This window comes from Mustela nigripes, chromosome 1, assembly GCF_022355385.1.
Source record: "Mustela nigripes isolate SB6536 chromosome 1, MUSNIG.SB6536, whole genome shotgun sequence".
Classification (NCBI taxonomy): domain Eukaryota; kingdom Metazoa; phylum Chordata; class Mammalia; order Carnivora; family Mustelidae; genus Mustela; species Mustela nigripes.
This window is the reverse complement of record NC_081557.1, coordinates 208,455,514-208,596,989: the sequence shown is the minus strand read 5'-3', so window position 1 is coordinate 208,596,989 and position 141,476 is coordinate 208,455,514. Positions and strand designations below refer to the sequence as shown.

The 141,476-nt window shown below is 47.8% G+C and overlaps 5 protein-coding genes and 1 long non-coding RNA gene across 11 annotated transcripts; 2 read left to right on the top strand and 4 right to left on the bottom strand.

Annotated features, from left to right (window-relative positions):
• Positions 1-2,231: 2,231 nt before the first annotated feature.
• DRD5 (dopamine receptor D5) lies at positions 2,232-4,247 on the bottom strand. Its single transcript, XM_059395775.1, has one exon. It carries the CDS (start codon positions 4,142-4,144, stop codon positions 2,720-2,722), a length of 1,425 nt encoding a protein of 474 aa, XP_059251758.1. The 5' UTR covers positions 4,145-4,247; the 3' UTR covers positions 2,232-2,719.
• A 13,462-nt stretch (positions 4,248-17,709) lies between these two features.
• On the bottom strand, positions 17,710-51,433 carry OTOP1 (otopetrin 1). Its single transcript, XM_059372435.1, has 6 exons — positions 51,010-51,433; positions 36,814-36,950; positions 32,878-32,936; positions 28,827-28,957; positions 24,727-25,655; positions 17,710-17,880 (listed from the first exon to the last, which is right to left on the bottom strand). Exons 1-6 carry the CDS (start codon positions 51,431-51,433, stop codon positions 17,710-17,712), a joined length of 1,851 nt encoding a protein of 616 aa, XP_059228418.1.
• A 12,116-nt stretch (positions 51,434-63,549) lies between these two features.
• TMEM128 (transmembrane protein 128) lies at positions 63,550-75,088 on the bottom strand. Its single transcript, XM_059380830.1, has 5 exons — positions 74,968-75,088; positions 73,298-73,439; positions 69,501-69,659; positions 66,813-66,921; positions 63,550-64,162 (listed from the first exon to the last, which is right to left on the bottom strand). The coding sequence occupies exons 1-4, from the start codon at positions 75,062-75,064 to the stop codon at positions 66,822-66,824; spliced, it is 498 nt and encodes a 165-aa protein (XP_059236813.1). The 5' UTR covers positions 75,065-75,088; the 3' UTR covers positions 63,550-64,162; positions 66,813-66,821.
• A 35-nt stretch (positions 75,089-75,123) lies between these two features.
• On the top strand, positions 75,124-100,545 carry LOC132004401 (uncharacterized). 3 transcript variants are annotated; one of them, XR_009400509.1, is made up of 4 exons: positions 75,124-76,134; positions 76,629-76,705; positions 97,152-97,255; positions 100,469-100,545. It is a non-coding gene; the product is annotated as an uncharacterized LOC132004401 (long non-coding RNA). The 3 variants fall into 3 exon arrangements; XR_009400508.1 differs by lacking the exon at positions 100,469-100,545 and adding an exon at positions 97,740-97,825 and having other exon boundaries at positions 97,155-97,255; XR_009400507.1 differs by lacking the exon at positions 100,469-100,545 and adding an exon at positions 97,740-97,825.
• LYAR (Ly1 antibody reactive) lies at positions 85,731-103,593 on the bottom strand. 3 transcript variants are annotated; one of them, XM_059380794.1, is made up of 10 exons: positions 103,436-103,593; positions 100,649-100,702; positions 97,813-97,986; positions 96,475-96,589; positions 93,199-93,306; positions 93,003-93,086; positions 89,463-89,889; positions 89,075-89,161; positions 86,527-86,612; positions 85,731-86,038 (listed from the first exon to the last, which is right to left on the bottom strand). In XM_059380794.1, the coding sequence occupies exons 3-10, from the start codon at positions 97,932-97,934 to the stop codon at positions 85,904-85,906; spliced, it is 1,164 nt and encodes a 387-aa protein (XP_059236777.1). In that variant the 5' UTR covers positions 97,935-97,986; positions 100,649-100,702; positions 103,436-103,593; the 3' UTR covers positions 85,731-85,903. The 3 variants fall into 3 exon arrangements, with proteins under 3 accessions (XP_059236777.1, XP_059236768.1, XP_059236788.1); XM_059380785.1 differs by lacking the exon at positions 100,649-100,702; XM_059380805.1 differs by lacking the exons at positions 100,649-100,702; positions 103,436-103,593 and adding an exon at positions 100,456-100,554.
• A 34-nt stretch (positions 103,594-103,627) lies between these two features.
• Positions 103,628-130,390, top strand: ZBTB49 (zinc finger and BTB domain containing 49). 2 transcript variants are annotated; one of them, XM_059380763.1, is made up of 8 exons: positions 103,628-103,711; positions 111,692-111,862; positions 114,181-115,283; positions 117,742-117,788; positions 123,897-123,970; positions 125,586-125,668; positions 125,762-125,923; positions 129,257-130,390. In XM_059380763.1, exons 2-8 carry the CDS (start codon positions 111,711-111,713, stop codon positions 129,928-129,930), a joined length of 2,295 nt encoding a protein of 764 aa, XP_059236746.1. In that variant the 5' UTR covers positions 103,628-103,711; positions 111,692-111,710; the 3' UTR covers positions 129,931-130,390. The 2 variants fall into 2 exon arrangements, with proteins under 2 accessions (XP_059236746.1, XP_059236755.1); XM_059380772.1 differs by lacking the exon at positions 103,628-103,711 and having other exon boundaries at positions 111,809-111,862; positions 114,440-115,283.
• Positions 130,391-141,476: the final 11,086 nt, after the last annotated feature.

Sequence of the window (141,476 nt, the reverse complement as noted above, 5' to 3'; positions counted from 1 at the left end):
CTCGCAGGGCTGTGAACATTGAATGGATTAGTGCGTGCGAGGTGCCCAGCCCTGACTGCCAGCCCGTTGCTGCTCTCCCATCCTGGCCTCCAGCCACACCTACCACCTTTCTCTTTTCCCCTTGTGCCAAGCATAGTCCCATTTCTGGGAGTTCGCCCTGCCATTCCCTCTGCCTGGAGCACTCCTCCTCCCAGACCTTAGCATGGCCCAACCCGCCTCCTTCGTCTGGGTCTCTCTGCATCGTTCCTCTTCTGAGAGGCACCACCCGAAGTCAGACAGCAGCTCCCCCACTCTGCACACTGGGCCATTCGTGTCCCATCAGTTGTCATTGCCCCGCGCACACCGCACACCACAGGGCAGTGTGGTAGTGATGCTTCGCTCGTCTCCCTCCTGCTGAAGCAGAAGCTCAAGACCCCAGAGTATCTGATCGGTGACCGCATTCCTAGAACAATGCCCCGCACAGAGTGTGTGTAAATAATTACAAGAAGTGATTGGAGCTCTTTGGCAAAAGGGATTTTTAAGGTTCTCACATAATCCATTTTTCCTTCTGTTAAACAAGAAGTTGTTTAAACTGGGGCCTAAAACAGGTTTGCCAAAAAAAAAAAAAAAGAAAAAGAAAACAAACCAAAAAAACCCCTTGCTTATGACAATGGGTCCCTTAGACTAGATTAGATACACTTAAGAGACATCCAGATTGATTCAGTTTCTCAGACCCTTTCCCTGCAGCTGTGGTCTCCAGAGAAAAGGGAGGAACGAATTGAGCCAAACAAGGATTCACAAGGTCAAAGACATCAGGAAGCAATGCAGAATTCTCTCCTGTTCGGGGATTCACGCCACACCGAAAAGCTCAAAGAAGCCCTGTAGAGAAGAGTTATTTTCCCCGGGGTTTGCTGCACTACCCTGGAGACCCCACCTGAGACCCCCACCATAGCATAAGCACAGTGAAGAACAATTTGGAAAACACTGCTTCACTGTAAGTGTTTCATCTTACAGATGCGGACAGAAAGTAGGGCCCGGAAAGGTGACTGGACTCATTCAAGGTCACGCAGCCATCTCCTGAATCCTAGAGCGCAACCACGTCTCACGGCCCCTGATGTTTCCCTAATGGTCCACAGAAGTGATCAGGTCACCTGCGGCCAATAATGGAACATAGACCTCAGATTCCAATATCAGTATGACGAGATTCTGTATGAAAACTGGGGTACTGAATGGGACTTGGCTTCAACTTCAGTGTGCCAGAGGTACTCATTCACCAAATATTTATGAAGCATTATGTGTCAAGTACGGTACATCTTGCCATGAACAAGACGTGGTTGCTTAGTAGACTGACAATAAAATTATCCCGAAAGAGACCAAAATTGATTGAACTGTCCTTGATGAGCCTGCTTCAGAGTAGGGACTTGTAAGAAATTACATATTCAGATTTCATTTGCTTCCATTAACAATGCTCACATTTAGATCCAGTGGTAATAACATGCTCTCAGTTGGAATGGCTCTGGCATAAAACACTTCTCTTCCCCATACAGGCTGCAGAGAAGAACAAAAAGATTGAAAGTCTTTGGGCTCTTTTCATGTTGAGCACCTCAACCGATAGATTTTCCCATTTCAAGTTCATTCAAATATCAACTCGGGCTCCTACCTTTTTGTTAAAGTGCATTCTCTCATTTCCTGGTGCCTACAGATGAAAATGTCTATTTAAAAATGAGATTTGTTTTTTTTAAAGCATATCAGCTCACACATTTCAGAGACTTTCAGAAATGCAGATCAAAAACCATGTAAGCCTTAAACACTACAGATTTGAGATTGAGAAAGATTCAGCTCTTAATGCTCTATGATCTTTTCAATGAACTGATATGGGAGGAATTGGGAGAATTATTTTATGTTATTTAAACAGGAGATTCTAAATGAGAAAAAATACTACAATTCCAGGGCACAGGAGTTCCTATCTGATGCTGTATCACTGAAGCCGGCTTTCAGCACAGACTTGAGATGGATGTATCTAAAAAAACAAAACAAAACAAAAAAACAGAGGAATTGGAAGCTCTTCACGGTCCTTGTTCCTGTGTGTACCCGTAAGGCCAATCTGTCTGCAAAGATAAAATAAAGATGTGCTTCCAGACCAAGCCAAATTCTTCCCTGATTTTAAGGATACTCTCGTGATTTCTCCAGAAACTGTCCTGAAAACCAATCTGGCGAAGCAAAGATAATCACCCCATCATGCATATAAATTTGTGTTTATTAGACACCAGAACAAATCAGAAAGAGTTCATCAGCTGTTGTAAAGACACAGAGACAGCAGAAAATGCAATAACACAGGGCCACAAGAAGCAAAATGCACAAAAGCCACACACATCCCAGCAGCATGACACACCCACATAGATCCTGTTGTCTAAAAATCAACCAAACAAAAATAAGTGACTAATCAATTCAATTGTTTAAAAGGGAGCCGAGAGTGTATTTTTTAAAGACCAGCTACTACTTTTTTTTTTTTTTTTAAGAATCAAACACCACCTTCTCTTCTCTAACTGGACACTGGTCCATTTCTGCTAGGCTGGGGTATATTTGACTGAGTTGATGCCAAATGGTTCTGCCAATTCTTCAGACACAGAAAATGTGATCCACTGGGCAGCTCTGGAAATGTACTGGTGAGTGTGAATTCTGCATGCTCGTTGATGTCCGTGCTGCTGTGTAGATCCACGAGGGGCACTCCTTATGCTGTTTAATGGAATCCATCCGGGGTGAAAGGCGTTATTTTGCCTAACGAAATCTCCCCCTCGCATTCCAGCTCCCAAGCAGACTCCGCGGCAGGGTCACCATCCCGGGACGTCTGAGAGATCTGGGACACACGATCAAAAGGGCTCTCCTCCTCTTTGTCCACCTCCCCGTCCCCTGGGGTCACGGCGTTGGGGATCATGTGGATGTAGGCAGCTGCGATCTCCTTGTGGAAGATGGTGTCCTGGTTGTAGGAGATGAGTTCATTGCTGATGTTCACGGTCTCCACTGCAGTGCGGGAGCAGAGGTTGCTGCACCCGAGCAGCTGTGCAAACACCTTCCGGAAGTCAGCGTTGAAGGCGTAGATGACAGGGTTGAGGGAGGAGTTGGCCCAGCCGAACCAGACGAAGACGTCGAAGGTGGTCTCACTGACACAGGGAAAGCCAGCCCGAGGACCCTCCGGGCGTCCGCTGCAAAAGGGGACCATGCAGTTAAGGACGAAGAAGGGCAGCCAGCAGCACACGAAGACCCCCATGATCACCGACAGGGTCTTGAGGACCTTGGTCTCCTTCTTGATGGATGTCCGCAGGCTGGTGTCCCGGGCGCAGGCCGCGCGGCTGCGGCAGCTCTGCGCGTGCTCCGCCGCCCTCTCCAGGGAGGAAATCCGGCGGATCTGCACCTGGGCGATACGGTAGATGCGCGTGTAGGTCACGATCATGATGGCCACAGGGATGTAGAAGCTGATGAGCGAAGAAGAGATGGCATAAGTTCGGTTCAGGCTGGAGTCACAGTTTTCCGCCCTCACCTCTGGCTCCCCCGCTTCCTCCCAAGGTGTCCCGTTAGCCAGGCTGGATGGCGGTTCCACCCCGCCCCAGGAGCCTGCCTTGTCCCTGTGCCAGTGGAGTTGAACTGGGATGAAGGAGATAAGAATGGACAAGGACCAGGCCAGGCCAACCATGATCAACGCCACGCGCTGGGTCATCTTGCGTTCATAGCGGAAGGGCCTGGAGATGGCCCAGTAGCGATCCACACTGATGACGCACAGATTCAGGATGGACGCAGTGGAGCACATGATGTCAAAGGCCACCCAGATGTCGCAGAAGGCCCCAAAGGGCCAGTAACCGGCCACCTCGGCGACTGCCTTCCAGGGCATGACCAGCAATGCCACGAAGAGGTCGGACACAGCCAGGGACACAATGAAGACGTTGGTCATCTTGGCGCGCAGGTGGCGGCTGCGCACGATGGCCGCACACACCAGCACGTTGCCCAGCAGGGTCCAGACGATGAGCAGGGTCAGGAGGCCGGCGGTGACCACCTGCGCGGGCCCCAGCGGCGCCGCCCCCTCCGCGCCCCCAGCCGCGCCCGGCTGCGCCAGCTGCTGCTGCCGGAACCGCGCCCGCTCCGCGGTGCGGTTGCGCCCCGGCGGCAGCATGTCAGGTTCGGCCGCGGAGGCGGGCTGCGTGAGGTCCCAACTTCGGCCTTGCGCCCCCCGGGTGACCCATCGGGCCCCCGCGGGCTGGCGCACCGTGACCCGCGGTTAAGGGATCCCGGAGCCCCGGGGGCCGCTCACCGTGCTCTGCGCCAGGGTCCCGAGTGCGCTGGGACTCCTCTGGCTTCCTCGAGCGCCTCCGGGTCGGTGGCTGCGTTGCGCCCTTTCAGGGTCGGCGCCAGGAGCAGGAAGCCGGCCGATGCGCACCGGGCGGAGGTGGCTGTGACTGTGTCTGGTTCGCAGCCGGAGAAGCCAAGAAACAACCGGCACCGCCGATGGGGCGGGGGTCGGGAGAGGCGGGCGGCGGCTGAGGGTTGCTGTGCTGCCTCTGTCGCCGTCTGCGCCAGGGGCCCGCGCCCCCGCGCCTCCGCGTTCCCCAATCTCCCGCGCAGCCGCCCCACCTGTACCGGGGCGCGCTCACTCTCCGCGCTCCGTCGCCGGAGTCTGGAGGCGAATCCTCAGGTCCGAGAGGCGCTCGCGTGCCAGACCCTCTCCGCGTGCCATGGAAAGCACGCCCCGGGAAGACCAAGGGGTCCTTGACCCAGCCCTGGTGCCCCGGCCCCAGACAAGTTTGGGGAACGGGGAGATAGGGTAGGGATGGGGGAATCGCTGGCTTCTACACTGGGAAAGAGCGTTTGTAAGGTAGGGGGCAGCTTTAGATTTCTACCGGACCCGAGTCCCAACTGGGACTTCATTCCTGGCTGCATGACCTTGAGCGCCCTAAACTTCACCCGGTCTTGGTTTTCTCATCCACAAAAGAGGCTAATGATTCCTGCTCTTCCCGGTGGTGTAAGGTTCAATGAAATCGACATCTAGAAAAAGCATGCAGGAAGCATGTCTCCTAGAAACCATTTTTTCTAAACTACCCCTCCCCATCCCCATCATCCATTCTAAAATTCAGGCTTAACCTGACCTCTTGGGAGAGTCTTCTTGCCCACCATCAACCCCTCTCCCCCGTCTTTAAGAGATTTTTCTTTTCGGGAATAATTTTGGATGAGCCCAGAAGACAAGGAGGAGGAAGGCAGGCTCCAGTGGCCTGGGAGCCTCCTGCCTGCTGGACAGTCTCAGTCTTTCTCTTTTATAACCTTGAGAAAGATGGATTAACATTTCAGTGCTTGACAGAAGTGGTAATTGAGGCTTGAACCGAAGATCCAAAGCCCAAAGTTTTGAAAAGAATAGCATGCTTCCTCCCTCCAGCAGACAAGTTCCCCTTCTAAAGGGCCAAGTTTCTGCCTGGGTTAAGCTCAGCTGCAGACAGCTGGGGAGAGAAAGAGCTGAGGCATATAGCCACCCTGCACTGAGGTCTAGAAACAGGGACTGGACTCTCTCATTCCCTCCTTGATCTCTCTCTCCACTCACACCTCCCTGCCTCATTCACCTCGTCCCCATCTGCCTGCTGGACCAACTCAGCCTGCCTTCCCCAGGCTCTTCTCCCTCAAATCTTCTCTCCCTTCAGTGCTTTCTGCTGCTGGAGGTGGTGAGACCATCTGTCCAGGGGGTGCACCTACACCTGGGGAGTCATCCTTACTTCCTCTCTCTCCCCATCTCCTAGGAGCTAATCCGCTCCTCTCTCCACTGACACCCCATCCCGGACTGTGTCTTCTTTATGCTGTTTTACGGCGACATGCTGCTAGCTTCCAGGTTCTGCCCTGATCCTCTGTCCACTCTCCCATCAATGGCAGGCAGAGTGATCTTTCTCAGATGTGACTGATCATGCCATTCCCCCCGATGGAAAACCCTCAGTATTTCCTCGGGATCCCTGATCCTTAACTGTCAGGTAAGCACTAGGAAGTCTTTCAATCATCTCTGCCTTGCTCCACATCTTCTCCTGCCCCTCCTCTTCCACCTACAGCCTGGATTCAAGCCGCTGCCACCATGAAACACAAGCAAGCCGGCCAACAAAAAAACATCAGTGATAATTTCCCCAATGGGTCTTATGGCAATCCCTCACCCTGGAATGACCTCCATCCCATCTTGTCTTCCTGGAGAACACCAGCTTAGGATGTCAGAAAAGGACTTGGTTTTTGGAAACAGGTTCGATTTTCAATTCCTTTTACTTTTATCTGGCAAGTATTTATTGAGCACCTGTTACCTCTTACATGCTGTTTTGTTCATGAGAATACAAGGGAGTATAAAAAAATGTACTGTCCCTTCCCTTTACGAGGTTTTTAGAGATAGACTTTAATACAAGAATTATCCAAATAAATGTACAATTAGAACCGTGTTGGGTGCTATGAAGGAAAAGTGTAGCAGTGGGGAGTGACCTCGACAAGAAACCAACCAAGGCTCAGAAAGAGCAAGTAAATGGACCAAGATCCCACGGCTAGCAAATTCCCGCTCTTCCTGCTCATTCTTTCTTTCTTTCGTCCACGTAACTGTGATTTCAACCCAACGAAGGACTCCCTTAAATATCTTGTCTTCGTGGGGAGGGCTCCTGAAGCCCTTTGTCTGCTGGGGGACAATGGTTTCGTGTGAGCAGTGGCTGCCCTCTCTCACCCCAGCTCTTTGCCACATTTCCCAAAAGTCTCTCATCGACCTGGGAAGCCAGACTCGTCAGCAAGGACTCTAAGCAAGTAGGCAGCCCATGAACTCCCTGTCTCGCCATCCCAGCCAGAGCCCTGCCCCAGAGGATGGGAACAAGAAACGCTTCCTCTCCTACATTTGGCTCCTACAAAATTGTACCAAAGAGGATTTGCCTAGAACATTTTAGCACAAAGGGGGTTTCCCTAATCTAGCTGGGAAGTATTCTTCTGTTTGAACTCCCTGATTCTCTTCCTTCTGAAGGTATTATTTTCAACCGGTTTTGCTTCGCTGAGATAAATGACAACATCAAAAGGAACAACAATCAGGATTTGGGTGCTCCTGCTGCAGCTGGTATCAAAAGACTGAACTCTGTTTTATACCCAGAAAGGCTTGGTCCTTGGTTATGGGACACGCCTGAGCTCCCCAAGTGCCAGCCCTGTCCGTGCGCTCAGCTTGCCTCAGCAGAGTCCAGGCAGAAAGGCAGCGATGAGCCATCCACATCCATCCTGCAGATGGAAAAGTGGCCTCAAGCCCATGACCTGACAGTGACCTGGAGGCCTCCTCTTCAAATCCAGTGTTCAGCCCGTAGATCTCTGTCCCCTCGTAGCTCAGACACACAGGAGTCCTGGAGATGAAGGCATGTCGAATTACCCCACCACCAATGTGAAGGGGCTCTCACCAAATCTGGGGCAACGTGAGCATCAGAATTAATAATGATACTAATGGATTATAATCTATGTGATACAATGAGAATGTATAGTGATAAACCAGAAAAGGAAGGGAGGAAGGGAGGGAGAAAGGCAAGAGGATGCCAATTGATGTCAAAGGAATAACCGAATTAGAAAATCACAGTTTTGCAACCGTAATGCTAATAGCTGATTTAGACGAGAGTCATCACCAAGTACAAGTTTGGAGAAGAACAGGATATTGACTAAAAGAAAGGATGGTAACTTTATAGTTGAGAAACTGGCAGGCTCTGCCTTCACTAGTGAACAGAGTTCACACGACCGGGCTAGGACATAAAGACATCAAGGAGCCCGTGGTGGGACATCCTGAGGCCACACAGCCTCCTTGTCCAGTATCCGTGCCCCCTGAGGAGATAGCAGACAGACCCAGACAGAGAGACCATCAACAATGGACCTGAACCCTTCAAAGTACTGACGTCCCAACAGGCAAAGAAAGGACAAGGAGCTGGCCCAGGTCAAAGGAGACACAGAGGCATGCCGACTGGATCAGGGGAGAGATCCTTTGAAGACTATTATTGGGACAGTTGGCAAAATGATTATGTGGATCATGAGGATCATGTATATTAGACAACTCTTGACAATGAAACCACTGAAAATTGACAGTTAGTGACCATTAGACAACTGTATGGTATCAATTCTAAGTTTCCTGAATTAGGTCACTAGATGCTGCTTGTTCTTGGAGAGTACATGCTGAAACGTCCGGAGTGGAAGGAGCGGGATGCCCCTAACCACATTTCAGGGCTTCAGGAAGAAACGAGGGTGTCATGTCATATCCCACCATGTCCATGCCGGAGAGAGAGAGCCAAGTGGTCAGGAACACTTGGTGAATCTGGTGGAGGCTACAAGGAAGTTCGTCCTCTGACAACGCTCCCACATGTTTGAAATTATATAAAAATAAAAGAAAATTCAAATAAATACATTGATTAGAAATGCATTCAGCTGCTTCCTCTTCCTTCCACTTAGTTAATTCAGCTGCTTTCGTAGATCTCCATCCAAGCAACAGCTTCTCAGGGAAGTCTTCACTCACCCCTACACCGGGTCTGGAGTTCCTGTTACGAGGGTTCATAGCACCAACTAGCATTCAGCCCTCCCCACGAAGACAAGATATTTAAGGGAGTCCTTCGTTGGGTTGAAATCACAGTTACGTGGACGAAAGAAAGAAAGAATGAATGGAAGGTCTGCCTACTTATGGCTTTATGCAATAAAGACATTTAATCCTCTCACATAACAAGAACTTCCGAATGAACAGGCAAGGGGCTGGTGTGGAAACTCAGTGACAGGACTAAGGAACCAGGTCCTTTTAATCCAATGTGCCACTTTTCTCAGTGTTGTGGCTTTTGTCTCCTTGGAGCCTCCTGGTCACAGGCTGGCTATTACAGACAGCTGTGGGTACCATGATCAAGTTCAGCCTCCAGGAGCAAAACGGGGTGGGGGGAGCTATCTCAGGGGGTGGTTTTTTTTTTTTTTTAAAGATTTTATTTATTTATTTTACAGAGAGAGATCACAAGTAGACAGAGAGGCAGGCAGAGAGAGAGAGGGAAGCAGGCTCCCTGCTGAGCAGAGAGCCCGATACGGGACTCGATCCCAGGACCCTGAGATCATGACCTGAGCTGAAGGCAGTGGCTTAACCCACTGAGCCACCCAGGCGCCCAGGGGGTGTTTTCTTAATGTGTATCTGACCTATCACCAGTGAAGTAGACCTTACGAGGCACTTAGCTCTTGTTAGCCAGAAGAAAACCAGCCCTAATGACAAGGCAGACTTCAAATGGCTTCAAGCATCAGGCCATGGGAAACGGAATGCCAGTGCTTGGCTTCATCCCCAAAGACTGGGCGCTTTGCTTCCCCGACCAAAATCAGGGTTTTCTTAGCAAGAAAAGGATTGTCACTGAGAGGGCAGTTAACAGTGTGTGCCACAATTAATATTTGTGAAGCTCCTGCCCGGTCGACACAAGACAGAGGGACTCGGTTCTTAACCCCCAGAGCTCATGGTGTGAGTTCCTGGGCAGTCCCGTACCCCTCCCCCACACCCCACAGCTCTCTGTGCAGGGCAGGGAAGCCCTTTCAGAGCTCAGCTACGATGGGATGCTGCGACCTCACTGAGTTGATTCGGGTTTTTCCAAAAAGAAATACATAAATAGCTATTTAACCTGCAAATACCAAATAAATATGGGGGGGGGGGTTCCCGAGTTTTCTGCCATATTGAAACTATCTCCCAGGTCCCGTTTTTGTCTCAAGAGATCATCAAGCATCCATCCATTTCTTTCTTAAAGCCACAATTATTAGGAAGCTCCTCCTTTGTTGGTAGAGGGGACACAGCTGGGGAACAAAGCAGACACTATCCCTTCTTCTTAAGGCTTATAGTAAGTAGTTTTAAAAAAATGTTTATGGGCTCCTGGGTGGCTCAGTCAGTTAAGCATCTGCCTTTGGCTCAGGTCATGATCCCAGGGAGCCTGCTTCTCGCTCTCCCTCTGCTGCTCCCCACCCCCAACTACATGCACTCTCTCGCTTGCTTGGCTTTCCCTCTCCCTCTCAAATAAATTTTTAAAAATCTTTAAAAAAATGTAAAAAAAGAAAAAGAAAAAAGAGGAAGCTTATAGTAAGTGGTCAAACAACCCCACACATAACTGTGTGATTAACAGATACAATAGTTACAATGAAAGAAAGCTAGTTGGTGCTATGAACCCTCGTAACAGGAACTCCAGACCCGGTGTAGGGGTGAGTGAAGACTTCCCTGAGAAGCTGTTGCTTGGATGGAGATCTACGAAAGCAGCTGAATTAACTAAGTGGAAGGAAGAGGAAGCAGTGAGTGCTAAGGCCCTGAGGCAGAAAGAAACAGAGCATGTCCAAAGAACGGAAGACGCTGGTCAGTGTGGGGGAGCACAGAGGGAAAGTGGAGCATTAGGAAAGGCCAGACGGTGGGGAGCTAGGACCATTCTGGACCCTGCAGGCCAAGGTAAGGATTATGGTTTTCAACTCAAGCAATGAAAAGCCATTGGGGGATGTTGTTTGGGGGAGGGATAGGAGCCCAACTGCCTTCCTCAAACTCCACTCTCACCACAATGAGGAGGGCAGACTGCTAGGGGACAGGGATGCACTGGAGAAGAGAGCAAGGAGGCTCCTTCAGGAGATCCAGAGGAGATGACCGTACGTCGGAGTGGGCAGGAGGTGGAAGCGGGGAGAAGCACATGATGCCAAGAGATTTGGGAGTAGACGTGACAGGTGTGGCTGTTGCTTGGAGATGCGGCACAAGGGGCACGTAAAGACATGCCTTGGATGTCGGGCTTGCAAGACAGACAGGCCCATGCCATCCACGGGAATGTAGACAAGGAGGGAGAACCTGAAAAACAATCTGAGGGTTTTGAAGGGGCGGGGGGTGGGAGGTCGGGGTACCAGGTGGTGGGTATTATAGAGGGCACGGATTGCATGGAGCACTGGGTGTGGTGCAAAAATAATGAATACTGTTATGCTGAAAATAAAAAATAAATTTAAAATAATTTTTTTTTTTTTAAAGGAGGGAGAACCAGCCAGAGGACTGAGAACTCTTGAGTTTGGGGTCAGACACATTCAGTTTAAGTGCCTATGGGACATCGAAGCTGCTGGAAACAACCAGCAGGGAACCGAGAGGTCGGGCTGCAAATGCACATTTTGGAGTCAGCAGCATCTAGACAGTAAAGAAGCCAGTGGCCATGAACTAGAGCACCAAGGAGAGCCGAGTGAAAAGCCAAGAGGACGCAGGGCAGCAACACCACCTGCCCAAGGAAAGGGTGAAGAGCCTGCAGGCGGAGAGTGGGGGTCAGGGTGGGCAGAGCAGTGGGAGGAGCCCCAGGGGAGCAGGTCATCAAAGCCAGGACCCTGTGCACCCGCCTCTCCTCCCCGCCCTCTGCAGACAGAGAAACCAACAGGGAGGGGCTTGATCCATGCCCAGGACGCCAGCTTTCCCTGGGCAGACTGCACTGACAATCCCCAGCTTGCATTTGCTCCATTTTCTGCTCCTGTGTGAGGCACGTTTCTGCCACATAATCTTTTTGTGTAGGTGTTGTTGTTAACCACCTTGCAAAACGTAAAAGCCATTCTTAGCTCACAGAGGGTAGTTTGCCGACTCCTGGCCTGGATGTACTCACAAGCCCTCCTCCGTACCAACCTCCAGCCGAGGGGAGGGGGGCTTATTCTGTCTGGCTTCGGCCAGTCATCCACAACTGGTGTTCCAGAAACATCTGCCAGAGGCAACACTCGCTGCTGTCAGGAAGGCAGTCCCCGTTCCTCTTCCACCCCAGCGGTTCCTCCCTCCCAAGGAGGAGGGCAGAAGGCACCTGCAGGCTTCCAGAGAGGTGGTCCCTGTGCTCTCTCCAGGGGCCAGAACAAACCAAGGGGAGCACAGCCTAACCCAGGGCTCTTCTGGGCCAGGCCTCGGGCGCCACCTTGTGCCTTAGAGGCGAAGAGGGAGCTGGAGGCCTGTGCTAGAAGCAGGGGGCAGTCTGCCAAGCCCTTAAAAAATGAATCTTTGAACACTGAAACAATAAAATAAAATTTTTTAAAAAAAGGTTTCTCTATAAAAAGAAAAAAATAATCATTCATGGAAATGTGCCAGTCGTGACCTCCGCCGTGTTCCAGGCATTTCCACACACCATGGAATACTCTGGGTTGTGAGGGCGGCAACCCATGTGGTGAGGCCTGGGGTAGAAGGAGGCTAAGCCTTTACCCTCACAAGACAGATGGTTGTGTCCAGGACAGAGAAGCACAAACACATAAGTAAATGACTAAGAATAAAGGGGCCAAGGTGAAGGGTCACAGGGGGATCTATTTAGACAGATGAACAGGGCACCCCTCACAATGGAGGGACCTCTCCGCACAGCCTGAGGGATGAAAAGAGGCTGACCCAGTTCAAGGAGACAGAGAAGCATTCTCCTGAGAGAGAGAGAGATTAGCACGTGCAAAGGTCCTGAGGAACAGAGTTTGCGGGATCCAAGGCAGTCAAGGGAGCTGAATGTGGCTGCAGCAAGTGGCTGCAGGTGGGGGTCCCTGGGGGAGGGTGACAGAGAGGGGAATTGACATAAGACGAAGATGAAGTCGCAGAGGTCAGATAGTGAAGATCCTGGCAGACCATGGTCAAGAGTTTGTACTTTCTTCTAAAAGCAATGAGAAGCCAATGAAGTGTTTAAGCAGGGGACTTGATTTAATTTATATTTCTGAGACCGTGAACTCTCATGGTGGTTTTTAATGTGGCTGAAACAGCATACCACAACTCTCATTCCTTTTGAGTATTAAAACACTGCCTTCATCCCTCCCCACCCCCTCCCCATGGTCCCCTAAGGTCTGCTCTGAGGAGGAGCTAATGTTGCTGCCCTTCCCCATCAGACCTTGTGAAAATGTCTTCCCAGCCCGCGGCCCCAGCCTCCTCCCTGACCACGTTCTGGGGGACTCTCCTCACATGGGAACACCCCATGTTCCGCAAAGCCTCTTGAAGGGAACAAGGATGTGGGAGGTGCTGGGGGCAGGGGGAAGGAACACCCTTGCTGAAACTCTTAACTAGTTCTCAGCATCCCTAGGAGAACCCAGAATCCTCCCAAGCTCTCACCTGGGAGTGAGGACAGCCCCCGACACACACTACAGCAGCCCAGAGCTTGGAGGGGGCACAGATGTGTCAGTTTTCATCCATCACCCATCCCCTCATTGGGTACTCTTGAGGCTGCTCCGGGTGGACCAGATCTCCCCTAGTGTTGCCCTGAAAGCACAGGCAAGGACTCCTAGGAAAGACACCAGTGCCCCCTGCTGGTCGTGCTCTTCCCCAGCCGAACTCACAGGGGTCGGAGAACCCTCTGTTTCTAGTAGCTTCCATCCCTCACCATTTTAAGCCACATGTAGCAATTTATAACTGAGTAAAAAGGGAAATACCCTGTCAAGCTGATGGATTGTTCTGTCCATGTATCCTCAAGCAATTGTTGGACGGATTTTTTTTTTTTTTTTTTACCAAATTGACTTTCTTTTTAAGACTATGTAATAGGAAAAGGGTTTTTTTCAAGTGTAATAGTCCATCACTACAATTTACTAGCCATGTATGTTCCCTAGCATGCCCAAAGGCTCCTTCCACTCAACTAGAGTAGTAACACTCACCCAACCTGGCAGCGGCTTCATAGAGAGGTACCAGAGATGCCCTGTGGGCTGCTGGGGTTACACGGAAGGCTCCTGACTGGTGTTTGTGAGGACAGACAAAGGAATCTGATCTGTCCTCCAGGCACAAGTGACCAGCAGGTGCTGGTAGCATTTAGTTCCAGTGTTTGCAAAATGTCTTGTGGACGGGGTGTCTTTTCTAAGGCATGCCTGGCGTCCCAGGTCTGGATGTGAGCCTGGGTGTCCAGTTCCGAAATTCTTGCCCTTCCCCCTTCCATGCAGCCCCACCAAGAGCCAGGGTACTCCTAGAGCGTGAGTCGAAATGCTGGCTTGGTGGGTGGCAGGAACGAATGAGATTGAGCTAGCAAATGCACCTGTACAAGGTTGCAAGAGGTGAGTAACGCATTTTCCTGATACCCATACTTGGGACATCACTCCCCTCGGTGAAGAACGATATGGGAAGGCAAATTGATCTTGAGTTTCCTGATGAGCCCAGAATCATCCAAGGGGTTGGGGGATCTTGACAGCTGATGGCATTGAGTTACCCCACCTGGGGGATCTACCTGCTGAGGGGACCAGACAAGGTGGCTTTGATACCCTCCTCCCAACGACAGTGGATGAATATTGGAAGCTCACCTTCTCTGATAACTCTACGTTGCTCTTCCTTACGTTGACTTTCTTTTCTCTTTCCTTCACATGTTGTTATTGTGAAATATCTCAGACATATTAAAAAGCACAGAAGAAAATATAACAAATGCTTCTATACAGGTCACTTTGCCAGAACAATCAAACACTGCAGACACAACATGCACTCAGCTGTCTGTCCCCACCCCGGTCCTGCATCCTCCCTCCTCCCCAGGCCACAGATGACCACTTTACCGAACTCGGGGTGCACTCTTACTTCACATGTGATTATAATTTTACTGCATATATATGCCAGAAATATCAGATTGTGTTGCTTGTTTTTAAGTGTTATATTAACATATCACATCAGTTACACCATCATGATACTTCATTATCGATACAGCGTTACCTTGAGGGATGACTTGTATCATTGCTTGGAGTTCCAACCCATTCATTTCTCACTGCTGTGTAATATTCCCTGGTGGGAATAGGCCATAGTTTATCCATTCTGATGGACATTTCGGCAGTTTTTCTTTCTTTCCGACAAGCACCCCTGGAGTGGACGTTTCTGAGCACGACTTCTTGCTCATACGTCTGAGGATATCCCTGGAGCTCACTCTCAGGGGTAGAATTGCTAGGTCTTAAGGAATGTGCGCCTTCAGCCCTACTCTATGTTGCCAGCTGATCTCCCATTTGGCTTTTACCAATTTACGCTCCTGCCAGCAGTGTGTGTGCCTTCACTTTCCCTCACATTTGGCCAACTCTTGCCACTTGGATGAATGGGAAATGGCATCTCGTTACTGTGTTAATTAGCATTTCTCTTGTTCTAGCCTTGAGGGCGTGACTCTCGTTGATTGCACACTCGGGTTCCTCATCTGTGAGCTGCTTTGGTATTAAGGTAACAGATTTTCCTTGCTGCCTAAGCCAGCTTAGTTAGGCTTGACTCCCTGTGGGTCAAAGCCACCTGGCTGTGATAGCCAACCCTGAGTCTGCGAGCTCTACTCATTTAGAGCCAAGAAATGATCCATCTTTAAGGTCCCTTCTCAGAGGTTCTGAGCCCAGGAAGACTGTGCTGACTTTTCCCAGCTCTGATGGCACCCCATGGCTTCGCTGAAACCCTCACACCTGGATCAGTCGTTCCCAGCCTTCCTGTGATTCCCTTTATCTCTTTGGCAGAGCCCTAATCCCACAGGCAGAGGTCCTAGGGCTGTACTAATGTGCTCAGAACAGGGGGAAATTAACACCAGACAAAATGGGGTCCTCTGGATAAACGGGCATTCACATGTAGCCATCTCGTGCAGGGTGGTTTATCAACACATGAAAAGACTTAGCCAAGAAAATGCTCACTGCAGCCTCACTTATAATTGAAAAAAAAAAAAAGTGGGGGGAAAGAAACCATCAAATGTCTCTAAATGCCCAACATTGGGGTCTGACTAAATAAGGAATGCTACATCCCCCCAAGGAATGTACTTTGAAGTTGGCCAAGGTCATATTGCAGAAGAGGACACAACGTCAAGGAATGTTGTTCAGGAGTCCGGACTTGAGGTCCAGGACTCCCAGGGAGATGCTTCTAGAAGGGAGTTGGCATCACCTGAGATACTTACTTAAGCATCCTGAGCCCCCCTCCAGCCCAACAGAACCTGAACTTCTGGCTGGAAAGGCAGGAAACCTAATAGGCTCCCCCAGATGATTCTTATACATGCTGAAGTGTGAGAATCTGTGCCATGGGGATGCCAAAAGTTAAGAAACACACTGGTGTATTAAAAGAAAGAGAAGCTAGTTATATGCAAATTCAGTACATACAAAAATAATCTCATCCATGTGTATGTGCATGCACATGTATGTATGTGCATGTGTGTGTGTCCTGAGGACCAAAAATTAACAGCAGTTACCTCTAGATCACGGTTTCTCAGCCAGGACACTATTAGCCTTTGGGGCCAGCTAATTCTCTGCTGCGGGTACCATCCCGTGCGTCGTGGGAAGTTGAACAGCATCTCAGCTAGCTGCCCACTAGATGCCCACAGCCCCCATCACCCCCCGCCCCAAGCAGTCACCATAAAAAGTATCTCCAGACTTTGCCAAATGTCCCCAGGGGGACAAGATGGTCCAGGTTGAAAACCACCACCCTTAATAGAAGGTATGATAGACAACCTTTCACTTTGTTTTTAGTCCATCTGCCCACTTTTTTTTTTTTTTTCTGGAATGAACATCAAGTATTTGAGTCATGTAAAAAATCTGGTGTTTCTTAAAATGCCCTTGCCCATGCTGCCCCCCCTAAAATACACTCAGATGAGAAGATGTTCACATTAGTACTGATGGTTAAGTAAACTACTTTTATTCTGAACTTGAAATGATTATGGCAAAGTACATACAAAGGCCTTCCCCATGTCATTATTTCTTAAGAGGCTTTAAAATATTTATAACCTTTAGAATAGGCATCCTAATTTTAAGTACATGTCTTATAGAAACCATTATATAGGAAATGCTTTACAAAGGTACTTGATTTTTTTGCAGAGTCCCTTATAAAAACCAAAAAGTATAAACACTCTAAAACCAACAATAAGAAGCTGACTATGGCCCGTCCACTTGATGGACTACAATACAGGATCAAAATGATATTTGCAAAGAGTTTGGAACAATGTGAAGGAAGAGTTTATGCTCTTTTGTTAAGTGACAAAGAGGCAGGTACAAAATGGAACCTGTCACATCATCACTGGTGAGCATAACAATGATCACAACAAAAAGAATCCTGGGCAGGAACACAGATAAGAGAAATACAGCAAGGTGTGAAAAATACAACAGTGGCATCCGAGGTGGATTTTTCCTCTCTAGTCTTCTAAAATGTCCACATTTTCTGTAATAAGCATATATGTATTAACAATGATAGAAAAAAAAGTAAAATTTTAAAAAAAACCTCAAAATGATCACAAACAAAAATGTGCCAACATTTCGGGCAAGAAATACTTCTCCATACTGATCTATACACTAATTTCCATCCAGATGATAAAAATAACTTTGTTCAAAAACTTAAACATATTCAGAAAGTACAATATGAACTAAACGTGCTTGTCTCTACATTGATCAGCCCTGGGAAGGATAAAATGTAAGGATGATTATATGACTCAGATGGGCAGAAAAAGTTGTAGAGAGTCACATGATAACAGAAAACAATTTTTATGAAAAAAGAACTGGATCATTTTTCTTTCCCCAACCTGGGATCCCATTCTTTTAAAACAAAGGAGCTCATTTAAAAGGAGATAAAATAATTTGGGTTCAATTAGAATGAGCTAACCAAGGCCAGATTTCAGCCGCCTCATTGATGCTGAGCTAACTTGATTACATTCACTGGGGTGACGAACAATTCCAGCTCACAGGAAACACAATTGGTACAAACAAAGGCAGCCCTCCTGCATTTGTCAGGCAATGTTTGCCCAACCTGGCCATTCCCAGGTGGCTTCAGTGAATTCTCTTGTTAAGTCACTCCTCAGGCTTTGATGCAGACACAGACTATATCTTACAATAGACCTCAAAGAGAGAGGCAGCTGCATGCATTCGGTAGAAAATAGAAAAAGGCATAGCCAGGTTGACCACAATTATCCAAGGTTCAAAGCCAAAGACAATCTCCTCCAATCCGTTGTCGTACTCAGGGCGGCAGCCGAAGGCGGGAGGGATCCAGAGCTGGAAAAGAAGAGGAGCCCGTGTTAGCAGCCGCCTTGGAAGCCCCATGTGACCCCCAGGCTCTGGCCTGGACTCAGGGACACGGAGCCACACCTGTCTCTGCACCACATGCACGTCTCCACAGAGCTCGTCAAATCCGCACAGCCCACCTGACCCTTCTCTGTTCCTTGGCCCCATCCTGAGTGAACGCTGTTCACACCCACCTGACTCTCTCCATCCCCACAGCCATCACCTTGGATGGGTCCTCAGGATCCCCCACCGGGGTATGGTCACACACACACATCCTCCCCTACTCTAGTGGATGCCTTCCATCCACCACAGATCTGACGGTGGGAGTGATCTTTGTAAAGCACACATCTGACCTTGACATTCCTCTGCTTGTCACTCTCCAGTGGCTCCCAACAGCCTTCAGGAGAGAGTCCAATTTCCCCCAGTGACCAGGCACCTGTCCACGTCTCTATGTCCCTCACTATGTCTTTCACTCCCACCTCTGAAGGCCAGATATGCCTTTCTCCCTCAAGTCTTCAGCTTTGCTTGTGCCTCTTCCTTTGTCACAGGCTCCCTGTCTGCCTTTTTTGACTGAATCCTACCTTATTCCAAGTCCTGAGATTACCACTCCTTCCAGGAAGTCCTCCTGGAGGACTTCCTGGAAGGAAGTTCATTCCCACCGCCCCCAGGGTTTACCTACAGCAGAGGTCACCTGTTTATCATACCCGCTTTCACACACTAACATTGGTGCTCAGATCCCAGCCACATGGGCCTGGGCTACTGAGTTCCGGTGTCTCCTCTCTGGCTTGACCTAGAGAGAGAGCCCAGGCCCTGCACACATCCCCCCCAACTAGGGGAAAGGAGCACACGCTTTGGAGCACATCTGGGTTTGTGGCTCTTATGGACTCTCATTTAACCCCTCCAAGCCCTCAGTGTCCTCACCTGTAAGATGCGAACACGGACACCCATCTCCCACAGCTCAGAAGAGAATAAAACCCCAATTACTTTTGCAAAACCAAAAGCCATAACCTGTTGTCAACTGCTGCTCATGGAAGCCACACACTGGTCCCCGCCCCCCTTGGTCTCCCTGCCCTGAGTTCTTCTCCTCCACCCCTGCACGGTGGCAGGCAGCCTCTCAGATGACCTCCCCCTCCCATCCCACCTCCTGGGAGTCACGTGCTTGTGAAGCCCCCTCCCCTTGAGTCCAGCTCAGCCTAGTGATTTGCCTCTCCCATTGGAATATGACAAAATTCATGAGGTGTCACTTCTGAGATTGGGTAACGAAAGGCTGCAGAGTCCCTCTTGCTCATGCCCTTGTGCAGGAGAGGGAGCTGTCCGCCCCCCCCCCTTTGTGTGCTGCCTTGTGACCAGGTACCGAGGGAGCTCCCAGCCCAGCAACTCTCAAGGAACTCACGCCCTAGACCCAGCAGCACCCCCAGGAGCAGGCTGGGAAAGAGCCCCCAAGAGTCCATTCTGAAGTGGCAGCTGCCCCCAGTGGGCCATGTACTCCTAGTAAGGGACCCTAGCAGAGCACCGGCTGAGCAGGGTTTGGACTCCTGCTCCACAGACGCCATGACAAGGAGGTGGTGTTTGGGTTGCTGAGTGTGGGGTGATTTCTTACAAAGCAGGAGCTAATGACATGGGCTTCTTCGTACAGGTGTCACTGTGTATCTCTGCCCCACTGTGTTCTCAGGCTCTGCTTCTCAGGCCCCTCCCACCACTCCACCTGCTCCTCGCCAGCTGGTCCCCAGCTCTTCCTTTGCTCAGTCTCTCGGGGTTGGCCAGAGGCTCACCCCTGGGTCCTTCCCTCTACACACGTGATCTCTGGATGAGCTCCCCCAGTCTTAGCTGTAAGTACCCCCTATCGGCCGATGACTCCCCAGCTGGAATCATGCACCTGCTCCTCCCTGGAGGACCCCACAGGCTTCGTGGTGTCTCACCTGAATCTCAAACTACCCCCCCCACCACCATCAGCAACATCTTCCTCCCCGTTGCTGTCAAAACTCTAGGTGTCATCCTTGTTTTCTTCACCCTCAAAACCCTCAAAACCCTCCTCCGCCACCAGCCCATCAGCGAGCCTGGAGGACCATGCCCCCAAGACACCCAGGCAGCCATGTAGCCATTTCTGCCCCCATACACCTGCCCAGGCTCCCTGCTCTCCGCTCTCACCTGGACCATTGCAGCAGCCTCCTGCCTGCTCTCCGGCTTACACTGAGCACCCAGATGGGTCCATTCACCACTCAGTTGCCAGACTCATTCCTGATTAAGGACCCACGGGTCTTCATGGCATAGTTAAAATGAAGGCTACCCCCAACATGGGATTTTAAAGCCCTTTCTCAGCTGGCTGATCCGTTGCCAACCCCAAATCCCGCTGCCCGGATGTCCCGCACCCCTGGGGCCCCAGTCGATTGGCCCTTCGTGTGGTGGGAGAAAAAGCCGCTCACCCCAGCCTGGGCATTTTGATCTGAATCAGCCACCAGCTGCGACCTCACACCCTCTCTGCTCATTCTCTGCGGGGCACGCATCCCTGTAACGGTGTCTTGCTTAATGCTTATTGCCGGCTCTGCCCACCAAGACCAGAAGGAAGGTGACCCTGGGTCACATTGCCCCCATCACTCACAGCCGTGCTGGCCCTTGGGAGACACCCAGTGGATAGATACTCAGGAGGGAAGGAAGGAGGGAAGACAGAGAGAAAAAAAAGGGAAGGACAGATGGTGGGTTCTCTTTCCTGAAATCCAGATCTTTATTTTATTTATTTTATTGCTGTTAAGTTGGCTGGAGCTCTTGCTCCTTGTACCATCAGGAGGTGGGTTTCTGTCCCCTTCCCTTGACTCTGGGAGGTGTGGTCACCCCTTGATCCATACAATACAGCAGAAGTGACACCACACAACATCCACACACAGGCCCTAATGGACTGGCACCTCTGGTCTCCCAGCAGGTCAGCTCTGGGGCCCTGAGTTGCCACATAAGAAGCCCTGAGACCCCCACTCTCCGTACTGGAGAACCCATGTGGATGCACTATAGCCAAGCCCTCCTAGCCCACCCCAGCCACCAGATCTTGGACCCTCCAGCCCAGTCCGCCCACCAACCCTGGCTGAAGCCGAGAAGAACAGGAGGATTTGCCAGCCAAGCCCCCCCAGCATCTCTAACCCACAAGGTCGTAAGACCTAAACCCATGGCTATTGTTGTTGTTGTAATCCTTGTTTTGTTTTTTCAGAGAGGGAGACAGAGCATTCCAAGGCTCAATCCCATAACCCTGAGATCATAACCTGAGTCAAAATCAAGAGTCAGATGCCTAACCGATGGAGCCACCCAGGCAGCCCAACAGCTGTCATTTTCATCCTACATTTGGGGTCCTTTGTTACGCAGCAGTAGGAAAAGAAACATCTGCCTGTTGGCTACGTTCGCCTGGGCGTCTCCGAGGCACCGTACAGAAGCAGGTGTCCGGTACTAAACTCAGGATCTTTCTTCCAGGCTGAGCCCCTCCCCGAGCCTGCCCCCCCTTCAGAGTCCCCAGTCTCCATAAATAGCTTCACCATGTCTCCAAGAGCTCAAGTCAGAACCAGGCGTCATTGTTGACGTCTCCCCTCCTTCACACGCTACCACGTGGATGACCCCGGGACGTTATACTGAGTGAGATAACCTGGCTGCTAAGAGAAAAATGCCTTGTGATCCCACTTACGTGAGCCCCGTGGGGTGGTTGAAGTCACAGAGACAGGAGGTGGGGCGCCATTGGCAGGACCCGGGGTGGTGGGCATAGGGGCTGTTTCGTGCCTGCCAAACTACAGTTTGCAGGGCGGAAAGGTTTCAGACACAGGTGGGGGGGGCACAATAGTGTGAGTGGACTTCCCACTACTGGACTATAGGCTTTAAAAGGGTTAAAATGGGGGGCATCTGGGTGGTTCAGTCAGTTAAGCATCTGCCTTCTGCTCAGGTCATGATCCCGGGGCCCTGGGATCAAGTCTGGCATCGGATTCCCTGCTCTGCTCCCTGCTCCATCTGCCTGCTGCTCCCCCTGCTCATGCTCTATCAGATAATTAAATAAAATCTTTAGAATAAATAAATAAAAATGGTTAAATGGGAAGTTTTATGTTATGTTCTGTTTACTACAATTAAAAATGAAGCTGAATTAAAAAGAAAAGAAGTAGGATTCAGATTCTGTCCTGACCTTGAAACCTTTCGGTGGTTTTCTGCTGTATTTGGGATTCCGTCCTGCCTGTGGCCATGGCTCAGGAGGCCCTGCGTGGTCTGCCACGGCACCTTTCATGGGCCCTTTCCCTTGCATGCCCTCGCTCGCTGCGTGGGTTTCCCTTCCTGCTCCTGGAGCATTTCCAGCAGGTCCTGCCTGGCACAGCATCTCCCATACCTGTCGTTCTGCCTCACCTCCCCGCCCTCACCTGCCACCATTGCCCCAGACCCCTGTGTTCCCACGGCACCCTAAATTCCATTGTCAACACCACCACCCTTCTTTGTTCACTTCACGGCCAGCTGTAGTCCCCTCCTAGACCCCAGCCACCCGGTTCTGGAACAGAGATGTCCTCCCGTGGGACCCCCCACAGGTCTGCGAGTGCTGCCCGTGGAGTCGGCTGAGGGCACCCTCGCCATCACTCTGCAACAAGTTCCGTCCTCTGGCTCACTCCCCAGTGAACAGAGGCAGGACCTGGGGACATCGGGGGCTGAGCTCAGACGTGGAGAGACAGCGTGTGTCCCCCTCCTGGGACAGAGCCCAGAGTCTGGCCTCTGGGTCCCAACAGACCATCTGTTAGCACTTGATTCCACTATCCCACTGCTCTTCTTGTCCAAGCTTGTCCAAAAATGCAAGCCACCTTCCTCACCAGCGGTCAAGCAAAAAATTCACAGGGAAAGTGGCTTTCCTGAACTTGCTGAAGACAGATCTATTCATCCCTCTGGGTGTGGAGGAAAAACAATACACATTAGGGAAATTCTGGAACCAACTCCGATTCTGTCAGATGAGCTGATACACCCCTCCTGTAAAACAGAGACAAGCCTCCTGTAAAACACAGCCCCGCTGTAGTTGCCAATATCTCTCTCGTTTTCCCATTTAACTCTTTTATCCACTGCTGTGCCCGCATAGTGCCCGACATACAGCAGGTGCTCCATAAGTGCCAATTCAATGAAAGAGGAGGGCCCACCTGGAGCCAAACTTTCCTGGGACCCCCTTCTTCCTTCAGAGGTCCTCATAACTGTCCACCAACCGGAGGAGGACCGAGGTCAGGGACATCCAAAGCAAGACTCAGATTAGATCCTCACGCCCACTACTCTGGATCAAGAGCCCATCATCTCCCATCTGGGAAGACAGAGGGCTACTTTTTTGTTCAGGTGTCCCGGCCCTCAGGCTTCCCTCTCTCCAACATTCTCACACCTGTTGCTAAGGAGATCATTCCACAACACAAACCAGAAGGGACCTCCATTGCCTCCAGCATAAAGACCAGATTGTCAGGCTTATGAAGTTCACTCGAGCCAGACCCACTAACGGGACTCACCTTCCTGTTTCCCGAGCCACCACTCTCCTTGATATGCATGGGATTCATGCTAAACTATGTGCTGCTCCCAAAATAGGCCATGGTGTCTTCTGCCTCTGTGCCTTTGAACATGGTGTGCCCTCTGCTCCAAATGCTTTCGCTTGCCCTGACCACCTGGCAAACTTCCAGCCTTTCCTGGACACCAAGGCAGCCAAAACTGAGATGCTGCACAACGTCAACAGTGCTACTTTCCACCAGAGGCTGGAAGGCAAAATTCCACATCCCTAGCCTCTCTTGCAGCAAGAGGTGGCCATGTGAAAGCCACTGCCTGGTGCTAATACTTCTCTTCTTCTTCATGTCTTAAGCCCAGATGTGATGGTTGGTGCTATTGCAGTCACCTTGTGGCCATACGGCAACAAGCACCATACTAAGCACGGCGAAGTGGAGAGATGAATGTACCTAGATCCTTGATAATAGAGTTCAGCTGCCAGGCCAACCCCAAATTGCCAACCTTCAGAATTCTTGTGTTTAAGGCTGAAGATACCGCTGGCCCAGCTTTCTGTTCTTTATAGCCAAAAGCACTCTTAACTAAGCCTGGGCCTCCCCTCAATCCTTCCTGACTCAGTGAAGCCCCTCCCTGGATCCACGTCCCCATGACACTTTGCACACACCTGTCCCAATGATTGTCCTGCTCACTGTACATTTTTCCCTTGTGTCCCTCCTCCCTAGACTGTGACTCCTCTGAAGAAGAGGTTGTTGGGAAAGGTCATCCCAAAGACACAGCTGGTAGTTGACCCCTGAGGAGGACTGAGGTACTCAGAGGCTCCTCACCCCCTCTCTTCTCCTTGGAATGTGGGCTCTGCTGGCCTTTTTTTGCTCCCAGAAGCTGCTCCAAGGACACAGCCCTGAAATAAGGATGTGGTGTTGAGAACACCTGCACAGTATATGGGACCAAGCCTGGCTGAGGCTTCTCTGGCTGTGTATCTACAAGCTTTTACAATTTGGCAGGCAGGGGCAGAGATCCGCTTGTCTTGCTACTGCCCCAGACAGGCCTTGTATAAAAGTTCCCTTGGCTTATGAAAACCGTCACCTACAAAGCTGGAGTGGCCTGCTCTCTCTGCCACCTCTCCTTGCCCTCCGCATGGGGGGTTCTGTTTCAGATCACACCCGGGAGGGTGTAACCGACAGACCTTGAGCCGTCTCAGCTGCTGTCTTTAGCCCCAATCCCAGCCGCCAGCATCCAGCTGTAGGCAAGGAAGTGGCTTTCATTCCAGCGTCATTCTTTAACCTGACCCTTGAATCATTTTGCTAATAAGCTGCCTCCATTCAGGAAAAGTTTGATTATTTTTAAGATAAAGAACTCAATGCAGATTACCGAGATATTGCAGAGGAACAAAAAGGCTGCGATATTCCTCAACACTCTTCTCTTGGCATCGCCTTGCAAGAAACGGGGCTGGCCGGCTGGGCCCGGGGTCCCTTCCTGGCTCCTCTCCTCTGCCTCTCTGCCAAGGCCATCTCTCGGGTGCGTATTTCCGTTGGCTGTGTGGGGCATCTCCCTGCCCAGGGAAGCCACGTCCGTGGCCAGGGCTTCGCTCTTGAGGCGGGACGAGGCGAGGGATATGGTATCATCGTTGCAGACTGTAACTACCCGCAGGGTCCTGATGTCCTCAGAGAGCTTCTCCGGCTCCCGGTGAATGGACTCGATGATGAAGAGGTTCTGGATATATTTCTCGGCAATCACCAGGATGGAGTAGGGCAGGTTGAACCAGGTGTACAGAGGGCGGGCTTCAGCACAGAAGATGGCCAAGATGGAGCCCCAGGAGATAAGCCAGGAGCCGGAGGCAGTGCTCACCAAGAGGTCCGCATCCAGTTTGCGGGCGGGGTTTCGGGACTCGTCTAGCGACTTCTCATCTATCCTGTAGATCCGAATTCCAAGCAGCCCCGCAGCCCCCATGAGCATCAGCAAGGCAATAGCGTACAGGTAGAACATGATGAGTGCCAACTCGCTCTTGATTTTGGAGTGCCCGATCTGAACCAGATACACCACCACGACCCCAATCGTGGCGGCCAGCACGGTCAGGCCCAGGACTGAGCCTGCCATGACCCCAGGAAACTTGAACTCCATGTTCTGATGCTGCTGACTGTCCACTTTGCGTCCAACATTCTTCCACAGAACGTAGAGCATCGTGGAAGCCAGGATCTGATACTCTATGTTGAAGGGGTAGAGGTAGTAGATCCCCTGGGATATGGCAGAGCAGAACGTCGGGGGCGAGCAGTTACATGGAGGCGTGTGGTCATCCAAGACTGGGGGTCAGAGGACATGCATTGGGGGGTGGTTAGCATGGTCAATGGGCAAGTGGAAAAATACAGAGAAATATTTCCACAGAGGATTCACACATGGGTTTTCCCATTGAATTCAAGCTTTGTTTGGTGGCTTATTGTCATGTTTAATATTATGGCTAAGTTGACAGCCATGAGTACTGCCTGCATGAATCATAGTTTATCCATACACCAGCCCCTGTGAATGGTATCGTGGAAACTTCCTTAACATATAAAGATGTTTGCAAGATGTTGCTGAGCAAAAGAAGCTTGCTAAAGAGGATAGAGTATAATTCCATTTTTATAAAATATAGGTATATAGATGATAGATAGATAGATAGATAGACAGACATAGAAAAAATCTGTAAGGATATAAGCGAAAAGGTTAACAATGGTTATCTCCGGGGGTGGGGGTAGGGAATGGTCTGATGAGCACTGGGTGTTATACGCAACTGACAAACCATCCAATGCTATATCTAAAACTATAGAATGGCTAATTGAATTTAAATTTTAAAAAAGAACTATTTCCTAACAAATAAATAAATAATAAGATATGTAAGAAAAGCCTTAAAGATGATACAGCTATCGTCTCTGATCTATAATTCTAATCTGTTTTAAGGGATAAGTCAAAAATGTTATTAAAGCATTAAGTAAAATTTTGTGTGTTCATGTGTGTTTGCATGTGTGCATGCACATGAGAGAGAGAAAGAGAGAAACACATCAGTGTCCGACAATTTAGAAACTGTTAAGTGAATTTTGGTACATCCATATAATGGAATGGTAAGTGGCCATTAAAAATTATAATTAGGGGCACCTGGGTGGCTCAGTGGGTTAAAGCCTCTGCCTTTGGCTCTGGTCATGATCTCAGGGTCCTGGGATCAAGCCGCATATCAGGCTCTCTGCTCGGTGGGGAACCTGCTTCTCTTCCTCTCTTTCTCTCTCTGCCTGCCTCTCTGCCTACTTGTGATCTCTGCCTGTCAAATAAATAAATAAAATCTTTTTAAAAATTATGATTAAGTTGTGTTGTAATGATACAGGAAAATAATCATGTTACATGATAATGGAAACAAGTAAGAATAAATTCTGTATACAGTATCTTCTAAATGCATATCACAGCTCAGTACTCAGTTGTGAAATCAATTTAGTGGGGAGCTGCTAATACATTTTTTCAACAGAATGGATTTGTCACAGAATAGAACAGAATGGGATGGAATGACAACAGTGACAATGGAAATGTGAGCATCTCTGATACGGTGAGGTTACTATTTCATGACATATCTGCGCACACACAGGTCTGTGTGCATTTGGGTTGCAATGTAAGTTCTATTTCTTATTACAGGCTTCCGCCAAAAAAAAAAAAAAAAAAAAAAGATTGAATAGCTATAGCATGATCTTAATTATAAATAAGTAAATAGGACACTACAAAAAATAAACCAATATTAGCAGCATGGAACTACATTTCTGGGCAGGTGCTATTGTAGATTTTTTTTCCTTTATACTTTGTCATTATTTTAGCTTATAATTTGCATATGCCAGGAATAAAATCAGTTGGAAAGCTCTGTGGTAGCAGAAATCACCTCACTTTTGCAGAACACCACAATTTTGAACTCTTAAGGAGTTTCCCACCACGTGAACCCAGTACACTACTCCACAAAAGTCAGGGGAAGAAATTGAGGAGAAAGGCTCAGATGAACAGAATGTTAGAGCTGATGGAGTCCTTCCTTTGTAAATGTATCCATGTCTGCATTCCCACAAGGGTTCCTGGAGCCAGATCAAATCCTGGTTCCGTGAACCTGGGCTAGTTACCTAACTTCTGTGTGGCTTGATGGCTTCATCCATATGATAAGGTCAAAACTGACTACTCCACAGTGTTTGGGGTCCAAAATTAAATGTGTCGCATAGAAGTACTAGAGCAGCATGCCAGACACTCAGCAGACACTTAATAAAAGTTTGCTTTTGTCATTGTTTTCACTGCTATTACTGTTACGGGCACTGACAAGGAAAAGAGAAGAACTTCTCCAAGAGTTGGCAGCCAGCGTGGAGCAAGGGGGTAAAGGAATAGGGTGTTCCCCTGATTTCACCATCCCCACCCAACTGGTAAGGAAACAGTTTTAAGGTTGCCCTCAAGAAACATGCATGGCTCAGTCAGTTAGGCATCCGATTCTTGGTTTCAGCTCAGGTTATGATCTCTAGGTCATGAGTTCAAGCCTAGCATCTGGCTCCAAGCTGGGTAGTGAGTCTGTTTGAGATCCTCTCTCTCCCCCTTTCTCTTCCCTTCTCTCTCTCTCTTTCTCTCTCTCTCTCAAATATATAAATAAATTTAAAAAATAAATAAAGTTGCCTTTGGTGATGGCCCTGGGGTCATACAGGGAGTGTCAATGTGTAATACATCAAACCTGAAAGGGACTCCCTGAAAGTGTCTGTTGTGGGCTCTTTCACTTCATGAATGAGAAAAGTGAGGCCCAGAGAGGTTGAATGGCTTCCAAAAGTCACACAGCCAGTATGCAATGAGAACAAAACCCAAATCTGGGGTACGTGGTTCCTGTATATTTCTTCTCCCCACATTCTTGTCAGCCCAATCCCACTGCTCTAAAAGAGAAGCAACAGGTCATAAATGCTAAAGAACTTGGGAAGGAGTTTGATTGGCACCACAGACTCTCAAAGAGAAGCAAGAGGGAATAAAGATGGGTCAAAAGTACAAGCCTGGTAGAGTTCAATAACAACTTCAAACAAACTGAAACCAATTAACAGCAACCCTTAGACTTCTCTGGGTATTTTTAAAAAGCTATACTTTTAGTCAAATGAACTGGTAATAGAGGCTTAATTAAAAACACAATGACTGCCAATTTTCCGTAGTTGTAAACAAAGACATTCACTTCCATTCCAAACTGTACCGTGAGAAAAGGTACCCTAAATGATCACCCTTGGGTCTGACAAGTCCCTGAGTCACCAAGAAACCATTAATTACACTCAGCATGTCCTACTTATGGAACCAGGATGAGGGACTCCGGAGGTTTTGAAAGATTTTCAACAACAGATGATTGTCTGGCCAGCATTGAGTTGGGTGGACCCGATTCCCCTCCATCTCTGAGCATTCTGTCTCTGTGGGGTTCCAAGAGGTCCCAGAGTGGGGGAAGGGCAACTTTTAGCACTCACCTATGGTGATGTTCCCAAAGCCCAGAGTGATGAGCCGTTCCTTGTGCTCATTAAGTTGGTGCTTTGATTCATTCAGGACACCATTGGTCCACAGAAGCAGATTGGTGAACACTGAGTGGATCACCCCAAACCTGAAGAATACAAGGACTCAGTTACTGAACAGCCCTGGGAGGCTCCAAGCCCCATAGGGTGAGATGGAGACATGGCACGGGTGCACACTCATACACACACACACGCCCACATGCATGCACATGCATGTTTCCTTCTTAGCCATGATTCTGGTTTCATCAGGCAACTCAGACTCTGGGTGGGTCCCTGTCTGGGGAGAGGCAGTTCCGTGGGAGCTTCCAAAGCCACAGTCCTGGCATTCTGTCATAGTCTTGAACCTGCCACTTCTCAACTCACTGTCAATGGGACAAAAAGAAACTGGGTCTTGGAAGTAGAGGTCGAGGGATGGAAAATTACTGAAAGCATGCACCATCCCCACCATACCCCAAACCCTTTCTTCCAGAAGGGAAGAAGAGAGAACCATGAGGGAAAGAGAAAGGGCTACACTGGAAATCTAGAGAGTTGGGCATGCCCTTACTGTTGGCTGGCCAACCCAGTGATCATCATCCACTCCCTCTGTCTTGCCACTTACCTTTAGAGAAACTGAAGCAAGTCAGAGACTTGCTCTCTGGTCTCCCTTGAAGCTAGGCATGGCCACCCTAGCCAGTGGCGTGTGAGGTCATGACTACTGGGCACTACCGAAAGTTTCTGCCTTCATGATGAAAGAGATGAAAATAAGAAAAGCCTACTCACTGTCCCTCTCCTTTTTATTTTCAGCCTTGAATATAGACACGAAGGCTGGTTTCTGGCAGCTATCTTGTGACCATGAAGCAAGCAGCATAGGATGAAATGCTAACCCACTGAGAATGACAGAGCAAAAGCATAGAGTCTGTTCTGTGGTAAAATGCTGAGCCACTGGAATCTCAGATAGGCTCGGGAATTAGGTTGAGGTCACAAATAAAGACAGTAGCTGCCTTGGGGTTTGAAGAAGTAGTAAGCAGCAGAGCTGTCCTAGTCTGATCCCAGGGCCTGCCCTTGCCTCAATGACCCGTGGCTCCTGGGAAGAAGAAGATGAAGAGAAAGGAGGACATTAGATTCTGGCACAGAAGAGAGGTCTGTGAGGAATAGTGTTCCAAAGGGATCACAGCCTGTCTCAAAACTTCCAGTCCCCCATGCCTGCGGTTTAAGATGTATGCACATTGGTAGTTTCCAGGCACTTAACAATGGGCCTTGTGGGTAGCAGAAGCAATGAATCCTGGCGATTTGGGAGAGGCATCCTTGAAGCATGCAGAGCTGATGGTTCCTTGGGTGGAGAGCACAACATCAGAGGAAGCATGCCCCAACCCATCTAACGAAGAGCACGCTTGTCCATGATCTGCCCACAGGAAAACTGCTACAACTGGGTCCTCAATCCTGACCTTTCCTCTCCTCTGAGTTTTAACCCCAGCCGACCCCCCTGGGGCTCCCACAAGTGACTGCAAGCCAAACTTCCCTCGTCTGAACCTTGGCTTCCTTGGGCAGCTGCAGAATGCCCAGGCACATGTGGAGAAGGAAACAGGTGTTTGCTCATCTGCTCACCCCTCTGCTTGCCCAGCTCTATAGACTGTGGCCAGCCTGCCCCAGGGCATCTGGGAGGCACAAGGTAGATCCTTGGACAAACGTAGACAATGCTGTTTGCCTCAGGCTGGTTGCCTTTTCTTTTACTTATAATGCACACATCTCCCTTTTCTTCTCTTCTTTCCTGAGCCAAATGGCACTGTCCAATCCCAGGCCCACGGAAGCCGATGAGATAATGTCCACGCCACCTGCAACCAGAGCCTGGCGTGCCAGGTGAGCTCCCTGCGGGCTGGCAGCCTCCTGCTGGTCTGACCTGGAAATTGTCCTATAACCTAAAGGACTTCCTCGTGCCAGGCCACCTTTCTCAAACTTGGGGCTGATAGCCCCAGACCACAACAAAGACAAGTCTTCCATGAGCCACTTCTTCTTCTTTCTTTTTTTTTTTTTAATTCCATGAGCCACTTCTAATCTCAGTTTATGTTCTCAGCTCTGCTTGCAGAACTCCTGTTCCTTCAAACCTCACCCTGGGGAAGAGAAAAGGACTCAAGCAAGTTAAGGAGAATTCTTAGATCAGGAGAAATGTCCCAGGATATACTAAAAGCATAGGACATGGAATATTAGATCAAAAGACCAGAAAAACAAAAACAAGTCCAGGAGTGGTAAGTTCTGAAGCCTTCAGGGTCTGACAGGAAATATGAAAGAAGAAAGCAGGTCTGGGGCACATTAGGGAGTGGTGGAGTTTGAAGCAAACTGAGAGAACAGCCCCCACTCAGCTCTAGCCCTTTGTTGTATGCACTTTTGGGATTGCCAAATCTTCCAATTTTTCTAGAGAAGTGTGAATCTAAAGCCTGAAGGTGGTGAGTAACCCAAAAATATTTTAACACTTCACCCTACAAATGGAACAGATTAAATCAAGCCCTATGCCTATCTTGTTCAAGCCTCTCTCTGTCAAGATTAGCAAAGGGGCCCCAAGACAGGGAGAGGCTTGTGTCCAGTCACTCAGGAAGCAGGGCCCACACAGTGTTGTGTCCCAACCCCAGAGTTCCCTCAGATGACAGATCCAGGTGGCAAATGTCTGGGTGTGTGGCCCAAACATAACCAAAACAGTGTGGTTATCCAAACACTGACGGTGCAAGACACAGATGGGAGCCACACATGTGATTTTAGATTTTCTTATCCCCACATTTCTGAAACGTGGTAAGACGAGGAACAGGTGAACGTGGGTTGGAATAATTTTCTCTGAAACCCAATCTCTCAAATACACTATGATGTCAACATATAATCAATACGAACAATATGTTCTGTTTGTCATCCTAGTCTCCGAAATCTGGTATTTGTGTACTTCCTGCACATCTCCATTGGAAGTAACCCCAGCTCAAGGGCTCTGTGGCCACCTGTGTCTGGTGGCAGCTGTACTGGGCAGCAAGGATGTGGAAAGCAAACCCATTTTCTGCCTGCGGGGAAACAGACCCAATGTCCTAAGGCTGTTATTACACAAGTGACAAAAGCAAAGAGAGAGACCTCACCAGCAAAGCCAGGGGGCCACTGCGGTCACAGCAACACATGGAAATCACTCCCAGTGGTGATTGGGAGCTGTCTGGGGCTAGCACAGGCTGCCAGGGCACAGCTCCCGGGACCTACCCCTTTGTTCCTGGGATAATGCTGGCGCATCACCCCTGCCTGGCAGCCAGCTCTGCGCACACTAGCCACGTGGTTCATGCTTAACTGCTTGCTGAGGCTGATCCTTCCCACATAAGGAGATTGGTGCAAGTTATTTCTGTATCAATAGTTTATCAAAATAGTTCTATCTAGTGGTCATCCATAAATCAGTCTTTTAAATATCTCTTGTCATTTCCAGTGCTACTGGGGGATTGTCTGTTCTTCACTGATAGGAGAGATCTTTCTAGGAAGCAAATGCTGATCCTTTGATTCACTGGTATGTGTGCACCCAGGGCTTTCTTGCATGAGAACAATACTTCCCATCTTGTTAATTCGCCCTGTTATCCTATCGGTTCGTTCCCTCGACCTTCACAATGGCTGAGAGAAAGGGGACAAATACAGTCACTGATCCCATGCTCACTGAGCACTTGTTATGCATTAGGCACACACTTTAGACCCATTACGTCATTCAGTCCTCAGAGTTTGGCTCTACTATTATCTCCATTTTACAGATGAGGAAAACCGAGGATCATAAGGGAAAGTGTCTCAGATGGCAGCATGGGAATTGAAACCCACATTGTCTTATTTCATCCTACTTCCCGGCTGTCCCCAGAAAAAAGTGGATGGTGCAGGGTCTCCTCCCTCTGCTACAAGGGAGGGCTTTGCTTGTTGGGATGGAGGGGAGAGTTGGCCTCATATTTACAATCCAAGATGCATAGCTGCCATGACTTTGTTTGTTCTACATGTACACCAAATTCAATAGTAAAGCAAGTCCCATGATGTTTACCTTTCCAGGGTTTTGAAAGACTGGATGACATCCTTTGCGTGCCCCCAAAGAAAATACACCTAGGAAATAAAGGAAAAAAAGAAAGATGCTTCGGTGAAAACCATCATTGTATTTGCATGATGAGAAGCTATGAAACTTGCAGAACAGAATGGGAAGGTGTTGAGGACCTCAGTGACCTCCTATCCCAGATTCATCTCAGGTGTCAGTGCCATTCCTTGGTGGGGACCACGCTCCTCCTGGAGCCCAGGGTGAGAACCGAGTGAGGCTTCCAGGTTTGGGAGGAAGAGCTTCCAGGTCAGGTTGAAGCTATTGGCGGGGATGGGGCTTGGGGAGTGGTAGCCCGGGTCTATCACCTGTGTTAGGCTTCCTCCAAGAACTATCCACCAAACAGTTCCTATGCCAGTGGCCTGACACCATATTTTAAGTGCTTAAATGAAGAGAAGATTGATTCAGGCTGGTCCTTCATTTCCCTGTGTGCCATGCACCACCCAGCACAGGGCAGGGACCCATGGGGGAAGCTAGTGTGGAACCTGTGTACAGATCCCTGGGCTAAGTCAGTGTACCTTTCTCCAGGTCTTTTCCCTTCCATGAAACAGGGATGGTAACATTGCTTACCTTGGAGGGTATTATTATCCATCATGAGATTACCCAAGCTAAGTATTTAGAACAGCCCTTGGAGTACTCGCGTTTTCAGTGAACGCTCTCCACCGGCAACTTACTCCCTGTTAGCTGAAATCCTCCTGCCTATCTGCTTTGTTTGCGCTCCTAAAATATTTGGGGCTTTATTTCACACACACAAGCACACACTGAGCACCCACCACATACCATACACTTTGGGGCACTTTATTAATTTGTCTCACTTAATCTTCATTGTGCAATTAAGTGCTACCAAAGGAAAATCAGAGAGCACAAAAGAAAAAAATTCATGAACACATCATTGCTCTTCCACATTGTTTTACCTAAGACTTACTGGCCTGCTCTGAAAACACTTTCAGGGCACAGTTCCTGAAACATCCAGCAACTTAAAAGTCTGACAGCAGTGGCTCCTGGTGGAGACGACTTTCAACCCAACAATAGGGAAGCAGTTTGGTAAAGGATTTATCAATAATTTCCAAATTAGAAATTATCCATAATTTCCAAATTAGACAGCCACTTCACTGATGCATTCATAAGGACTTCATAGCACCCCAAAAAAAAGTTTACAATTTTTTAGGTGAAACTTCAGAAGCGAAAATTCTGCCCCTTCTCCTTAAAACTTCCACAAGAACATACACTGGAGTATAAAGAAGGAACAGAACACAAAAACAACAACAAATGTTTCAGTTAATGGGCTTATAGATACATTGTTGCTCTCTTTCCCAATTTTTTCTGTTAAATTTTATTTTTAAAACAAATATCTTTTAATTACCATGGACTCCAACCATCCCATTTCTGGGCATATATGCAAAGGAATTGAAAGCAGGGTCTCAAAAAGGTATTTGTACACCCTTGTTTATGGTAGCATGAATCACAATAGCCAACAGGTAAAAGCAACCCAGGTGTCCATCGGTGGAGGAGTAAACAGAATGTGGTCCATCCATACAATGGAATATTGCTCAGCCTTAAACAGGAAGGAAATCCTGACACCTGCTACAATATGGATAAACCTTGAAGACAATTAGGTCGGTGAAACAAAGCCGGTCACAAAAGTACAAACACTGTATGATTCTCCTTATCTGGGGTACCTAGAGTAGTCGAATTTGTACTCATAGACATAGGAAATAGAATAGTGAGTGCCAGGGGCTGGGGGAGGAGGGAATCAGCAGTTAGTGTTTAACGGGGATGGAGTTTTAATTTTGCAAGATGAAAGAGTTCTGTTATCCACAGGAGTGTGGATATACTTAATACTACTGAACTGCAGCTAAGACAGCACATTTTATGATATATATTATATATACACACATATAATATAATATATATATTAGCACAATTTTAAAATAAATACCATATTGTTTTAAAAGAATGTCTTTCATTCCTCAGTCATCTAGTGTAGCAAAGGCATGTAGTAAGTGACAACTAGGTACAGGATGCTTGATTAGTTGGCTGATAAAATGCCTTAAATTAGGAAGATAGAGATCTACCACCCACAGAGTAGCAGAGTGATATTTTGAAAAGTCACATCTGTCCAGGTCATGCCTCTCCTTAAAGCCTTCAATGTCTCCCCCTTGCCCTCAAGATAAAGTTCAAAATCCTGAGTGGCTGTCAGCCTTGGTAAAGTGCTTTATACACGGTAGCACCTTAATCCTCACAACAATCCCGAGAAGTAAGCCCTTTACAGATGAGACCCGTGATGCCCAGAGAGGTTAAGTAATTTGCCAGAGCTCACATTGCTGGTGCGAACCAGGGCCGGGTCTTCTGACCAGAGTCCATGCTCATAAGCCCTACACCAAACCATGGCTCTGTCGGTGCCCAGAGCCCCAGCCCACCTCCCCCCTCAGACCCAGACATCTTCTCCCTGTCATGTGGGAAGACCATGCATCCCCCAATGTCCTCTTTTAACATCTCTAACACACCACACCCCTCTTTCCTTGACAACTCTGGGGCTCTTCCTGGCAAAAACCATCCCTCATGCCAAAGCTGGCGAGAGTCTTCCCTGGTACTCCTTCATCACTGGGTGACTTTGGTCAAAGCATCGAGCCTCCGTGTTGTCACGGTCTGTGTTTATGAACTCCTCCCCATCTGACTGACACTGCCCTTCACCCTTGCACTCCTAGTCCTGGGAACAGTATTTGCTGGGTTCAGAGTGAAGGCGGCAAGGCAAGAAGGAAAGATGGGAGGGAGGAAGGGAAACTGGTTCTTTCTGGTCTCACTAAGGTTCTCCACATTGTCACTGGAATCACTATATGTCTCTGTCACCATGGATTTGACTTCCCTGAAATAAATAACCAACAAACGAATTGTCGGTGATTCCAAGACAATATGCCATAGATCGGGTGGCTTAAAACAACAAAAATGTGTTTGCTCACAGTCTGAGAGGCCAGAAGTCCAAGATCAAGGTGTGGGCAAGGTTGGTCTCTCCTGGGACCTGCCCCCCACCCTGACTTGTGGATGGCCATCTCCCTCCAGCCTCCTCACCTGTTCTTCCTTCTCTGTGAGTCTGTGTCCTAATCTCCCCGTTCTTATAAAGACACCAACTCTATTAAAATAGGGCCACCCCTATGACCTCATTTAACCTGAATTATCTCCAAAAAGACCCTATCTCCAAATACAATCTTTCAGGGACCCAAAGGAGAGACCATAATTGCACGGGGTCTCTTTCAGACAAGAATGTTCTAAGATGGATTGTGGTGACAGTTGCACAACCCCATGAATATACCAAACCACTGATTTGCACAACTTTTTTTTTTTTTTTTAAAGATTTTATTTATTTATTTGACAGAGAGAGATCACAAGTAGGCAGAGAGGCAGGCAGAGAGAGAGAGAGGAGGAAGCAGGCTCCCTGCTGAGCAGAGAGCCCGATGCGGGACTCGATCCCAGGACCCTGAGATCATGACCTGAGCCGAAGGCAGCGGCTTAACCCACTGAGCCACCCAGGCGCCCTGATTTGCACAACTTAAAGGGCTAAACCATATGATGTGTGAGTTACAGCTCCATAAAGCTTAATGAACTATGTTCAAATTCCACCCGTTCCCCTACACTTTTGCTGGTAGACTCAAGCTTAACAAGATTTCCTAACTCTCCGTTACAATTTCTACCTCATAGGATTCCCACAAAGATGGCCAAGGAAACACAGAGACCCATTTTTCAGGGGAGGCAGCTGAAGGACTGAGCCTCAGGGAAGGAGTCAAACTTACCTTACTCTGCCTCCCCCCCGCCACCCAGTGCATCCCTTTCGTACACACCCCGGGATGCAGGTAATGGGAGCCAAGGCAACATAAATAAACATTGTCAGGTTACCTGCAACAGAGTATGTGCTGCATGTGTGACGGGGAAGACTCCTTCAGTGGCCGATAGACATTCAGAAAATCCAATGAAGTACCCAACTTTAAGGCATCCCAGGATGATGGTAATGGCCGCAAACAGTGTGATACTACCTAAATTGAGTGGGAGGGGAGAGCATAGAAACACACAACTATAAGTGCTGATATTCACGGAAGTTACTTCCAAACAAACCACATTAAACCCTCACTGATACAGTCAGATGACTTTGACGAGGCTGCCAAGACCATTCAGGGAGGAAAGGGCAGTCAATTCTACAAATGGCGCTGGGAGCACAGATATCCAGTCGCAGAAGAATGAAGTTTACCTCACCTTCCACTACATACAAAAATTAACTCCAAAAAAATCAACGCTTTGAATGTAAAACCTAACATTATAAAACTCTTAGAAGAAAACATAGAGGAAAATGTTTACAGTGTTGGACTGGGCAGTGATTTATTGGATAGGACACCAAAAGAACAAGCAGCCAAAATTAAGATGGATACATTGCACTACATCAGAATGAAAAAGCCTTTGGCTATTGGAGGACACTAGCAGCCCTCAGAAGGGAAGAAAATATTTGCGAACCGTGTATCTGATAAGGGGTTAGTATCCAGAATCCATAAACATCTATAATTCAACAACAACCAATAAAAATGCCAATTAAAAATGAGCAAAAGACTTGAATAGATTATTTCTCCAAGAAAGACTTATAAATGGCTAATTAATGCATGAAAAGATGCCCAATATAATTCATCATCAAGGAAACGCAAATCGAAAACACAATGAGATAGCACCTCACAGCTATTAGGATGGCTGCTAGCAAACCCCCCCCCAAAAAAACCAAGCAAATAAAAAACAAAAATAGGATAGAGAAAGAAAGGAAAGAAGAAAAAAATAACAAATGTTAGCAAGGATGTGAAGAAATGGGAACCTATGTACCCTGCTGATGGGAAGGTAAAATGGTGCAGTCACTGGAAAACAGAACGTCTGTTTCTCAAAGAATTAAAAGAGTATTTCCACCTGGTCCAGAAATACCACTTTTGAATATATCCCCAAGAAGATCAAAACCAGGGACACAAAAGGCTATTTGTACATCCATGTTTGTGGCAGCGTTATTTACAACAGCCAAGAGGTGGAAGCCAACCAAGTGTCCATTGACAGATGAAGGGATCAACAAAATGAGGTCCATCCAGACAATGGAAAATGATCCAGCCTCAGGAAGGGACACCATTCTGACACAGGCTCCAACACAGGGGAAGCTGGAGGACATGATACCAGGTGACATAAGCCAGTCACAAAAAGAAATACCCTATGATTCCACTTACCTGAGGTTCCTCAGAATAGTTAAATTCATAGAGACAGAAAGGAGAGTGCTGGATGCCAGGGGCTGGGACAGAGGAGAATAGTCAGTTGTGGGTACAGAGTTTAAGTTCTGCAGGATGGAAGACTTCCAGATGTAAACTGTCATAATATCATTGTACTTAATGCTACTGAACAGTACACTTTCAATTAAGTCAGTAAACAAATCAGTAAACTTTATGTTACGTATATATGTATATATATGCACAATTAATTAGATATACACAATTAATTAATATACATAATTAATTAATAACACGGTTTTGTGTCCTGTTCATCATTGTTCCCACCCAGTGTATATCCCGGGGTCTGATAAATGATATATATACAATAAAGATTGCCCAAATAAACAGAAGTCCTCTAGAAGCTTCTCCTAAAAAATGATTAATCTAAAAGTGTCACTGCTGTGCTCAAAAATCTCAGTTCTCGGGGCACCTGGGTGGCTCAGTGGGTTAAAGCCTCTGCCTTCAGCTCAGGTCATTATCCTAGGGTCCTGGGCTCAAGCCCTGCATTGGGCTCTCTGTTCAGCAGGGAGCCTGCTTCCCCCTCTCTCTCTGCCTGTCTCTCTGCCTATTTGTGATCTCTGTCAAATAAATAAATAAAATCTTAAAAAAAAAAAAAAAACTCAGTTCTCCAATCTGAAAATCCTGCTCTCAAGAGAATAAAGGGGAGGGGCATACAGGTATCTAGGACCTCTCTGTACTATCCTTGCAACTTGCAACTCTTCAGTAAATCTAAAAATTTCTGAAATAGAAAGAATCTTTTAAAAACTGATAGGAAGTAGGAATCCCTGACAGTGGTGTGGAAAGGACCCACACTAGGTAGGGTGAACAAAGGAAGCATCCTTTGACAGTACATCCGGCATGGTTTCAGACAAACAATAAAAACAAACAAAAAAGATTCCTATGAGAAAAAAAGACTGGAAAGGAATATATAAAATATGTTAAAAAGAAACGTGTAACAAACAAAAACATCAGCAAGAAAAGCACAGTGATCCTGGAGCCTTGATCAATGTCAAATTTCCTAATCCTTCTTCTGGGCCAACACTGATCGCCATTCATACGTCCTCTCCCACGATTGGGAGGAAACTGGATCGTGTGTGACATGCACTGCGGTGAGAGAGAGAGGACAGACTGATAACACTGAGCTATAACATTACAGCTCCAGCCTGAGAAGCCCCGGTGAAAAGTAATGCAATCGCCTGGCTCCTTTCCATTGCTCAAAGCCTTATAGAAACAACTCTAAGTCACATTTTTTTTTTTCATCTTGAAAAGCCCCCAGTGAAATCAAAGACTTAGTAAGAGTGGAGATTCAGTCCCAGGGCTTTGAAATGGTTGACAAATGCACAGTTCGTTTTGGTTACAAAGGAGATAGCAAGATGAGGTAAGGCAGCGTGGCTGTAGCTCTGGGGACCTGGGCAAAGGTCCAGGCTGTACCACCGAAGGCATGTGTGAGTTCAGGCAAGTCACTTCCCTGCTCCTAGCCTCAGTTTCCCCATCTAGAAGATGAGACTGGTTCTCAAACTTGAACATGCATCCGAATCACCTGGAGGGCTTGTTGAAACACAGATGGTGGGGCTCCACACCCAGAGTTTCTGATTCCATAGGTTTGGGTGGAGCCCCAAAATTTGTATCTCTAACAAGTTCCCAGGTGGGGCTGACACTGTTGATCTGGGACCCCGCCTTGAGAACCACTGGTCTAGAACGTCCAAGTCACTGACATTTCAAGAGGTATGATAAATACATCGTATAACTTCTCATAGTCTTGAAGTCCTTCCTTCCTTTATCCATCCATTTATGTATACAATAAATATTCTTGGGACTCCTACAATGCATGTGGCATTTTGCCAGGGTCTCAGAGGTAAACAAATAAGATTGCTGGAGAAACAAAAATACACATGGGTAATATTGCATAAAACTGGGGTGTGCACAAAAATGTAGAGGTGCAAGCTGGCACCAGACTTCTTAACAGCAACATGGGAAACCAGAAGCCAGTGGAAGAGCAGCTAAAGTTCACTTCAAGGAAAGGACTGCAGGGGTTCCTGGATGGCTCGGTCAGTTAAGTGGCTGCCTTCAGCTCAGGTCATGATCCCAGGGTCCTGGAATCAAGCCCCACATCGGGCTCCCAGCTCAGCAGAGAGCTTACTTCTCCCTCTCGCTCTGCCTGCTGCTCTGCCTACTTGTACTCTCTCTCTCTATCTCTCTGTCAAATAAATAAATAAAATCTTAAAAAAAAAAAGGGGGTGGGGGGACAACTGCGTTCCAGCCAACATGTCACCTGCTTGTCAGGGCAGAAGACAGAAAGCAATTTGAAGATAGGCTAGATATAATTCATTCAACAACTATTTGTTGAGCACCAACTATGGTCCAGCCACTGTCCCAGGCACTGGACACATAAAAAGGGCAATAAAATAAAGTGTCTGCTCTTGGTGAGTTTCACATTCTACTGGGAAGACAGAGAGTAGAGGAGGGGGGAATGTCATCTACATGACTCATCTGACAAAGGACTTAACCAAACAGTCAGTGAACTGAGGGAAAGTCCTCACCATTGGGAATATGAAAAGGAGAGGGAACAATGGTGAGAAATAAACTTAGCAAAAGATTGGAGAGGATGGATGTATAATGGAAGGAGGGAGGCACAGAGGGTATAAAATGGTAGGATGGTTGGGTGGATGGGTCAGAGGGTGAATAGTCCAGTAGATACATAAATAAATTAATAGGAAAGAAAAACAGGATAAGAGAAATTAAATTCAAATTGATGAAGATAAACCCACTGGAGGAGCACCAGGGTGGCTCTGTTGGTCAAGTGTCTGACTTTAGGGCATGATCTCACGGTCCTGGAATCGAGCCCCTCATTGGGCTCTGTGCTTAGTGGGATGTCTTCTTCTCCCTCACTCTCTCCCTCCACGCCTCCACTTGTCCTCTCTTTCTCTCTCAAATAAATAAATAAAATATTTTTAAAAGACTACTGGAAATGCATAATTTACATATTCTATTAAAAACTTTGTGATACAGAATAAAGTTGACACTGACTGGTGAGAAGCAGGCATAGAAAATATTTCAAAGGTCTCATGATAAAGAGATAAGCAGTAGATAAAGAGGGGCAAAAGAGAGAAGCAGGGGCACCTGGGTGGCTCAGTCAATTAAGCATCTGCCTTCGGCTCAGGTCATGATCTCAAGGGTCTGGGATGGAGCCCCATGTTGGGCTCCCTGCTCACCTGGGAGTCTACTTTTCCCTCACCCTCCACCTGCCCCCACTGCTGGTATGCACGCTCTCTCTCTCTCTCAAATACATAATACATAAAAATCTTTAATAAAAAATTACAAAGAGAGAGAGAAGCAAATGTATTTCACAGATCTCATCTCAGTGGAGCAGAGAGTAAGTGGGGGGATCTTGGAGCCAGCAGCAATGTGCCTTGTTCGGGGAAAAGTTTGGTGTTTCTTTTGGGGGGTGGATAAGAATGGAGTTGTATGCACCTGACTGTGAGAAGGAAGAAAGGAAAGACAGTCGTTAATTTAATAGAAAGACACAGTAAAATGTTCAAGTGCTCCAAAAAGCAAAAGTGGAGACCAACAATGAGTATTAAGGAGGGCACAGATTGCATGACGCATTGGTTGTTACACGCAAACATTAAATCATGGAGCACAACATCAAAAACTAATGATACCCAGGAATAAATCTAAAGGCAAAGAATCTTTACTCAGAAAACTATAAAGTACTCATGAAAGAAATTGAGGAGGACACTAAGAAATGGAAAAACATTCCACGTGCATGGATTGGAAGAACGAATATTGTGAAAATGTCTATGCTACCTAAAGCAATCTAGACATTTAATGCAATCCCTATCAAAATACCATCAATGTATTTCAAAGAAATAGAACAAATAATCCTAAAATGTATATGGAACCTGAAAAGACCCCAAATAGTCACAGGAATGTTGATAAAGAAAGCCAGAGTTCGTGGCATCACAATTCAAGCTCTATTACAAAGCTGTAATCATCAAGGCATTATGATACAGGCACAAAAACAGACACATAGCTCAATGGAACAGAATAGAGACTCCAGAAATGGACCCTCAACTCTATGGTCAACTGGTCTTCGACAAAGCAGGAAAGAATGTCCAATGGGAAAAAGACAATCTCTTCAACAAATGGTGATAGGAAAATTGGACAGCCACATGCAGAAGAATGAAACTGGACCATTTCCTGACACCACGCACCAAAATAGACTCAAAATGGGTGAAAGACCTTAATGTGAGATAGGAATTCATCAAAATCATTGAGGAGAACACAGGCAGCAACCTCTTCAACATCAGCCGCAGCAACTTCTTTCTAGAAGTATCGCCACAGACAAGGGAAGAAGGACTTATTGGGACTTCATCACGATCAAAAGCTTTTGCACAGCAAAGGAAACCATCAACAAAACCAAAAGACAACTGACATAATGGGAAAAGATATTCACAAATGACATATCAGATAAAGGGCTAGTATCCAAAATCTATAAAGAACATATTAAACTCAACACCCAAAGAACAAAGAATCCAATCAAGAAATGGGCAGAAAACATGAATAGACATTTCTGCAAAGAAGACATCCAGGTGGCAAACAGACACATGAAAAAGTGCTCAACATCACTCATCATAAGGGAAGTACAAATCAAAACCACAGTGAGATACCACCGGACACCAGTCAGAATGGCTAAAATTAACAAGTTTGGAAATAACAGATGTTGACAGGGATGTGGAAGAAAGGGGAACCCTCCTACACTGTTGGTGGTAATGCAAGCTGGTGCAGCTACTCTGGAAAACAGTATGGATGTTCTTCAAAAAGTTGAAAATAGAACTACCCTACAACCCAGCAATCGCAGTACTGGGTATTTATCCTAAAGATTAAAATGTAGTGATCCAAAGGGGCATGTGCACCCGAATATTTATAGCAGCAATGTCCATAATAGCCAAACTATGGAAAGAACCTAGAGGTCCATCAACAGATGACTGGATAAAGAAGACATGGTATATATATACAATGGAATACTATGCAGCCATCAAAAACCTGATATCTTGCCATTTGCAAAGACATGAATGGAACTAGAGGGTATTATGCTAAGCAAAATAAGTCAATCAAAGAAAGACAATTATCATATGATCTCTGATATGAGGAATTTGAGAGGCGAGGCAGGGGTCATGGGGGTTAGTGAGGGAAAAAAATGAAACAAGATGGAGGGAGGGAGGGACACAAACCCTAAGAGACTCTTAATCTCACGAAACAAACTGAGTATTTCTAGAGGGTGGGGGAGATAGGGAGAAGGTGGTTGGGTTATAGACACTGGGGAGGGTATGCGCTATGGCGAGTGCTGTGAAATGTGTAAGCCTGATGATTCACAGACCTGTACCCCTGGGGCAAATAATACATTATATGTTAATAAGAAAATAATTATGTACTGTAAGGTGACTAACAGAACACAATAAAACTAAATTAAATTAAATTAAATTCTGCTACAGTGGAAAAAAGGGAAAATGAAGGAAACAATATGTAAAAGAAATAATTATAATCATCATAAAGAAAAATGGGAAAAAAGGTCAAGTATGCAAATCCTTAACAGTAAGTGAGAATGATCTAAATCTCCCATTAATTAGACAACAAAGATGAGAACATTGAACATAAAAACAAAACCTAACTGTATCTCTTTTTATGAATCACTTTTCACTTAGTAGCAATAGAAGAAAATCAAAGTGTGCACAGAGAGATATTGCAACTGAAGGGAAAGCAGAAACAGGTCTGATGTCAGACTGTATGCAATTTAAGTTAAAAGGAATAAATAGGATAAAGAATCCCTTCACCGGTATCATCACACATGAAAAAGAAAACATAATGTATGAGGAAGATATAATAGTCCTTTGTCTGCCAAATAAAACAGTTTTTGCCTTGTATATCTACCTGCTACTTTAATTTTTTAATTTAATTTTGATTTAATTTAATTAATTAAATTTAATTAGATTTATTTAATTACAATAAAATTATAATTAAATTATATATCAATTATATAAATAAATATATCTATATAAATATAAATTAATTGTTTAATTAAATATAATTTAATTATATAAATTAAAATAAGTTTAATTTATAAACATATAACATACATAATATATAATGCTATATATAAAATAATTATATATAATTAATTAATTTAACTTAATTTCACTAATTTAAAAATAAAATTTAAATTTTTTAAGATTTATTTATTTATTTGAGAGAGAGTGCACGTGCGTGTGAGTGTGATTGGGGGGAGGGGGTGGGAGAGAGGGAAGGAAAGATGTCAAGTAGACTCCCTGGCTGAACATGAAGCCTGATGTGGGGCTCGATTCCACAACTCTGAGATCATGACCTGAGCAGAAATCAGGAGTCCAATGCTCAGCTGACTGAGCCATCCAGGCGCCCTCCGACAACCTGCTACTTTAAAGAGATAAAATGAAAGATCTGGTAGGATGGAACATAAGGCACAGAAGAATTAAATCACATTATAACCCATAAACTTGGTTTTATAATATCCCTTTGCACACCTCAAAAAAAGAATATATGATTTTGGATATCAGTGGAGTATCAACAACAATCAAGTAAGCTGCTTGTCACCCTCGTAGGGCTGTCGAGGAGGTTAAATGAGTCACTTTATGAAAAGCACCAGAAGAGTGCCTCACATATAGGAAATCCTATAAAGAGATGCTATCATCATTGTCATCACATGCAACCATAAAGAAAAATTTAACGAATTAGAACCCAGTAGAAAGTTTCCCAACCACATCACTTGCGACTAATCCTACTGGGTCTAGTGTTGGCAGAGGGAGACCCCTCCTCTCTTAAGCACCCAAATCCCCACTAGGAGTCTGAAATCTTGAACTGCAGGCTCTTAGGGGAAGAAGGTCCCACAGAGTCAATCTATAATCCCCCACGTCACACAAGAATGCTTCCCAGTGCATCATGATTAGCAACCAATGGGTCTCCATCTGGACATGCCCAGGGCTGGGAGGCTCACTATCTCTCAAAGCACACCCTTCCATCACCAGCTGGAGCTTATATTAGAATGTTCTTCCTTACACTGAACTGCAATCAGCCTCCTAGAACTGCCATTCTCTTCTGGAGAGTCTGTCATTATTCACTCATCCATCTGTCCGTCCATCCATCCATCCTTCCATCCATCCATTTCCTTGATGATTCAGTAAATACCAGGTGCCACTCGTTATGTGTCAGGCACTGTGCCAGGGACTCAGGATATATTGGGGGGGGGGGCACATTCAGACAAGAGCTCTGCCTATGAGAGCCCCAGTCTGGTTACTGACAAAGTGAACAACAAAATATCCTGCTTGATTAGGGTTAAGAAAAAAACGTAGGACGCTCGGAGACCATACAGTCTGGGAGCCACACCTGGTCTGAAGGGATCAGGAAAGGCTTCCCTAAAGAAGTGACTCTGTTTTCTGGAAACCAGAGGATAGCCTTGAACTAACTGGAGTGAAGCTGCACCATTTTCTACCCTGCTCTATCCTCTGTCCTCTAGTGTCCTCAATACCCTTGCATTCCTCCTAGGGCCTTCCCTTCTGCAGGTGCCTGTGCGATGCTCCAAGGGGGGACCTGTACTCCCCATATGCAGTGTGATTTTCTTTCTGTGAATGTCAAACCAGCATCATCTTTTTGGGCAGCACCATCATCTTACTGATGCTGGAATTCTGGCGTTGTGTTTTGTATTTTCTATCAGACAAAAAAAAATCTCATCCAAAAAAAAAAATATATATATATATGTAAGAAAAAGGATGCTTTTAGGCAAGAGTCCCTCATGGTAATCCCAGGCTACGTCTTAGGAGTGTGTAGTTCCTGTATTTTGTGTATTCTTTTTGCGTTTTTAAACTATTTTTAAGGTTTGGTTTTTTTTTTTTTTTCCAGACTCCAGCAAAAACAGAAGACCTTCCTCTGGGGATCCCTGCCTGAATCCTCAAGCCTGCACCCTCGGGCTACTCTTCTGCCCTCCACCCATCTCCTACACTTGCCTATCATCATGCTGAATCATTTATTTCATAATAAGGCACATCTATTACTATGTGCTAAAGGCTTCTAAGCATTTTATTGTGTACTAACTCACTGAGTCTCATCACAACCCCATGTGAGTGGTGGTATCATCATCCCCATTTTACAGACAAGAAAACAGAGGCAGAAGTAGAGCTCCATGCTGGGGGTGGAGGCAAGCCCTCAGCCAGGATACTCTGCTGCCCCTCACCGTCCCCATGGTGCTTGCCCTCTCCTGCATCCCTCCGTGCAGGGCCATGCCTGACCGTGCTAACATCCCCAGAGCCCAGAGAGTCCTGGGAGCTCAGGCCAGTCTGTCAAACCAAACCCAACCAACAGTCTTGCCCAATCACCCCAAGAGTTTCCGCCCTGTGCGCCTTCTCTGTTGCTCTCTGCTAGTTCCCAAGATCCTCCTGCTCGACGAGGAAGACAGAAAGCAAGAAGGAAGGAGACTTTTGCCTTCGCTGACAACTGTTGATATCATGCCATCTGCCCCTAAGTGAGGAGCTCAGCCGCCTCTCTTTCTTTCTCTGTTCAAACATTTCCAGTGATTGGGGAGCTCAGCACTCCTCCCGAAACTCAGCTTCCCAGTCTGGCAAATGGGGGTGATGATACCATCTCAAGAGTCACTGTGACCTTGAAAACATGTGACATTGAAACCTGCTGAGTGAAAGAAGCTGGTTGCGCCCGTGATGGATCATACGATTCCATCCAGAGGAAAGGTCCTGATGCGCAGATCCAGAGACAGGAAGTCGACAAGTGATTGCCAAGTGATTGCCAAGGCTGGGGTGGAGGGGGGCGGGGAGTTAGAGGTATAGAGGATGACAGCTAAAGCGGACAGAGTTTCTTTTCAAGATGGTAAAAGTGTTCTCCCACTGACTTGGGCGTGGTTGCACGTATCCGTGAATATACTACAAACCATTGACTCCTGCACTTCACTTGGGAGAATTGTAGAGCTTCTGGACTTTATCTCAACAAAGTCTGGGACACACTGATGTGGGACTTGCTATCCCTGTGGCGAAATCAGAAGCCACGAGAAACAAGGAGTGTATGGGAGACACTATGTCTGCAGAAGAATGAGGCTGTGAAATTAAGGTAAACATGCATTCTGAGGAGAGAGAGCAAAGTGAAGCCTAGACCAATGTTCATGAGCTTTCACCTGCCACAAAGTCAGCAGGGTGGGCTGGGATCCCCCCGGGACCCACCCGACAGCTCAGCCCCATGATAGCTCATCCAGGGTTCTGCGATCCTGGCATTATCCCTGGTGGTTTCTCAGGAGTTCCAACCACACTTCCAGACTGTGGGTCCCCTGAGTGTCCAAACTGTTGCATCCTTGTGTCCTGTAGCCTTTGTCCCTCCCATCGTCCCCCTCTGCTGCTCCCTGCCCTCTTCTCACACACACACACACACACACACACACACACACGTGGACCCATCTCTTTAATTGACCTTCACTTACTCACAGGTGGGGACAGCTTCTTTCCCAAATCCGTCATCACATTCCCGACCTTGACGTCTACAGCCTGTATAACCACCACCACTAGGTTGGTCTTACATAAGCAGCTCACCTCTGCCCCTTTGCTTCCAGTCCCTTAAGGGACAATGAATATGGTGCTGTGAGCAGCCCATTTCCACCAGTAGGATGCTAGACAGAGATGCGATGTATCATATACATGGTACATGGGTGTGTCTCAGTCTAAGAAAAAAAATATACAAAAATCTGATCTTATAAAAGGAGTGAATCTGGGGGTATTATTCACAAGCATTAAAAAAAAAAGGGATCGCTATGACAATAATTGAGACAACACTTTGAGTGTACCCACATTCTGGTCACTCAATAAACACTCAAAAAACACTCAATAAAAAATAAATAAATAAAACAAGCTACTATTCTTACTGGCATTGTTCCCATAAGTTTGCATTAATAACACTTCCCTGGGCTTGAGACAGGGCAGTAACAACAACAACAAAATCCTACCACTGGTAGGTAAGCCACTGTAGTCTTAAGGGTCTAGAAACAGACAAGAAATAGGACCCTGGTAATTCACTAGATGAACAAGCTTTTCAATGGGTGTGCATGTCACCGCGCCCACTGGGCTGACTCGAGACATGGAGGTGGCTGTTTCTTTCAGAAAAAAATGAATCTCTTTACTTGGCAATCAGAGGAGTTGGATTAATAATCCATCATTTCTTCTAAAATTTTTAATAGGTCAATAGTTTGTGTCCCAAAGGAAATTTTCACTTTTTCACACCCAGTAGGTAGAACAGAATGTCTTCTACTCAAAGAAATGCCTCACAGCCCATACCAAGACCACAAAACTTTCTCTGGGAAATGTTAGTGCCCGGAATTCCACAGGCTGGCCCTTTCTCAGCACCCCAGACTTCGAAGGCTGTCACAGAAGCCGAGGCAGAGCTAAGTCAAACCTGTCTTTCCAGCTATGCTTCTAAAGAAAATCTCAGCCCTGGCTGAGGCATTTCTTCTTGGCACCCCAACGGTCTTTCCTCTTGGGACAATTAGCCTCTGGATTCTTTGATGAGCTGAAGCTCATTTGCAAGGATCAGAGTGCTTTGCAAACTGCATTCACTTGACATGGCTCTCCCAGATCTTCCCTGAAAGGCAACTGGAGTTCTCATTTTACTGACAAGGAAGCAGGGATTCAGAAGGTGAAAGTCCTTGACCTGGAACATGGAGCCAAACCTTCCAGGGCCAGCACCATTTCCATTATCTACATACCTCATTTGAATGGTTATGTTATCACGATTGTTTAAAAAGCCACCATTTATTGAACACCTACTATGTGCTCTCTGGATATTGCCACATTTATTCTATCACCACTTGGCATCCAATAGACATCTCAAATGTAACAAGCCCAGAAGAGAAAACTTGATTCTGCATACCCACACCTGGTCCTCCCTCTGTCTTCCTAACGTAGGGAACTGGCACTACCATTCACCCACTGACTCAGATCCCAATGCCTGGAATCTTTCTGGAAAGAGGGAGAGAGAGAGGAAGATCAGGGGAAGGAGGGGTGGAGAAGGGAAGGGGGCAAGGATAGAAAGAGAAGGGAATGGAGAGGAGTGAGGAAGAAAGGAATAAAAGGAGGAGGAGGAGGGAGGGAAGAAGGATGGAGGAGAAAAGAAGTGTGGGAGGGACAAAGAACAGATCCTTCCACTATAGGAAAGCATAGGTCAAAATCCGTGTGTAATATTTTTTAGCCTGTGTAAATCAATATGCTCAAAATATTTTCATGCCCATTTGTTTGTGTGGGTGTTTGATATGGTGCTGGACTCCCTGCCATTCATGACCCTCCCTGAAACAACCATTTTCAGAACAGGAATTTGGGCAGCCTGGAGTTGTGTCCAGTTTTTCCAAAGGCAAGATGAACTAGACATAGTCCCTGAGCCTAAGAAGCCTAAAATCTTATCCAGATACCGGGCTCCTGATACAAGGTGGAAATTGACAAGGAGTGAAACACTCTGCACAGAGAGAGACACAGAATCCAGTGGGAGCGAGGAGTAGTTCATGGCAGGTAGGGTGGGGAAGATGGCCCTGTGCCAGACCTTTGAAGAGATGTGGGCGGGGTGGGGAAGGGATATGTGATGGGCACCCAGTCTGCACCCAGCCACCAGTCACTCTCCCTCACCTGAAACTCAGAGGGTGGGCAGATTAAGTCACATGCCCAAGGTCAGGCAAGGATAAGGAAAGTCACACTCCAAGGGAAATTTAAATTCAGAACTCAAGAGAATTCAGGTAGAGATGTGTGATGTATTTGGTCTACACAGATGGAGGTGTACCGGCTCTCTTTCAGACAGCAGCTTTCTCCAGGGCACACTCCCAACTCCCTCCTCCCCTTGACTCCACCAGGTCTATCTCCCTTTCAAGAGCAGAAGCTCCTGGCGGGAGGGGAACCTTCCATCATGACGTTTCAGTCTGGCCAGTAGGAATGAGCATGAACAAGGGCACCCTCCACTGCCCCCGTGTTGATCCACTTACCCATGACTCCATTCCTCCCAACTGCACGCTTTTGCATGCTTTTAGCATCTACTCTACACCAGACCCCGAGGAGGCTCTAGCAATAAGAAAGAAGCATCCCAGAGCTACCCTGGGTGGTGGGGGAAGGGGGAAAATCATCAACAAGAATGCTGTCCACGCAGGGCACAATGAGGGGTGGAGGAGTGTGGTCAGCACCTCAGAGAGCAGGGGGAATCAGAAAAGCATCACTGGGGCGGGGTGGGGGTGGGGGGAACCCTGTGCACCGCGGGGAACCCTGTGCACCGGCGGGGAGCCCTGTCTTGGAAGGCAGGGCAAAGGGAAGGCTCTGCAGGAGGAGGGAACAGAACATGCAAAGTCATGGAGACAGGGAGGAAACCTGGTGATGGAAACTAAGAGCCTTTCAGCCTGGAGCCCAGAACGAGAGCAAAGGAGGGGATAAAATGAGAGGCCCTCTGGGGACTGATCTTAGAACGCCAGGAACGGATAGGATAGGAAGCCTGGCCTCCCTCCTGGAGTCTGTGGACCTGAGGCGGGCATTTCAGCCAAGAAGAGATGTGAACAGGTTTGTGTGGCTGTAGGTCTTAAGACGGAATGTGTGACAAGAGCCTTAGGGCAGAGCGAGGAGGCTCCTGGACAAACCCGGATTACCAAAGGGAAAAAGAAAGAGAGAGAGAGAGAGAGAGAGAGAGAAGGGAAGCAGGAGGGGAGAGCCAGAAACGCTGTCGGAGGAGAGGATGTCACTTTGGCGGTCGCCCGGAGACTCACCACGGAGCCAGCGCGCGCCGGCGTGCGTGTCCTTGGGGCTGATAAGGCGGCGGTGCGCGGAGCTGCGACCCACGTACCACAGCATCCAGACCAGCTGCAGCAGCATGAGCGCGGTGAGGAAGCAGAGCAGGTCGCTCTTGCCCACCCCCGAGGCGTGCACGGCCCAGGCCAGTAGGAGCAGCAGCCCCGCCACGAACACTATCAGCCCGTACTGGCTGCTCAGCGCTTCGGCCAGCTTCTGCGGGACGCTGGAGCGGACGGCGCCCCGCGGAGGGGCCGGGGATGCCGGCGACCCCGCGTACCCCGGGGACCCCGGGACCGGGAGGCGGGGCGAGGGGCAGGCCGAGGGCCCCGACGACACCCTGCCCAGGGCGCCCCGAGCCGCTGCGGGGGGAGAGACGAGCACCCGCTGGCCCTCGGGCATCCTGGTGAGACCCGCACGTAGTCTGATTCCCTGAGTGGCTGCAGCCCAGAGCCCACCTGCTGCCCCGACCCCTGCCCTTGCCCTGACGCTCTCTGCCAAGCAGCACCCCTCTCCCGATCCCCTCCGACGCCTGCCCTTCCAGCTGCTGTCCCTCTGCCTTCGGCCAAGGTGCATGCGTGTCCGCTTACCACTGTCCCCCACCCGCTGACCCACGCTCACCCCAGCTTCTCCCTTGCGCTCCTGAGTGCGCACTGCCCACTGTCCCTGACTTCGTCAAGCCCAGGGCAACCCTCCAGCCCACTCCGCGACCCACTCGGACCGCTCCCCCACCCCACCCCCAAGCCTGGGACCGGGGCCAGCCCTTCTGCGATGTCCACGAGTCCTGCTGCTCCGCTGCCAGCTGCGCGGACGCCCACCCACCCAGTCCTGCCCAGGCTTCGAAAAAGCTGGTTAGCGACAGGTGCCTCTTGCCACCTCCCTGGGTGGCAGTGAAGGATGAGGGGTCACCCTGAGCCCGCCGCTGCCAGTAGGCCGCGGGGGGTGGGGGAGGTGGGGGTGGGGGCGTGGCTGTGGTCCAGCTAGGCGCCTGGCGGTCCGCAGGTGGGAGCCCTGCTCAGGCTGAGTCGCTGAGTCGCTGACCGTAGAGGTCTAGGTAAGCCTAAAAGTAAGTGTCCCTGTGCCTGAGTCTGTCGGGCCTCCACCCTGTGTCTTTCTGCAGTATGTTTTCTCTGTGTCTGGCTTTCTGTCTTTGGGGTGTGTCTGCTAGGGGCGGGGAGGAAAGGTGTCACAGCGCTCATCCCTAGATCAATGAATAGGGGGACGGGGTGTCTTTTTGTTTGTGTCTATGTTTGTCTGTCTGGTGTACCTGTGTGTCTTCCAGGAGATGCCCAGATGGGGACAAGACAGAGGTTACTTTCCAAGAAAAGAGATCACCGCTGTCTCTCTTCTGAGGGAGCGGGAAACTGCTTTTGCACAGAGCAGCACTCGGAGTGGGAGCTGACTGAGCCCCTGGAACTGTGGTGTCTCCCTCAGCAGCCACCCCCTCCCTCAAGCCGGTGGGAGATCCAAAGCGGAAGCAAACCCATCAGCCAGGGTGTCCCGCTCAGATGTTGCTGAAGAGGAGATTCCCACCGCCCCCCAGCTTTCTGCAAAAGGGCAGATGTGGCTGACTGCTGAGAGCAAATTCACTCATTAGTTTACAGGGTCCACACTTATTTATCCAATGCTAATGCTTTGGCAGGAGAGCCAAAGGTCCTCAAGGACCCAACATTCTAGCGGAGATGTGCTGAATATTTAAGTATTTATCACAAATGCCCTGGGAAGCTGGGGAGCATCGAATGTGAGATTCAGCTCTGCCTTCTAGGAAACATGGCCCCACAGGGGTGACAGCAAGCAGCCCCTGGGAGCAGGGGTGTCTGGTGGGGAGGGTGGATGAGCCTGGATTCTGCCAGGAAAGGTGGAAGTTTCCAGAGGTGGCAGCACAAGCCCAGTCTTTCTACCTAGGAGTAGCAACTCAGCAACTCGCCAGGCCACACAGGCCAGGGCAGGGAGGTGGTCCAGAAAGAGGGTGGAGCTTGTGCACAGAAATGGGTGTGAACAGCCCAGAAGTTTAAAACTCTGCCTTCCAGCTGGGTTTCCCCAGACCAAAGCCAGGCAGATTCTCAGTAACTAAAGCAAGGAGTTAATGAACGTGCAAATGAATGGATGGTACGTGGTGGGTACGCCAGGTGGGGGTCTCACCCAACCAGTAGGTTATGGGCCTCAGCCCTGCACCTGCCCCACTGGGCTCTATCCCCTTGCCTTGTTTCATTTTCCTCCTTAGCTCATGACGTTACCTAGAATGTGTGTACATCTGTGACCTGTCTCTCTCCCGATAACGAAAGCTCCATGAGAAGGACATTGCCCATCTTGTCCGCAGCTTTATTTCCAGCATGTACAACTGTGGGGACCAGCACATCATAGATGCTCAATAAATATGTGTTGAATGTGTCCCCCAAAAGATGTTGAAGTCCTAGCCCCCAATACCTGTGAATGTGACCTTATATGGAAATGATTGAGTTGAGGCCATTAGGGTGAGCCCTAATCCAATATGAGGGTGGCCTTACAAAAAGGGGAAATTGAAGACAGACACCTATAGAGGGGAGGTGATGTGAAGACACAGAAAGAATGCCATCTACAAGCCAAAGAACACCAGAGACTGCCAGTAACTAGGAGAGAGGTCTGGAATGGACATCCCAAGCTCGAACTTCTAGTCTGGGGAATTTTGAGATAACATCTATGTTGTTTAAACCATCTGGTTGGTGGGCTTTTTTTATGGCAGCCCCAGGAAACTAAAACACCAGACTTACTCCTTCTCCCTCTACCCCTGTGGGCTTGTCCAGCATTCCATCCCTCTACTCCCCATGCTGTAGACTATCGTTAACTGTCTTTCCAATGCTGAGCTTCCCAAAGGCAAGAATTAGAACTGATCCACTCTGCTCTCTAGCACCCAGCTTGCATTTTTATCATGCATTGGAAAATGTGTGTTGAGGACCTCCCAAGCGCCGGGTACGAGGCTGGGGATAGCCTAGGGACAACAAGGCGAAGCCCACAGTTTGTGGCAAATGCCATGGGACCCTGGGAGGGAAAGAAAGAGAGGGATAAGTGAGGGAGGGCGGGCTTAGTCCCTGGCAGATGGCAGGAACTCATGAGTGCCCCAGGCTCCCATAAAATCCACCTTTGCTTGCCTTTCAATTTTGTAAGGCACATCAATTCATTCTTCTTTTTTTATACATCAGTTCAAGTCAGCATGGATTTGTAGGGAAAGCAGTCTCAAGCAGTGGGTAGGTGGGTGAGTTCTAATAGCGGAATGAAAGGTTTGATCCCCGGATCCATCATTTCCTGCTTGTGACCTTCGGCTGGTTACTAACCCTCACTGTGCCTCAATTTCCTCATCTGTAAAATGAAGCTCTTCACAGTAACCATTGTCCAGCTTCTAGGAGGACAAAACAGACTGATGCATATAAAGTATTTTGGAACGTGCCTGCCAAACAGTGTACCTCAGAGACTTTGGTATTTACTAAACACCTACTATGTGCAGGACACTGAGCTGAGGCTGTGTAGGACAGGTGGCCAGCTGACCATCATACCCATGCTCCCCTGCCACAGTGTGGGATTGTCACGGGGAAGTGGCTGTCAAGCCAGGGCCTCTAATTCCCAGGGCCCCTTGTACCTAGGTGGACCCAGGGAACTAAGTTCTGGTCGGTGGGAAGCAGGCAGAAGTGATGACACCCCCACATCAGAGCCCCCTTGGGAACCCAGGGCTCAAAATGGCGGTGTCCATCAGGCTGGACCCCCCAGGGAGGGACAAAGTGGATTCTTGCTGCTGAATTGGGGCCTCTGTGAGAAGTCAACTTCTGTTGTGCCAAGCCACTATGATTACTCTGTTCACTGTTAGAGCAGCTAGCCCTACATTTACTCCTATAGAACATGGAGAAAGATAACATGCACTCCCCATCTGATGAGCAACTGGGGCTCCCTTTTCTGGGTTAACTCAACCCCTTTTATTAAGCAATGAAATGGGGCACTTGTATGGCTCAGTCAGTTAAGAGTCTGCCTTCAAGTCAGGTCATGATCCCGGGGTCCTGGATAGAGTCCCACGTTGGACTTCCTGCTTGCTGGGGAGTCTGCTTCTCCCTCTCCCTCTGCCTATAGCTCTGCCTACCTGTGCGCTCACACACACTCTCTCTCTCGCTCTCTCTGTCACTTAAATAAAATAAAAATCTTTAAAATTTTTTTTTAAAAAGTTGGAACAAAATATAAGTTTCTGGACCCAGAAGAGAGACACTGAAGTCTGTGCCCTTAACTCTGTACTCAAGACAATACTCAATATCCAGAGACTTACCCATCTTCCTGCCTTCCACTTCAAAGGTCTGAGCCCTACAGGACCCTCCATTGTTCACGGCTGCCCACAGCTCGGTGGTGAGAAACCATGAGCCCCAGTGGCATCCAGGCCCCTGGCTTTGGCCTCCTAACTACGTGTTACCCCCACCCCACCCATGTTCCACTGATCGCATGCTCCTCTCCGTAAAGGACCAGGCAGCTGCTTTCCAGGGGCAGTTCAGTGCCACACGGACAGCGGTGAGACACGCTGCCCCTGAGACAGGGGCTCCCTGGTCTCAGCGAGGATGCTGGGCTTCCACAGGGACAGAGCCAGCTGGCAGAGTGCTAATTAACTGCCACAGACAACACAAGCCACAAGACCCAGCACCCAGTAGAAGGCATCGCCCCCAGTCACCTTGTATGGTGGCTACAGAATCCCAGTTTCTAAGAATAAAAGAGGGGAGTGATGTTAATCAATTTTCTTTTTTTTTTTTTTTAAAGATTTTATTTATTTATTTGACAGAGAGAGATCATAAGTAGGCAGAGAGGCAGGCAGAGAGAGAGAGGAGGAAGCAGGCTCCCTGCTGAGCAGAGAGCCTGATGCGGGACTCGATCCCAGGACCCTGAGATCATGACCTGAGCAGAAGGCAGTGGCTTAACCCACTGAGCCACCCAGGCGCCCGTTAATCAATTTTCTAGGGTGACTATTACAAGGTGCTTAAAACAACAAATTCATTATCTCACAGTTCTGGGGCCCCAAGGTTGGTAATCCAGGTGTCAGTGGAGACCCAATCCCCCTAAGGGGCCGAGGGCTCCTTCCTTGTCTCTTCTAGCTTCTGGTGCCTGTTCCTAATCCTTAGTGACCCTTAGCCTCCAGCTGCACAACCCTGTCCCTGTCATTGTTACATGGCCATCTTCCCTCTGCATCTGTCTCTCTCCTCTTTGTGTAAGGATGCCAGTCATACTGAATTAAGGGTACACCCTACTTTAGCATGATCTTGGCTTAACTTACTTTGTTGTCACATCTGCAAAGAGGGTCACATTCACAGGTACCAAGGGTTAGGACCGCAGCATAACTTTGGGGGGTGGGAGGCATAATTCAAGCCATGCATTATTTGATCTGTATCACTGGAAAATCTCCAGGTAAGGGAAACAGAGATCTATGTTGACTCATTACAAGAGAGAGTCAAAACCTCTCACTCAGTGTCCCAAACCTGAGCCTGTTCACAGACCTGGGGTCCTCAAATGAAAAGGGGGTTGGGTCCCCTTGAGAAAAGCCCTTGGCACATCACCACAGATACCCTGTGACTCTTCCTCTGAGCCTTCCCCAAAAGAACATGCAGCATGATGGTGTGGTGGCCATTCACTCGGGAGAGGTCGCTACTGGGTCTATTTTCTTGACTTTTCCTCTTGAAATAATGTTAGATTTACAGAAGAGTTGCAAAGATAGTATGGGTGTTTTGGTGTTCCCTTCGCCCAGCTCCCCACACCTCCTGCTAATACCATACACCCTGGGACCTTTGTCTAAACTGAGAAATTAACGTTGATACCAAAGTACTAGCTAAGCTACAGTCTTTATTAGGATTTAACTTCTTTTTCCGCTACTGTCATTCTTTTCTATGCAGATCCTTTGGGAAGCACTAGAATGGGCTCTCGCTGGATGGGAAGTCCTGGGCACTGGCTTAAGTCCATGGTCGGGCGTCAGCAGCAGTGTGGTGTGGAAGACTGATCGTGGACAAGCCAGCAGAAGCAGCACGGGGAGGAAAGGCAGACTCACCTTCGGCGTCCGCATCTCTTCTAGGGAGGACAAACCTCTGTTCCCTCCACGATGAAAGGGATCTGATGTGATCAAACATCCACCAGGAAGGTCTTCCCAGGGAAAGGCAGCTCAGTGATGGCGTCTGCTATCAGCAGCAAGTTCTACCACAACCCAATCACCCACCCAACTTAGGGGTGACCATTTTGTTGTGCCCATGGATCTGGGGTCAGAATTTGCAGGGCACATGGGGGGAACGGGCTGCTTTTTCCTTTGCTCTACGGTGTTCAAGCCCTTAGTGGGGAAGATGAGAGCAACTGCAGACGGCCTGACGGCCAGGGCTGGAACCCCTGAAGGTTTCATTCACATTCTGGTGCCTGAATGAACCGGAAGGTTGGGCTCAGCTGGGTTCCCCCACGCACTCTCTGCATGTGGCTTGAACCTGCCATGGCTTTACAGCTGGGCTTTGAGAGGGAGCATCCCAGGAGGGAACACCTGGATGGCAAGCGCTCCAAGAGACCCAGCAGAAGCCGAGTGGCGTTTACGACCCAGCCTTAGAAGCCACACAGCGTCCTTTCTGGCGTACTGTCAGTGAAGGTAGTCCCAAGGCCATCTGGATTCAAGGGAAGGAAGAAATGACCAAAATTCAGGATGCTCTTTCCAGATCATCACAGCAGGGTCTGCACTGAGTGCTGGTATCCCCCAGGTCAGCCTTGGGGAGGGGCTTCTGTGTTGCTGAGCACCGGCCCAACTCCTGCCCCTCCTGCCACCACCATCCTCACACACAGGCCGTTGAGCAAACGTGGCTTAGGCAGAGGCTGGCCGACCCCCTCCTCTGTAGGGGATGCCGTGGGTGCACATCTGTGTGACTCCGGCTTCACTCTGAATCCATGTTGACAGGCTTCTCCATGTATTCCTCCCCCAAATTCTTGATCACTCAGGTTCCAGTTCTTTCCACATTACAGACCATGTAGCCAAACCGGTAGCCTGTTGACCAACCATCCCTGAATTCATGGAGATTTGCACTCTGGACATCTCCCAGTCCAGGCAAGGCGGCCAACCAAATGTAGCACTTAGCGTTCAGCCCGCTGGGAGGGTTTTCCTTCACCACCTTCCCTCCAAGGGCCCCTCTGGGTGGGCCCGTGGCGTTGCAGCTGTCTACGCGGTCGGACATCCTATCAGAACCACCTGTAAACTCAGCCCGAGCTGCTTCTCATCCATCATGAGAAACTCCCCAGGGAACTACAGGTGTAGTTTAAAGTAAAGGAAACAACACAGCAGGAATGGATTTCAAAGGCTCCTGAGCCACTGTACAGGCAACGTACTCACGGTCTCCGGCCCCACTCAAGTTCAAGTTTTACATACTATTTCTACTCGGCAGTCTATTACCGCTGTGCTTGCCCAACCTTATGTTGGGTGGCTCAGAGGACACCCAGTTCATGCCATAGGTAGGTGTCCATTTCCCAAGACCAGGTCCTTCCCCTTCAGGCCCTGACTCTGGTGGATGAGATTTCCCAGACTGAGAAGTCAGCCGCCTGGGATACTCTCCCACAATAAAGTCCTGAGCCTGATCCTTAGCGATATCTACCCTCTAGCTCCAGGAGGTAAAGATTTCTTTAAATGCCATGAGAAGACCTCTTAGCTCATTGTTTGCAAATTATTCTAGTGAAAAGAGCTCCAGCTGAGACAGAAGAGGACAGACAGCACAAAATTAAAAGCCCTCAGGATCTCAAAAGTTTCTGGACAGGAAGCAGGTTGAAAATGTTGAATTCCAAACTGTTCTTTTACAGAAAAGGATGACACAGGGGGTGAGATAGGGCCCAGAGGGTAGAGCTTAAAGCTTTGACAGGGTCCTTGGAAGTGGCCCCTGTCCCTAATCAAGGTTGGAGGGGGGGACATGCTCCCAGCTGGATTTCAGAAGTTCTATGGACGGGTGACTGCATGCCTTGCTCACCCCTTTCTGAATGGGCAGGTTACCTCTGGCAGCCCATGCCTGCCTGGCCACTGTAGGTTCTGTGTGTAACTGACCGGTAGCTTGCCTGTGAAGGTGTCGGGTCAAGGTCCCTGCACTTGAGCAACATGCCAGCACCTGTTTTGATTTAGATGATGAGATCCTGGAGTGCCTGCCTCTGTCTGATGCTGATTACAGGACGAGGCTCCCCAGGGTTTCTGGCTTTTGCATGGGGGCGGGATACAGACTATGTGTGGCCAGAGACCGGGGCAATTTTAAAACATGGCCCACACACTCCTTAACCTTTAGGATGGGGGAAGCTATGCCCCCTTGAATCTGGGGTCTGTGGCTACTTGAACAGTTCCTGAGCCCAGGCTTTAAGTGGGAGCTCCCATCTCCTATCTCTGGGATACGGGGGTGGGCAGAACAATGTCCCCAAACAGGTCCCCGCCCTGGTCCCTGGAAGCTATTGATGCTGTTGCTTTACATGCCCAAAGAACACTGAAGATGAATTAAGGGCTTTAAAATAGGGAGTAGATCTGGGGTTGCCCAGGTGAGCCTGGTGTAATCACACGGGCCCGTGAGCAGGAGGGGAAGGCGGAAGAGGGGGTCAGGGCGATAGGATGAGGAAGGGGAGGCAGGAGAGATGTGAAGGTTGGAGATGGAGGGACAGTGACATGAGGCTAGAAACACAGGTGCCTCTAGGAGCTGAGAACGGCCTCACTGACAGCCAGCTCAGAATGGGGAGTTCAGTCCTAGGACTGCAAGGAACTGAACTCTGCTAACCACCTGGAAGTACAGGTAATGGGTTCCCCCCTGGAGCCTCCAGAGAGGACCACAGCTCTGCCCGCACCTGAGACCTATACCAGACTGCAAAGGACAGAGCTGTGAAATAATCAATTTCTGTTGTTTTTAGCTGCTGTGTGGCCATTTGTTACAGCAGCAACTGAAAGCTTCACCTCTGGATCGGAGCTCCACTGCAGGGAGGAAACCCTGGCTGCTCCATGCGGGAGGGTCCTGGGGAGAGAAATGGACAGGGAGCATGACCTCGCCAACACCAAGCGACCTTCCTTGGAAAGTCCAGCCAGCCGATCGAGTCCCCCCAAGTCAAGTGCAAACAAGCTGTTCCTGCAAATTCCTGTTCGGACTTCAGATTCGTGAACAAAACCACAGTAGTGGTGGTTTTAAGCCCAAGCGTGTCATGTGGCTTGTCACGCAGCAACAGACAACCGGAACACAGACGTATATGTGCGCTGGGAGTCCCGGGCCTTTTGTGCTGGTCACCGTGACAGGAATAAAGGGATCATGAGAAGAGTCTGGATGGTCCTGAGAGAAACGTGGTGCTCATGTGAGTGGTGCAGGACCGTGGGGGAGCAGTGGCTGAACTGGGGGTGGGGGTCACTTCTGCCACTGGAGGCCTGTGGGCCAGGTGGCACCCAATTCCTGAGGTCCCTTTGGACTCTTTTATATTGTAAACATAAAGAAACACTCTTTTGCAAATGTATGTTGTAGCACATTTTTTAAAATAAGGAGCATGGCTGGAGATCATGAGCCTGTCAGGGTGCCCTTTGGTGGTGGTGTGCCATAAGGGGGATGAGAGAAAATGGTCAGTAACTGCAGGAGCATGAGGGAACCCAACTCAGGGTGTGTGTTCAGAGAAGGGAAATAGGACAACAGATCTGTGTGCATGTCAGAATGATGCATCTCAAGGCACAAAAAATATGCCCCAAGTGAGCTATTACCAGGTTTGCAAAAGCTAGCTGCTCACGCTGCTTTACAAATAGAGCAGCTGTCCCTCCCTTCTGCCCAGATGGGCAAATCATGTCCTCAACTTGGAGACTTGAGTCTGAGACTCAGGCGAGGAGGGCTTGGCAGCCGGTCAACTCTCCTCTTCAACTCCCCACCATACTCAGTCCAAAACCTGCAACGCTGCCCCTTTGGGATCAATCCTCGGCATGTGCAAAGCAGTCCTATTGTTGTGGCATTGAGTTATTTTTATGAATTCCATGTTCCTAGAACCCACCACACTCTGTCCCACCTCCAGGAATACTGAGCTGAATCAGTCTTTCAAAACAAACAAATATATATATATATATATATATATATATATATATATATATATATATCCAGGGCATTTGGGACACTTGGGTGACTCCATCTGTTAAGTGTCTGCCTTCTGCTCAGGTCCTGATCTCAAGGTCCTGGGATCAAGCCCCACATTGGGCTTCTCCCTCTCCCTCTGCTCCTACCCACCCTTGTGCTCTCTCAGATAGATAATATATTAAAAAACAAAACCACACACCTCTTTAAGTGAGGGCATTTATCTGGAGTGGGACAGCTGTGGACAGCACCAGGGAGTAACTGGAGTCTTAGCCCCAGCCCGTCCCCCAAGGGAACCCACCTTCGGAGACACGCTCCTCAGCTTCCCCCAGGCCCCTTCAGGGCCTCTCTGCCTTAAGAGATCTTTTCATGGTGCATAAAACTCAAGCGTCCGAGCCAGAGCCAGGGTCTTAAATCCTGTTAGTCTCCTAGAAAGGCTACTGTCTCCCAAGCTGGGTGCCAGACAGACTGTGGGTTTGAGAAGGGGCGGAGGAGTCTCAGTCTGGTTTTGACGCTAATGAGCGAAATTAGATTCCCTTATTTCTATGTTCCCTGCCAATTTGAAGTTTCTAGATTCTGTTGAGAGGTCTCTCCCCAGACAGACTGGACTAGGGAGAGTTCTTGACTTGGCCTGACATTAGAATTGCCTGGAGAAGCCTTCACACCAAACGGCCCTGCTCACCAACTGAACCACAACCTAAGCAGTAGGCCTCGGCAACATGTGTGCAAGCCGGGTAGAAAACTTGGACTTACACTTGGATAGTCAGAGTCAGGGATTTTTCTTCCTTTCATTTTTAAAAAAATCTTGTGTATTGGGGGGGGGGGGGGGGGAAGACAGATTCCACGCAGAGCACACAGCCCGATGTGGGGCTCCATCTCATGACCTAACATATCCCTGGCCTTCATGGTAGAGATTGGCATACTCTTTATTCTGAAGAGCAGTGCTCCTCCCACAGGCTTGTTTAGAAGCACTAACAGGATGGCCCGATACCATTTTCATTTATTTAGTAGTTATAGTAACAGGGAAAGACCCATAAATAACATGCATGGCAGCTATGTAACAGAAACAGAGCCCAGGCATGATCCAAATATAAAAAATTTATTAAAATGTCTCTTTGCAACTAACAGGGTCATCTTACCCTCTTCGTTGGCCACAACATCAGCATTTTGCTAACTGGGTTTTAATGAGCTACCTACAGAAAATCCCAACCTTAGATTTCTATCCAAATAGAACTAAACTCTGTGATAAGAGATGGGGGCGGGGAGCACAAGGGAGAAGGATAGGTGTTTTCTTGCAGTCTCTCTCCAGACACAGAACTTGTGGGTGCCGTCGCTAAGGCGCTGTCCTTTGTCCCCTGCCCCAGGCCCCTCCAGAGGATCAGAACCAATGCTCTTGTTACAGGGTTCTTGTCTCATGGGGCTGAAGAATGAGTCTTGAGGACACAAAAGGGTGAAGTGGAGTGGAAGTTTATTAAGCGAAGGTGGGAACAGAAAGGAAAGAAAAAGCTCTCGGATGAGAGGGGTCCCGAATGGGTTGCCACTGAGGGCTTTTATGGTCAGTCTTTTATAGAAAATTGATCAGGGAACGTCAGTCTTCTTGACATCACCACTGAGAGCACCAAAGGAACAGATCACTGTTCCTTTGAGTATCTCACCTCTGAGGTTTAAGACAAATGATGTTCCCTTATCTCTCGTTTCCTTACACCTCAGCATTTGGGGGACTTCTGCTGAGCCTCGTCAGGTAGCCCCCTACCTCTCTCTCTCTCTACCTTGCCCCACCTGTCCCTTACTCACTCTCATCCTAACACCCAGGGTTTGCACCCTCCACCCTGCGCTGAAACCCCCACATCCCTGACCACATCCCTGACGTGGCTACCTGACTCTGACCTCTGTCTGACCTTGCTCCTGACTTGTAATGAAATTCTCACGTGTGTGTACCCACACTGGGCTCGAGTCTGCTCATTGATCATGCCCACCTTTTCCCACTCCTGATCCTCATCTACTTGGTCTTTCGTTCTCTTTCCATTACCATTAATGGAGTGAGTGCCTACTGTGGACCAGGCACTGTAACAGGTGTTTTGTTAACATTATTCCTATTATCCACAGCCCTACAAAACAGTTATTGTTCCCACTTCCCAGCTGGAGAAAGATTACTACCCCAGGCCCAGTAATGGTAGGTGTGGGGGGGGGGGGCCCAAGCCAGACACAGCTGGTGGGTGGCTGAATCCCACCATTGGCAGAAGTCCTGTAAGGGGGTGGGGTGAGGATCAACACCACAACTTGTATGACATTTGAGTTTAACGTAAACATATTTGCATCTGACAGTGTGAACTATGTCTTCCTGATGTCTTTGAAGAGCACGTCTTAAGAAGCCCTATTCCTTTAGTTAACTCCAAGTGCTAATAGCTGAAAACACTTTCCAAAATTTGTAGTAAGAAAACCCATAAAAAAGTTATAAAAATATTTATTTAAACATTAAGGAAAAAATTACACATACTTAAATCTACGTTAAATAAATGCTAGGAACCTGGTAATGTACACATGATAACATCTAAAGTGATAGGAACACATAAAATGCTTCCAGTTGGTCCTCTCACCTAACAAGACTATTATAAAAATGAGAAATACAGTAATTGCTAAAGCTGGGTTAAAGGCACAGGACACAATCATTCCTTTATATATACCCAGTGATCATATACAACCAAGGAGTCAACAATTTATCTGCCATTTTGGGAGGACACCATGTACCTATAATGAAACGCTACTTAAATATTTACACCAATACTTGCTCCAATGATTCAGATTAACACTGCAAATTAATTACTTCTATTTTGAACAGAAGATTTCTGTTTTGAATTTGAAAAATTCAATAACTGTTGAATTTAAGAATAGGCAAATGAGCTTGAATTTATCCTGATTTCAATCAGACTGCAAAGTTATAATTTTTCCCAGGAAACCACTCACTTCCTAGAAGCAAAAACACATTGTAGCCTTTGCATTCCGTCTGCGGTGTCTTCTTCTGGCTGGCCATGGAAGCATTCACACTGACACGCTCTAAAACCTGCAAGGCAATGAGCATGGATATCCTCCGTGAGGCATTCTATCTGCAGCTGCGGGATCTGTTGTTAGCACAGTGCAGTCCACATGCCATACAAATCTCTGGCTTTCCCTCACTAAATATAAATTCACATCAGCAGGAAGTCAAAAGTTCCTGAATACATGTAAAAAGTCAAAACTGAACAGCCAATCAGACACATGAAAAAATGTTCATCATCACTAGTCATCAGGGAGATTCAAATCAAAACCACATTGAGATACCATCTTACACCAGTTAGAATGGCCAAAATTAACAAGATAGTAAACAGCGAGTGTTGGAGAGGATGTGGAGAAAGAGGAACCCTCTTACACTGTTGGTGGGAATGCAAGCTGGTGCAGCCTCTTTGGAAAACAGTGTGGAGATTCCTCAAGAAATTAAAAATAGAGCTCCCCTATGACCCTGCCATTGCACTACTGAGTATTTACCCCAAAGATACAGATGTAGTGAAAAGAAGGGCCATCTGTACCTCAATGTTCATAGCAGCAATGGCCACAGTCGCCAAACTGTGGAAAAAGCCAAGATGCCGGGGCGCCTGGGTGGCTCAGTGGGTTAAGCCGCTGCCTTCGGCTCAGGTCATGATCTCAGGGTCCTGGGATCGAGTCCCACATCGGGCTCTCTGCTCAGCAGGGAGCCTGCTTCCTCCTCTCTCTCTCTGCCTACTTGTGATCTCTCTCTCTGTCAAATAAATAAATAAAAATCTTTAAAAAAAAAAAAAAAGCCAAGATGCCCTTCAACAGAGGAATGGATAAGGAAGATATGGTCCATATATACAATGGAATATTATGCCTCCATCAGAAAGGGTGAATACCCAACTTTTGTATCAACATGGATGGGACTGGAAGAGATTATGCTGAGTGAAATAAGTCAAGCAGAGAGAGTCAATTATCATATGGTTTCACTTATTTGTGGAGCATAACAAATAACACAGAGGACATGGGGAGATGGAGAGGAGAAGGGAGTTGAGGGAAATTGGAAGGGGAGGTGAACCATGAGAGACTCTGGACTCTGAAAAACAGTCTGAGGATTTTGAAGGGGCGGGAGTGGGAGGTTGGGTGAGCCTGGTGGTGGGTATTAAGGAGGGCATGGATTGCAGGAAACACTGGGTGTGGTGCATAAACAATGAATTTTGGTACCCTGAAAAGAAATTTAAAAAATTAAAAAAAAATTAAAAAAATAAACAAAAACAAAACAAAAAAACTGAACAGCCAAACAAGTAACGACATCAGGGGGAAGGGGAGAGGTGGGACATGTGGTCAGGTGAAGTGACATCTTTAGCGACACATGTCAACCAGGACAAAGGGCCACCAAGAGGGGCCAGGAGGCCCCAGACACAGCACAGTGAGTGGAAAGGAGTCTCTGCCCCAGCGCAGTCAGGGCCATGCCAGTGACAACCTGCAGCCTGACAGCGATGGCATTATGTCTGTTTCTCCTTTATATGGGTATAGTGACTCTCCTTTAAATCGCCAAAGTTAGGGAGCCTGGGTGGCTCAGTGGGTTAAAGCCTTTGCCTTCTGCTCAGGTCGTGATCCCAGCATCCTGGGATCAAGCCCCGCATCAGGCTCTCTGCTCAGCAGGGAGCCTGCTTCCCTTCCTCTCTCTCTGCCTGCCTCTCTGCCTGTGATCTCTGTCAAATAAATAAATAAAATCTTTAAAAAATAAAAATAAAACGCCAAAGTCGCGAGCACCTGGGTGGCTCAGCCCGTAAAACACCTGCCTTTGGATCAGGTCATGATCCTGGGGTCTTGGGACTGGGCCCCAAGTCAGGCTCTGTGCTCAGCAGGGAGCCTGCTTCTCCTTCCTCTGCCCTTCCCCCTGCTTGTGTGTACTCCCTCTCTCTGTGTCTCTCGTTCTCAAATAAATCCATAAAATCTTGCAAAAGAAAAAATAAACTCCAAAGGGAGCACATGTTTTCTGTAGCACCCCAATCATTTGCTTAGTATATATTAACTTTTACTTCTCTGGGCCTGTTTTCATGCCTATAAACAGATGCACCAAGTAGATTTCCTCCAAGCCCTTAAGTGACATGAAGGAAGTGGGTGCCTTGGTTGCTTTCACCATGTCCCTCGGGAGGTAGAGGGAGTGCTCTTGATATGTATTTGTATGATAAATGGCTCATCTGAAATTCAACAGACAGAACCCACTGTGTAAGACAGCAAGGTCCAGGGGGGCCATTGTTTGGAGGGAGGAAGAAATTCTATAAGGAACATGGAAGGAAGAGGTTGACGTGTCATCTGTTAGGAAGCAGCCAGAACAGTCAGAGCGAGTTAGAATACCCGTTCTTCCTACGTCCCCCCTCCGCCAGAGCAATCTGGCCAGTCATCACATGTGTAACAACTGGCGGAAGCTGACTTCAGGAGAACATGATCGACAGTGTCAACTTCTCTATACTGGAGGGTGCAGGACAGTCTTGGTGACATCTCTGAAGGGAGGGTGCCTTATTAAAGAAGTATTAAATTATGCCAAAGGAAAGGGGTCTCAGTCCCTTTGACCTCAGAGTTCAGTGACTGAATGGGTGATAAGCAGTCTGCTATTTCTGGGCCGCCACCTGAAAACTGTCATTGAAGACACGGTTCTAACGAGTTCAACAGCAGAAATACTGTTCCCGAATGCCTACCTTTAGAAATCAGCCAAGCAGTGAGATGAGCATCACAACCCCCATAAACTGAGTGAACAACACCAGTGGAGTGAGGAAGGACCACACGTGCCACAGAGCAACGTTGAAGCTGAAAAGGACAAAGGACACACAGTTAGTAACTCCGGCCACAATCCACACACACGTCCCACAATGGAATTCAGATTTAGAAAACTTGCTGTTTCCTCAGTTTGGGAAAGTTCACTTAGCCAGCAACTTTATATGCGTTTCCTGTCCTCTGAGATGTGATTTAGCCCATACTAGAAATAGCACAGACTCTCCCAAAGCACTTGGAAATGAAACTGCTAAAGGTTCTCCCGCAGAGTTGCCCAAGGGGAACCTGAGGGTCTAAGAGTCAACATCTGGGATGCAACAGGAATGACAATGGCTACAGCCTTTTACGATATACACACCATCCAACAGTTACAGTCAAAACAGTTCCAAATGTTTTTTTTTTATCAGAAACAAAATGAAAAAAGTAACCACCTAAAAGCTGCTATTAAATGTCCTATTAAGAGGGGCGCCTGGGAGGCTCAGTGGGTTGAGCCGCTGCCTTCGGCTCAGGTCATGATCTCAGGGTCCTGGGATCGAGCCCTGTATCGTGCTCTCTGCTCAGCGGGAAACCTGCTTCCTCCTCTCTCTCTGCCTGCTTGTCATCTCTCTCTGTCAAATAAATAAATAAAATGTTAAAAAAAAAAAGTCCTATTAAGAAAAACACTTCTTGTTACCAAGGTGAGAATAAGACAGCTTCTAAGTGCAAATTATTTTTTTGGACTAAATTTGGAAGAGCAGAAGTCAAGGAGCAAAAGCTATAGTCAATTAAATCAAGACTTGAACATGTAACAGTCTGATAAACAGAACTTTAAACAGCTATAATCCCACTGCTCTAAAAACTGAATTTCTGGGGTAATCTTACTCTTCTAATATACAAAAGCACATCTATCTACCCACATCACTGAAGGGCTAGTAATGGCCACATCACAGGATAACACACGTCAATACCCTTAAACTTCAACTATAGAAAATTCTTCATAAAAAACAGGCATTAAAACGGAACATGTACAAAAGTATATAGGTTTTTCCAAAATCAAAATTCAACTAACACAGAAAAAGGAAAAAAGCTACAGGCATATACACAACACATAAGAGTAGTTTTTCTTTCTGCCTTGCAGGACCATGGTGATTTATTTCCTTTGTGTTTTTCTAGAATACATTTCTCTTTGGTGAGAAGTATACTTTTATACACATGGAAAAAATCAGTTTTTTCACTGAATAACTATTAAGAAAAAAACACTGTTGTGTTTTTATAGCAGTAAAACAGTAAGAACAGCTCTAAATCCAACAAGAGAATAGATTAAGTAAATACTGGTTACAACTATGTACTGGTAACTACGGAATAATTCAAAACAATAAGGCACATCTATAGGTACAAATATGGAAAAATTATTAACGATAAGGCTCCATTTTAAAAAAATGGTCACTTCGGAAAAAAGGGCCACTATTTACTGAAATTGGAGGTATCGACAACTGGTAAGCCAGCAATTTCACTTCTAGAGCTAAGTACATACACGTATGTGAGCATATTCACATCCAACAGACATGTGTGCACATGAGAGTCCTAGTCCACAATGTTAACAGCATCCTTAGTAACACCACCAAACTGGAAATAATCCACATGTAGTGACACTAGAGCCAATAAACTGGGCTTCAGCTATAGGCCGGAAAGCCACCCAGCAACGAGCGCCTGTGATACACAAGGCAGATCTAACAGGAGCTGGGGTGGGATAGCATGAGACTGAGACACGAGGCAGGAACAAAAGTCAGGCTTTGCACACACCGCCCAGACCACAACTCCGCTCATGCAGATGCATTTTCTCTCACGATACAGGAAAGACAGCAGTTTTCCATTTGTCTCTGAAGTTTTGAGCGTGAGAGTAATAAACAGCATACATAATATTGCATGTAAACAGCCAAATGTGAAATAATACACAATATATGAATGCATTTCTATCAAGTTCAAAGAGAGATAAAACCAGGTATTGAAGAGATGCAAAAGAAAACAAGTCCCACACAGGTTGGGGCAGTGTCTGTCCCTGCGCAGGAAGGATGGTGCCCAGGGAAGGGGTGGGGAGACAGAAAAGGATTCTGGAGCTGGCATGGTTCTCCTCCTTGACCTGGGTGGCTTTTGCCAATGCATCTCTTAATTGGTTCAACTAGGCAATTTCTGTTTTTCCACTTTAAGCGTACATTGTATTTCACAATGAAAAATGACTGAAAAAGCAAAATGCAGACTATAAATAGCATGTCACCATTTGTGTATTAAATAGCTAAATACATAAAGATCCTACTGGAAAAGGACTCGGAGACCAGCAATGACAGGAGGCCATTTTCCCATTACTCCTTTCCTCCAAGTTTTGCACCATGTACCTCAGCACTGATCAAAAACCGTTTTATTGGGGCGCCTGGGTGGCTCAGTGGGTTAAGCCTCTGCCTTCCGCTCAGGTCATAATCCCAGGGTCCTGGGATCCAGCCCCACATCAGGCTCTCTGCTCAGTGGGGAGCCTGCTTCCTCCTCTCTGCCTGCTTGTGATCTCTCTCTGTCAAATACATTAAAAAAAAAAAAAACAAAAAACTGTTTTATTCCCAGTTGTCATTTCAAAGTTAACTTACCAAATTCCAGCCGCAAGAAAAGCAGCAGTGGTGACGGGGATCAAGGTGGGATACCGGACGTCGTAATCTTCAATTCCCCGACACCACTCCAGGTAGAGAATACAGTAACATGCGATTGACAGGCTGAGGAGCAGCAGGGCACCACCAATGACAAACCAGCTGCAGAGACAAGAGCGACAGGAGGGTTGACAGCACTTAGCAGCACGCGCCGCAGGAAGACAGGGGGGTTATAAACACATACGCGCAGCACACGCCCAGAAACCACTGTGCAAAACAGGAGAAAGCTCCCAGCCACGTGTCCCTTTCATGATCCAGGGCAGATGGCAGCTTTCTGTGTCTTTCTGAAGACTGGAGTGTGAGAGTCAGAAACAGGGCCCGTGAATGTCTCCAAGTAAAGGAGTTTCTGGGAATACTGATGATCAATCTGGACGATGGTTTCTTCAAACTGCCTCTTGCAACAGGTTTCTCAGGGAGACGCACCCATTTTGAGAAGAGCGCCAACCCTCTCAGGGGCAGGCCTTTTCTCACTTCTCATTCTACCCAAGAGCTAGCTCTGCATATGAAGGCAGCCTCCTCGCCCCTGCTGGTCAGGAAAGGCCAGATCTGGGGACCGAAGCCCTGCTCCTGTCTCCCCATGTCCCCATTATTCTCTGCTTCTCCGAAGGGAGAAGACCGGTGTTCCGCGTGGACCAGAGAGGGTTCATGGGGGGGCCTGGAATAATCAAGTCACACAGGCTGGGAGTGAGTGTACTTCCCACGGTGGCAAGGTTCCAGACAGGCATTTTATGACACTGGGTTCTGGGATTAATGATGAGAGGCGGGGGAGCACAGCCTGTCCTATTTGTGGGTCTGGGTCTGGATCTCAGCTCCAGCAGGACTAGCTTTGTGGCTCTGGGCATACTACTTAGCCTCACTGGCTTTGGAAATGTTGCCAGGACTCATAGAATAGCTGTGAGAATCACACAGTTGCTCAGAAAAGTGCTTCCCACACAGTTAACGCCCAGCAGCAATCATCCCTATTCCACCAAGCTGATCCCTGGGAAAAGATAGTTTCATGTTCCTCTTCAAAGTGGTCTTCACAGACCTCTCTTCCACTCGAGTGTGCATCCTCAACAGGGGGACTCCCAAAGTGAAGAAATAATCTTACTCTTCCTGTATGTACAAAGCACAGATACTCAAGTAGGACGTAAGGGGCAATTAGGAATGTCTTGCCAAGGCTCCTTAAGGGTACTGAGAAAGGTTGAGGAACACTGTTACGGTGACCTCCTTGTTTGGTCAGGATCCTTCTGCTCGTCTGTTCTTAACTTCATAGAGATCCTAGCCCGGCCACAGAGTCCCGATACGGTGGAGGAGAGAAACAGTTGAAGAACCTTCCTGAACCAAGATGACACTACAAGTCGGTGGCCCTCCACCCCGGATGTCTATTAGAGTCACTGCAACACTCCCAAAGGAAGATAACTTGCCCCAGCCTCCCAAATTCTGGCTGGGTGGGTTGAAGAGGAGCCTGGGCATCCGGGCTGGTAATTTCCATTGTAGTGTTAATCAGTGTCTCGGTGCACATGCATACAACAACCAGTTTCCTAAAAATTGAAACTTTCAAAGCGTCATGGTGTTCACTGTAACGCTGACCTGTCTCTCCTGTCTTTGAACAGTCTTACAACATTGTATAGTTTTTTTTTTTTTTTAAGAGAGAGAGCATATGCGAGCTGGGGCAGTGTTGTGTGGGGAAGGGGGAGCAGAGTGAATCTTAAGTAGGCACCACGTTCATCACAGACCCCAATGCAGGAATCGATATTAACGACCCTGAAACCATGACCTGAGCTGAAAGAGTTAGACATTCAACCCACTGAGCCATCCAGGTGCCCCTCACCTTGCACAGATTTAAAGAACCCTAAGGCCTCGAGCTTCTGAACTTGGGCTAACAACAGTGCAAGAAATAAGCAATGACCTCAAGTATGGGAAGGATGAACCCTATGCAGGAAAGCGGATCGCAGCCCATACTCCCTCTCAGGTACCACTCTCTTCCCATGGCTACTCCAACCCCTGGCCCGCCCCCCGCTTCCCTCCCCACCGCTTATGGAGGCCCTCAGCAAGAATCCAATGCTACTCAAAGTCCTCAACCTTTGAGTATCCATTCCTGTCTCTTTTCTCTAAGGGGACACTTTTCTGAGGCCAGGGCTGGGACTTCTATTTCCTTCTCCTGTTCCAAAGCCTGGCTCCAGATTCTGTTATGGGCTCCGAGGCATTCCACTTACTCCTGCTTGCCCCCAGCACCTTTTGTGTAACTAATTATCCCTAACCACACCAATTCCTTAAACTGGGGAGAATACTTCCTATAACGAGACAAAGAGGTAAATCCTGTGCATAAACTTAAACAGCACCCACTGCGTGATGGGAGTTATCTGTCCTGGCCCAGAAGGGACTGGTGGGGTCTAGAAATATGCCTTATTCATCACCATCACCCCAGCCGAACACACCTCAGGTCCTAATGACACCTTTGAATAACAAAGAGACAGCTGCCATGAGCAGTGTGCAAAGTAACCATTTTCTCTTTTCTCAGCCCGCGTTCTAAACCAACTGAGAGACACGAAGGAGTTAGGCTAATGAGGTCAACTGTCAGGTTTTTTGGGTTTTTTTTTTTTAGCTGATGGAGCTATGGGAAGATGGCTTTGGTGACCAGATGTAGAACCTGCCAGGTTCTAAGTTGATGTGAAAACCTAGAGACCCTTGCATGTTGGGGCTGCCCCCATAAATGATGGCAGAGAGCAGCAGACCAGAATCTGTGCTTCCCATGGGCAGCTGGCTCCCAAGAGAAAGAAGGTGCTGAATGACATTTGTCTGGTTCTTCACCCCAAACTCAGTCAAGGAGGGAACAAGGCTGGCAATGGGCAAGAAGATGGGAGTGTTTAAGGAAAACTCCAGCTCATGGGAATGAGGACAGAACAAGGTTTTTCCCTCCACAGTTTAAAGTCCTACATGTTTTTTTTTTCCTGACTGCATGCATCTCCTGGTTCTCCCTCCAGTGGTCACCAACCTTCCTTTGAAGAGAACATAACATGGGATCAAACAGTCATATCCACTCCTTTGTAACACTGCTGCTCCTTGTCAATAATTGTGCTTGCATCCTATGTAAACCAGCCCCCGCCAATGCCAGCTCCAATGCTCATCAACATCTCCCCCTCTTTGTTCTGCTATGGGGGAGGGGAGCCTCCAGAACACTCTCTAACGCTCAGTGAGGACTAAGGTCTGATTCACCACCCTGTCCCCCATGTTAGCACCTGAGATTATATGAAAGAAATCCCAATCTTCCTGAATGATTGACAATCCCAACTCCTCCCTCGAGTGATGTCAACTCTAATTCATCCCTCCCTATAGCTACCTTATTAGCTGTAACTACTCTCTGAAAACAAGCTCTGAAACCCAATTCTTACCCACCATGGTCCTTACCCCCTCCTCCCAGTGCTCCTGCACTTTATCTTCAGCAAGACCGTCAGGCAGAATCTTTCTTCTTCCACCTTTTACAAATGGATTAGCTCCTTCTTAAATTCACTACCTTTACATCCCACAACACACTTGTGCTGAAAGGCGTAATGAAATACGTTTCAGGCTCATATGTTCTGCTGTACATATCCAAACCACACACGCTCGTATTCACCTTTGTTATCACCAGTACCTCTAATAGGGCACCCGGCAGAAAGTAAGAGCTTTCCAAACATTTGCCAAAATTCAACTGACAAAACAGAACTTGAAAAATAAGATGACGGTGTTTAACTTAAGAAGCAATGAAGTTTTCTCACCTACTAGTGTGAAAGTTTTCTTTAACAGTTTTAAAGAAATCAACATAGTAGGTCACAACAATGGATGCCAAAATCCAGAATCCAGAATGGATATTAAGTCTTGGAAGAGGTTTCTCCTTTTTTTCAACAGCTGTAGAGGTTTCTGCAAATAAGGAAGATTTTAACTTATCAGGTTAACATAAGTTTATAAAGACAAAGAATAGCTATTTTAAGCCAGATAAAATAATTTCCTGGAGCTTTCCAAAACCCAGATTCTCTCCAATCAGAGTACCGGTTTCTTCTGTACAACCATGCAAATAGGTTTATATATGCAGAAGTAATTAATAGGAATCTGTTATAAAACATGTTCAATATAAGCAGATTTTTCCTTTTAAACAAATTTAAAAATCAAATTTACAGTTATTATCATCTTTTGGAAAGAATGACACCTTCCGGTAGTGTAGAATTTTATGTTTTGTATATTGCATAGGAAAGTAGTTAGTCTTGTTAATTAAGAAAAATGCAGACAGCAGACATTATAGCACAAAACAGACTTGTAATTTCCCCCAAAATACTACTTTTAACTACATATTTTAATTACTGCAAACAAACACAACCCTTTGAGGCAGCTCAAAAGTGGCAAGGGCACACTGGAGGTCTAGTCTTGGCACAGTAGTGTCCAGACAGGTGATGGACAAATCAAATTTCTTCCATTTGAGACCCAACCTGAAAGAAAAGGTGGCTGGGGTTGGGTCTGATGAGTTATTTCTAAAAAGTTCCCCAGATAAGTGACATGCCCTCTCAGTTCTTATGAGAACCACTGGCATACATCTGAGGTCCCCAACCTTTAGCAAAACGTCAGAATCCCCAAGAGGCATGGTCATAATACAAATTCTGGGAGATACCCTCAAAATTTATAAATAAGCACGCCTGGGCATGATGTTTCCTGTTTACTTTTAAAATGGTAATAAGTGCACCTGACTTACAACATGCAGGTTATATCCAATGAAGATATATCTAAAATGAAACCTCTTTCTCCTACCCTTAACCCTAGTTTTACAACCCGAAAGCAATTGCCAGTATCAACTATGAATTCTTCCATATTCTATGTATTTACAGGTGAACACACATCACACGTCACCAGGTTCATACCCAAATGGTGGCATACCATACTTTGTTCTGCGCTTGCATTGGAAAATCATCCACCCTGGTTAAAAAAGGGAAAAGTCTGCCTGCTGTGTCAAGTATGAATACATCCAAATGTTTAACCAGAGCTCTGCTGATGGGCAATTAGATGTTGCCAGCCGTTCACTATTACAAGCAATGCTGAGGTTAAACCCTTCGTACATACGTCTTCGGGTTGTGGTACGAGTATGATTCTTTGGTATTTCTTAGAAATACAATCGGACGGTATTTTTTATTTTAATGGCTATTACCAAACAGGTGTTAACCAGGTCTCCCGGGAATCCTGAAGCGAAGCTGGGATGAAGATGCGCGGGGCTACGCGATCACCAGTAATCTTTTATGAAGCTAGATACCCGACTTGCACTACTCGGCAAGCCTTGAAAAGCGAAACCTGGTTCCTCCTGACAGGGCAGGGCTGCAGGAGACCGGCGGAGCCGGCCGTTTCCGGGCGCCTCGGCCCCGGCCACCTCAGTGCGGCGTGGGGCACGCCCCGGGGAGCCCCTCACCCGGCCCGGCGTAGCCCTCGCTGTCCAGCGGGGCCTCGGTGTCCGGCGGGAACAGGTATCGCCGTCGGAGCTGCTCCCGAGCCCGCGGAGCGTCCATCTTGGCGCCGCCCAGAAGCGCGACGGAAGTGACGCAACAACAGGAACTTCCGCCATTGGATCTCCGACGGAAGTGTGTGTGGCTGTGAGGAGTGGGGAATATGTAGTTTTCGCGGTTTTAGTTGGTGAGACTCTAGGGTGGGGTTGGGTTTGCAACCTCCGGGCTCGAGTACACAGAATCTGAATTTCAAAAAATACTGACCCTGCCCCCGCGGAAGAGATCCCAGTTGGATTCCGACCTACGGAAGGCCAGAAGGACCAGGCTTATCAGTGCCGCCAAATGCGTGCCAGGCGAGGATGCGCGGCTAAGTTGCGCCGCCTGTTTCCCTCGGCGCTTTACTGACCGAGCCTCCTCTGACTCCCCTGTGCCCAGAGCATCTTAGCACCCCGGCTTCTTCCCTGCTTTTCCTCTTCAGGAGTCGTCCAGCTAGACTTGAAAGGGCCAAAGGCAGCCCTGGGAGGTGGAAAGGCCAGCCGCCCGGTCCCAGTGCCCGCTGCCCAGCCTCGATCCTCGCCCCTGCCTCTGATGGGCTTGGGCAAGAGATAAACCTCTCTGGGTCTGTATCCTCTTAGATCTGTTGTGGGGTTTAAGTAGGGAGCGCCCGTGTGTGGTTCATGTTAGCCTCCTCCCGGCTCGTGAGAAATTGCCTCCGCCAGGAACGTGGGAGCCGAATTTGTACTTGCCCGGAGAACTGCCGCTTCCCGTTACGTACATCAACCAAGAAAGACTGTCACGAATTCACAAGCTTTTTCCAGTAGTGGTCCCGTTTATTACTCTCCTACCCGGCCCTATGCATCATGTGTTGAAAAATTCTGTGCTTAACTATTGCAATATGATTACTGAGCACCTGCTATTTGCTGGGAACTGTTAGACACTATGCTTGGCAATAGATAAAGATGAGTAAGAGATCACGTTGCCCTTGAGGCACTCCTGGACCGAAGATGACCACAGAGAACTACTACAGTGTAGTGCAGTGTTTATAAATGTACAGAAGAAGAAATGTACGAATTTTTGTTAATTCAGTCAGCCTTTTCTGAGCAACCATATCCACTAAAGTGCTGGGGACAGAGGTGAGTTAGAATCTAGTGGAGGAGTCGATTTCAATACAGGGCTGTAACAGAAATACCATATGTGGAGTTATGGGGGCACCAATAAAGGGCTGTGTGCTCTGCTGGGCGTGTGGGCAGCAGGGGGAGTGGCTTGAGGTGGATTGAATACATGGGCGGATAGCCTAGGAAGCAGCCCAGGAGGTAAAGTTTGCATTAATAAGCACTTTGGTATCTTCTATATGTCATGAGTATTTGCAGAAGAGATTTAATAAGTATTCAAGAGAAGAATGCCAAGTTTCTGCTGGTTGGCTTCTGTCATTCCTTCAGCCTTTCTAGCAAACTCGTAGGAGCAAAGGATGTAACAGCTGGATAGATCATATGGCCTTTCTACACAATGCCTCCTTTTTTGTTTGGTTTTGTTTTTTCTTCTTCTTTTCAGACTCCTCAAGAACCAGGATTCATCAGTTCAAAGCCAACTGAGGTCTTCGCCCTCCCCTCTTTTCTCTCTTGTACAGGGTTAGAAGCCTTGTTAACAGGAAGTGAATTCCTCCTATCAAATACAGTCTTCTGTTGATTGTCTCCTTGCAAGAAGGTCAGTGCTGGGTCTCCCTTGTAACTGAATATTCCCCAGAGCATCACAGTGACTCCAGGGTTTCCATATGTAGTATGTTCAGGTCAGATCCAGTTTCCTCTTTGATGGTTTCAGGGTCTTTGTATTTGGATCTGAAGCCCTTTTAGCCTTTTTCCCCTGATATTTTTAATGGAATTACTCGCACACCATATTGATGATACTTAAAAGCAGGTTGGAAAAAGTCCAGTATTTAATGACCACATCTTCTTTGCTGGGGCCAGTTAAATAAGTTCTTAACTGTGTGTTCTGTGTACCTTAATAGATAACCTGATATCAGATTGCTACCAACCAAGGGATTTCATTTTCAATGTCAATTACTTATGGGGAAAAATGAAATTGACTATGACCTTTGCTGGCTGTCCTTAGCAACTTGGTTACATCCAATGTGTTTATAAAATTTTGACTCCTGTCTCCATCATGATGGGTCTTTGGACAAGGTATTTCATTGTTCTAAATATCAGTTTCCTCATCTTGACACAATAGGTACCAGAGTGATGATAAATGTGTACCAATCACTTAGCTTATTTCCTGGAAAATGATATGTGTTCAAGAAGAGAGTTACTATTCTGTACTACTTACTTAGCCTTGCAGATCCTGCTCACCTCCTAATCAGTTATTCCCTTCTCCTTGGGCTCCAGAAAGGCTTCTTGTGATTTTCCTTCCACTTGTGCTCTCCCACCTGACTGTGGGCAACAACCATATCTTAGTAGTTCCCCAGTACCTTGCAAACACCTGACACGTAGCAGGAATTTCATTACCCAGTTTTCACCTCAACCGTTGGTCACAGTTAACTGGTCTTCAGTGTGAACACATATCCCATCCTCTGAGAAGCTACTTTCCTTCCTCTCTGTAGTAGTCCTGCAGAGTTCCCATGAGACCCAGCCTGTCCTAGGGGAGAACACCGGACCCAGACCAGACCTGACAGTCCCTGGGACTTGAGCTGGGGCTGCTGAGAAGACCTCCTTTGATGGTATGATAAGCTGTGAGGCCAGTATGGTCTTGGGTTTGCCACCACGGAGACCCATGGAGAAAGCCAACCTAGGAAGGAAGCTCTGAGATGCAAGCCAAGCATTGTTGGTAGCATCATTTCAATCTTGACTCCCGCCAAGCCCTGGTTAACCTAGGTAAGAACATGAGCTCTGGAGCCAGCTTCCTGGCTGACTGGCATCACTGATTCTGCCACAACTTGCTGTTCCAGTGTTGGGCAAGCCAGGTATCTGCTCTTCTGCCTTAGTTTCCTCATTTGCAAAATGGATTAAGGATCACATCTACCTCACAGGATTGGGTAAAGATCAAAAGTATTAATACATGCAAAGTGCTTAGAACAGCGTCTGACCCAGAGAAAACTCTCAGTAAGTCTTACCTGTTGTCATTAATCTATTGCTGAGAGGTCACTGATTTTTGGGGCCAAAAAAAAAAAAAAAAAAAATCACTTTTTAAGAAAACTAATGCCACTTAAGAGGTTTTGTATTATGTGCCACCCAGAGTCCAGACCAGTGTGGCTCTGTCCTCCCACTGGGCCATGTAGCTGTTGCATTGGGCCCAGCTGGATGGTGAGCATCTCCAGGAATGAGGTCAGACATGCAGAGCTCTGAAGGAAGGGCTTGGCCTGTGGGAAGTGCTTAGTAAATGTTCGTTTGTGTCACTTGGGATACCGCCCTTCATTCCGAAAGGAAAGCCAGTTTTAAAAAAAAAGTCTTTTAATTATATAAACAATGTAATGAAGTACAGGTTTCTCTTTCTGCACAACTCCATTTCCCTGATGAAAACTATGGCATTGGGATTGCTACCTAAAAAGACAACATTTTGGAGGCTTTTGATCAGTACTTTGAAAACAGCTCCCAAATGGGCAGTCACTTCACACTTCCACCAGCAGCAGGCAGGAGAAACCTTCTTCAACTTTGCACCCATAGCTGACTTGATCATTCTGGTAAATTTTTCTTAAGTGATAATGCTAGAGGGGTGATTCTACCATTTTATTTATTTTTTATTCTTTAAAGATTTATTTATTTGAGAGAGAGAGCGAGCGCAAATGGGGAGGAGGGGCAGGAGAGGGAGAAAAAAATCTCATTCAGACTCCGTGCTGAACTCAGGTTGTGAGTTCAGCCTGAGCCAAGTCAAGAGTCGGGTGCTTAATCAACTGAGCCACCCAAACACCCTGTTTCTGCCGTTTTAATTTTATTATTAACAGGGTTTTTTTTCACTTGCTGTCTATTTGCACGTCATTTTCCTTTGGGGATTTTCATTCTTTGGTGGTTTTTACAGGTCAGAGATGCCTTTGAATATCAGATCTGTGTTCATTAGGCTTTTATCACTTTACTGTTTATCTTTTACGTTTGATCACTTTCATAGCTATGTTTAGTTTTGGGTTTCTTCACTTGTAGCTTGTGGTGAAGGCAGAGTTGGGACCAGGTGGGGTACAGTTGGAAAATCCTAGCAGTTGGGAAATGCTCAGTCACTTAGGGGATGAATCACATGATGACTCCACCTGAACCCTCTTCAGATGGACTTAGTTGTGGCCTGCCTGTTGTTAGGCGCCTGGTTATCCCCAGAGAGACTTTTTTTTAGTTAACCACAACTAAAACCAACCCTAACCAGCCCAAGAAAAACAGTAATGATAACCACAGCAATAAGCATCATAAAATATACACGCAATTTTTTTTTTTTTTTTAAGAAGCCTATTGGAATTCCACTGAAGAATTTTACAGGATTGAAGGACTAGGATTTCAGTCAAGTCTGAGTGAGGCTAGCTCTGGGAGCGGCCACATGACTCAGCTTTGAGGAAACTGTGTGTCTGTGGCAGAGGGTGAGAGCTGGCTTGCACCCTCTGCCCATTGCCACCCCTCGCATGCCAGCTTCTGACCCTCAGCATCTATGTCACTTTGGGGTTTTCTGTGGTCACACTGTCCTGCAGCAGTGAGAGATGGAATTGTCAGACAAGGGACATCAGTGTGATTCTGGAGCCCTGCTGCCCAGCACCAGAGCAGCCCCCGGTCAACCTCTGAAGACACGCAGTGTTCTGTGTTCTGGGATAGGGTGTTAGGGAGAAGAATGGAGAAGCTTCCTGCTGGGGCTAGTGGGTCAGGCGGCAGGGAGGTGCTCAGCTCAGCCACAAGAACAGGACAGGAAAAGGACCGTTCCTAAAGCTAGATGGAGAAGGAGGGGGTAAGGGCGGGGACTGGCGGTCTTGTCCTTGACAAGATCTAAATCATTCATTGCCTAGAATTTGGCCTGTTGATGGCGTGCATGTCATCAAATAAAACAAGCTCATTTCTAAGAAAAGGCAGGTGGAAACAAGAAGGGGGTCCTGACCCAAGGAATTTTTGGTCAGGAGGAGAAAAAACTACAATATCAAGGAGACAGCAGAGTTCATATCCTGATCCTGATGTGACCTGAGGCAAGTCACTTAAGTTCTCACATCTCCTCATCCACAGAATGGGCGTCTTACAGCCCCCTCCTGGACTAGGTGAAAGATTTGTGAGATGGACAGATGCAGACATAAAGGGCTTAGCACTCCACATGAGGAACCCAGTGTCATCAGGGAAGTGAAGTCTAGGTATTGGGGAGAGCAGACCAGGAGTGGCACATGGTCAATACCAGTGAAGCAATGGCAGGTCCCAGCAGTGCAGCCTCAAAGGGGTGAGCCTGGTGGCCTTCCCATAGGAAGAGGTCAGGCTGATGTTAACAGTAGCCATCTTTGACCAGCACCTTACCTGGAAGGACTAATATTCACAGCAACCACGTGAGGTAGTCACCAGCATGACTGGGATCTGATGAAGCATTACCTTAGTCCCTTGATAGAAGGATTCAGTGATCTTTTTGGGAGATTCATTGTAATTGCTGAGTACATACCTTATTTATCAGAGCCGAAAGGCCCCTCATTGCCCGGGTCTTGGCCTGTCGCCTCACAGCTTGTGAACTGGAGCGTAGAACTCAGGCAGGTTTGGCCTCAGAGCCTAAGCTCTGAGTTGCTAGGCTAAGCGGGCTCTGATGACTCAGAGCATTTCAGGACATAAGCTATAGAAAAGTCAGAGAGCCCAGAGCTCATTCTTGCCAAGTGCTGGCTCCGAGATGCTGGGCCACTTCATTCATTCAGCGAGACACGAGGAAGACAGTATATGTGACCTGATTGGCCTTTTCCCACCCAGACCTGTGGCAGGCATGGCTAATCAATCCTGGCATTTCTTACCCTTCCTAAACACTGGGGTAGGGCCTCCAAATTCTGAAGGACACCAGAAAATCACCACCAATTGACTAGCATTAACAGATCAGATAAAATCTAGTTGCTATACCTCACATGAAGTCTTAAGGCATGCCAGACAATAGTACAGAAGTGCAAACCGGGGGTTGCTTTTATGCCAGTAAGAGTCTGCCTGTCATTTCCTTAAGACACCCAACATAGGACCAATGCCCCGAAAGTCACACAAGTCACACAGGGAATTCGTCCTGCCAAGCTCAGGAAAATGAAGGTATTACCAGGTTGTACTGGAGGGTGAATCCTTGCTTGAGGAGGGTCCGTTGGACCCTACACCCTCCTTGGGCACCACCCCAAGGACATGGCCACAACTCCCGAGGAAACGTCCCATTAAAAAGACAAAACAAGGGGAAGAAAATCCCAGCCTTCTGAGATTGGTGGTGGAGAACAGAGTCCCTGTTTGCAAGGCCACATCACAGCACCAGGCTCTTGACAAGGCTGGATGGAGACCTGGTTTCAGGTCACCAACACAGTCAGGCACAGAGAGCCCTTGAGGTCACTGCCTGCAATCAGGGTGAGAGCTGGCTTCACCCTGGCTTCCATCAGGACAAGGATTTGGAACCACCAGCTCCCTTTAACCCTTGGTTCTCAAACTCATTCAAATACTACTCAACTCTTCAGCCACTGAGTAGAATCACTCCCAGGCAGTAGAGTGCCAGGCACTTTTGTGGAATATCATGAAATATGCATAAATTAAGTGAAAACTGACCCAGTGCTATAAAAGTTCACAGCCACTTCCATTGTATCTGAGCTAGAATCGCATGCATGGTGACAGATGTGGTGAATTTTTTAGGCAGGGACTCCTTATCAAGGAGAAAGTTCTGTTGCCTGGACTTTTTTTTTCCCCCTGAAACCTAGAAGAGGGACTGCCATTTCAATTTTAGCTATAAAATAGCTCTCTGTTCAGATCAGCTTGGTCAGAGCAGGGCGACCCTATAACATTACCATTAGCATCCCAATGCAAACCTGATGCCAGGTCCCAAGAGCAGAGCTGTTGGCAACTACCCAGTAGAACCGAGGCTGTACCCACCTTTGATCTACGGGGGGAAATCTAATATATGGACCACCGCAGGCCTCCAGCACAAGTCCGCCTGAGGTCACCAGGGAAGGCAGAGCAGCAAAGGTCATGTTTCAGCAGCTCACAATAACTGCTCTGTGGCTAAACAAAGGCCTGACCTTCCAAGCCATGTCTGACCTTTCAACTCTGACATCTGTGTTTACTCCGCAATTATAGCTTAAACTACCAAAGGGACAGTTTAATCATTTAAATCAAAGGGACTAAATTAGAGTGTCCCTGGATCCCACCCTAAGAAAATCTGGACAAGGCTTCATGCTCAAAACAAAGGGCTTCTCTTTCCCCCAGTGCATACGACTGCTTTGTACCCAAGACGGGGAATTAGAAGGGAGGTCTGAACCCAAATTGCAGGAGTCTGGAAATCTAGTAAGTGAGCTGAGCAGGATCCTGAGTTTCTTGAAATGCTGAAAAGACAGTGGTAGATTTATCTACTAGTATGTCATTCTTTGCGGGGGAGGATGTGGCTGTGCTGATTCAACATCACTCAAATCTGTGAAAATGTAGAGGTAGTTTTCTGCAGCTATGAAGCTGCTGGTAACTCCCAGTGACTTGATAGCATTGACTAGCAGAGCTAGTGTGAGAAGAGAGACCCAGAGATGGAAATTTGAGAAGCACTAAATTTCAGTGCACTTCTGGGCAAAAAAAACTCACCAGCCCTCATGCACTGAGGGGTGCCCTATGAACTGGTAAGAAGGCTCTGGAAAACCTTTGGGCCTCATCTCTCACAGCTGATATGCAGGCGATGACTCCGTGATTATAGTCCTCAGTAGACACCCAGTAGAAAGGGAGAAGCCCCGTACCTGCACCAGGAGCCTCGCAACACTGGGGCCAGCCGAGCGTGTCCTTAGCAAAAAAAGGGATCGATGTTGGGCATCCATAAAGACAGTGTCCACTCATTGAATAGAAAAGGAACTTAGAAGGTCTATGTTAGCCATTTCTTGAAAGCTGAAAATATATTAAGCTCTAGTAACCACAAAGTATGGGGAAATATATAGAATATGCCTTTCCTTTGGATGAATAATTGATCTCCAGTTTCCTTCAATAACACAGGGAATTAGAATCGTTTAAGAGTGCGATGATGGTTCTGTATCTAGGTATAAGTCAACAGTGTTCAGTTATCTACTTTGCACTGGAGTCCACCTTCATCACTGAGACAAAAAAGAATAACATCAGCCAGGAGGATCCGTTTTCAGTGGTGGAATAACGAAGTAAGACAAACTGTCCATAGCTTTCACTAATGGGAATGAGTTGGATAAAACCTCTGATCTCTAAGAACTTGCCTCCTTCAACTGCAAAAGCATTATCTAAAAAAACAATCTATATCTAAAACTGTTGCTTTTTCCCCCTCCCCAATTCTGAGAAATCTATTTTGGAAAAAAAAGAAGTAATTACAGGCTAGTGAGATTTTCAAAGTAAAATTTTTTTAAAAGATTTTATTTACTTATTTGAGAGATAGAACATGATCGGGGCGGTGGAGAGGCAGATGGAGGGAGAGGCAGCTCACAACCTGAGCTGAAGGCAGACGCTTAACCGACTGAGCCACCCAGGTGCCCCTCAAAGTAAATGTTTTAATAGGACCTGGGCAGCTCAAGTTTTAACTCTGAAAGAGAAATGGTATGTTTAGAAAGATGAGAACTTTTCAAAGATATTCATGAAAGTCTGCAAGCCTATAAAAATGCTATTGACCTGACTTTATGAGCTTATTCTCACAAGGACCCCTGGCAGAATCCTCAGTTCTGTCATCCTGTCTGTTAACCCAAGGTTTTTGAGCTAAAACTTGCGGGCAGCACCCAGCAACCGTGAGGCCGACAGCTGCTCGGCAATGCTAGCATAGTGCCTGGGTGCTGGGGCAGAGAGGTCATCTTCCTGCACCCTAGGAGCAAGCCACTTGTCCTTGCCTGAAGCAAAATTTTGCAAAATCACGCAGGGTTCTCCACATTAATTTTGCTGTTTTCAAACTTTATCCACATAAATGTCCCTGTACCCACACTGCCTCATTCTTTGGCTTCTTCATAGCCCATCTTCTCCCAAACCCAGCTTGTTAGTGGCATCATGGAAAATGGCAGTGTGCACAGCTGACAAATCCAGGCAGCACCAGAAAGTAAGGTGTCCCATACAAAAACACGGTGTCCAAATGCATCCTGGCAGGTTCAGAGATACCCGAGGGCCAGACCCAGCAGACCAGTGTGGGAATAGGCAGAATATGGCAGAATTCAATGTTACACTCAACTCAGACACAAAGCTATAAAGTCAGTCACAAATACCATTAGATCAGTTTCTACAGTCCCTGGGGCTCCAGTATTGTGTTCGAGTCTAAGTTAGGCAAGCAGCTGCCAAAACCAAAGGGTGGTCTGTGTGCAGGGCCCTCAGGAATGGTATGTGGATCATGCTCGTCGCCAGACCCAGAGGCATGACTACACACCTAGGGAGCCCTTCCCACCATCAGCCGCAGCACTGAAGACCCCTATCCGTGACACTGACTATCAGAACCTGCAGAGCCAGCCTTGCTTCTTCATCCTCATGGGGCTCAAGGGAGGCCGCTGCCTCCAGCCCCAGCACCCAGGCACTATGTTAGCATTGCCGAGCAGCTGTCGGCCTCACGGTTGCTGGGTGCTGCCCGCAAGTTTTAGCTCAAAAACCTTGGGTTAACAGACAGGATGACAGAACTGAGGATTCTGCCAGGGCCTAAGTCTAGGTTGTACTTTATTCTGCCCCATTTGCCCAACTCTGCCTTAAATGCATCCTAGTAAAGGGGTACCGGGGTGGCTCAGTCAGTTGAGCGTCCAGCTCTTGGTTTTTGCTCAGGTCATGATCTCAGGGTTGTGAGATGGAGCCTGGCATCTCAGACTCTGCTTAGCGGGGAGTCTACTGGAGATTCTCTCCCCATCCTCCTCTGCCCCTCCCACCACTCTACCCCCACCCCACACTCACACTCTCTCTCTAAAGAATAAATTTCTAAAAAATGCATCCTGGTACAACTGACAAAAAAATAAAAACCAGCATAGATCTTGAAATGCTGCGGAGCTTCTCTTGACTCTGGGCCCGATTCCAAAGCCTTCATCCCAACAGAGTGCCCCTCCCATCATCACAGCGGCCTGTCCCCAGATCAGAATGGAACACATTGCTGCTGAATTTGGGGGCGAGTAAGGGACCTGTGGGCAGAGCCTACTCCAATCTCAGCAAGTGGCCGGACACAGCTCTCCTCCGGCACCACACAACAGGACTCAGAATACCTCGTCTGAGAGCATTTCCATCCACTCAGAACCCTGGGACATCAACACATCTAAGTGATGGGCTCGGTTTCAGGCAAGCGACTTCCCCTAGGTGGTCACAGTCTCTCTCAAGCTGAAGCAGGACAGGGCCACAGTGCGGACGGGCCAGACTGTTAAAACAAACCTCATCTGAAGAGGGGGCCTTCCGCAGAGTCACAGACTGCCACAGACTGAGGACTCCTGTGACCATTTCACATGTTCTGACAATACAACAAACCCACCAAAACCTCTAATTAAAACTGTATAAAAGTGATGCAGTTAAAACACTTATTTTGTCTGCTCCAAAAAAGGAATATATTTTTTTTTTTACTTGTAAAATTTTAAAAGTTTTTCACCATAAAAGTATTCTGTCAAGTACAATAATTTTGACCACCAGATTTAGAATCTTGGATAAGAATATATTTTCTCATAAAAGTTCTACCAAAAATAGACTTTATCCTTAACTTAAAAATACAGCTTTGGAAAGCAAAATTAGGAGTTGTTATAATTCATTATGTTTTATAAACAGCAGTGAAAGACATCAACAGAACAGATTCCATTTTTAAATATAAAAATGTTCATTTCAAAAGCTTGACTTTGTCCTTTAGTAACTTAAAGGTGGGGTTCTTGCTGATTTTCTTGTTAAAGATGGTCAGGAGCTCCTCTTCAGACTTGTGATGCTCATTCGTCACTGCATAATACTGAGCTAAAACCTTCACAAGGAAAAACAATCATCAAATTGGTGATCTTTTTCCTGAAAATTTGCCTGGAATGTTCTTTCTTTAACCCAGAATTAGGACAACAGTAAAAAACAAAAGCAACAGGCATTGGTAGCACAGGTGTGTTCTGTGGAAATTCAGACACCTGTACACATAAGAGCACTCTGCTGGATGGGTATCACACAGAAATGCAGAGTTAGATGCAAAAACAGAAGAAACGACTGCTCTGGAATAAGCAGAAGAGAGCTAAACACCAAAAACTGTCGTTTTCAAGTTTAATGTGGGCACTGTTCTGGCTAACAAAGTATGATGGGATTTGGCCCAATTCCCTCCCATCAGCCCTGAGGAGCTAGTGAGCAGCTTGAAAATCACCAAGATACAAACAAAAGTGTAGTAGTTTAGATGGGGGAAAAAACACAAAACCTGTACAGCTTTAAGAAGGGGCTCTCCCCAGCTTGTATACCTGCGTTCAGGAGCCATACCTTTTTCCTTAGCTTTTTGATGGCTACTTCATTGTCTGGGGCCTGTCTCAGAACTGCTTTAATGGTTCCCTTCCAGTTGAATTTACCTAAAATATAAAGAATAATACATAAACCATTTTGCTTTGGTGTACTACCAGAGGGATAAAGAAACTATCTGTGTAACATCTGTTTGCCACCCAGGAAACTAACACACCTGACAGTACAAAGTAGCAGGAACCTGACCTGTCCGAGCACAGGGGCCGACAAGCCCAACTTGCCCTCACAGAGTGAGTGAACTGCATGTCATATGGGCACCCTGAGTGCCATCGCCACTGCAAGGATGAAGCAGGATGAGTGGTCCCCGGTTTTGAGACCTCTGATAGACTTACAGGGACCAAGACTGTGTGGTATTTGGAGAGGGCAGACACACACATCAATGAAACAGAATTAAGAACCAGAAGAGAACTACACAAAGAGGCCAAACTGACTTGAGAAGGTACAAAAGCAATTCAGTGAGGTGACAAGAGCCTTCTTAACAAATCACCGGAGCGATTACATAGGGACCCGCAAAAAAATGAACCTTGCACTCAGTCTCATCTTTTACTTGAAAATCAACTCCAGCTGGATCACGGGCTGAAGAATAAAATATAAAACTATAACATTTAGGAAAAATGTGGGGAAAAAACCTTTGGGATCTCGGGTTAATAAGCAAAGAGTTCTCAGACATGGGACCAAAACATGACCTGTTAAAGGGGAAATCACAAATGAGGCTTCATCAAAACTAAAAATTTTGCTCCAGAAAAGATTCTGTTAATGGGGCACTTGGGTGGCTCCGTCAGTTGAATGACTCTTGATTTTGGCTCTGGGTTGTGAGATGGAGCCCATTGCTGGGCTCTGCATGGACTGTGGAGCCTGCTTGGGATTTTCTCTCTTCCTTGCTCTTTGCTCCTCCCCCTCTGCCACTCGTGTTCTTGCTCCTTCTCTCTCTTTTTTTTTTTTTAAAAAAAAAAAAAAGGAAAAAAAAATTTAGGAAAGATTCTCTTAAGAAAACAAAGATAAACTATAAACCAAAGGAAAAAAATAACCTTACAAACCACATAGCCAACAAGAATTAGTATTTGGGACTGAATATGTAAAGAACTCTGAACTCTTAATAGTAAGAAAGAAAACCAACTTCACCAGGGGCAGAAGACAGGAACAGATGTTATAATGAGATAACAGATGGCAAACAAGTACACAAAAAGACGTCACCATCATGAGGGATGAACAAGTTGAAATCACCCCGAGCTATTACTACACACTAATCAGAATGGAAAAAGAACTAGTATCGCCATCAAACTCTGGCTGGGACCTGGGAGACCCGGGAGAGTCTCACATTGCTGGGTAATACAGAGCAGTGCGGCCACCCTAAAAATGCAGTTTCTTTAAAAACAATACACAGGCCCCACACCACACAGCAACTGCACTCCTGGACATTTCTTCCGGAAAAAGTGCTGCGTGCTCCATACAAACCAGGGCATAAACGCTGACACAGCTTTGTTAATCCCTGAGATGTCACTCAGAGCAACCAAGCCTGGAAACAACCCACGTGTCCTTCAGATGAATGGTCAAGCAAACTCGTCCACCTATGCCCTGGACTGGGACTTAATCAAAGGACAGGATTACCAATTCGTGCAACCTGGATGTATTTCCAGATAATAAGGCCAAGCGAAAAGAGTTAATCTCAAAAATTCACATACTAAATGATGTCATTTGGGTAATGTTCTGAAAGTATGAAATTACAAAAATAGTGAACAGATCAGTGATTGCTAGGGGCAAGTGGGGCAGGGGAGAAACAGACATGCAACACGGGCCCACAGTGGGGCTCCCTGGGACGATGGAAACCTTCCTCTCTTGACTGTACGGATGTCAGCATCGATGGAGACACTCAGTTGTGCAGGATGTGACCCTTGGAGGAAACTGGGAAAAGGATACCTAGGTCTCTCTTACTTCTTACAACTGCAGGTGAATCTACTATTGTCTTAAAACAAAAAAGGAATTTTAAAAAGGCTTACACGTTCCAAGTCAGGTGCAGGTGGGTTCCAAACTAAGAGATCTAACCCAGCTTAGGCAGTTACTGAACCTCCACTAATAAAGCCTTGGATCTCATTGGAGGAGGCAGCATTTTAGAGGAACAGTGAAGGCCAGGGACTGGGTTCTGACAAGTATACATTCTGGCTGAGGGAGTTCCAAGCAAGGAGACGTGGGGAGCAGCCAGAGATGGGAGGCTGGTGGGGACTTCCAGGAGAGTAAGAGGGACAGGGTCAAGGGAAGCAGGGAGAAGAGAAAGGAAACACCACCTCAGAAGGCCATGCTGGCTTCACCTTCAGTTCCAAAGATCATGTATTTCAAGTCCAGACAGTTTTACCCTTAAAACTAGAAAGACACTGGACAGTGACCCACAGAGCTCTCACACCCTACCTGAATCTGCTTTCAGTCTTCCATGGCCTCTGGAGGGGATGACCTGCCTGAAGGTCCCAGGTCCTTCCCACCCTGGAGGGCAGACCTCTCCCAATGATGGCAGTCATACCTTTTGTAGGAGCCTCATGGTTTTCTGGTTCTCCGCCCTGCGGAGGTCCTGAGAACTTTCTCTTTTTCTTCTTATAATCTGTGTCATCTAAGTAGCAGGATTGAAAAATAAATAAATAAAAGGTTTGCATTTATAATAGCAGCTACCATTTAATGAAAGGCCAGGCTGCTTACATCTGTCATCTTGCCCGCTGCCCAAGCAACCCAGCACCTGTGGGCTTCTCCTCCTCCGCATCATAGGAGCACATGGCAAATGGAGAGGTGCTCACTTGCCTGGCCAGAGCCCAAAGCTTAAGCCCTTGGCCTTACTTGGTTCAGAGTTGACCCAGCCCCAATTCGCGGCTTTACAATCCGCTTCACAAAGCCCAGAGCATACACTTGCCACGCACCTTCCAAGTGCTTCTGCTTTCTCTTCGCAGGCCGAGCTTTTGTGGGCTCCTCCTCGGCGTCTCCTGCACAGGCCCCAGCTCCATCCTTTGCCCTGTCAGCAGCCCCCTCCACCTCGCCCACCTTTCTCTGGCTTTTCTTCCCTGCAGACCTCAGGGCTTCCCCTCCAGCCGCCTGGGCTGTTTTGTGCTTCTTAGGCTTTTGATTCTTCGAGTTCTCTTGGTGGTTTTCTAATTTTAGTTCTTTCTTCTCTTTTTTCCTATTCTTCTGCCTTTCTTCCTTCCTTTCTCTCTTATTCTTCTTCACCTCTGCTTGCTTTTCTGTGCTGTCACTTGTTCCAGAAGCTGGCACCTTAGCAGAGAGCTCTGCGCGGGGTGGACTGACCGCCTGGGTGAGGGGCTGCCGGTCTTGACCCTTACTGACTGCTTCCTTATGACAAGGCAAAACCAAGAGACGCATAAATACTCATCCCAGACCGTTCACATCACTGCACATGGCTACTAAGCAAACTGTTCCAAGAAAAATGTCTACTACTTACCATTTTATAACTCTGACCCCCTCCAACCAAGAGCTAAAATGTAGCAGTAAATATTATCCAATGGGGGGGGGAAAAAAAACTTCCCCCAGCCCACACTCCACCCTGAATTTAACAAACATTTTCGTTCCACTGGAAAACTGATGAACCCTTATGTCACATAAGCTAGACCTTTAATTTTAGTGCACTCTTCACCTTTCTTTCTGATAGAAGGTGAGCACTTGGGTATGGCAGAAACCACAGGATTTACGCATCTGCAGACCTGGATTCAAGCACCAGCTCAGTTAATTACTAGCCGGGTGACTCAGGGCAAATTATTTATCTGCTCCGAACTGATTTCCTCACTGACAGAATGAAAGGGTGTAAGATGTACCTTGTACAGCTGATATACGAATAAAATGGGAAGTGATGTACTGGGCTTACAGCTCATGGCACTCAGTAAGGAGGAGCAGACTGAGGACACTCAAAGGAGCCACTGAGCGTACAGGACAGGCTCTGTAAGTTCTGCAGTACTAGAGAGGTCTCATGTACTTGTTATTAAGATTGGAGGACAGGCCTCCGGGACACGTGGCTGGAGGGTGAAGCCCGGGAAGCAGGGAAGCAGAGGTAGCTAAGGAGCTACATGCCCTGGAGGAAGATAAACGTCCGGCTGCTGCACTGCCTCATTCAAGCCAGCACACAGATCCGACTGAGAACAGACTCTAGCAGAATGAGTCCCACTGCCCACTGCCCCACCCCTGAAAATCTGCTGGTCTCCACGATAGCCCTTTCGCAGGAGATGGCCCCAGAAATGTCCTGAACTGCTCTGGGAACCCTGGACTCCTCACCCAACAGGGGCGCCATCTTCATTAGGTACCAACCAGGTGACAGGCCAAGTCACCTCCAGTCTTCCTCCTTTGGGAGCCTGGGTCTCAGGAGGGAACTCCTAACCCCCAAAATGAGCTGAAAAAAGGACTGGCTTTGCCTCACGCCTCATTCAGTGCTCAGCCCTGGCTGAGAGCACAGCCCCTGGGAGAGGAATGGTAAATTGACCAGCTGCCATTTCCCCAGCAGCTCAAATCAGCCAGACCAGGCACATGGCAGAAGGGCAGGAAATGAGCTCAGAAGCAGACTCAGGAGGAAGAAGGGACAAAGCCACTTCACTCCTGGCCTACAGTTTCATTTTCTATCTTAGTCAGGCACTGTATGACCACTGAAAGCCACAAACCTAAGCCTGCCTTCTGCCCAGTACAGACCATGTCTCCAGCTGCTGTCTCCCCTCTGCACCTAGAGGGGGAGACAGTCACCCCATCTTGCAGCCACTTGGTAATGAGTGAACAAAGCCATTCCCCATCTTCTTTCTACTTCATTCCACTCTCTCTAAATGCGCTCTCTTCAGTGACACCTTCGTTGACCCTTTTTCCAAACAGAGCCCCTCCCACTCTGCACCCCTCCTCCCGCCTTCCATTTCCTCTTTGTATTTCCCACGCCCCGTTGTGGTGTTCTGGCTTACCCCTGTACATAGTTATCTGTCCCACACTGGAACACAGCTCTCTGAGGGCAGGACATTGTCCTGATTACAGCTGCCTGCATAGGGACCAGGCCTGCTCTGCTGGGGCAGAGGAAGCATCCCATTAGACGAGAACTTAGGGCCTCTGGCTGGCTGGATCAACACCAGAGGCAAAGCAGCAACAAGCCATGTCTTACAGAGCTCAGTTTCCATGAGCTGCGTACTGATTATTCTTTTACTTAATATGTTCAGTTTCAAAAGGGCAATCAGAAAAGACATTTTTCCTAAACTCTGCAGTGACCTAAGTGATTCCACATCTTCGATTCTTACTTAAAAATCATGGAAATAACCTTTACAAAGAAGGTGCCTCAGAAATGCTAATTAAATGACTGGTGACAGCCCCCACTTCGGCAGCACACATACCACAACTGGGATAATGCAGAGATTAGCACAGCCCTGTGCAAGGATGGCACACATGTGACTAGTTCTAAGATTCCAAAGGCCCAATTTGTATGTTCTGAAAGAGTCAAATGCCAGGACAGTTTCATCGTTATCCCAAGGTATTGCCCAAACTACTCTACATAAGTCCGTCAGCTCCTGCCAACGTGAATAGAATAAAACACAGTCAGAAAAGCTCACTGCTGTTTTTCAAACTACTAATGATGTAAGTCTCCAAATGGGATATAAGCTCCAAGTCGGAACAAAGTGAAGGTGAATTAATGAGGAAAAAAGTTTAAATGAACAATGTCACCAGTAAGATGGCCACATGATATCAAACCAAGACTCTCTGCACGGAGTCCACATCTGGGGGTCTCTCACATGGAACCTGCTAGGAGGCTGAGTTACAGCAAGCAGGTGCCCACTCTGCAGGGGAAGGAGACAGAGGCTCAGCAGATGCCCACTCCACACCAGCACCTGCAAAAAGGGGAGCTTCCATAGTCTCAGCTGCTTTAATCCATGTACGGGGCCTTCTGGGAACCCCTCCCCATAAGAACCCCTGGTCACGCCCATGTCCTCACTGTTTATTCTCTTCATGGCACTGTCGCCACCTGACATATTACACATTTTTGTTCAGGGCCTGCCACAGATTAGGCACTCACCAAGTACTGAATAAAGACATGAACAGGACTATCCACTTTTCTTTAAGATAAGGAAACTGAGGTTCAGAGAGGTTAAATAAAGTGCCCAAGATCAAACATTTGGCCAACAGCACAGCAGGGATTCAAACCAGGTCTGTCAGACACCCAAAGCTCCTGCTCTTTCCAGTACATCCCACTGCCTAATTTCTAAGGAAATGTTAGCTGCTACCATTATCGAACATTGGGATTAAATAACTTTCTCTGCACAATAAGGAAATCTTCTCTGCAGTGCATTCAGTTTATTCTTTCCCATAAATGAAGGCACAAAGAGGCTCTCTGAAAAAGAAGGCTGTCTTGACCTCCAAAAATAAGACATTCCCATTTCATTATTACTAATCACTTTTGCCACACTGCAAATCTAAAATTAGATCTGACTTACATTGCTGGAAGCTTCAGAAAAGATATTCCACACCTGTTCCAGAATAGATTCATTATGAACTTTTAAACTGTTCTTCATCCAATTCTATAAGGAACAAAAAGAAGGAGGAAAAAAAACCACTTGTTCCATTTTGACAGGTACATGCATGCTCAGTTACCAGTGGGCCACACATCCCCTCCACTCAGCAAATCCATACCTGAAATTTTGCCTTTTTCCTGGGAACGTTGTCAAAACCACTAATTTGCTCTAAAAGTTCTCTCACTTTGGGGCTGACATTGGGTCTTTTTATTAATTCATTAATTTTCTACAAAAAAAGGGAAGATAAAGCAAAAGTAATAAACAACTGGCACAGGAGTTTCATGAAAGCCAAATTAAGTACACTTTCCCATGGCTAGAGGTTTCTCATCCCAAGGCTAGATTTTATATTCATGTCTATGCTTATAAATTCACCACAGTACTAAAAGTCCTAACCGGAGCAATTAGGCAAGAAAAAGAAATAAAAGCATCCAAATTAGAAAGAATTAAAATCAGTTCTTCATAAATGATCTGTCTTAATGTGCAGAATGCCCTAAAGATTCTATTAAAAATAAAATCCCATTAGAACTAATAAATTCAGCAGTCACAGGATGCAAAATCCACACTTGAAAATTAAGTTCTAGATTTCTATATACTAATAGACACTGAGAGAATGAAATCAAGAAATTAAGCCCATTTACAACAGCAACAAAAAGAGTGAAATAAATTTAATCATTAAGGAGGGGAAAGACATATGCTGAAAACTATGAACATCACTGAAAAAATCTAAACAAGACACAAACAGGGATTCCTGGCTGGCTCAGTAGGAGGAACGTGTGACTCTTGATCTCAGGGTTGTGAGTTCAAGCCCCATGCTGGATGTGCAGATTTCTTAAAAAATAAAACTTAAAAAAATGATTTAAAAAAGAAAAAGAAAAAAGTCACAAATAAATGGAAAGACATTGTGTTGCGGGTTGAAAGACTTAATATTAAGATGGCATTACCAACCAAAGTGAGGTATAGGTTCAGATACAAGCCTATGAAAATCCAATTGACATTTGTGGGGGGTTTTTTTGCAGAAATAGAAAACTCCACCCTAAAATTCACATGGAATCTGAAGGGACACAAATAGCTACAATAGTCTTGAAAAAGAAAAAGCTAGAGGTCTCATGCTTTCTGATTTCCAAGCCCATCATAAAGCTAGAGTAATCACAAATGCATGGCACTGGCATAAGGGTGGCCATGTCAGCAAGAGCCAAAGGGCAAACAGTGTACGAAGTCCCTAGAGTAGTCAGATTGAGAGAGAGAGAAAGCAGAATGGTAGTTGTCAGGGGCTGGGGGAGGAGGGGACATGAAGAGTTAGTGTTTGACAGGACCAGAGTTTCAGTTTGGGAAGATGAAAACATTCTAGAGATGGACAGTGGTGCTGGTTGCACAGCAGTGTGAAATGTACTTAACTGTGTACTTAAAAAGGGTTAAGGTGGTCAATGTTAGGTCTTATGTAACTTATAATTTTCTAGAAACTTGGAAAAAAAAAAAGCCAAAAGTGATCCAAAGACTGAGACAAAAATGGCTATTACAGACTAGGAAATTACCTGAGGACCAAGACAACAAGCGATTGTCTAGATCTAATAAATAAATCTGAAATGGCAAGAAAAGAACAGGGATGAAAATTAAATTACTGCCCTAGGAAAATGCTTATGGCAATCTCAGTGAAGGCAGAGGAAAAAGATAGCTATTCAAATGAGAGCAATGATAGCACACAAGAAAGATGGTCACTCATGAGCCAACAGGACAAATCAACACAGCATAATGCAGGATAATGTCCTTGCATTAGGAAAGAAAGCTGGGTACAGGAGAAAAATGGGTACAGGAGACAAAGAGGAGGATGAGACATAGATTTTCTAGGCCCTCAGGCAGAGAAACCAATCAAGACAATGACACAAGGTGGAATAGGAAGAAGTCAAGCTGGCTGGGCACTGGCCATGTAGTGTCACAAGAGAACAGGGCACTGGGGACAAAGCTCGGAGGAAAACACTGTGATCCCAGCAAGCAGGCACTCTCTCCCTGAGCCATCTATCCACTCTGTGTGTGAGCACAGAGACCTCTAGAAGGATGCTCCAAGAACATTAATACTGACGGGATTCCAAAATTCTGTCTTTAAAACTGAAGGGTTTAAGGATTTTTTTAAAAAGTGCAACACCCCCCCGCCCCGCCCTGAGTCCAGCTGTCAGAGAGGTCACAGACAGCTCATTCATTCTCCCAGTACACTCATTCATCTGTTCACACAGCCAGCTAGGGGCTCAGGGAGGAATCCGATGACTAGTGGGCAGGTGGACCAGGACGGAAGCTGGCGGACAGCTCTTGATCTAGAATCCAGGGACAGTGCTACTGAAGTCTGACAGTTTACAGCAGGCCCAGCAAACCTTTTCTGTGAAGGGCCAGGTAGTCAAGATTTTAGGCTTTGTGGACCATCCGGTTTCTGTCCCAACTACTCAGCGCTGCCCTGGTAGCTCTAGGTAACAACAGACAACATGTAAACCAGCAGGCTGCAGTCTGCAGACCCTGCCTTCAGAAGATTTCCTTCTAGACACAAAGGAACTCCTCCACCCAGGTACCGCAAACTCGGGGCCTAGAATGTCTTTTTTGTTTCTTGAGGGGGAATCAAGATTCAGTATGAGCCCAAAAGTGAGCCTGATGGTCTCCGGCCTAAATATCTTTGTTAAAAAAAGGAGTTTCACTGGCTTCTTAGTCTGCATTGGGCACTGAGTTAGTCCTTTGTGAATGGAGGATTTTCCCTCCCAGAAGTCTGAAAACTCACATTTAAACTCTAACACCAAAGAGAGCTAACTATTATTTGTTTGGTTTCTAGGAGAACAGAGAATTTCCATAAAGACGGCATTTATCTTTTCTTTATCCTACCTTCTATTCTGAATCCTTCCTGCTATCCATTCTGTAAACGGGGGGTACCATTCTGGAAGCTGTACCTCTCGGCCAATTAGGGATTTTGCTGTGTTTGCCATTTTTACTATGCATGTTTCCATTTTATTTAAATGGGAAACTCCTTATATTTATGAAAATATCTTTATTTTGCTCGATTCTGGTGACTGATAGATATGGCAGATTACAACATGGTTTGATTGACAAGAGCTGAATTATCACCAGAAGCAGATAAAGATTAGAAAGCATCCATTTAGTCCAATAGCCAAGGGAAAAATAGAATTCTAAAACCCTTTTTTGCAAGAAGTCTGCAAAAAATGGGATCAAAGACAAATTACATTGCACTGTATTAACAGAGAAATAAGAACGTCTTGTCATGATTTAGTTGTTCAACCTCAACCTGTCCCAAGACAATGTTTCTGCGTCTTGCCTGCATATATGATGCACTTGTTATTAGGCTTCCAGAGAAAACGGAAAACGTCAGAAGAAGCTACCTGATGAATTAGAAAGACCTTACCTGAATCCATGCCTGCTGTTTAATATCGCCTTTGTGGGTTTTACCTTCGTAACCTTTGCCACCATACTTCTGTTCTTCACTGATGCACTTCACATGGTTTTTGTAGTCATCGCCCCTTCAAAGTGATAGAAAGTTCTACCTTCAGATTGATTCTCCAACTGGAGGCTCTATCTGATGCTTGTAGCTGCTCAGACCTCCTGCACTCCAGTTTTCCTATGCTTATCACCTCCTTCCTCCAGATAGCTCAGTATAAAGCCCACCCCCAAACTTCCTACCCATTTTTATACAGATGTCTCCCACTGAAAGGGAGTAATTTTTTTTCTTTTTTTTGGTCATAAGTATGTATAGAGTAGGTCAGCACTAATTCATTATAGAGTAAGTTAAAAGTTGGAGTAAAATAGTGGAATCTTATCACTAAAAAGTTCTAGATCTGTGAGTCCTGGCAAACGAGACTTGATTCTGTCTCCTACAATCATTCTGAAGCTCTGCAGGATCCTTGGGTAAATGTCTGGGACCAGGTTGGGGGCAAGGTCCCCCAATGAGAAACAACCCAATTTTCACCTGCTTTATAGATCAGGCTTCCTCCCAGCATTAGTTATGAACAAAACCTTTAGCAGTTTCCAAAAACTACTTTTAAAAAATCGCTGCTCTAAAATAAAAGTAAAATGGATTTTTAGCAGATGGCTTCCAAACGCCGCAGAGGACACTGAGGCCGACGCACCAAAAGCCGCCTTTGCACTTAAACTGTATGAAGCTGAAGGGGACTCAGCAGAAGACTGAGGTGAGCCATCTGCAAATAATGACCCACCTCAGGAAAAAGTAGGAAAGCAAGTCAGAGATCTGTCCTGGGCCCACCCCCAGTCCTCACCTTTCCCAAGACCCCTCACAGTGGAAGTACCTGACACACTAGGGGGCCAGAAGCTCACCTCTACCATCACCCGTGAACTTCTGGGGGAGCCCAGTCTTCCCCAGGCCCCCACTGTGAATGAGTCAACTCTTTTTCTGGTTTATAAGTCCCACTCCTCAGCGTGACCAGCACACTGTGCTCCTGAAGCCTTACTTTTCACCTCTCAGGGTCTCCTAACGGTGGCAAGGAGGTGTCGCTGAGTGCCACCAATGGACCAAATGCTCCAAACATCCTCATCTCCCCCCTTCCCCCTTGTCTTCTCTTTGGACTGTCCTTAGAAAACAAGACATAAAGCACTTTTTTCCCCTTAATTTCTTTCCTCAAACTTACCTCTATTTTTTTTTTTTTTTTCCTTAAGGCTTCATGGGGCCAGGGCTTCTAAAACTGGTCTGGACATTTAATATGATCTTCAAGAATTGTTTAGAACTTACCAGAAATCTTTACCGCAGTCAATGCAAGACAGGCATTCACAGTTTCTGCAAATAGCCACATGCTTTTCTACTTGTACTTTCTTCACTGATTCACCACATGCATTGCACGTAAAAAATACCATTTTTAGCTAAATGGTTAGTATTCTCTATACAAGCTAGGTTTGAAGTCTAGTCCTAAAAGAAAATTAGAAGAAAGGAAAAAATAAATATCACTGTAATCTGAAACCTCTGTTCCCAATAAAGAATCATACAGCTCACTTTTCAACCATAATTTCACATGAAAATAGCTACAAAGAACAGAATCGAAGTTGATTAGTGAACTACATAAAACTCTACCAGCATGTAAGTAAAGTTATAACTAACAGTAAGGGTGGTTGACATTTGTTAAGCTTGCTCACCATGTGAGGGCCTGTTCTAAGAGTTTTATACATTTTAACCTACTTAATCCTCACAGCAACCCTGGAGGGAAGGACTGTTACTGTGTACAATTTACATGGCGAATAGAAACAGAGAGATTAAGTTACTTCTCCAAGGTCACAAAGTAGCAGACCCAGGATTTAATTTTGGTAGGCTGGCTCCAAGGAAGAAGTTTTAGGGACATTAAGCAAAATGTCTTACATTTTCTAATGGAAAGCTTGCTTGCCCCCCCACCCACCATGCCTTTAGATATGAATTGCCAAATTCAGAATGCAGGGGAGCAGGGTCCCAGTCCACTTGATGGCAGCTCCCTAGGACTTGTGACTGGTTGGCACGTCTTTACAATAATCAGATGAGAAGATGGTCATGGTTGCCTCACATCTGAGATCAGGTTTGCTTCCATCTGGATTGGGTGTGAGGCTGTGGCTGACCACAGGCACTGCCTTGCCAGGCCACACTGATGGCAAGATGCGCAGGGGAACCCAGAGCCGGGGACCTGCCTTTGCATGTAGTGTATTAGGCAAGCATAGTGAGGGGGGAACATAGTGAGGGGGGAATTCAGGAGGGATTAGAAAATGAAGAGGTGTAAACATTTCTTGAAACACAGAAAACATTCATATAGGCGTGACTACATACCCACAGGTGTTAGCTCTGAGGATGTGCCCTCAGTTTTAGTGCACAGGGAGTAGGTGAGGGAGGGGCCTCCTTCATGTGGCTTCTTATTGGATCAATAAAGAAGTGGAACCATGTATCAAGGTGTCCCAGCTGCTGGGCACCGAATTACTGGAGGGCATTCACAGACCCAGGGGTCCCAAGCACTGCCCCAAGATTTAGTATGTCTGTTGCAAATACATAACTACCATTTACAGATTTCACACAGACACTACCGTGCTCAACAAAACAAATTCATCCAAAAGTGTTACAGGAGTCACAGTAACTTTCCATGGCTACATAGTTTTTTAATCACTACATCCTCCAAGAATATTGTTATTTTGCATTATAAATTTCAAAGCAAAAACACTGACAACTGTTTGACCCAGCATATTCTTCCACTTTATATAAGGCAAGGGTAAGGGTCAAGTAAACTGGTGCACTCTGATTCACAAAGAAATCCTTCACAGATGAGCAACAGGGTTCACAAGAGAATTTCCATGCATGAAATCACCCACTCTTCCACTCCCATGTTCTCGGTCACTGTCAGGTCACATATAAGGAAGTTTCAGGGCTGTTCCCTTCCATTCAGCCTTGAATGGAAATGTACATCCTGGCTGCAACCCCAGGGTTTACAAAGGCCCAGCAGATGCCGGTGGAAGCCTCTTGCCCGTTGGACATCAGTCACAAGTCCTAGGGAGCTGCCATCAAGTGGACTGGGACCCTGCTCCCCGCAACCCTGGCATTCTGTAGGTAGCAGATGGATGCTCAATGGCAGGCAATGAGATCATTGGCTGCTTGGCCTCACAAGAGGAAAACAAAGGCCAGAACAAGAACCAACACGTTATTCAATAGTCCATGGAGGCACTTTTGTGTAAGCACCAGTGCAAATCGTTAGTCACCAAGAAATGGATGGCCTTTGTAACCACACGGTACAAGCAGCTGCGTCCAGCCAAATTATCTGCTGAAAATTTAAAAAATACTTTCATTATGAAATCCAACAATGAAAAATACCCCCTCAAACTTAAGCTATGGCCTAGAGCTTTCTGACTTTCATTGCAAAGGTCCATTCTGTTTCTCAATAGAGGGGACGAGAGCAGGGGAAAAGGTTTCGGCAAACTTTGAGATCCAACTGGGAGACTCAGCCTGTCACTGAAGGTCAGGAATTAAAGACCTGGGGAGGTCAGCTGGAAACAAAACGTATCAACTGAAAGAAGCCAGTGATGTTGACAAAAAAGATGCTCAGAATATCTGTGCAAAACACATTATCTCTCTGGGGATTAGTCACACACCGAGTAAACATCAGTTCAGAAGAGGATTAGAATTTGGTCATATGTCCCATTGGAAAACTACCCTTTCGACCCTTTTCATTTGGTCTTTTTGGCAGATGTTCACATCTAGAAATTGGGGGCTGGGGGGTTGTCAAGCAGAATGGGTAGGTTGCAGGGAAAGTCACAGCTCAGTCTCTCAGTGCCTCAAATCTCCAGAGCCACCGGTGCATTTTTACACTTGTTCTCAAACAGGGACAGTGTAGCCAATCACTTGTTAATGAGATAAGGTTTGTAAGGAGCTTACCCTTCCCTTTTAGAGCTCTGAGGACACCCCAGCACTAGCCGAGAATCACCTTGATCAAGCCTCAGATCTGAACACCTTTCCTGTATGCAGTAAACACCTGTGTGGGTGGGGGGGGGCACCATGCAGTGGGCCGAGTTGCCCAAGTCTTAGAGCAGGCTCAACAAAGGCAGAAGCATAAATGCTACAAGCTTACAAAAAGGCGCCTTCTGAAAAGTCAGTCCCTCTAATGGAAGATAGCAAGCACTGCCTAGAACAAAAAAAAAAAAAAATGCTTACTCAGATTTCACAAAAGTAAGTAAACGCGAAAGGACTTCTAATAAACTTTCAAATGGATATTTTTGGTAAATTTGTGACATTTACACTTCAGACATTTGGAAAGCTGGGAACAAGCTGCATTAAGACTCTCTCCACAGGGCTTAGATATTATGTATTTCAACCTGTAGTCCCAAGTGTAAAGACACAATGGCATTTTTTATGGGGTTGAGCCTAAATAAGGATCCCCATTTTCCTTCCCTGGCTCCCCAACTCTCTGTGCACAAGGCCAGGTCCCAATACAGCCACAGAGATTCTATGTGCTCTTCCTTCTAGAGATGTGGACACATGAAAAGAGAAAGCAAGTGTTTGTGGACCAGTCAAGAGCATACTCGGGTTCTCACCCCCCGTAAGTCACTCTAATTCATTTTGGCAGACCTTTGGTCAATGCCCAGGGTGCACTGGGATCCAGATACACCTGGGAGCCTTCCCCAAAGGAGACCAGTCACTATGTGAGCTTCCAGGTCTCTAGTCATCTGTTTGGTCAACTTACTGAGCTCTCAGAAGAGGTCATAACCCAAGAAAAAGAAGATGAATTACAGAATACAATAATCAGCTCTCCATAAAGCCATTTCACACTAACAATCAGAACTGCACCCAACACCTCCAGAACAGGTATGATCATGCCACCACCTCGGCATCTGTAAGAGAAAACGGAGGCTCGGAGAGGTTAAGTCATTAGTCTGGAGACACAGGGAATGGCACAGGTGGCCTGTGACAAGCCCAAGCTTCTGTCCTGCCTTGTTATCTTGACTTGTCATGTTTGTGGCCATTTCCTAGGCCATTATTCAGCATGTGGGACCCTGAGACCCTCATCCCAAAAGAAAAACAAGAATAAGAACAACAACAACAAGGCTCTACAGTGACCTTCCATTTTACACTGTGAGGATTCTGAAGGTCCACACACACTGAGCAAGGATACCACCCATGTCACAGCTGAAGATCTCAGGTGATGGAAAATGAGGCTGAGTTGAGGGAAACAGATGGCAACAACAGGGGCTGGGAACTTGTGAGGGACGTGGGGCACCTCAGGCTCCTCTTATCAGGATGGTGGCCCAGTTCTGTTGAATGTTCTGGCGACTCAGGGCCAGAGATCTGAGAGGGAACCTGCACCTGCCAATGAAAAATGACCTCAGGCTACCTTAACTTTCCAGATTCTGTTCACCTATAAAATGGGTCTAATACCTATCTTAGAGCACTGTGTGGAAAATAAGAGATAGGAAAGATTCATCCTTACCCAATGGTAGAATTTCTTATGACCTATTAATTTCCCTATCAATGCTATTGCACCTGATTCCCTGCTAAACCCATGTCTCTTTAAACATGACTAGCTTCATAAAATCACTCATCTCCTCTGGGTCCCTGTCCCATGGGGACCTACTCTGCCACCCTGTTCCCCGATACAAAGACTTCATGTTTAGTTCTAGAATTGGGATTTCGAGTTCTCTTTAAACCTTCCTGCCTCTACATTTTTATATTGTTTATTTTTACACAAAACTACAGTCACTACTCTTAAAACATTCTCTCACAGACATGTTTGCACAGACCCAGACCCCACGGCCACTGCCAAAAGAGCCCACCTCGGGGGCCAGGCTGGCAATGTCAGCACAATCCCCAGTGAGCCCTGTGACCTCCAACAAGCCACTGTCCCCTCTGAAATTCAAGTTCTCCCATCTGTGAAACAAGGGGCCAAGAGTACCTTCCAGGGGTAGAATTCCAAGAAACCAAGAGTATGGGACAAGGGAAGGACAGAAGAGTACACACTGTCCACCATCTTGCCTAAGCCCCTGTGTGGGGCTGAGGATGTTCTCCATGCGTGCTCACCCGGTGAGGCTGGTACCTCTAACTCCACTTAACACATAAGCACAGGGAGGCCGGCCAAAGTTGAGCCTTGTCTCTCCACCTCCCCATGCACTGCATCACCAGCATTCCTTCGCGGGTGTTAGCAGCTGTGGAAGTCGGCCACGTGTCAGACACAATGCTGGGCACTGAGGGCCTGGGGGTTGCTGTGGGAGTCCCAAGCGAGCTCTCTGTAGGGAAGTCAGCCTTGCAAGTACACCCCGCCTGTCTCCCCAGAGGTAGGTGCTGCAGAAAATCCAGACCTTCCCCGGTCCAGGTGCCAAGCCCTGTCCTAGGTGATTAATACATTTCTGCTCATGTACTTCTTGCAGCACTACTCTGAGTTAGGTTCTGTAGGATGTCCTTTTGAGACACCAAGGCACAGAGTCACAAAAACGAGTAAGTAACTTGCAGAAAGTCACACAGCCAGTTAGTGGCAAACCTGGACTTCCAGGCAGTTATAAACAGCGGCCCTAAGTCGGTGGTCTCCAGCACTGTGCCCTAAAGCCTCCTCCTTAGGGACAGATCTCCCCAGGCCTCATGGAAGATGACAGCCTTGCCCCCGACCCGCGGTCACCCTGGACAGAAGGGGTTCCTGACACGAGGGCCTTTTCCGCCTGAAAACCCGGACGAATCGGTTATCCTAAATCCAGGGGTCCCTCCACTGCCCGAGAGCACGAGCGGGATCTGAATGCGCTGCCTCCTCCTTCCGTGGGGAAGTCCGAGGAGCGGCTCTAATGGGGGAAACGCAGGCAGCGGCCACACCGCCCGCCCCGGAGCCCCAGCGTCCCCAGGCCCCGGGTCAGACCTCAGGGCCTCCGCCCCTCACCTCTCAGCCAGCGCCCGCCAACGGTTTCAACCGGCCGTAAAGAGCACGTGGAAACGCCGCCGCCCGTGCAGCGCCGCAGCCACCTCCCTCCAGAAAGCCCGGGCGCAGAACCCGCTTCGGGGCCGCCCCCCGCGCCTGCGCGCCGCGGCCGCCTCCCGGCGGAAGTGACGGCCCCGGAAGCAGAAGGCGAATCCGGCTTGCCGAGGGGGCGTAGTCGGGCTGATTCCGCGGCCGCCGGGGCCCGGCGAGCGGCTGTAAGGGCGTCGGCGGCGGCAGGTAAGGAGGCGGCGGCGGGGCAGGGAGCGGCCTCCGAGGGTAGGTGGCCGCGGGGCCGAAGGCCTGCCTCCCGAGGGCGCGGGGTCTGGCGCCGTGCAGTGGGACTGGGCCGGCCCCGGAGCCGCCGCCGCCCCCGGGTCGCGCGGGACTTGGCTGCGGCCCCCGGATCGCGCGAGGGTCGCGCGGCACTTGGCTGCGGCCCCCGGGCGCGCTCCCGGTCCCCTCCCGTCACTCTGTAGTCGGGGCGGTACTGAGCACCGGGGAGCCCCTGGCCCCGCGCAGCCTCTTTGCCGTGCGAGCCGAGCGCGCGTGCAGCGGGCGCAGGGACGCCGGCCGGGTCCGGTTCCGAAGGCGGTGGACGTGGGGCCCTGGGCACAGCGCCTGCCGCGTGGTGGTTTAGCTGCTCCCGCGGCCCCGAGACGAGGCTGGCACTCGGGGGTGGTCCCTGAGCCTCCTGACGGAGGCTTGGGAGCTACGGGAACCGGGAGTGGTGGGGCGGGGGTGGGGGGCGGAGGTTTCACCCCAGAGGGGAGCGGATTCCTGGAGCAGGGAGTGCATCCTTTCGCAGCTCTGGAGGCTGGAAGTCCAAGATGAAGGTAGCAGCGGACTGGTTTCTCCTGAGGCTGCACTGCTCGGCTCCCAGACACCCACGTTTGTGCCGCGTTTTCACACGGCCTTCCTTCTGTGCAGGTGCATCCCTGCTGTCTCTGCGTCCAGATCTCTTACGGGAACATCAGTCAGATGGGATTAGGGTCCACCCTAACGGCCTCATTTTAACTTCATTACCTCTCTGAATACCGAATCTCCAGCTCTGAAATACTCTGAGGTACTGAGGGTTAGGGTTTCAACATAGGGATCTTGGAGGGAAAGGATTCAACCCATCAGAGAAGGCATTCACCAAAATGGACAAGAAAGAAAACATTTTCCAACAGAAGTGACAGCATGGCCTCCCTGTTTAAAAAGCAGGTGCTTGAGTATTTTGTATGCCTCATTCTTGCTCTCTCCTGGATTTTTTTTTTTTTTTTCATTTGTACCCCCTGGGGTGAGGGGCTCTCTTCAGTCTTTCTCTGTAACCCATTTTTTTCAGCTTTCAGCACACATATCTCTTCCTTGAGATTTTTTTCCCTGACCTTCCTCCTTCAAATTAATTTCTACTTCCCTTATTCAGTATCTCCAGGATAGTGCTATTGTTTTTCCTGTGTCCGGGGCATGTGGGTACAAGAGCACCTGCTCAGGGAGTCCCAAAGAGACTGCCAACAAAATCCAAAGGCAGAGAAGAAATGGGTGGTGGTTAAACTGGAAAAGGATTTATTTCAAGGAGGCCAACATGGGGAAGGCAAAGACCATCTCCAAAGTCGTGGAAGTGCTTTCAGGTTTATGTTAAGGAAAATCTGGGACAAACGTTGGTAGATAAGTGCACGCAGGCCGTGAAGGAAGCCCATTGTCTTGGGGTCAGTCACATGGGGTCTTCCTGGTTCAGGGCAGTGCTTATGGCTCGATGGGGTAGTTTCGGTCAGTCGGAATGTATTGCCCACGGGGTCTTTTGCCTGAGTTAAGAGATGAACCAGGAAGGAGAACATAATCAGAAAGTGCAGACTGAGGTTAGGATGGAGGGACTTGAATTGCTCTTTCACTCTGGTGGACAGACGCTTCCTGAAGGTATAGGTGACCACGTGTGAGTTTTTCACTCTCATACCCTCAGTGTCTGGCATGGAGTGACACTCTATAAAGTTAGGTGAATGATGTGAAAACCCAGACAGTCTGTGGAGGACAGGGAACAGGCCTCAGTTTATCAGCATTTCCGCCTCACAACCATGTCTCGCATGTGTCAGGCACACATTAGCAGTTCAGCCTCATTGGCCTACATAGCATCGTAGGGTCAGCATAGAGCTAGGACAAGAACCAGACTTGCTTGCTTGAAGCCATTGCGTTTGTCATGGGGTTTGGAGTCGGGGTGGGAGGTGGATTAGGAATAAGCCATTTGAAAACCATCCTGGATGGCCCAAGACAAAGGTAGGCCCACTTTATGGCAGGCTGGGTGCTGGGGTGTGTGAACTGTGGGCCCTTGAGAAGTGATCCATTAATGGCCCCAGGGAACAAACTTCTACAAATTCTTGTTTTGACCAGTTGGTAAACAGAACAGAAAGCTCTTTGCTCTAGGAGCCTCTCTACAGGATAAAATTATGTTCTGTCTCTTTTTCCATTTAGAAGCACCTCTCCATTCACATTTAAGCTTTTTCTTGTGTTTTTCTCTTTTCCCATATTTTCATTCCTTTTGATGCCATTCAGTCCCTCTTTCCACCATCACATTTTTGGTATAGATTTATAGCATTTAAAATAGGAAGATACTGGAGCTTCTGGCTAGCTCCATTGGCTGAGTATCTCAGGACTGATTCCACTCAGGTCATGATCCCAGGGTGGGGAGATCAAGCCCCATGTAAGGCTCCGCACTGAGTGTAGAGCCTGCTTAAGATTCCCTCCCTCTCACTCTGTTCCTCCATGCCCCACTCCCATGCTTGCTGTCTCTTCCTTTCTAAAAATAAAGGAAAAAATGCTTTTAAAAAATGAAACAGGAAGATACTTTAGAAAATGATCTAACCCAGTGGGGGACTTCTCCATTTTTACATATCACAAAACTGAGGCCCAGAGTCTCCATCCATCCAGAAGCGATGTATTGAGCACCTTCTGTGTCCAGGGCGCTCTCGTAGGGATACAAGATCCAGGGATACACTGATCAATAAGACAGACGTAGTCAGTGTCTTTACCACAGATTTTTGTTCCTTGTCACACAGCGTGAGTAGCTGCGGAGGTGGAGATAGGTCTGTGCTCTTTGCGTCACACCAAGCATGCTTTCATCCTCACATACGCTGTACCTGGGCGGTGAGGCGTGGGTGGTAGACTGAAGGGGAAGCTGATTTGGTCCAAGGAACGCCTGTGTCTGTCATGTGTAACTCAGAGTAGTGGTTAAGCGTGTGGGCTTTGGAGCCGTTCCCTGGCTTTAAATCCTAACTCTGTCTCTTACTGTCTGTTACTTATTAGCTGTGTCTGTCTTTTCTGTACTTGGTCAGGTTATCACTTGCATTGCAACAAACTACCCCAAAACTTAGTGACTCAAAAAGTTTGATCTCACAGTTTTGTGGGCCAGGAATTCAAGCAGGGCTCCACTGGGCAGTTCTTCAGTTTCACGTGATATTCAGCTGGAGCCGAGGGCTGCTCAGGGGAGTTAGAGGGGATGTGCTCCCATATCTGGTACCTGGGTAGGGGGGCCTGGAAGGCTGAGCTCAGCCAAGTTCTTGGACTCCACATATTCTCTCGAGTTGGGCGCCTTACAGCCGACTCGGGCCTCCAGAGTCACTTTTCCAGAAGAAAGACAGTGGTAGCGGTCAGCTCTTAGGGCCTCAGCCCAGAGAGGAGCACAGCTTTACACCCTTCCTTTTGTCTTTTCCGTTGGTTAATAGGTTAGGGTTAGATTCAAGGCAGGAGAGACCTAGATCCCACCTCCCCTTGGGAGGAAGGTCAAAGTTGTAGCTGTCTTTAATCCTCCAGGTATTTCATTGCTCTCATGTATAAAATGAGGATAACAATAGCACTTATCCTACGTTTATCATGAGAATTAAATGAGTATGAATTAAGTATGAAATGAACGTGATAATTAAAAGGGTGTGGGTAAAGGGCTTAGCATAGCGGCTGGCATGTTAGAAGCATTTTACAAGTATGTGCTATTTATTATTACTGACCTTAAGTCTATGATGAGTTGTTATTTATAGTCGTTATTCCTAGGATACTCTAGGAATTTAAGTAAATTGTTTTTCCACAGATCTCTATAATCTTACTGGGGAAGTACAGGATTGACTTCATGAAGCCATTAGAGAACTATACCGACTTGTATGGTGGAGTTACGATTTTTACAGTCAGTGTAAATTGAGGGAGAGTTTATAACTCTGCATGTTATTTCTATAACTGGAAAATGTCTAAAGCAGATTCAGAATATTTGCTGCAGTGTAGCATTTAAGTCTATATTGGAAGGTTTTGTGTTGTATTTTTAATGTCCTTTTTCTCATGAGCCATAGCATAGCCTTGTGGAGCTAACCCTGGCTTTGGAACACAACAGTTTTATGATCTTGGGCTAGTTACTTAACTCCTCATTTCTTAATTTCCTCCCTTATAAAATGGTGATAATAGGGTTATGGTGGCATTATTTGAGTTAGTGGATAGAATGTGCATAGCACGGTTCCTGGCCCATGGTAAATAGTCCGTAAATGAGAGGTTATAAGAATAAGCCAATAATCCTTTTCTTTTCAGGCCACCAATGGGTGAGGGTAGGTGACTGATCGCTCCATCATTTGTCTGTTCAGGTTCCCTGAGGATTCAGCACAGGACAGCACCCCACCAGCTGACCTCATGCCTCCTGGTCCATAGTCTTGTGTTAGGCGATACCATGCTCTCCCAGTGCCAGTGGTGTTGCTCTTTATAGGTGATGTCACCAGTTTTCATCGCATCCTGCCTTGATCTCAAACCAGGAAAACAGGCCAATGTGTTAAACTCACATATCAGAAACTAAGCTTTCCACAAAGAAATAGGGCACTCAGAACAAGGTATAGAGCTGGGGGTGAGATGGTAGGGGTGAGTTTTAGAGATTCAAAGTTGAGGGGTCATGCATTTGGAGACATTTAGCAGAAAGTTAAGCATTTGGAAGTGATGGTCAAAGCTGAAGTTTCACATTTAGGAGTTGTCTGCTTAGAACAGATGAAGGCTAAGAGTATATGTGATCGTCAAGGGGAAGAAAAGGCTTAGGGGCTGAATCTGAAAGGACATTAACGTTTGGGGGCTCATAGAGGAAGAAGAACAGCATAGAGATGGAATAGGTCAGGGGCACAGTAAGAGGGCCCAAAGGGTCCTGGGGAGGGAGGATGTTGAGAAGGACATGGGCAGACCAGCTGGGGAGAATGGACTGAGGAAAGGCCACTGGGCAAGTCTGTTTCAGCGCAGTGAGAATGGCAGCAAGGCTGCTAGGGGGAAGAGGACTCATAAGAAAATAAAAAGGGGAGGTTGAGGGACAGGATCACTGGGTGATGGGCTTTAAGGAGGGCACCTTATGTGGTGAGCCCTGGGTGTTATACACAACTGATGAATTACTGGGTTCTACATCTGAAACTAATGATGTACTGTATGCTGGCCAACTGAATTTAAAGTATAAAAAATTTGCTATTTTGAGAGGTGTAAAAGAGAGGCCTCTGATGAGTAGATGTACCTGGCAGGAGGGTTTTGTTGTCCTGTTTTGTTTTGCTTTTTCTCCCCCTGGGACAATCTTGGTGTTTGCAGGAGCTGGTGAGCCAGTCAGCTGGGGACAGAAAGAAGCAGCAGAAGAGCTGAACATGAAGCCAGATCCTGGGGGAGGCAGGCTGGGTGGGGTCAAGGGAAGACAGGAAGCTGACTTTCCGTAAGAGAAGGCACTGCTGCTTCATCCTGTAAAGCTGAAGGGATCACGTGAATGGTGAGGGGGAAATTTGGAATTGAGGAAAGAATTTAAAGGCACTCATGTTACATCAGCTTACCTATGGGCTCAACCATCTAAGTGAAGTCAGGATCCCAGTCACCTTTATGGATGAGGGACACAGACATGGTGGGATTGAAGAGAGTGGAAAGGACTCAGAAGAGCTGATTTGAGAGCAGAGAGGGAGTCAAAAAGACGTGAATAAATAAACATTACTAACTGTTGCGAATTAGCAATAAAAGCTAACTAGCATGGATTTTAATAGTTGAGTATCTGCTCTGTGCCAGGCAAGGATGGATAAGATGGTACCCTCAGGGCTCACAGCAGAGTTGGAGATACAAATGTTGGAGCATAATGAGAAGTTATCTTATGGATGAGATCGCAGAGGAGGGACCCCAGAGTCATACTTCAGGAAGGAGCAGTGGGGAGGAAGGAACAAGTTTTAAAATGGCAGGAAAGGCTTCTAGGAGTTGGTGACTGCTCAGCTGAGCCCTCCTAGGAGAGTGGGCCTTATCTGAAAGGTGGAAGAGTTCAGTATAAGGAAAGTATTCCCAGAACAAGAAGTATCAGAACCAAAGGCTCTTGGGGAGAGAGCAAAGCAGAGAGACATCTGTAATCTGCCTGCTTCAGAATCACCTGGATGCTTCCAGCACACATGTCTACATCCCACCCTAGACTGAGCAGAACTCTCAATGGTATCTAGGAATCTGCATTTTTAACAGGCTTTCCAAGTGTTCCTTATAGGTGACATTTGTTGAATACTTAATATGTCAGTTGCTATACTAGATGTTCACGTGGGCTTTCACGGTTGTTCAGTAACTCATGAGATAAGATGAGCAAAGTGGACATGGAGAAGTCATTTGCCAAAGTCATTTGCAGGTAATGAGCAGTGGGCTAGGGTTTCAAACTGTCCCTAACACAGCTCATTTAGGGAGGCGCAGGTAGTTTATTTTGGCTGACACATAGTGGGTACAGTGGGGATAAGGTGATGGTGATGATGGTCACGGTCATGGTGGTGATGGTGATGGTGATGGTGATGGAAGAAGTAGTTGTGTTAAAAAGTTTGGGTTTTGGCTTCATGGTTTAGTGACTTTCAGTAATGCTTATGCACTGAGGATGAAAGCGAATAAAGCAAGTAACGGCTTTTCAGATTTTTATTGTGGCAAACTGCCATGTTAGCCTCCATAGGCTTGTCCCAGTCTGACTTCCTTTCTCCCCACTTGTAAGTCTTCCCTTGATTTCTTCCCTTGATTATGTCTCACTGGATTGTGCTCCTGGGCATGATCCCTTGCCTTCCTCATCTGTGTGTTCCAGTGTCTAGCTCTCACTACTGTATTTGTTCAGTTGTGTATCGTGTACTTGTGTGGGGGGGGTGACCTGGCATGTTTTGTCTTGTTTGTTGTACCTTTAGTACATGGTGCCTGGTAGTCAGTAAATAGACGTTGAAGAGATATGATACCTTCTGTATTGACCCTCTCATCTTCTCTCTCTCTCACACACAGACAGACATACAGTGTGTCCTACTACTGACTTGGCTTCAGCACTCTCAAGCTGATTAGCAGGCACCTTACGCATTCTAGTATTCCCTCCCCAGGGTACCTGTAAGACAGGTGTCTGCTATAGTGGTGCCCTAGCAGAAATGCAGGAAGGAACAGATGAGACTTGGGCGCCCAAGGGGCTCAGTTGGTTAAGCGTCTGACTCTTAATTTCGACTCAGGTAATGATCTTAGGGTTGTGAGATTGAGCTCCACATTGAGCCCCGTGTCAGCCTCCACACTCAAGGGGGAGTCTGCTTGAGATTCTCTCTCCCTCTCCCCCTCCTGCTCATGTGCATGCACCCGCACATTCTCTTTCTCTTTCAAATAAATGAAATCGTAGGGGAAAAGGAACAAATGGGCAAACATGCCACTTTGTGATACATCTTTTATTATTGTCTAGTGGTGCTAGTTTATTTTAACTTCTTCTGTATCTGCCCAGATAATCTTCTGATTTTCCTATCTTTTGACTCAGTGTCCCTTGTGTGGGTGCTTAGTAAATATTGACTGATCTCATCTGGTTGACTTTTGCCTAACTTACAGGTGTCTGTATGTTCTCATTGAATTGTTCCTAAGTAGAAAAGACAGAAGTGCACATAACATTATTGGGGTCATATTCTACATGGACCCTATCAAGTATGGTGGCTGTTTAGATAAATTAAAGGTTCTGTTCCTCAGTCACTCTAGCCACATTTCAAGTGCTCGGTGACCACACGTGGCCAGTGGCTACTGTAGTGAGCATTGCAGATGCGGAGCGTTTTCATCAGTGCAGAGGTTTCTGTTGAGCTGCGTTGGCCTAATGCCAAGACACAAGGCTTTTGTGATTCTTTATTGGTTCATTGGAAGTGTGACCACCTGGGAATCATGACCATGAACTGCCCTCAGTCAGTGGGTTCCGGGGCGGTCAGTCCTATCGCTGAATATTAGTCTCATTCGCGTTCTTTGTTGCAGGTTTCCCGGGTGGTTGAGCATGGACTCAGTGGCTACTCACAGCTGCCATCTCCTCCAGCAGCTGCATGAGCAGCGCATTCAAGGCCTGCTTTGTGACTGTATGTTGGTCGTGAAAGGAGTGTGCTTTAAAGCACATAAGAATGTTCTAGCAGCATTCAGTCAGTATTTTAGGTATGTATTTAGACCCTTCTTCTAACTGCACAGAGGAAGAGCTCTTCTACGATGAATATATTTTGACTAAATTTTATCTTCTCCTTAGGTTTCACTGTCCCTACCTTTGTAGCACATTGTGGAATTTTTGCTTTTTGTATTTAGAAGAACCTGTGAGGCAAAGAGCCTTTCAACTAAAATATATTTGGGCTGATTGAACGTATTTTGGCACTCTGTCTTTGATTTAGTAGTTCTAATTAATGTCAGTCTTGTCTATATATTTCTTATCCTTTCAGGTTAAAAAGATTGAGGAGTAGAATTCCTGGTAGGAACTACCTTGTAATAAGAAATTAGAGAGGGGAAACATCCTATGTTCTATTTTTTTATTAAAATATTTTTGTGTTCATTTTGCATTTCAATGTTTGAAGAAAATAAGTTTGAATTTAGTTTACTTATTAATATAATCATTTTTCAATTATTAGAGTTAAGTATTTTATATACTTTTTCTGATCAACTGAAATTTGTCTAAGCACTAAAGCTTTTTTAAATAACTTTTCCTTAAACTGCATACCATTTTACTGCTCTAGTAAACAATATATGGAATGTGATTCCATCTCTCCTTGATAATCTTGAATCATCCAGTTAAACCTCAGCTCTCATATATGCTCTAAGTACAGATAGTAGAACAGGTCAGCTCACTGAGGTGGGCAGCGCTATTTGTCCCCATGCAGCCTAGTCCTAGACTTGGCTTTCCCTACCCCTTTTTAATTTGTTCTTCCCTTTAGGTAAGAACAAAATTGAAGGCTGTTTGGGGGAAGCAGGTGATCCAATTAGATAAAATGTCTTCAGCAAACTTGCAAGACCAGTTACCTAAGTCAGCTTGCTGGTTTATATACAGTATAAATTCGTTCACCTGGAACTCGACGTGTAGCCAGAATAAAATGCCTGAGCTTTATGTTCCCCCTTTTCCCTCATTAACTCATAGGCCTTTTCTTTTTCTCACTGCTGGTTTGTGGACCATTGGGTTGCTGAGAAACCTCTAACAGATCTGATTACAAAATGAGTATATGTAAGTCCCTAGAGCTGTCAGATTCTTAGAGACAGAAAGAATGGTGGTTGCGAGGGGCTGAGGGTGGGGAATGGGATTGATTGTTAAATGGGTACAGAGTTTATTTTTGGGAAGATCAAAGATTCTGGAAATGGGTGGTGGTTTTGTTACACAACAATGTGAATGTACTTGATGCCACTGAATTTATAGTTTGAACTATATTTAAGTATAAAATTTTTCAACACTTCAGAGTGGGTCAAATGGGTGGTGCCTGAGTGGCTCAGTTGGTTAAGCATCTCAACTCTTGATCTCAGCTCAGGTCTTGATCTGACGGTTGTGAGTCTAAGCCCCACCTTGGGCTCCACTTTATTTATTTATTTTTTAAAATATTTTTATTTATTTATTTGACAGATCACAGGTAGGCAGAGAGGCAGGCAGAGAGAGAGAGGAGGAAGCAGGCTCCCCACTGAGCAGAGAGCCCGATGCGGGGCTCGATCCCAGGATCCTGGGATCATGACCTGAGCCAAAGGCAGAGGCTTTAACCCACTGAGCCACCCAGGTGCCCCTGGGCTCCACTTTAAAAACAAAGTGGATCAAGTGGTAAATATGTTTTGTCATAATCAAAAAATTAAAATAGAAAGGTGAATATCAAATGTTGGTTTATTACATTTTTTTTTTTTAAAGATTTTATTTATTTGATAGGGACACAGTGGGAGAGGCAGCACAAGCAGGGGGAGTGGGAGAGGGAGAAGCAGGCTTCCCACTGAGCAGGGAGCCTGATGCAGGGCTTGATCCCAGGACCCTGGGATTGTGACCTGAGCTGAAGGCAGACACTTAACCAACTGAGCCACCCAGGCACCCCGCTATTTCTTTCTTTAGACATTTTTAAGGCACTTAGATATGGAAATATTTTTTTATGTGTTTTATGGCCTGAAATATAATTTGTTAGGCTAGACATGAAATAATGAAAAATATGTGTCCTTTAGTTTACTATACTCTATCTAAATGCAATTAATAATATATATGGATAACTACATTTTGAAAGGAACAATGAGTATATTTCAAAATTTTACTTTGAGATCTGTTTGGAAGGTTGAATATCCAGCACAATAATTTAAATCATTTGAGTTGCTTTGTTGAATGGCTTATCAAAACTTTTTAAAGGATTAAAATATACTTAATTTTAAAATCTTGGCATTTATGGAAGGATAGTATTTTTTAAGAGTATCCTGAGCATTATTTATAGGAGAAAAATTATCATACTGTAAACAGATATCCTTTCTTTTATCAGGAGCCTCTTTCAGAACTCTTCAGGCCAAAAAAGTGATGTTTTTCACTTGGATATTAAAAATGTGAGTGGCATTGGGCAGATCCTGGACTTCATGTACACCTCTCACCTAGATCTTAACCAGGACAATATACAAGTAATGTTGGACACAGCCCAGTGTTTGCAAGTTCAGAATGTTCTGAATCTGTGTCACACATTTTTAAAATCAGCCACTGTGGAGCAGCTCCCAGGCGTGGCTTGTGACAGCACGTTCTCCCTGCAGGGTGCTCTGCCTGCAGAAGCGCACTGTGCCGGGAGTGAAAGCTACCCTCCTCATTTGCTGCAGGAGTGTCCCGCCGATGTCCAGCAGAGTCAGGTTATGGCTGACTCCCAAGCTCCCCCTCCGCCATCCGTGACTCTCCCTCACTGTGCAGGCGAGACATCCAAACAAGCGTCCGACGTGCTAGACAGCCCCTGCCCTGAGTTGCCTTTCAGACAGCCGAGTTACTACTACAAGCTCAGAAACTTCTATAGCAAGCACTACTACAAACAGGCTGCGGGTCCCGGCCATGACAGGACGGCTGAGCAGCCCCGCGCTTTCCGCACAGCCGCAGACCTCGGGGCCAGCGACAGCCAGCCTTGCCCCAGCAGTCACCCTGAATGTGTCCTGGAGTCTTCAGAGCACTTGCCTCCCCACTTCTTGGCCCCACCCTTGAGCGACTCAGCCCCAGACCCCGAGTTGGACAGCCTGTGCCAGCCGCCCACCAGACAGCTGAGGCTCAAAAAGGCCATTCACCTTAAGAAGCTAAATTTCCTTAAATCCCAGAAATCGGCAGAGCGGCCCTCCGATGCCAAGCCAGACGACAGCTTAACGAAGAGGGTAGAATGTGCTGGTGCAAATACTACAGAGAAAGCCAGCAGCCACGGTGCTGAAGAAAACGAAGGCGAAGACCTCGTCCATGCTGAGCATTTTAACTGCATTAACGAAACAGAGAGGCCCGAAGAGGCTGCCGCGCTGGAGGACCAGGCCCAGATGCTTCCGTCACAGAGACAGTACACGTGTGAATTGTGTGGGAAACCTTTTAAACACCCAAGCAATTTGGAGCTTCACAAACGGTCACATACAGGTACACTGATTCAGTACCCACAGGCAAAAGGAAAGGAGAGGATGCAGACGATCAGACACCACTGCCTGCTCCTGCTTTTGTAAGAAGTTTTGCTGTTGCTTGATGATGTCATTGATCATGCCCCCCCCACCCCCGTAAAGGAGCCTTAGCTGCTTTTTGTGGTTTTGGTGATTACTTTTACAGAATAATCTCCAAGATCTGCAGATGTTTTCATAGAACTGGTTTGAAAAGATGGTGCCCTTTTTGTTTTTAATTATAGTTTTATATGATAAAGTTTAAATCTCTAAAGAAGTGTAGTGAATTGTTTTGATGCACGGAAAATTTCATATATATTCTAAAACAGATAAGCTGTATTTGCCCTTTAAAATTAGAGTAGGTTTATCTTTTTTAAAGCATGATGTTGGTTCATTCAGACTGAACTAACTTAGAGTAATAGTAAGAGTTCTCTGGGAAGTAATTTTCATATCATATTTTAAATTGTGGTTTGGAAGGAAGAGGTAAACTTTTTAATAAGGGTCAGCTTTAACCATTTGATCATTTCAAATGACGATTCTTCAACTCGGAACATTGAATTTTCAGTCTTACTACCTTAATTCATACCTTGTCCCCTTTCCAAAAAGTTTATTTTTTCCAGGTGCTCATTTGAGATGTGATATAGTACATATACATCACATGATGCGGTTATGTTTTACTTTCCTTCCTTTAGTTAAACTTGATGACTCTAATACACTATTATAAATTAATGACCATTAAAAGCATGAAAGTGATACACTAAGGGATGCCACTAGTGTAACCGCTTTAAGGTGCTTATGTAATTGTGATTGCTGATCTGACATTCTCTTACGCTTTGGATTCCCCGTTTGCGCAGGTGTTTGCTCCCTCGTATTATTGAGAGAATTAATAACAGCTGGAAGCCCTTCACAAGTTTTAATGTATTTGAACATAAGGTGCTTGAACATGAGGAGGAGGAGGAGGAGGAGTTCAGAATTAGTTTATAAGAAGGCAGTATTTTTATTGACTCCGTCTTGCCCTGGAAGAACTTGATTTAGGTCATTCTGTTTGCATAAATTTCCTAGAGCTGAGTGATCATTTGAGTTTGTATTTGAAAAGCATACTGGTTAGCTTTAAAGGAAACAGAAATGACGTGGTTTGTTCTGAAGGAACATCTTTGGATGCCCGTAGTCATACAGTCCTGGCACAGATGTTTCCTGGGGCAAAAACTGAGGAGGGCAGCACTTCTCAGATTATGGTCTGGAGAGCCCCTTCAGGGGTCTGTGAGGCCCAGACCATTTCCATCTTAGTTTCCATGAGTGTGCAGGGGAGTCACCTAAAGGCTGCAGCCACTCTGGTGGCCAATGTAATGTTTGGTCGTGTGTTTTAAAAACCACTGCTTTTGTTTCTGATATAGGCTATACCAACAGATACAGCCTATGTAAACAATAGCTCCTTACGGGTGTGAAGGATCCTAAGAGTAAAAAGGTTGAGAATCACAACAGTAGGGTTACCGACCTTTGGTCACTTGTGAGTCTCAGTGACTGGTGGCCTCTTTTTTTTTTTTTTCAAACTGTTGCAACTCATACTGGGGGCTTTCACTTTAACCTCCCCATAATTTCAGACCTAAATATCATCACCAAACACTTTATTCATGTGATTACAATTACTCAGGGTCAAAACCTCCACCTAGGCCTCAAGGAAGCCATTAAACAGTTTTAGGAAAAGATCAACACGAAAATGTCCTGGCAGGAGCTCAGAAAGCTAGCGGGGTAGGAAACCCGAACAACACAGTAAGAGAGGAAACGCTAATTTTTTAAAAGAATCTTAATGAAACCACTTGATTTGAGGGGAGTGGGGTAAAAGGAAGGTTCTTGATCTTCAAGACCTGAGAGTGTTTTTATAGGTAAAAGGTGATACCTTGAAGTACACTTTTAAATAGATCACATTCCAGAGACACTTCAGAACTACTGTGGCCTCTTTGTAGTGGAGTCCACTCTGTGTCTGTTCTATTCCAGAATGCAGTTATGCAGAGCTCCTAGAATCAGAGGTGAGAAGTGGGCAGGGAGGCTCATCTCCCATGCTGAAATCTCATTGTCCCCATCAGCATGTATCAGCCGAGGCTGAAGAGCGGTGGAGAGGGGCTTCTCCCCGGCGGTCTCTGTCTTGGGCTCCTCTGTGTGTATGCCTCACGTGGTATGAACGAGTCACCCTCATGGCATCAGCAATTGCTGGTGGAGGAGTCAGGCTGCAGGGCAGGGGACACGATGCTGCCGCCAAGCAGATCGTCTCTGCTCACCATCTCAGGGCCAGAGAGAATTCTAAGGATGTACCGACCGATTTTCATACTTTGATAAAGAACAGGACTCTCCTTTTTGAAAGGACATGGGCAATAGTTTTAAACATTGTAAACTACTGTGCAAATATGACTAATGATTTTACAAGTTGTCATTTTGTTTCGTTTTAGGTGAGAAACCTTTTGAATGTAACATTTGTGGGAAACATTTCTCTCAGGTGGGAATACTCTTATTTACTGTTAATAATTGGAAACCTGAAACCCAGTGTTTTCTTACTATTATTATTACAAATAAGACCTACGTTTGGACTTACGAGAGAAGCCTCTGATGGTATCTGTAACTTTGATTTCACACTAAATCGGGAGAAAATAATTTTAAAGAAAGCAAATTTTTAATTCATTGGAGGAAAAGTAGCATTTTTTTGGTAAGTGTGTGAACTCCCCCCCACCCCCAAGCCCTCCTTAAGGATGGGTCCAGTCCTAGTATCCTCTTTTCTTTCATGAGGGACGTTTCCAGTGAACCACAGGGAGCACACAGCAGGGGGCTGCGTGCAGCTGGGCTAGATCTGGGACTTGTGGCGTCTCACTCTTTGGAGGCCCGAGGTTGTAGGAGGTGGGGAACAGAGTAAGCGGTTCTTGTTCCTTCTCGGACTGCCTTTTAGCTGACTACCGACAGCTCATCTGGACACGTGTCAGTTCTCTCCTCTGGCCCTGTGTGCTGCACCCTCCCTTGGGCCATGTGCTGATCTGGCACTGGACAGAAAGGAACCTAGAGATTTCATGTTTTGGAGAAAGTGTTGAGGGAACCTACTTCTGAAGTAGGAGGAGGCGACCTGCTCTGCCCTGCGCCGGGCCCTGGCATTCCAGGGCATCCCAGAGGTGCACAAGAAGCCTCCCGACAGCTGTTCGTACACCCGGCTGGTGGCGGGCGTGGTGGATCGTGCAGTAGTAGCTGCTGCAGATGCTGTTCCCCACCCGTGAACTCTGGGCTAGACCTTGATCCAAGAGCAGAGCCCTCGAGGCTGGTGAGGGCTGGGTGGCAGGCCCTCCCTTGAGACCAGAAACTCAGTGGCAGTGCTGTGTTCTGACACATTCCCCACAGAGCCAGCTCTACTTAGGTCCCCTTCACCCTCCCACACACCCAGACCTGTGCTCTCTGTGACTTCTCATGCCTGCGGCCCCCCGCGTGCAGTGACTGACCAAGTCCAAAGCTCGCTCTGCCTTTGCATCGTTAGTCTGCACTTGCCATCCAGGAGAACACCAGGCACCCATTAAACATTCAGTGAGTTTTTGCAGAGCCAAAGGGAGTCCTCACCCCTCCAGCCACCGGGCACTAGCGGCCTTGTGTCTTCATTGCAGCTGTGCCCAGTGCTTCCGAGCTGGGGCTGTGGGGCCGGACAGTCTGCATTTGGATCCTGCCCCTGGCTTACTGCTCAAGTCAGCTCAGGCAAGCAGCCTCCCCTTTCGGCACCTCAGCGTCCTTGTGTGTAAAATCGGGGAGATGAAATGACTGAGCCCATCAGGTGTGTATGTGGAGAGGGAGAGTACCTGAGTTGGGGGGAGAACGAACTGCTGCCTGGCACGTAAATAGTGCTCAGGGGACATCACTTTCCCGTCCCGGTGCCTGCCCCTCTGTTCTTACAGACCAGTCTTCTGCCACCATCCTAACCTTACAGCTCTGGGGTGGGGGAGAGACGAAGACCTGGACTAATGACTGTTCATAATTAGCAACCATAACTTCTCTGGGCCTTATTTTTCTAATTCTTACAACAGGGATATACTGCCTCATGGGGGTCTTAGGAGCGGTGACTGGGACAGTAGACATGAAAGCCCTTCATCCTCTAAAATGTGGTGACAGTGTAGGTTCTGTCCTCCTTGCTTGGGAGCCTTCTGTGACTCTTCATTGCTAATCAGAGGAAGCCAGCCATGCGGGTGTTTGGAGTCAGCCTTCAGCCTCCTCTCCCGGCCCCAAGGCCAGGCCAGGACCCCCCCCTTCCGAGACTCCCGATTCCGTTGCTCTGGGGTGGGACTCGCGTGTTGGCGAGTTGTATTACAGCGATTCCAAAGTGTGCCGCTGAGGTGGGAGACCACTGCTCAGGTCTTGTCCTGCACTTGCCCTCTTGGGTCTTGTCAGGGACAGTCCGGCTGACAGATGCCACCAAACCCTTCTCTGCACTGGCGTCTGTATTTCTGTCCCATTTTTATGAATGCAGGATTATGTATAGTTGCAGTTTTTGGATATATATTGCTGTTTCATTTGTTAGCCAAGTTGTAAAATTTTTTATGGAGAAGGACTTCTTTGAAAAAACTTCATGCTTCAAGAGTTTGTTGCGAGCTTCCCGTGTCCAAGGAGCTCTGCCGTGAGCTGGAGAAATCTACGTAGGGAGCAAGACAGGCAGAGAAAACAGTGGTCATTTCTGCCTGGAAGAAGTGGTGTTTGTGGTGTTTCACGCCCTCACTGTGAAATGTGTTAAGAGGACACAGCCCCAAGGACGAGCAGGCATGTTATAAGCCTCGGGGTCTCTGGCATTCTAGGCCAAGAGAGCTTGTTGGCTGCTCTATACAGGGATACTTTGCGAATAGTGCCCACTAACAACCGTTCTTCACCTTAAGCCAAGTGTTCCCTTCTTAGAATGAACTGGCGTCAATGTTTGTGGTTACGCTGGGTTGGAATGCTCCCATGCTGTTGCTGGCATATTCTCTTCGGTAGAAGGGAGCTTGTAAATATTTTCCCTTTTGGAAGACTTGAAAGTGAGAAAACAGATTTACCAATGAGAATCAATCTTTTATGCTGTTTACTCAATTTCTATTTAGTAGGATCAGTCTTGGAAGAAAAATAAAGTTTACCACAACCTTGATGATGAGCTGTAAGCAGTATTGTATGTGAGCTTTGAAAAGCTACCATAATCCAAGATTGTGACAACAGACTCTTCGTCTGTTAACGTCATTCTGGACACGGTCTTTGCTCGGATCTCAGCCCTCAGGAGCCCTGCATACTTTAGATGGTGGGTGAGGCTCTGTCCACACTGCCAGGGCCCCTATGTGAAGTTGAACCTGGACTGATGGGTACCCCAAGAGGAGAAGGTAGGGAGGGGCAGGTCTGCGTATCTGTGATGCGAGCAACAGGAGGAGGAAACCTGGGTGCACTGAGCTGGCTTTGGGAGAGGAGAGCGGTTTGATCTCTCCAAAGAGGTAAAAATGGACACTCTGAGCAGCTGGTGCAGTGCCTTCTGGCAGTGCTCTCTGGAGAGGGGTGCCCCAGGTCCAGGGCGCGATGGGAAGGACATAGCTATATGGAGGAGCCCTGCCCGGAGACTGATGTGTTCCCCAGGGCACTGGCATGGCCTGATGCCACAGGCAACATGCAGAAGTAAGAGGGTTTCAGGGAGCTTCTCGTGAGTCGTGAGACTTCCGGCCCTGAGCTGGTATCCATGCATTCCCAGTGTTGAAGGCCCTGCTGCCAGGAGAATGATCACTGCCATTTAGGTGACAGCTCTGTGTTCATCTCCAGAATTTTTTCTGCCCTGTTAATTTTATTTTGTGAAATCCTGAGGCCCCCAAGCCCTAGATGACTTTTTTAGGATCTGAGATCCCTTTTGTGTCTAAAATGGTGTGATTCCTGTTTTTCCTGTAAATAATCTGTTGCCTTTAGAAGAATGCTCTGATAGAAAATATATGCTTGGTTTGTCCACGTTTAAATACAGATGCTCACGTACCTATTAGAAGGAGTTATTTTTTTAATTATTCAACAAATCAGACGTTAGTTCTTTTCTACAGCAAAGTTTTTCTCTGAAAAACCCTGACAGTTCCCTCCTAATATAAAATATTTGCTTAGAAGGAGTGGAGCCCTCTTATGTGCTAATACTCTGGAACACAGCTAGACACCATGGCAGCGCCGCCAGCCTTCAAGACCACAGTCGGGCCTGGGTCAGGATATTTGATCCCCCCATAGGAGGCAAGGCTGATTACTTCCTTCCCATAGCATCTGTTCACTTTTCCGTAGACTGTGACACTACGACTTTGTAAGGGAATTGTGGCAACATGGAGACGGGCATCTGCAGCTGCTGAGCAGCCTGCTCCATTCCTGGTGATCTCTTACTAATTGATAGCAGTTCCTGTCATGATTGCAGGCGAGAGCGGCCACATATCCAGCTATAGATAATCTCCAAGATGTGGACTAGGTACTTAGCATGTAGTTAGTACTAGAGGAAGTCAGAGTTTACCAAAAATACAGATACTTGACCAAAGACCAAATAATCTGGCTCCCCATTTGCTGTGTAATTTGGCATAAATCATTGACAGCATTATTGGACTTTTTTGCCTGAATCTTTAAGTATTTAATCTACTTTTATACCAGTGGTCAGATCAATATGTGCTCCTTTTAGCTGATGGAATACTTTCCTTATACTATTCTGATATTAAATAGCTACAAAAAACTTTCAAGGGTTTGTTTTACTGTTGCTTATTACACTATTTTAAGTGGAAGGCCACCGTTACTTGCTTTGAAAACAAGTAATTGTTTGGCTTTATTTACCAAGAAAGGATGCGGCACTATTCAGAATTGACTCAGAATGCTTCAGTCATAATGCATCATTTACGAAATAGCTTAAAACAAGAAGGACTGAATTTAACAGATGAGCAGATGGTGCAATTCAAATTGTTACACAGTTGATGAGCTTTTCTGGAATTTGGAATTGACTGACTCTAAACAGTCAGTGGTGCCTTCGCTTACCTCCAGTGAGCTGTTTCCCTCACGGCCAAGTGACTATTGTGCTGAATCGTCAGCACAAGCTAGTTTATTCTCAGAGACTCATGAGGGTGTAGACCTACAAAAACCAGTGCTCATTTTTGGCCCAACCACGTAACAGGAGCAGCTGTTTTAGTTATCTGAATCAGAGTCTTTCGTCTGGAAAAGAGATGATACAGCAGTGGCTCAGCATGGTTCTGTGATGCGTATAAGGGCCGGCAGCCCAAATGTAGACCGCAGTTGACAGCTGTTGTTTTATTGTGATTAGTAGCTGTTCTATTAAAAGCTGCAGATTTCCCAGTGTTTTTGCCCAATTCTTTCCCTTTAGTTAACTGAAATAAACCTGGGTTTTTTCTTAAGCCATATTTATCATATTCTGAAAGATAACATCTGACTCGGTGATTCCCCAGAGCCTGACACAGAGAATCTCCACGTTCTGTGATGTAAAACCCCCAGACCACACTTTTCTCTGCTTGTAAGTTTCCATGCACACATGGATTTCAGACCATTTTCAAACGCATAACTGTGAACTATCTATGCATTTTGTTTAAAATCAAGTTTGTAGATTTCCAAAGCCTGATTTGTTAGTGGGGTGTTACTGCTCATTCTCCTTTTTTGGCTTATTTTGTGCATAATGCCTACACATATTACCCTTGGGTATATTCATTCATTTCAGTGTTTTTGTAACAGAACACTATAAAAAATTAGGCAGGGGACTTGACAGATTGAGTCTATTAAGTTAAGTTCCAGCAATGGAGGATTTTGTTTTCAAATCCTAATTTGAAACATTAGCCAGGAGCCTTTTTAATACGAGGCAATTACAATTTTAATTTCAGTGTACTTTAGGCAATTTCCTATGGACTTCCTATTGATTTTACTTGGAAATCAATTTTGTGATCTCTACTTAAATAAGTTATTCTTTGTGAAGCCCTGCTAGCTTCAGAAATTAGGAACATAAAAGGCCCTGCAGTGAGCTGGCTGCCCTGAAGCCCCAGATGTGCATTTTTGCACAAGGTAAAAAAACGACAGCCTGGCCAGGAGAACAGCCATGCTGCCATGGGAAGGCCTGTCTGCACGTGTCTCACCTTCTCTAGAAGCAAAAGCAGGCTTTTGAAAAATCAGAAATCCTGAAATAACAAAGTACAGGGGCTCCTTTCCTTTTCAAGGGACACTTGAATATAGATGGTCCAAGTTAAAAAACCCAAATAAAGCACATCAAGGTCTATTTAAAATACAAGCTCCACAGCCCCCATAGCAGCCTCCACAGTGTGCTGGGCCCATTTCCGAGGGAAGCAGCACAGTGCACACCTGAGATGGGACAAGCCTGGGGCCCATGTGGGGCAGGCAGAATGGAGACACGTCCGTGTTCGGCAGGCTGCTGGGCAGATCCCCTCCCCAGAGTTAGACTTGGGCTAGTCCCTGATCTCCTTGCACATGACTGCTTTTGAGTCAAGCTAATCTTCACTGAGAATGTGGGATCGGGACCTGGCTCAAGCTGTCCATTTTCCTTTTAAATTATAGAGTCTATAAGAAAATTTTTCATGACTGGTATGCTTTTTCTCCCCCCACTTTCTTGCAGGCAGGTAACTTGCAGACTCACTTACGTCGGCATTCTGGTGAAAAACCATACATCTGCGAGATCTGTGGAAAGAGGTCAGTGCTGGGCTTAGTCTGTTTGTAAGGAACAGCTCATAGTCTATCTTTGAATTCAGTGTTTTCTGAGCCACCTGTGGGTTCCCTCTGTTACTGAGGAACACAGGTAAACCTTCTGGCTTTCCATGAGTTACATGATAAGAATAAAAAAGAGAAATGTTAATTAATAGAAAATCTAGGACATGAGTCTTATAAAATGGGATTTTACATGAAACAAAGTTATTTTGTTACTAAAATTTCCATTCATTCCAAGGTCTATTAACGTAGACAGATGTCCCCATGGAAGTGACTGTCTTGTGGGGAAAATGAGACTTGGCAGCCAGGAAGCCTGGGTGTCAGGAGAGAGGGCTGGAGGAAGTGCCCCGAGCTGAATCAGGGAAAGGCCTTGAGGGCTCAGCAGTGGAGGAGCGGCCCTGAGTTGGGGCTGGGCAGGGCTGTGACTTGTGATAGAGTCTGGGGGGGACCTTCCTTCCCTCATTGGGTCATTTGTCTGGAGTCCACATGCTGTCACTGAGCAGGCATGCTCAGGCAGCAGCCCTCAGTCACCGCGATTCAGTTGTTCATATATTTCACCATTCAGCATTTATTTGGCACCTACTGTGTGCTGAGTGCTGTGAGGGGAACACAGAAATAAACAGCACAAGTTCTGCCTCTGATAAGGTCATCCTCAGGAATGGTGGGCAGAGACAGATAAATAGAGTCCGAGTTCTGTGCTGCAGCACAGCACATGCTGTGGGGATGCCAGAGCAAGAGGCAGCTCTTGGTCAGGTCCAGGAAAACCACTGTGTCTGCAGATGAGAGGAAGCAGAGAAGAGCTGCCTAGCCAGACATGTGTCCCTTTCTGCCATGGCCACCTGAACACTGACAGCCCCGTTGTGTGCTGGGGTAGTGCCGACCACTTACTTCAGTGCCTCGTAACATGGACCCCTGGCTGTTTCGGGGGTCCTGTCGCTTCACCATTGGCTTCATTGTACACCATGTCTTAAATGGGAACCTTCTGAACTCCATTGAAAAGTAAGGCATATACTTAAAATCACGTCTGTAGGCAACATCTTCTCCCACATGGAACCAGTTCTACAATCAGGTGTGGTACAGGGAAGCATAGCTGTCTGTATTGGAGAGCCTGGCTTGGAGTTGTTCCCTGGGCCAACCTGCTGGTTTTCTCTGAAGAGAAAGATGAAACTAGGTAGAGAAATAAAATAAAAACAGAACACTTGCATCATCTTCTACTTTTAAAAAAGAGATGGGGTGCCTGGGTGGCTCAGTCGGTGAAGCATCTACCTTCGGCTCGGGTCGTGATCTCAGGGTCCTAGGATCGAGCCCCTCATCAGGCTCACTGCTCAGTGGGAAGCCTCCGTCTCCCTCTCCTCCCTGCTCATGCTCTCTCTCGCTATCCTGTAGCTGTCTCTGTCTCTGTATCTCAAATAAATCTTAAAAAAAATAATAATAAAAAGAAAAAAGTAAAAGCAAAGATACTTAAAAATGCACAAACGAATCAGGCCACTTCTTATTCCATTCTGAAGGAATGTAGGGAGCAGTTCATCTCCTCCCTCAGTGACTCGCAGTCACAAAGACTTGAATTTAATTGTAATTGAATTTACAAATTACATTACAGGTTTGCAGCATCTGGTGATGTCCAGCGTCACATCATTATCCACTCGGGAGAGAAGCCACACTTGTGTGACATCTGTGGGCGAGGTACTGCTGCGTGTTTTCCTCTTTTTTGTCCTGAAGACTGCCAATTGCAGTGTTCTTAGGCCTTCCGCTGAGCACCTGTTCTGGTCTCCCCAGGGTTCAGTAACTTCAGTAACTTGAAGGAGCACAAGAAGACGCACACGGCCGATAAAGTCTTCACCTGTGATGAGTGCGGCAAGTCCTTCAACATGCAGAGGAAGCTGGTAAAGCACCGGATTCGGCACACAGGGGAGCGGCCCTACAGCTGTCCCGCCTGCGGTGGGTTTCCGCTGGGCCCAGGCCGCACGGACACCCTGCCGTCCCCAGTGGGGGTGGGGTGCCAGTCTCATTGGTCGTTTCGGTGTCGTGGGTAAATCATCCCTATTCTCGTAGGTAAAATGGAGGCAGTGTGATTTCCTAACTGCCTCCCTTGGTGTTCTCTTGGTCAATCCTGGGTTCACGTATCATACATTCAGTGAGTCTCTGGGAGGCATCCAGAGGTGTCCTGAGATGCTCTGCAGACAGAGCTGACTGAGACAGAGTCCCTGGTGCCATGTGCTCCCAGCCCAGGTCAGCAGGGTGTAGACAGTGGGGAAAGTGAGGGAGACCGTGGTGTGCCGCCCGCAGAGCCGGGCGTGGGGGCTGCATTGGGCTGTCCCGCAGGAGCCTGAGAACACACAGTGGGGCCAAGAGGGAGGGCTTCTCAGGAGCTGGTGCTGTGAAGCAAAGGTCCCATCTGTGGGCATCCAGTGCAGCAGTGGAGTCTCGGGGGGAGCAGAGGGAAAGCGGGGGCCCTCACCATCAGGGTGCATCACTGCACACGTGAGGAATGGAGATTCGGAGTTAACGTCCTCTGTCACATGTGATCGCGGTGTTGGAGCCTCGGAAGCAGTGGGGCTGTGTATGCATGCGGGTGCCATGTGCCCGTGACCAGTGCTTGACAGTGTGAACCAAGTCATGGAGGGATGAGTGGCCACCTGTACGGTCTCCCAGTTCGAGCACATGGGGAGACTATTCAGGCCCAGCTGTGGGAGGGCCGGAGCTGAGCACAGCAGCAGCTTATTCTGCTAGGAGCTGGCATCTCAGGCGGGCCTTCCAGGGTGTAACCACAAGGTAACTTCATTTTTCTCTCCTGCTGAAATCGTGTACAGATCTCGTGGATACTGATTTAGGCAACTCCGTGACTATTCTCCTTACTCTTGATTAAGAGAAAATTGTGCCGGGGCACGTGTAATGCAGTTGGTTAAGCATACGACTCTGGATTTCGGCTCAGGTCGTGATCTTGGGGTGGTGAGATCAAGCCCGGTGTTAGGCTCCGCGCTCAGCACAGAATCTGCTTTCCCTTTCCCACTGCTGCTCCTCCCTCCTTGCGCGCGCTCTCTAAAATAAAGTAGTGTTACTTTAAATCACAAATGCAATGTCTTGACTAACGTAAATGTCGGTTCCAAATTACTATTACAGCTGACAACTTGATATGAGGTTAAACATTCTCTTTCCTCCTCGGCTAGGACTTGTTGCTGGTTTACGACCTCAGGAGAGGAAGGAGCAGAGGGGGCCCTGCCATCCTCACCTTATGCTTCTGAGTCTTTCCTTAACCCCACTAACCATGGTTTCTGACCCTGTCGAGGACAGCCTGGGGGCAGGGGAAGAGAAAAAGAGAGCAAGAGTGTTCATTCTTATAGCACAGCATCAAAATTTTATAACTGCTTTATTGAGGTCAATCTCCCATACCATAAAGTTTACCCATTTAAAGTGACCAATTCAGTGGTTTTGGTATGTTATTCATAGAGTTGTGTAACCCTCACGCACCACGGTTTATTTTAGAGTATTTTCACCGCCCGAGAAAGAAACTCCATGCCCACTAGCAGTCACTCCCAGTTCCCACACTGCAATCCAGGTAACCATTAGTCTGCCTTCTCTCTCTGGATTTGCATGTTCTGGGCATTTTGTATAAACGGAATCCTACATGTGGTCTTTTATAACTGACTTCTTTCACTTAACAGATCTGCGGACATTCATGTATAGTTAGTGTGGTTGTGTTTTCATTTTCTTGAGTTCAGAAGATGGGTTCAGTTTTAAGGTGGCTTCACATCCTGGGCTTTTTGGGGAATAGAGCTCCACCTCTTACATGTTCCTCCCTCTCTCCCTCTCTTCCTCTCTCCCTCTATCACTCCTCCTGCCCCCCCCCCCCCATTTCATGCTGCTTCCAAAGACTCTCCTTCCCTCCCCTCTCTTGCAGCCCTGGGTCCTAGCAGTTATTCTTGGAGACTTTCTCTGTTGGGGTCTCCTTGCCCTCTGGGCAGTCCTCCTAGGCCGGATTGAGCATGACTCCAGGCAGCTCTCTTGCAAGCACTACCCTTGTCCGGTCCCTGGAAACCCTGCATCCTGTGCTGCTGGGGGCTTCAGGCCATAGCTGCACACCTCCTGTTTGCACAGCTGGTCAGCTGTCTCTCACCAGATTTCCAAGGCAGGAGGCAAGTGCCACACCTTCCATGGGGATGGCTCCACAGTCTGGCTCCTCTGTCTTGACTGATGGGATCAAAGAGAGACGCTGGCCCTGGTCCTCTCCTGGTGGGAACTCTGCTGTGGCTAAAATTCACATGCCTTAAGGACCCTAGAAAAGATCATTCCCGTTTGCCCAATAATTCCATTATTGAGAACTTAGCCTAAGGAAACAGGGAAAAGAAAGATGTTAATTGAAGATGAAGTATAGTAGCAACAGGTGGAAACGACAGGAACACGCAACAGGTGAAGGAATGGTTCCGCCGCTTCGAGTGCATGAAATCGCGCCTGTGTGAGATAGCATGTGTTGTACAGACAGCACAGCAAATGGTGAGAAGGCTGTTGCTGGGGCGTCCGCGAAGGCAACAGAGCCTGGCGCTGCAGATGAGACGTAGACGTGAAGATACAGTCACTGCGGTGTGCTTCGGTAGCCTGTGTGGGGAAGAAGTGCCAAGATGTGAGGCCCACGCATGGACACCTAATTTGATTGTTCGGAGGTGTGTTGAATGCCCCCCACGCTGCCTGACAAGGGCAGGCCGGCTGAGCGTCCACACGGTTAAGGGAGAAGTTCTAAATGTGTGTCTGCATAACCGCACGGTGCTTTCTCAGTCCTCTATAAACAGGCGATATCTTCTGTAAGGTTATTTGGTGGTGGTTCTCTTCTGACCTTACCTACTGTATTCACGGAAATAGATATCCTCCCTCTGTCCCATGCACAGAAAGGAGATAGAACTGGGAGGGGTGTGTGTAAAACGACATCAGAGGCAAAAAGATGTTTTTAAGTTATAGATTGACCGTGGTAGACTTAAGGAAATTGAAGCAAAACCGACAAGGTCTGCCAGCACGGGCCAGTGGGGGCAGGCACCTGGGCTTACCAGCCAGGTGCTCCCGTGTGGGGAGACGAGGGCTCTTGAAGGTGTGCCCTGAGGTACCCAAAGGCTGTAGGTCAGAGGAATGCCGCTGGAGAACGGAGGAGCCTTCCAGGGTGAGCAGGTGACAGGAGGGCTGGAGCTCATGTATGCTGAAGCAGGGTCATTCTGTGTTTTGGCAGGGGGCGGGGGAATGCCCTTCCAGAACGTTCTCTAAAAGGGTCCCTTGCTCGTTTTGCAGGCAAGTGTTTCGGGGGCTCTGGTGACCTGCGCCGGCATGTGCGTACGCACACCGGGGAGAAGCCATATGCGTGTGACATCTGCGGCAAGTGCTTCACGCGCTCCGCAGTACTCCGGCGGCACAAAAAGATGCACTGCCGGCCCGACGGGGCCCAGGACACGCTTGATGGGCTCGCTCACGCCGTCGAGGCCTCCGACCTGGACAGATCGCAGAGCTCAGACTCCTTTTCCCAGGACGTGTCTGTGACTCTGATGCCCGTGGCAGTCAAGCTCTCCGGGCACCCAGCGGATGATTCAGTGACAGAGTTTGACGGCCACACCGCCAGCTCCTTCTGCAAGTTCCGGCCCACGGGGCAGCCACCCGGAGTGGAAGAGCCAGAGAAGCTGGGGCTGGACCCTGGCCAGCTCACCAAGCCTCTGCGGCAGCCTGCACAGCCTCCGGCCTATGCCTACCAGGATGTGGCCGCTGCGGCCAGCGAGGCTTCACTGCAGCCCGACAGCCTATCTCTGGGCCGCTCGTCCCTGGCCGCACTGGACAACCACTGCGGTGATGCGCTGGGCAGCCGCGGGGCCACCACACCGTACAGGAACTCCGAGGGGCAGTTCTTCTCCAGCATGACACTCTGGGGGCTGGCCATGAAGACGCTGCAGAATGAAAACGAGCTAGACCAGTGATGTGTGGAGGTAGCATTCCCAGCCTCGGAACTTTTTCTGAGCCCAGTGGCCCAGTGTCCGTGCTTTGGTAGAGAGCGTGGTCCCTGTAGTGGCCCTTTCTCACCAGCCCGAGAATAGCTGGACCATTTCATGCTGATGGTGACTGACGATTGGAAGCTTCTGGAGCCCACAACTGGGGAAGAAGGCCCGGCAGCTCCCCATGCACACGGATGCAGGAGTGGAGGAGCGGACAGCCTGGGAAACCATCCCGCTGACCTTCACTGGTGCGAAGGGGTCAACTACTGTACGTCTCAGTCACATTAAAGGGGAAAATCTATATATGGAAACACAAATATGTTTGCATTTTTACATGATTGAAATTTGTACTGTTTTGTATTTTTATTTACATAGAAAGTTTATTTGTATATGAAACCCATGCTATAATTTAATTTGAATAAGTGAAACTTGACTTTCTATATAATTTGTGTCCTTCAGCATTTTCATTAATTTAAAGAACATCATGGTATAAAAATAACTATCAACAAGGGCTCACCCTGCCAGACTGAGTGCCAACTTCAGGTCCGCGACCCAGGACGGTGGGCTTCAGAGACCACTGAACAGGGCCTGCGTCCTGACTGCTGCTTACTGATCGGGTCCCGGGCAAGCTTCTCAACATCTCAGAATCTTCCCTGGGTTTTCTTTTCTACACTCTGCAGTAGCAATCTCGTAGCACCCGTATCAGGTGCAAGTGACCCCAGCCCCCACTTGCAGATGCCTGTGCAGGGTCCAGTGGCTTGGCAGGACTTCCTGAATGTGTACCTCCTGCCCCGCTGACCGGCTGGTTTCCGTGCAACACAACAGGGGGTGTGTGGGGGGCTGTCCCCACACTGTCAAAGTGACTCAAGCACTGTGATGTAAATGCTGGTCCCCATGGGGCACAACACGAGTCACTTGCCCGTGAAATGCTTGCACGAAAGATCATGGGTAGCGTCTATGTCCACTGGTGGTCCCCCAAACAGAGTACCACCGAGGAGAGAAGCAGGCAGGTAAGCGTTTTCAGGGGAAAGTGGCATGGTTCCAGACTGGAATGCCTGCTTTGAGGTCAGGCTTGGGTTCGCTTCCCGGTTTTTCCAGCCACCACTGGCCCTGCAGCCCTGTAGGTCTGGAGCAGCAAGGATGTAGTTACCCCCTTACAGATGAACCTGAGGCTCATGTGGGCACAGCAGCCTGCAGAGGGACACGTGGCCAGTCAGGCTGAGAACCTGCTCGCAGATATGCCTGGGAGTCAGCTTGAACTGCTGTAGCCACCTGTGAGCGGGGTTTTCCTCCTTCCTCCGCTTGTCCTCCACATCTCCCTCTGGTATCCTGGGTCCAGCAGCCCTCATCCCCTAGGACCTCCTGTCCAGTGATCCACTCAATCCGCCCACTGCCCCTCCCACCCTTCATGTCCCTTCCACCTCCTTCCCAGTATAAACCCGTGGCCCCTCACACCAGGATCCAGCCCCCAGCCGCCTTCCCAGAGCTGTCTGACCAGCCTCCAACCCTGCCCTCCTCCCAAAGTTGGGTGTCTGAACCCAGCCGGTGTCTCTCTGCTTTCCAGCTCACTTCCAGTGACCTCGGCCGCTTCACAGCCTTCCTCGCTGGTCCAGACCCCTCGGTGCTGCCCTCGGTGACTCTGCTCCGTGGTCTTCATAGTCCTTTCCAGCCTCCACACCCTCTTGCCCATTGTCTTGCTCATGATCTTGATTTCTTTTCCTCTGAGAGGGTAAAAACAAATAGGAACCTCCCCGACCCCTACCAGCCTTTCTGTGTCTGTAGGTTGCTCCCCCGAGTAAAACTACAGCTCTCCACACACACCCCTGTCCTCCCCACCAGCTCTGTTTCCGTCTCAGGACAACCACTGCCTGACCTGCTCTCGATTGTACTGGTTTCCTCATCCAGATGTGAGCTCCCTGGCCTTTTGTCTCCCGTTTACAGCTATCTCCCCTGAGCCCAGGACAGTGCCTGGCATTTGGTGATGCTCAGCAAATAATTGTCAAAAGAATGTTCTTGAAATACCTTTTAGTCAAAATATTGGGCCTCCTGGATAGATCCTCTAATTTTTTCTTTTCTCTCTAGAATCCTGTTCAGTCAGACAACTTTTGTCCTCACGACTCCATTGAAACCAAGCTGTGTCCAGGTCCCCACTGCTCGCCCAGGGGTCCCCACTGTAGCTGACTCCTAGGCAGTACTGGCAGTCCAACAGTGAGTCAAGGCCTCTTTCCTCCATGAGACAAGCATCAGGACATGCTGGGTGGTCTGTTTCTCTAGATTCCCATCGGCTCACCGGCTGCTCAGTCTCCGTCTCTTTCTCCATTCTCATGAGTCTACACTTGACAGCTGGGGTGCCTCTGAGCCCAGGTCCGGACCCCTTCCTGTCCTTGCTGCCTCGCTGGGCCATCTCCTCACATCTAATGAGTGCTTAAGGGCTGTTTGCTCACGACTCTCAAACTTGTGTCCTCCAGGGCCTCCTCTGGCCTCTGACACCCAGCTATCTCCCCATCATCCTCATCTGAATGTCCAGTAGGCCCCCCAGTCTGAAAACTTTCCAAAACCTAGGCCCTGATTCTGCCCCCTACTCTTTCTGACCTCATGAAACAGCAGCTTCATTCTTCTTGCTGCTCAGGCTAAAAGCCCTCAGAGTTGCCCCTCATCCATAAACACACGGAGCGCCTCCTGTAAGGCACTGGGGCCTCTGCAGGTGCTGGATTTGCCTGAGGCTCGAAGAGAAAGACCTGCCCAGGCTGAGGGCCTCCCCTTGAATAAATCTGCTAGACAAAGATAGGAGTTTGTTCCTGTAGAATAAAATTCCAGGGAGCCATTAATTTCAAATGTCTTTTCATTCATATTTCCGGTCTCTTCCCTTTCTCCCCTTATCACTCTGCCCCATAGCCTGAACTGTAATAAAGAAAAACTTACAAGTGGTGAAAAGACTCAGAAGTGTGTGAATGTGAGCTGGGACAGCTCAAATTATCTGACAGGGACAGGCCTGAGCCAAGCGTGCCCTCCCCTCTCTGGACATCAGTGTCCTGACTGCTACGGCATGAGCCCCTCCAGCCTTAGTGCTTTCTGAGTCTCCGAAAACAGCCTGCCAGGGCCAAGAACTGCCTTTCCTATTACAAAATTGGGGTGCAGAGGTCAAGAGACTGGGCAGGTCTCCAGAAGAACCCAACATCTTAGAATGTCTGAGCTGGAAGGGACCTTAGAAAGGATACCTTGTTTCCATGGGTCTCAACTTCCTGTGAGCTCAGCTGCAAGGTTCCCCTGTGGACTCTGCGAACAGTACAGATTTGGACATTTTAGGCAAGGCCTAGGAGTCCGCCTTTCAGCGAATTTCCCAGATGGCTCTGAGGCAGGCAGTAGGTGTGAGGTGCAAGGACCAGTCCCGCAGAAACCTTGGTCTTGTCTAGATCCCTCGCTGGACTGATGTTCTGAGATGGGAAGCGGTTTGCCCAGTTACAGCAGCAAAGACACGTCGTGTTTACCATGCACCAGGCACAAGGGAACTTGCTTTACTGGAGTCCGCACGTGTGAACACTGTAACCTATGAGGTTGGTCCTGGGATCCCTCCATTTATAGATGAGGAAAGTGACCCCCTGAGGTCTGGGATCCCTGTGTCCCAGGGCATCTGGGTGGCAGAGCCTAGAGCCAGCACCAGTCCCAGCCCAGCCTGCAGGGCTTGCCTGCCTGGTGTTGGGCTGTGGACAGAACCACCTGCTGCCACGATATTCATGAGACTCACAGCCCATCTTTCCGTGGGGGTGAATGGCACCCGTCCTCTGTTTTATTTTCTTCTTTTTTCTGAGTCCTTAGACAGCAGAGAAAAATCAGAAAATATGTACAAGTAAAAGGGAAAAATGATTTCATCAGCCAGGGGTGATGATGAGGCTGATGAAGACTGAACCTGTCCTGACAACAGGGGCCAACACCTGCTGAGACTCTGCCCAAGCCTGGCCTCGGCCCTTCACGGGCTCGGTACCCCTTCCACATTCCGCGTATACACCCTGGCTTGTTTCCCTGCAGCTGTTTTCCTGTGCGCTCAGGTACAAATCAATCTCGCCACTTAGACCTGTTTTTAATCGGCTTGTACCATGCCTAATCCTCTGCCTTTTTCTGCCACACATTGTGAGAAAGCTCTTCCCTTGTCCCAGAAACGTGCATTGCCATGCACACCTTGAACTCGCGTCTGATATTCCCATCGCGCTTGCCCTCAGCTTGAGGATGTTTGCGAAGGGCCCTGCCGGGTCCTGGGCTCTTGGGCAGGTAGCTGGTGCTCCACAAACAAGCTCCCTGCCCTTGAATTTGCAAGTTCATCTGCTGGCCGCCCTGGGCGCTTCGTGGCGGCTTTTCTTCCAGCCACCAGATGGCGCCATAGCTCCTCACAATAGGCCAGAGGCGGGCGGGGGTTTGGGGGGGGTGCGGTCCTCAGCCTTCCCGCAGGGAGACTCCTTGCTGGGCATCCCCCCCAACCTCCGCAGCACCCTGCAGGTGGCAAAGTACATTCACCCTCCTGAACCCCCTCAAGCCTCCCAAGCCATCTGCTGGCAAAGCAGTGTTCTCTTCCCCCAGTCTGGAGGGATGCGTCCTAAGAAGGGAAGTTGCCTGGTCATGGATCGCTTGTCCCTGTTGAGTGTCCTTCCGTGTCCTAGTCTCCAGTGTTCACCCAGGAGATGCCCTGGGAGCCCCACAGCCTGGGCCCTCCCCCTTCCCAGAAGCTCTAAGAGGAGCCCCCACTCAACAGCGTTGTGAACTCAGCCCAGTTCCCTGGCTTCTCCGTGTCTCTGTACAAATGAACTTACATGAGAGCTCTAACACATGGGTAACCCTCACAAACATGATGCAAAGTGAAGGAGGCCAGACCCGGCGGGCCTGCGTGATGTGATTCCATTCACATGGAATGTCTAGAACAGGCAAAGCCACGGAGAAAGAAAGCAGATGCCAGGGGCTGGGGGAGGGGTAATTGGAAGTGATTGCTCACGAGCTTGGGGTTTCCACTTGGGGTAAAGACATTCTGGAATGAAAGAAAGTGCTTGTTGTGGACTGAATTTTGTCTACTCCCCCATCCCCCCAAAATGAGGCCATAAGGCTGGGGTCCTATCCCACAGAACTTTGGAAAAGAAGAAGAGATGCCAGAGCTAATCAGGAAGTGAGGCTCCCCTCTGCTCCCCGGAGAGGGAGAATGGGGCACCTGTCTGATCCCCCTACGTCAAACCGCCTTCTCTCCTTCCTCTACCCTCAGGACAAAAACATCCCACTGGCCTCACTACCACCTGAGAACATTCCAGCTGGGCCTAGCCTGTGACAAGCCGACGGACAGGAGACAGGAGTTCTGAAAATCCTGTCTCTCTGCCTCTTAGAACAGATCTTCTTCAATCCCTTGGTCTTTCTCTTTGCTTCTTCTATAACCTCCTCCCGTCCCCACCCAAGGCAGATGGATGCTTCTGGCTATCAAGGAGGACAGTCGTGTTCTCGGAAGTGAAAGAGAATAAAATTAATGATTTTCGAAAGAGCACCCTTCCAGTTAAAGCATAAACCTGACTCAGCCTGGGGCCGCAGGAGTACAAAATAATTCTTGTCTGTGGACAGGTAGACTCCGTCCTGTCCAGCTGAGCCTCAATGGGCCGCTCTCCGCAGCGAGGAGCCAGTCCTCTCTCCACTTCATATTCACATATGTCAATGTTCCCCATCTGAAGATGTGTCTGTTCTTTGGATTCTCTTTTGAATCAGTTAGAACATCTGTCCGGTTCTCTCCCTGATTAATGTGTTAAATAAAACCTTCAACACATATGCATAGTCATATCTGTATGAGAAGCAGGATTTCACCTTTCTCTGAAAATTATTTTTAACAGACTTCCGAAAGGGTCCAGATGTAGACAAAAATTTTCTCTTGTTTACTGTCAATGCCTGAATTTGGTAGGTTTCCAAGCACGGAAAGTACTCGCTTGCTAGGGCTGCCATCCCAAAATACCACAGGCTAGGGATTTACACAACAGACATTGACTCTTCCAGCATTCTGGAGGCCAGAATTTGGAGATCAAGGTGTGGACAGGGCTGGATCATTCTGGCCTCGCCTTGGAGACAGACGTCTTCTCCCTGTGTCCATGTCCTGACCTCCTCTTTAATAAGGACACGGATTATATTGGATCAGAGCCCACCGAGATGACCTCATTTTTCCTGAATCATCTCTTTCAAGGCCTTGTCTTCACCTACAGTCACATTCAGAGGCACTGGGGATTTGGACTCGGATCTGAATTCAGCGGGGACACAAGTCAGCCGGTGACACGGTGCAAGAGACAGGGTGGGCTCGAGTCAATGACACGGAGAGGCGGCCGCTGGAACACCCCGAAGGGCCTGGCCCGGATATCACGCCAGGTGACCCAGTTCATCAGTTCGCCTGTGTCTCCCAGACCTGAGAGGGAATCAGCAGCCAGGCTACCAACACGCAAGTCCAATTGCTAAAAGATCTGGTCCTTTTACTTTTGGTCTCTCAGAATCTCAGACGACCAGATGTTCTTAGTGCGTTTGCTTTGGACTGCCCGACCCTTCGGCTGTAGGCAGATGGGCAGAGAGAGTGGACTGCCAGCTCTAAGGAGAGACATTTCTTCCTGCTGGCTGATCTGCCGGTGCTGCTCTGACCTCAGGATTTTCCCAACAGTCTAGGCCATGGGCTCAGGCGTAACAGGCTACATGGGAGCCCAGTGCACAGAGAAGAATCGAGACGCTCTGACTTAGGGAGCAGGGGGTCCCTGAGCCCTGTGTGCCGGAGCCCTCATCACTGTCCCCACTGCCACAGACCCTGAGGGGGCTTGGGGACTCCAAAGAGAACAGGGGGAAGACCGCAGGCCTCAGGGACCAAAGGGACGGCTGGGAAATACCAGACCTGCACGACACTGCATTTCCTGCCATTTGGGCTCCCGTACATCAACACACAATAGTTCCATTATTTCCTCGTTTGTGGTCAAGACCTGCTTTGCACCCCTCCCCCAAAAAACCTAGAAATACAAATAAATGTTTATATTTCTTAAGTATACAAGGAGAAATGGAGGCGGGGATAAGGGGAATCCAGGAGCGTGGTTGTTACATGGGAATGTTTAACATATGGTGATGGGTGGTGATGCATTCTGTGTTTCTGTCCAACCCCCCACGCTAAGTCACCTGGTCAAGCCCTGCCACCAGTGTGGCTGTATTGGAGATGGGGCCTCTAATGACATGATTAAGATTAAAAAGTTCATGGGGGGGGGGGGGGCTGACACTCCAGAGAGCCCCCTCCCTGCCCCCACACACACCGTGAACGTCTGCATGAGAACACGGCGAGCAGGAAGGAGGCTTGTCCCACACCAAGTTACACTGAAGTCCTAACGCTCAGAGCCTCAGACTCGATCTTCTTTGGAAATAGGGCTGTATAGATATAATGAGCCAAGTCAAGTCATTTTGATGAGGCCATACTGGAGTAGAGTGGGCCCAACCTGGGATGCCCGGTATCCTTAGAAATGGAGAAATTTGGACACAGACACACACGGAGAGAATTCCATGTGGAAGTGGGAGTTCTGCCACCCCAAACCAAGAAAATACCAGAAGCTAGAAGAAAAGCCTGCAACACACCCTTCTCTACACCTTCAGAGAGGGTACAGCCCTGCGGCCATCTTGATCTGGGTCTTCTGGTGTCTGGCCTCCCAAACTGTGAGACCATAAATTTCCATTGTTTAAGCCTCTCAGTTTGTGGGACTTTGTTCTGACAGACTGAGGAATGTACATGCGGTCCTGCCAATCAACCATGAGCTTCACCTTTAGCCAGGAGCTTCCTGGTGGCCAAAGCAAAGAAGAACTCTCTTACTGGAATTGGAGTAGCACTTGTGTGCTAAGCTGGCCATCTTAAGAGAACTGCTAGGTCCAGAGTGCTCTGAGCAGCGTCTAGCACCCAGGTAGTGCTGAAAAATAAGTGTTACCTGGCGTTTTTATTTTTCTTAATTTTTCTTATTTTTAATTTTCTAGCCACTGAATTTTTTCCCCCAAATATCATCCCTTTGGAAAACAGTAGACTAGAAGCTGCCTAAATTTCCCTCTAGCTCTGCACTTTTAGATTTTATAATCCTCTTCTAGTGGCTAATGTTGGTTTTCAGTCCAGAGAAGTCGCTGATAAGGGATCCGTGTGAGCTGTGGGCTTGGGCAAAGCCACAGGGCCAGGCAGAGCCAGGCTCCGATGCAGAGAGAGGGGTCCTGTTCCCCAGACGTGTGTGAGGTGAATGTCCCCGTGTCTGAGGTTGTGGCCCGAGGTTAGCGATGGGGAGAGCATCAGAATCAGATATGTGCTTTCGGTCATCTTCCCAGGTGGCTGAGGGAAGTGTCCTCAGACAATTTGAATTCTGCTCCTTCCAGCTGTGCTACACTGGGGCAAGCATGCACTCTCTCTGGGCCTTGTTTCTTCCTTTGTGAAGTGATGGGGGTAGACCATCAGGAGTTTCCAGCACGTATTGGGCTCACCCAGCCCCACGTTTCGGGCAGACCCACCAGTCGATCAACCCCTGAGTTCACATGGATTTTGGGATCCTTCTCAACACCATGCTCCAAGCACTGCAGCCAGACCGGTTGTCCCAAAGGGAAGGTCTTTGATGCCCCCAGAGGACATGATCCGTAAAGCTCCATCAGGAGTGCATGTTCCGGAACATCCTCATTTCTGGGATGGGCCCCTGACCACGGCTTTTCTTATCATCTGTGTTTTTGTTCTCACAGTCTGGTGGGCCTTTGAGGCGGTCTTTGTGTTTGGGGGTCTGACCATCTCTGACTAGGTTGTGCCTCCCCCCAGTGGACGCACGTGGGGGCGCCTCACAGCCCCCGCCGCCCTCCCTCACACCCCTGCGGCTCGCTCAGGCGCTGGTGCCCCCAGACTCAGATGGTTTGTGCTCACGAGGAAAGAGCCACGTATATTTCTGGGAGCTTAGGACACCACCAGCCCCAGTGGGCACACACGACGTGGGCGGATGGACCAGAGGGGTCCGGCAAACCCACTCCTGGGCATATATCCAAAAGAACAGAAGGCTGGGGCTCAAAGAGAGGTTTGCACACCCGTGTTCAGAGGAGTGTTGGTCCTGTGGGCCCCGAGGTGGAGACAAGCCAGGTGTCTGTCCACCGACGGAAGGAACCTTGGTGTGCCTTCCTTGCAATGCTGTTGGGCGCAGAAAGGAAGGAAATCTCATCACATGCTGTCACACAGATGAACCTTGAGGCTCAGGCAGTTGAGCACCTGACTCTTGATTTCAGCTCAGATCATGGTCTCAGGTCGTAGGATCGTGCCCCGGGTCAGGTTCTGTATTCAGCATAGAGTGTGCAGAGATTCTCTCTCTCTCTCTATCTCTCTCTATCTCCCTCTCCATCTGCCCCTCCCACTCTAAAAGAAGAGATAAGCACATATGAAAAACGACCAGTTCTGGACTTAAGACAAGGACTTTGTCGAACGGGGTGATTGGTTTGGGGAAAGGGCTCGAACCCCCAGCCTGGCAAACACCCTGAGGCCAGGCAGAGAAGGGCTTTCTTGTCCTGGCTGGAAGGAACCAGTGGGGGGGTGGTGAGATGGTCATATTGATGGGGGTGGGGACAGTATCTCAGAGGGCATCATTCCTGGTGCCTGTCATTGACCAGGTGTTCTCAGGAGGCCACGGGGCACTGCACGCTGGGCCAGGCTGGGAGCCAGCCTGCTGGGAGGAGAGAGGCTTCATGGGGTGAGGGGGTGGGGCACGTTGGGACCTTAAGGGACAGACTGGACAGTAGGGACAAACAGGTCAGCTTTCATGCACAGAGAATGGGAATTGGATGGTTTGTCTCTGGCCTTGTCACAGGTAAACAAGGGGACATCTGTGAGTCAGATCGAAGTCACATGGGAAGTCTGGTGCTTTGCAGTAAGCTGTTTTTTTCCAGAACACCAAAGGGCGGGAGGATTTCTGAATCCTTGCTGTTTTCCAGGAGCGCGGGGCTCAGGTAGAATTCATTATCATTGACTTGAATAGGCTAGACTCCAGATGTGCTGTCCTATGGGTTTTTTCCTGGCACAGAGTAGACCCTGAATAACACTCAGGGGACTGGTGCATAAGTGAGTCCATGGCAGGGAGCAACCACCGAGCCTTGGAGAGGTCTGAAGAGGTGGCAACCCAAGTGTTGTGCGGGGCCCCAGGGAGCGGCTGGTCCTCTCACACCTCCCAGCAAAACGTTTATGAGGGATGGGAGGGCAAGAGAACCAGCGTTTGTTAGGTGCACATGCTGGACGAGGGCCCTGGACAGATCCATAGGGAAGACGGAGGGCTTTCTAGTAACTCCAAGCAAGTCCCAAAGCTGTTGAAAGGTGAGGAAGATTGGACGTCGGGCCCAGTGTCTCCTCTCCTGAGACCCCTGCTGCTTTGTTCCCCACCTCCCCGCCAGTGCCAGCCTCCCCACAGCCGCAGGCCAGCACCCCAGCAAGCCGTCTGGCATTTCCTGGAAATCCCCCACAGGCCGTGAGGATGGCATCCAAGCTTTTCAAACAGATTTCCCACCCGTACAGACCAGATCCAGGGAGGCTGGGCTCCCATCCAGCTGCTCTGATGGGAGACCGGCTCTACTCGCCAGACTGGCTCCTCCTCGGCTCGGCTCGGGGAGAGGAGCAGGAGGAAGCCTGGGGCATGGCGACAGATGTCCACCCTTCCTGGAGCCTGGGACGGCCTCAGAACGGCACCTGGGCCTCTCCTCTGGCCAAGGGGACAGTCACCCTAGGGCCTGGTCTGGGCCACCTGCCGGGTGCTATCATCCCTCACCCTTCCTGCACCACCTGCCTCCCCGGCCAGGGTCCCCACACTCCCCAGCGTCTGTGTGGCACCTTTGGTCCTGATATGAATGTGCTGGAACAAAAGGCTCAGGAACCAGTCAGGCCATGGTGCCCAGAGGTTCCCAAGGGAGCCAGTCTTGGCTTCATCAACATCCGCATCCGTGTTCAACACGCGAGTGAGTGTTGAAGCAGAGTGAGAAGGACGGCAGGGGACAGGCAAATGCTCTTGTATAAAAGATTCATCAGGATAAAGTGGCCTCGCTGCTGTTGTTCATTAAACCCGATCTTCAGGGTCCGGCTTCCTCGCGGTAGGAGCCCAGGGAGGATCCCCCGTCAGGAAGATGCCTCCGCCGGCTTCTTCTCCCCCAGGGGGACCAGGGGACTGGTACCAGGTGCTCATAAAGGGAGGTCTCCCCAGCGCCCCAGGAGGAGGTGCAAGCCCCATAGGCACACAGCACAGCCCCACAGTGAGAGACAGTGGAACCAAGTGTCTGCTTCCTTCCAATCTGTCCGGTGCACTCCGGGTGGGTCTGTAACTTTTCTCACCGTTATATCGGGATCAGCGCTCTCCAGCCTGGCTCTTGGGGGTGGAGGGTGTGCCCTGAGTTTCCACTGCCCCCTCTCGTCTGGCAGGGGTCTCCCATGCCCTGGGTGGGCCAGTCTCCCCCAGCCCGACAGCAGGACAGTCTGCCAGAGCTCACGTTCACTCTCAGCTGAGAAATGCCCCAGCTGTGGC

What these genes read in the sequence shown, in the direction of transcription:
- DRD5 (XM_059395775.1), bottom strand. Translation starts at nt 4,144, where the DNA reads ATGCTGCCGCCGGGGCGCAACCGCACCGCGGAGCGGGCGCGGTTCCGG.
- OTOP1 (XM_059372435.1), bottom strand. Translation starts at nt 51,433, where the DNA reads ATGCCCGAGGGCCAGCGGGTGCTCGTCTCTCCCCCCGCAGCGGCTCGG. An exon ending in CAGCACATACTCTGTTGCAG is followed by an intron (nt 32,937 to 36,813) that starts GTAACCTGACAA and finishes TTTATTTCCTAG; the next exon opens with GTGTATTTTCTTTGGGGGCA. An exon ending in TCTTTCAAAACCCTGGAAAG is followed by an intron (nt 28,958 to 32,877) that starts GTAAACATCATG and finishes TGTATTCTTCAG; the next exon opens with GTTTGGGGTGATCCACTCAG.
- TMEM128 (XM_059380830.1), bottom strand. Translation starts at nt 75,064, where the DNA reads ATGGACGCTCCGCGGGCTCGGGAGCAGCTCCGACGGCGATACCTGTTC. An exon ending in CGAGGGCTACGCCGGGCCGG is followed by an intron (nt 73,440 to 74,967) that starts GTGAGGGGCTCC and finishes CCTTATTTGCAG; the next exon opens with AAACCTCTACAGCTGTTGAA. An exon ending in GAAAACTTTCACACTAGTAG is followed by an intron (nt 69,660 to 73,297) that starts GTGAGAAAACTT and finishes TTGTCTCTGCAG; the next exon opens with CTGGTTTGTCATTGGTGGTG.
- LYAR (XM_059380794.1), bottom strand. Translation starts at nt 97,934, where the DNA reads ATGGTATTTTTTACGTGCAATGCATGTGGTGAATCAGTGAAGAAAGTA. An exon ending in TTTCTGAAGCTTCCAGCAAT is followed by an intron (nt 89,890 to 93,002) that starts GTAAGTCAGATC and finishes CCTTGTCATAAG; the next exon opens with GAAGCAGTCAGTAAGGGTCA. An exon ending in AAAGCAGAAGCACTTGGAAG is followed by an intron (nt 89,162 to 89,462) that starts GTGCGTGGCAAG and finishes CCTGCTACTTAG; the next exon opens with ATGACACAGATTATAAGAAG.
- ZBTB49 (XM_059380763.1), top strand. Translation starts at nt 111,711, where the DNA reads ATGGACTCAGTGGCTACTCACAGCTGCCATCTCCTCCAGCAGCTGCAT. An exon ending in TCACAAACGGTCACATACAG is followed by an intron (nt 115,284 to 117,741) that starts GTACACTGATTC and finishes GTTTCGTTTTAG; the next exon opens with GTGAGAAACCTTTTGAATGT. An exon ending in TGCGAGATCTGTGGAAAGAG is followed by an intron (nt 123,971 to 125,585) that starts GTCAGTGCTGGG and finishes ATTACATTACAG; the next exon opens with GTTTGCAGCATCTGGTGATG.